This window comes from Lactuca virosa, chromosome 7, assembly GCF_052849685.1.
Source record: "Lactuca virosa cultivar CGN04683 chromosome 7, Lactuca_virosa_CGN04683_v6, whole genome shotgun sequence".
In the NCBI taxonomy this organism is placed as follows: domain Eukaryota; kingdom Viridiplantae; phylum Streptophyta; class Magnoliopsida; order Asterales; family Asteraceae; genus Lactuca; species Lactuca virosa.
In genome coordinates, this window is record NC_136432.1 from 3,554,496 (window position 1) to 3,698,674 (window position 144,179).

At 38.0% G+C, this 144,179-nt stretch overlaps 5 protein-coding genes and 1 pseudogene across 10 annotated transcripts; 3 read left to right on the forward strand and 3 right to left on the reverse strand.

Annotated features, from left to right (window-relative positions):
- Positions 1-33,836: 33,836 nt before the first annotated feature.
- On the reverse strand, positions 33,837-34,475 carry LOC145124659 (uncharacterized). Its single transcript, XM_079060076.1, has one exon. The coding sequence runs from the start codon at positions 34,473-34,475 to the stop codon at positions 33,837-33,839; it is 639 nt and encodes a 212-aa protein (XP_078916202.1).
- Positions 34,476-63,282: 28,807 nt separating this feature from the next.
- LOC145124848 (putative glucose-6-phosphate 1-epimerase) lies at positions 63,283-67,574 on the forward strand. Of its 5 annotated transcripts, none has more exons than XM_079060312.1 (10): positions 63,506-63,670; positions 63,786-63,893; positions 65,008-65,303; positions 65,606-65,680; positions 65,787-65,843; positions 65,983-66,146; positions 66,536-66,670; positions 66,755-66,857; positions 66,939-67,038; positions 67,207-67,574. In XM_079060312.1, exons 3-10 carry the CDS (start codon positions 65,193-65,195, stop codon positions 67,392-67,394), a joined length of 933 nt encoding a protein of 310 aa, XP_078916438.1. In that variant the 5' UTR covers positions 63,506-63,670; positions 63,786-63,893; positions 65,008-65,192; the 3' UTR covers positions 67,395-67,574. The 5 variants fall into 5 exon arrangements, with proteins under 5 accessions (XP_078916440.1, XP_078916438.1, XP_078916437.1 ...); XM_079060311.1 differs by having other exon boundaries at positions 63,786-63,888; XM_079060314.1 differs by lacking the exons at positions 63,506-63,670; positions 63,786-63,893 and adding an exon at positions 63,283-63,431.
- A 9,570-nt stretch (positions 67,575-77,144) lies between these two features.
- On the forward strand, positions 77,145-78,404 carry LOC145125483 (ethylene-responsive transcription factor CRF5-like). The gene has a single exon (XM_079060939.1). The coding sequence runs from the start codon at positions 77,302-77,304 to the stop codon at positions 78,202-78,204; it is 903 nt and encodes a 300-aa protein (XP_078917065.1). The 5' UTR covers positions 77,145-77,301; the 3' UTR covers positions 78,205-78,404.
- Positions 78,405-98,809: 20,405 nt separating this feature from the next.
- On the forward strand, positions 98,810-101,135 carry LOC145126102 (mitochondrial carrier protein MTM1-like; annotated as a pseudogene). Its single transcript, XR_013716321.1, has 8 exons — positions 98,810-99,170; positions 99,331-99,603; positions 99,678-99,848; positions 99,938-100,049; positions 100,128-100,222; positions 100,312-100,455; positions 100,661-100,719; positions 100,784-101,135. The product of XR_013716321.1 is annotated as a mitochondrial carrier protein MTM1-like (transcript).
- Positions 101,136-101,716: 581 nt separating this feature from the next.
- Positions 101,717-102,923, reverse strand: LOC145123728 (arabinogalactan protein 20-like). The gene is made up of 2 exons (XM_079058940.1): positions 102,598-102,923; positions 101,717-101,916 (listed from the first exon to the last, which is right to left on the reverse strand). Exons 1-2 carry the CDS (start codon positions 102,719-102,721, stop codon positions 101,813-101,815), a joined length of 228 nt encoding a protein of 75 aa, XP_078915066.1. The 5' UTR covers positions 102,722-102,923; the 3' UTR covers positions 101,717-101,812.
- A 1,657-nt stretch (positions 102,924-104,580) lies between these two features.
- LOC145124873 (tubulin gamma-1 chain) lies at positions 104,581-107,603 on the reverse strand. The gene is made up of 11 exons (XM_079060352.1): positions 107,301-107,603; positions 106,825-107,025; positions 106,614-106,725; positions 106,110-106,510; positions 105,995-106,048; positions 105,815-105,919; positions 105,665-105,739; positions 105,526-105,570; positions 105,324-105,452; positions 104,936-105,040; positions 104,581-104,854 (listed from the first exon to the last, which is right to left on the reverse strand). The coding sequence occupies exons 1-11, from the start codon at positions 107,427-107,429 to the stop codon at positions 104,786-104,788; spliced, it is 1,425 nt and encodes a 474-aa protein (XP_078916478.1). The 5' UTR covers positions 107,430-107,603; the 3' UTR covers positions 104,581-104,785.
- Positions 107,604-144,179: the final 36,576 nt, after the last annotated feature.

The window sequence follows — 144,179 nt, forward strand, 5'->3', positions numbered from 1 at the left end:
CATGGAGCACCTTATGGGTTTTAGCCCAACTTAATAAACCATGGATCATTAGCCCACTATATAAGAATGAATGATTTACACAATCAACCTCATATATTTAATTAGTCTCCTTTTGATCACCAAATTAATTCTAAATTAATTCTTGATCAATACTAATTAAATAATATTATTAATATATTAGAACTTATAATATATTAATAAACCATAAGTGTCCTTTCTCTCATTTAGTCTATCCAAGTATTGCAATGCCATGCAACCCAAATTGACCATGCCAACCAGGTCAAGTACATTCCAGAAATAGTTATGAACTTAGACACATAATCCAACAGTCTCCCACTTAGATAAGTCTAATAACTATAACTGCAAGAATGACTTTAGGAACCGATCAGCAATCATAGCTCTTTCAAAGTCTCGCAGAACTGAGATGATGATGATACGCCATTTAAGATAAGCGATCATATAATCCTCTGTTCTAGATATCAGCCGGTCAAATACATGGAACAATGTCTTACTTATTGTCCAGCAGTTTGTTTCCCGATTTCCAATTTGTTTGACATAGAACTTAATCGAACACATCAATTTAGTTCTGACCGGGCCCGGTACATAGGTCATAAAAAAATCATCGAGGGGCCCAGATATCACTTCTAATCCAATAAGGAACAGATAAACTTCGACTCATATGCTTTTTCTACTACTTGTTGAATTATACACAAAGGCATGTTTTCTAACATTGAGTTACCAATTCGTTTTCGTACAATCAATGTATAACCAACTCATAGTCAACAACTCATATCTCTAGGTTTGAAGACTTATATGATATTACCGTCTTACGATCACTCGAGATAAATTCCATGAAGTGATACAAGTGAGTGTGGGTTGATCCAATACTCAGAACTTATGAGCACTCATGAATGTTGTAGCAACTCTTGCTATGTCCAACACTTTAGACATTTACAAGTGTAAGGTCCTGAAAAGGATCTTTACCAATGATCAAGCAACAAACAATCACAAAAAGAAGAATAAGATGAAAAGAAATCGAGCTTGCACACGTTTATATTCAGAAAACGTCAGGTACAACTCGATGGAACACTTCTGTAAACGCAATTGCATCAACAACCACCAAAGACCAACACCTCCACTATTTATACTAGACAGGACCGTAAACAGGGTTTACGACCGTAGACAAGGTTTACGGTCGTAAACGTGTTTACGGCCGTAAACATAGTTTACGGTCGTAAACACACATAATGACCAAAAACACATATACAACTCATAAACAGTATTACAGACTCATGCCGAACAAAATACAATGAAAGCCTAGACCAAACCATTTACTGGACCCTTCAATCTCCCCCTTGGTTTGGTGCTAGCTTGGACTCAGCTTTTGTCGACCACCAGCACATCGGATTTTCCCATAGCTCCGTTCCACATCTCTTTCTCGATAATCTCAGCAACCATCGAAGTGTACTCCTTTGCAACGGGCTCAAAAATGTCTTCAACCAGCTTGATCTGATGAATGGAGAGCTGATGTATGTCCCACTTGCCAAATTGAAGCAAATCCCTCTTGTCATACAAGCGGATACAATCGTCTTTAAGCTTGATGACAGCAGCAGCAGTAGATTCATCAAACACCCAGTATTGCATGGATGCGAGAGATCCATCTGGATAATTTTGAAGAACGGGAACCTGCTTTACTTGAGCAGTAGCGGGCCACATCACTGATCGAAGTGGCTGACTTGTTTTGGGATCAATGACGCTAGGATAAATCTTGATAATAGACTCTGCAGTCTTCATTGAAGGGAAGCCCTTAGCTACCTGATCTTCCAAAAATGATTTGAACTGAGTCACCCTGGGATTGTTTGATGGATTTGAGAAAGGAGCTTTAGACATCTCCTTAAGATCAATCCTAGTAAAGGAATGAAAATCGTGAGCATCTTTGTATAATTCAGTGTTGCCGCTCTTTCTTCTCACCATAAACATATTCATAGTGTCATGGAATCCCCACGAGAGGATTCCTGACCTATCACCATAAACGTCTCTGAAACGATGTTCGCCCAGATCCGTAATGGTGATCGTTTGTTGATCCCAGGGGGCATTGTGTTCTGAGCTCCTTTTGAATAAAAGTTGACCCTTTTCAGCTGACTTGGCCAATTTAGCACGTTTTAATGCCATTACACTTGGAGCCTGAGCCGGTTCTTTTTCAAAACGGTCAACAACGGCGGTTGTTCTTTTAGGGTTAGGAACTATGGGAGCATCTTGATCGGGAAGATAGATCTTTGGCTCATCAACGGATGACTTGAATTCGTCGCCAAATTTATCTTCCAGTTTCTTCTTTAAATCGTAGTAGCTGGCAGTCAGTAGGCCAAAATGTGTCTGAAGATCCGTAATCTGTTTTGACTTCAGAGCTTTGTCTTCGATAAGTTCGGCCACTTGAATATTGAGCTTTGTATTCTCAGTCTGAAGGTCTGCGACCTTGATATCAAGCTCAATATTTCTCTGATCTAAATCAACATTTTTCTGATTAAGAGCATCGATCTCTTGCTGGAGTCCAAGAAGTGAAGGATTCTCTTCTCCTGAGCTGCCACCCCCAATAGAAATTCCTTTGCCATGTGAGGGAGGCGATGTGAGTTGTTCTCTAGCCAAAAACCTGGCTAACCTAACCGAGGCAGCATCATGCTCTGGCCTGGGAGGAGAGAAATCCGTGGGGAATGAAGATCCACCAGCTTCATAGATGGTACTAGGACCTTCACTGATAGGTTCAGATGAGATGATAACTGGAGTTGTTGTTGGTGGAGCTGTAAAACTTTGAAGTACACTAGAATCATGAATTCCCTGTCTAGGGTCGAGTCTTCGTCTTTTAGTAGGAGGTGGAGGAGAGGCTTGTGTGGCTAGGTGATCACTTTCCAATGGCGCAGAAGTAGGTAAAACAACATCAAGGGGAGGAATCCCTGACGATGTCACCATAGGAATTGCTATTTCCGCTGATGGATTGGTAGGAGGAGGCGTAGCTTGGAGAACGTCTTCTTTTTCCCTTGTCTCTGTTGCTGGATGAGCAACTTCATCGACATTGTCAAGCAGCGTGTTGAGATTTACCCCGATCATGAAATCTTCATTACTACCGAAGTTTAAAGGAATTTCATCGTTGTCGAATCCTGTGAGGTTGAGGTCTTCGTACAAATCAGTCTCCGTTCCAGACCCCTCATTGTAGTCTCCTTGAACCTGAACAGATGTCAATTCGTGTTCCTCAGCTACTTGAGCATTAGCAGCTGGAGTTTCTTCTTCATCATGATCTGAAACTGTGATGACATCTTCAGAAACAACTCTCTCGGAGGAAGTGGGCTCAGATGACATCTTGTATGAAGTCCCATGAGATTCGGAAGATTCATTGATTTCAGCGAATTTTCCGAATTTCACAAGAGGATGTAAGCCCTGGAAGACGACTTTGCCCTTTCGATTCTGTTTGATTAGACCAATAGTGTGTGGGCCTAGTGACTTTATATCCAGCTTGTCACCATCTTTGATCATCTCCAGGAACTGGTTGTCGATGAACACTTGAATAAATCTCGGGTACAGCAAGAATGCATCTCTGGTCTGCCGGCTGATAGCGTTGATATTCACCAAGAATTCATCCAGAATGAACTTCGAGAAGTTGAATTTGATGCCAGCCGCCAATGAAACGATTGCCCCTGTGTTCCTGAGAGAGATTTCATCAGCTCCTGATCTCCTCCCCGAGATACAGCTCACGAACACATGTGCTAAAAATCTACAGTAGGGAGGCAAAAGCTTTTTCACCGTGGGAGGATAGATGCCCTCATAACCCATCCTTCTGAGAATCTTTTGAACATCATCAATCCCAATTTCAGTAGGAAAATCGGGTTGATCATCGATCGGCAATGTGTCTCTGATATACTGCTCGGTGATTACGATCTTGCATCCTTTGACCTCAGCTTTAATAGCAATCGCACCATTTTCTTTTGACATCTTGGTCGTCTCCTAGAACTCCCGGACAATGTTCTGATAAATGACAGGATTCACAGTGATGGCACAAGCTAGGCAACATTCTCTTAGTCTGTAGATCATTGATTTGAAGTCTCCATGAGCAACAGGAGGTTCATCCAACACAATCGTCAGGTTGTGCATGTCAGCAAACTTAAGACTCGCCATTGATCTGCACTAAACATGCCAAGTAAGAAAACAAAGTATTTAAACAATTTAAAGCTTTAAGTTTTCTTAATTAAACAATTTTATTTTGGCCTTAAAAATAATATTTTGAGCAAAAATTGGAGTATACGGTCAATAATGGTCAAACATCGACTTTACGGTTCAAAATGGTCAAACAGGGTTTACGGTCCAAACTTGGTCATCTGACCATAAACTGAGTTTACAGTCGTAAACTCATAGGAGTTTACGGTCGTAAACCCAAAGTGAGTTTACGGTCGTAAAGCCAAAAAGAGTTTACGGTCGTAAGGCCAAAATGAGTTTACGGTTCTTGAATCTCCCCAAACCGTAAACCCTCCCAGAACATTAAACGCCGAAGAACACTTAAACCCCGATTACTCCTCCAGTTTAAGTCGAATCGATGAACAAGTAGCATATCCCCAGTCGGTTTTAGCATACGTTCGAAGTGGACTAGTTGATTTCGCAAAAACTCACAAAAAAAATTTCGAGGAGAGAGAGTAGAGAGAGAAAGGGAGTTTGCGGCAGTAAAAAGGGAGAAGTGGAGGTGAAAAGGGGTTTATGGTAGTAAGCCCCACCTTTTATACTTCCTTCGAGATTACCTGTCTCCCACACAGTCTAATGCACAGTCCAAATCCCGATTAAGATTTTAAAAATAAAACTTTTGAGGATATTTAAAATAAAAGTAAAATTAAAATTAAACTAAAAATAAAATAAACTAATTTCTAAAATTTAAGAATTAAAGGATTTAAAAATTAAATTTTTGACAATTATAAAAATAAAATAAAATAAAAATAAAAATAAAATAAGAATAAACACAGACAAAATTTTATCTTAAAATTTACTGAAAATTTTCTTGTGATACTGGGATCAAAGTTGTTAGACAGCCTTAATCCACTTGTCGGTACCTTTCATCTTCACATCTTTGTCTGGTCGATCGCCGGTATTGTGGTCTACTTAAACACGAAAAATTGTGACAAAATTAGGACATACTATTAATTATAAGACAAAGTAATCATAAGTTCCTAGATAATATTTCCTAAAGACCATTCAGCTGACGACGACCAGGGATATTATTGTCCACCTAAATCGAGCAACGAGATCTATAGACAATCTGTAAGTGTTCAATTGTTAATTGTACTAGAACATGGTTCCCGCTTCCTGATATGCTCCAGTAATCAAGAACTTCCAGAATACTCCTTACATCGGGTGAGCAGACAATCATTAAGAGAGAAGATAGATTTAGAATGCATATGCTATACACCCAGGTCGGATCTCTTCCAATCACGCAGAGGGTGAAACATATGACTAACTGAAGTTTTAGAGGGATTGAGAAAAAGAATGATGCATATACTGTGTACCAGGTCGGATTGTGAGTCACGCAAAGGAGACAGTATATGGCTAACAGATAGAAAGAATTGCATAGATAGAGGATGCAGAGAAATAGAGTTGCATATGACTAACAGATAGAGAGAAAGAATACAATTTTCTATAGACCTAACTTATCGGAATTCACCAGTCACCCCATCAATACCGGAATTAAGGACAGAATCCGCACATCAAGGAAAAGTTAATCCACGGTTCCAAGTACATGTTCTTTAATGTGACCAGTAGATTCCCATATATATCTCCCTGCTCAATCTATCCAAGCGTCGTATTGTCAGGCTAAACGGATCTAAGTAGGTCAAGATCTGTCAAGTCTATGAATTCCTTAAGTTCAACTCTGCCTAGTCAAGTCCATTTAGAATCTTTCGTGCCTACCAGCGCATCAAACCCAGAGCATAGACCCTTCAACTTTGGGTACGTTACGCAGACTCAGATTGCCTGTTATCACATGATTATATCACTTCCCAGTACTATATCAACAAGAAAAATTGTAATCGACAATATTTTTGATTTTTCTGAATTATTAATGTTTTTGGATTTTTGAATGTTTTCTGAAAAAAATAAAACAGAAATAACACTATTTTTGGATTTTTAAATTTCTAATTTTTTTTTGTTTGGTTTTTGTTTATTTCTCCCCCTAAATTTGTACATGGGAGAGAATGAAATGACTAAAATGCGCAAATTTAAACGAACCTAACCAAAAAAAGAAAATTTTAATCCTCAAAACGAATCATTTTTAAAAATCCCACAAGCACATCGAATCGAGCGTTGTTGAAGGGCTTGGTGAACAGATCTGCCACATTATTTGCAGTGGGAACCTGTTCTAGCCTAATGAGCGAGCGCTCATAACAATCTCTGATAAAATGAATTTTGATGTCAATGTGCTTGGTTTTGGAATGTTGGACCGGATTTTTAGTGATTTGAATTGCGGCCTCATTATCACAGTGAATTGGGGTTTCTAGATAATTCAAACCGTAATCCAACAGCTGATGTTGGATCCAGATAACTTGAGAACAGCAGGCAGATGCAGCAACGTATTCCGCTTCTGCTGTTGAGGTAGAGACGGTATGCTGTTTCTTGCACTGCCACGACACCAGCCTATCGCCAAGGAATTGGCACCCTCCTGATGTTGATTTCCTGTCAAGTTCACAGCCTCCATAATTACTATCAGCAAAAGCATATAAATCAAATTCAGAATTTTTCGGATACCAAAGACCCAATTTTGGGCTGCCTTTGATATACCGAAAAATTCTTTTGACAGCAATAAGATGAGAGAGTTTAGGATCAGCCTGATAGCGAGCACATTGACAAACTGCAAACATGATGTCGGGACGACTTGCAGTAAGATACATCAATGATCTGATCATCGACCTGTAGTGTGTCTGATCTACGGATTCGCCATCAATATCTGGATTCAGCAGGGGTCTTTCAGCCATTGGTGTCGATGCAGGTTTTGCGTCTTGAAACCCGAACTTCTCAAGAATATCCTCCACATACTTAGCTTGATGTAGCAGGATTCCGGTTGAATTTTGTTTGACCTGAAGCCCCAGAAACATGGTCATTTCGCCCAGTGAACTCATCTCAAACCGCTTTTTCATCACGCCTTCAAACTCTTTACAAAGCTGTGGACTGGTAGACCCGAAGATAATGTCGTCAACGTAGATCTGGACTAGTATCTGATCATTACCAACATGCTTGATGAATAAAGTTTGATCAATAGTGCCGCGAGAGTATCCATGCTCGAGCAAGTGCTTTGTTAGAGTCGCATACCATGCTCGAGGAGCTTGATGTAACCCATACAACGCCTTGTCCAACTTGTAGACATGATTAGGAAACTTGGAGTTAACGAACCCAGGGGGTTGATCAACATAAATTTCTTACTTCACTTTGCCATACAAGAAGGCAGTCTTGACATCCATTTGGTAGACCGTGAAGTTCATATAGGAAGCATATGCGAGAAAGATACGAATAGCCTCCAATCGAGCCACGGGAGCATAAACCTCAGTATAATCAAGACCCTCAATTTGTCGAAACCTGCGAACCACCAACCTTGCTTTATTGCGCACTATTACACCAGAATCATCTTGCTTGTTTCGATAGACCCAACGCGTGTCAAGAGACCTTTTGCCCTTCGGTAACTCAACCAACTTCAAAACCCCGAGCTTTTCAAACTGATTTAGCTCTTCATGCATCGCATCTACCCAGCTGGGCTCATTCAAAGCCATGTCAACGTTCTTGGGCTCTATTTGAGATATAAAGCAAGAATAGAGACATGCATTTACATCTCCACTCTGACTTCTAGTTTTAACTCCGTCACCCAGCTGGCCAATGACGTTATCGATCGGATGATCGCGTTGAACTCTTGAAGGAATGTCTTGGCTGATATCATTGAGTGAAACGGGAAGAGTGTGAATGTTGAAACCTCCATCATTTGCTGATTGATCCACATTGGATGGATCTGTTACAAACTCATTAGCAATTTCTTCAGGAAAGAGTAGTTCCATAAAAGTTGGATTGACAGCGGAAGCATCTCTAGACATGAACTCTCTTTCAATAGGGGTAAGACGTGTAGCATCAGCATCAGGAGTTCCATCTTGAACTTTAGACTCTGGACTAGTAGGTCGATCAGATGACTCCCCCTCAGGTGGACCAGAGGACTCCCCCTCAGATGGAGCAGAGGACTCCCCCTCAACCGTTGGAGGTCTGTAAACAACTTCTTCGTCTTCATCTTCAGAAACAATCTTCGAACCAGAAGAGGATCCATTCGAACCATCTGAAGACACATTTAAGTGAGTTACGCCTACGCTATTTTTAATATATCGTTTATTTAATTATAGTAGCATTATTAGGAACTTATAATAAGTACTTGGGCTATTATTATGGGTTATATAAGTATTGTTTAACGCTTATATAATAGTAATAATAGCTAGACTATTAATTAGTCTCGGCGAATAATAGACTAAACTCTAGTGGTAATAATACTAGGTTTCGTCGAAGGAAATTATTTTTAGGAAGCGAAACGCTGTCTGAGTTCGGATTCACCACCTTTTCAGGTGAGTGCATAGTTACTTTCATCTTACACATAGATATGAAGTATTTTATATAAATTACGTGATATGTGTGCATATTATCTGAGTACTTGCTGTCTATGCTAGATGAACGATTTTATAACACGTTTTAAATAATTTAAACTGTATATGTATTTTATATCTACGAAAATGTTGGGGTAAAACATGGGTAGATGTAATAGATGAAATATGAGTTGGATGATGAGGTGAGAGGTGAAATAGACCATGAGGTGAGGGTGAGAGGTGGACGATGTGAGAAGCCTTGTACCCAAATGCTGGCCCCGTCATCTAGCAGAGTATAGATGACAACCACGGACTATTCTAGACAGTCCAGTGGAACACTAGCAGGCTCGCCACCTGTAGGTGTTGTGAACGATGTGTTCACCGGTGTACTCTAAAAACCCATTGACATGTATTGCGAGTGGATTCTCGGAAACGATACTGTCGATAAACGAGATAACCCTGGCAGCTGCGTCTAAAGGACAATACCGGCAGATGCGCCTCGTAGAGAATGTCATAATTTTGGCAGTTGCGCCTAAGTGACAGAACTAGCAGCTGTGTTTGACAGATGTGTCATTGACAACAATGGAATTCGTACTTATTCCTTAGGATAATCCTTAGGAATGAATAAACGAGAAATAGCTGATTCTTAGGGTAGATCCTTAAGAATAAACAAGATAATGGGGATGGGTAATTGGGTTGATTGTTTGATTGTTTAAACATAATAATTATATTATTGTGGGTTGAAAACCCTATGTACTCACCAGGTTTCCCAACCTGACCCACTCAGTTTATTTGTATCACAGGTGTCGATATGAAGTTACATTACACTGAGAGATTAAGGAGATATAAATCACTAGTGTAAATGAATGTAAGTTTTGTTTATGCTTATGTTTCTGTATTGACCATGACATCCCAAATGTTTTAAAATGAATAAAAATACTTTTCTTCGGAAATGCTTTGATAACGTATTTATCATGTTTTACTGGGAACAAATTCCGCAACATTTTTATTAAAAGAGGTACTCTGATTTTTATAAAGCATAAACAAAATCGGTCTTTTCTGGCCATGAAAATGGGGATGTCACAGTTGGTATCAGAGCATTAGTTTAAGCGAACTAGGAATTTGTAGGATTTCTAGACTTAAACTTAGAATGCTAAGTGATGATTGTGAGGAGTGTGTCTAATAAAATTTAGGTAATACACCTGAATAGACACAAGCACTAGCTAATTTAGGGAAAATGCCTAACATGCTTATATGTGCTAAATGATTTATGATGCTTTATGATGCTAAATGTATGATCAGATCTATGGTCTATTGCCGAGCGGGTCTGGAAACTTTACGTGTTCAGACTTCTAAACGTTTAATTACGGTATTAGAACTGGCATGTAACTTTTCGGAGTAATAAGGAGATTTACATGTCGATCGTAAATAAAATCTTCTCTATCTTAATTCTCGTCACTGCACGCCAAACATCCGACTTGGTGTATAGATTGACATGATGAGCACTCGAAGCGGATTTGGAAGCGGTAACCCGCAGACCGAACCACAAGTGATTGAGCGTGTGCCAGATGTAGCAGCTGCACCCAAGACGATCACGATGGCAGGGGTACAAGCAATGGTGCAGATGATGTTGGATCGTCAGATGGAAGAGACAAGACGATTACTTCAACAAAGTAAGGACGGACTTACTGTGCCAGTACGCCAGACACCTACTCTTGAGGCAGCCATCTGGGTAGAGGTTGGCAAAAAGAGGAAATTTGAGGGAACTGCAAGGTCCAACAGGAACAACATGTTCTCACAGTCTGGAGGAGGAAGAGGTAAAGCAAAATGGTGTAACAAGTATGGAAGGAAACATAACGGGGGATGCCATAAGGAAGTGACCTGCTTCAAATGCGGGAATACTGGTCACTATGCCCCCAAGTGCTCAACCAAGGAGGAAGTTTGCCTTAAGTGTAGTGGAAAGGGACACTTCAAGCAGGATTGTCCGATAAGGGCTACAATGCCAAATGTACCGCTGAAGCACTATGAGAGATACGACGAGGAAGTGACTTGCTACAAATGTGGAAAGAAAGGGCATTACGCCAGCAAGTGCACATCCAAAAAGAGGGTGTGCTACGGATGTAACAAAGAAGGGCATTTATCTAGGGACTGCCCAAAGAAAAATGAAGCAGCAAGAGCGGATGCACCTCCGAAGCCAAGAAGCATCCTTAACGAAGCATCTAACAATACAAGGAATCAGGAGTAAGGACAGATATCCGAGGAGCAAGTCACGAAGTAGTCATAGTACTATGTGGTGTAGCCTATTATAAGCATAGTATAGGGTGAACTCGAACACCTATGTAATAGTTTCAAGAAATAATAAAGCCTTCGTTTTGTTATCTGGTGTGTTAAACTGTTATGTGATTTTCTTTTATGGTGACTTGGGGACTGCGAGACAATACTTGGGACGAGTATGAGTAGGTGTGAAAGGTAGTAGATGCATATACTACCGGAAGCACAGGACTCACGCTTGGATCAGGGAAAGTCACAAGGTTACCAAGAAGCTAGTAATTGATACCGTTTTATTCAAATATGTCGTTACTATCGTTTCAGTAATGACTAAGAAGATTGTTGTTATTCCGACCCTAGTGGTCATATCGAATTGAGTCCAACTACGATGAGTATGTTACGTGGTTCAGAGAACCAAGTTCGACGTAGCATCTGACTTAAGCCAGAAGATTGAAGTGAAAGATAATCGAAGCGATCAATAGAAGTATCGCGCTCGTTGTTAAAGGAGTTGATAGGTAAAAGTGCTACATGTTGAGATGTGATTATAACACATTATAACATGAAGGAAGGTATATTCCATTCTGGAATTTGACTCTAAGAGACCTGAGTCTAAACGTGCATCACATGATGATAGGTCATAATTTGGAGTCTAACCGGACATAGAGAGCAGGTGCACGATCGAGTACTGCTTGCAGTCAATAAGTCTAAGAGATAGACTCGAAGGAATATAGAAGTTATAATTATTACCTAGGATGAAGATATGACATATGGAGTCATTATACGATCCCTGTTTCGTTGATGATTCCGGGACGTAATCATCCTAAGGGGGAGATAATTGTAACGTCCGCAGATCCGGGCTAGTCAATTTAGAAATAATAGGGGTCGAAAACGACTTTTCGACAAAAGATTATTTAGAATAAATAATCTTAACCAAGTTGTAGAATATGTCTCAAGGGTTCCGTACATATAAAGAACGCCGAAATCCGAGTTATAACGAAGAAGTTATGGCTCGTCGAATTTTTTCGGCAAAACCGGCACGGCACCGGGAGACGTAAATAGTGAATTTAAGATAGAGGACTTTTTGGCCTTAGTAATTTAAACCAAAGTTTTAGTATATGTTAAACCGAGAAAATCCATAAAAAGAACGCCCAAATCTTACTTCGTATGAGGAAGTTATGATTTTTCAAAGTTTCGGCTTAGCAGTGTACAGCCCGAAACTCGAATTTTAGTTCGAGCAGTTTTTGGCCTACGCGACCTAAAGGAGAATTGAAGATCTCATTAATAGCAACTCAACGGTAAAAAGACAGACGAAAACGGAGTCCGTATGTAGAAGTTATGAATTTTACGCGGACATTTAACAGTATAATCTCCTCGTACTGTTAAATTTAAGATCGGTCGAGAATTAGCCGATGGAGTCAAAATGAAAGTTGTAGATCTTATTTTTACCTACGCGTGGATATAAATAACGTCAAAAACGGAGGTCGTATGTGAAAGTTACGGATTTTAGAAGTCGGAAGTGTGTTGTGCGAAAATGGGTGATGTGGCACAATCTTGGCCATTGTTTTCTCCCCAAGTCTTGCCACTAGATGGTGACATGTGGCACCAAGTTCAGCCATTTTTCAACCTATAAATAGAACCTCTCCCACCCTCATTTTCTTCACACCTTTCCCATTCTTTATTCTCTTTACTCTCTCTCTAGAACCTCTCTCTAGCCCCGAAACCCCCCGAAAAGCCTAGGGAACCTCCCTAGCACGAGGCGGAAGCCCCGGAGTGCTCGAAGGCTCCGAGAAGAAGAGCTTTTCGGCTCAGGAACGCTGCTCCAAGCAAAGCCCGGTTTTCTATAAAACCCGCTGTAAGTGAGCTACGCCTACGCTATTTTTAATATATCGTTTATTTAATTATAGTAGCATTATTAGGAACTTATAATAAGTACTTGGGCTATTATTATGGGTTATATAAGTATTGTTTAACGCTTATATAATAGTAATAATAGCTAGACTATTAATTAGTCTCGGCGAATAATAGACTAAACTCTAGTGGTAATAATACTAGGTTTCGTCGAAGGAAATTATTTTTAGGAAGCGAAGCGCTGTCTGAGTTCGGATTCACCACCTTTTCAGGTGAGTGCATAGTTACTTTCATCTTACACATAGATATGAAGTATTTTATATAAATTACGTGCTATGTGTGCATATTATCTGAGTACTTGCTGTCTATGCTAGATGAACGATTTTATAACACGTTTTAAATGATTTAAACTGTATATGTATTTTATATCTACGAAAATGATGGGGTAAAACATGGGTAGATGTAATAGATGAAATATGAGTTGGATGATGAGGTGAGAGGTGAAATAGACCATGAGGTGAGGGTGAGAGGTGGACGATGTGAGAAGCCTTGTACCCAAATGCTGGCCTCGTCATCTAGCAGAGTATAGATGACAACCACGGACTATTCTAGACAGTCCAGTGGAACACTAGCAGGCTCGCAACCTGTAGGTGTTGTGAACGATGTGTTCACCGGTGTACTCTAAAAACCCATTGACATGTATTGCGAGTGGATTCTCGGAAACGATACTGTCGATAAACGAGATAACCCTGGCAGCTGCGCCTAAAGGACAATACCGGCAGATGCGCCTCGTAGAGAATGTCATAATTTTGGCAGTTGCGCCGAAGTGACAGAACTAGCAACTGTGTTTGACAGATGTGTCATTGACAACAATGGAATTCGTACCTATTCCTTAGGATAATCCTTAGGAATGAATGAACGAGAAATAGCTGATTCTTAGGGTAGATCCTTAAGAATAAAGAAGATAATGGGGATGGGTAATTGGGTTGATTGCTTGATTGTTTAAACATAATAATTATATTATTGTGGGTTGAAAACCCTATGTACTCACCAGGTTTCCCAACCTGACCCACTCAGTTTATTTGTATCACAGGTGTCGATATGAAGTTACATTACACTGAGAGATTAAGGAGATATAAATCACTAGTGTAAATGAATGTAAGTTTTGTTTATGCTTATGTTTCTGTATTGACCATGACATCCCAAATGTTTTAAAATGAATAAAAATACTTTTCTTCGGAAATGCTTTGATAACGTATTTATCATGTTTTACTGGGAACAAATTTCGCAACATTTTTATTAAAAGAGGTACTCTGATTTTTATAAAGCATAAACAAAATCGGTCTTTTCTGGCCGTGAAAATGGGGATGTCACAGAAATCATCGATCTCAACTAGACAGTACGAGCTTCTGTTGATGCTCAGGACGTTGACCGGACCAAATAAGTCCATATGCAATAATTGGAGCACCTGACTGATTGAGTTGACTTGCTTGGGCAGGTGTGGTTTTCTGTGATGTTTTCCTTGAGCACAGGACACACACTTCTCAAATGTAATGAAGTCTCTGACAGGTAAGCCTCGGACCATCTCATTCTTAGCAAGGCGATCCAGGTTTTTCGTGTTAGCATGACCAAGTCGTCGGTGCCACAGCATTGCGTTTTGTTCGGAGACTTTTGAAAATAGGCAAGTGACTTGTTCAAGTAGGTTGCTGTTCATGTCAATAATGTAAGCATTCCCATCCCGCTTAGATTTGACGAGAATCCACTCTTCTGGGATGACAATGCCAGGCTTGAGAATCATGCATTCTTTATCGGTAAAATGGGTAGAATAGCCTTTGTCGCAAATTTGGGAAACGCTCAACAAGCTGTGCTTTAACTCGGGTGAAAAGTTGACATTCTCAAAGCTTAGCACTCCATTTGTAACAGTTCCTCTTTGAGTGATCTTGCCACCATCTCTGCCCGCGAAGGAAACATACCCCCCATTAAAAGATTGAATTTCGCTCAATTGGGAGATGTCTCCTGTCATATGCCGGGAGCAGCCGCTGTCGACGTACCAAGGACGAACGACATTCCTCCGCAACTGTACCTGCAAAATGAGCGGAATCATTCAGATTTGGGAACCCAGGTCATTACTGTCCTGGGTTTCCTTTTCGCTTTCTCTGATTTATCCTTTAATGTTTTCAAATTAGAATCCTCATTCCTAATCACTTCAGAGGATGGTAATGATGGATTGGAAATTGATTTGGGAATCCAATGATATTTAGGTTTTAAAACATTCTCAGGTGGTTTTGAAATAGGTTTCTTATGAGTTTGCACTGAGCCTCTGGATGTTCTACCAGAAGTGGTTGAAGATCCAGAATTGCCTTTTGACGAAACCGATCTTGGCGGAGCCTTGTTCGGTTTTGGCAAACTATTTGGAGATTTGTTATTAAAAACCTTTTTATTCTTTTGAAAAATAGCCCTTTTTCTGCTTCGATCATCTTTCCAATCATCATTTCGAGAACGAGCTCTTGAGGTGCTCCAAGGTTATATTCCTATCTAGCATTCTAACACTTCCTAAGTGTACATGCAACCCTAATAACCTTGGATCTATGTTTGTCTAATTATCATGCAAAGTTGAATTCCAAGGTTATATTCCTATCTAGCATACATGGGGAACAAATTTTAACTTGCATGAAAGATAGAATAACTTACCTTGTTGTTGCTTATGATCCTTGAAACCTTGTGAGCCTAGCACCCCAAGTGTGATGCCTCAAATGCTTCACACAACACCAAATGCTTTTGGAATGACTTTAGAGAGAATACACACTTCTAAAATCGGCCTAGCCCTCTTGTTTCTTATGTGTCGCCGATTTTGGTGGAGAACATGTTGCTTATATAGTGTGTCACATCTAGGGTTACACCATGTAAACCCTAATGTGGCATGACTCTTCATTTCCATGACCCATGGGTTTGTAACTCCCATGGAGCCTCCATGGAGCATTCAATGGGTTTAACCCAACTTGATTATCCATGGAGCCTTTTAGCCCACTATACAAGTTATGGATGATTTACATAATCTACCCATATATTTAATTAGTTATCTTTTGATCACTTAATTAATTCTAAATTAATTCTTGATCAAACTAATTAAATAATATTATTAATATATTAGAACTTATAATATATTAATAAACCATAAGTGTTATTTCTCTCATTTTAGTTTATTCAATTGCATGGTGCCATGCAACCCAAATGGACCATGCCGGGTTGGGTCAAGTACATACCAGAAATAGTTATGGACTTAGACACCTTATCCAACAGTCTCCCACTTGGATAAGTCTAATAACTATAACTGCAATACTTCAGGAATCGATCGGCAATCGTAGCTCTTTCAAGGTCTCTCGGAACTGAGAAGATGATGATACGCCATTTAAGATAAGTGATCATATAATCCTCTATTCTAGATATCAGCCGGACAAATACATGGAACAATGTCTTACTTATTGTCCAGCAGTTTGTTTCCCGATTTCCGATTTGTTTGACAAAGAACTTAATTGAACACATCAACTTAGTTCTGACCGGGCCCGGTACATAGGTCAAAACAAAATCATCGAGGGGCCCAGATATCAGCTTCTAAACCAAGAAGGAACAGATAAACTTCGACTCATATGTTTGTTCTACCACTCATTGAATTATACACAAAAGCACGTTTTATAACATCGAGTTACCAATGCGTTTTCGTACAATCAATGCATAACCAACTCATAAGTAACAAATCATATATCTAGGTTTGAAGACTTATATGATATTACCGTCTCACGATCACTCGAGATAAATTCCATGAAGTGATTCCAGTGAGCGTGGGTTGAGTCCAATGCTCAGAACTTATGAGCACTCATGAGTGTTGTAGCCATGTCCAACAACTTAGTCCTCTGCAACCAATCATGACAGTCTTGATTCATACCTACTTCCGACATATGACCGACTTTGGAGGTTCGAATAATATGATATACCAAACATAATTATTCTGGAAGTCAAAACATGCAAAAGAAATATAGTAAACGATCGATAAGAGATAGCAACACTTTACTCATAAATAAAACACCTTTTATTCATCATCTAATGTCAATTACACTTTACAAATTTCAAGGTTATCTAACTACTAAATCTAATATCATCCTTCAGCCCTATGCTCCGAGCATGCTGGAGATGCTTAACCCGAGTCAGTCCCTTCGTGAGGGGATCTGCTGGATTCTCATCCGATGATACCCTCTTTGCCACGAGGAGTCCTTCTTCTATTCGATGTCTGATGAAATGGTATTTTCTGTCGATGTGTCTGGATCTCCCGTGATCCCTTGGTTCCTTGGCTAAGGCAACTGCACTTTCACTATCACAGAAAATTTCCATTGGCTCTTTAATAGCTGGTACAACTCCAAGGTCTCCAATGAAGTTCTTCAGCCATATCGCCTCCTTTGCTGCCTCGCTAGCTGCTATATACTCTGATTCGCAAGTTGAATCAGCCACTGTCTCTTGCTTGGAACTCTTCCAAGAAATTGCTCCTCCATTTAAGGTAAAGACCCAGCCTGACTGAGAGCGGAAATTATCCCTATCAGTCTGAAAGCTAGCATCACTATACCCTACAACTCTCAAGTCTTCACTCCCACCGAGGGTAAGGACCCAGTCCTTAGTCCTCCGTAGGTACTTGAGGATATTCTTTACCGCAGTCCAGTGTGCCTTGCCAGGGTTCCCCTAATACCTGCTAACCATGCTCAAAGAAAAGGCTACATCAGGTCGAGTACACGTCCTAGCATACATGATCGATCCTACAGCCGAAGCATAAGGTATTCGACTCATTTCTGCTATCTCAGCCTCAGTACTAGGGCTTTGTGTCTTACTCAATCTGGCGTTACTCTGGATGGGTAACTCTCCTTTCTTGGAGTCCCGCATGCCAAATCTCTTCAGCACCTTATCCAAGTAGGTACTCTGACTAAGTCCAATTAGTCTTTTACTCCGGTCTCTCAAGATCCTTATCCCTATAATATAGGCAGCTTCTCCTAGGTCCTTCATAGAGAAACACTTCCCAAGCCAGGACTTAACTTCCTGCAGAGTTGGGATGTCATTTCCTATGAGTAGTATGTCATCCACATACAATACCAAAAAGCTAACTATACTCCCACTAGCCTTGACATATACACAAGATTCATCTTCACTCCAAGAAAAGCCAAATTCCTTGACTTTCTCATCAAAGCAAAGATTCCATCTGCGAGGTGCTTGCTTTAACCCCTAAATGGATTTCTCAAGCTTACACACTCGATTAGGGTACTCTGTGTTGACAAAACCCTCTGGCTCACTCATGTAAACATCCTCAGCCAACTTTCCATTAAGGAAAGCGGTTTTGACATCCATTTGCCATATTTCATAGTCATGAAATGCGGCTATGGCTAACAGAACCCTAATAGACTTAATCTTGGCCACTGGAGAAAATGTCTCATCATAATCAACTCCCGGAGTTTGTGAGAAACCCTTTGCAACCAGTCGTGCCTTATAAGTGTGTACATTACCATCCATATCGGTCTTCTTCTTGAAGATCCATTTGCACCCTACAGTCTTACGACCTGGTACATTCTCAACCAAGTTCCAAACTTGATTGTCATACATGGACTGTATCTCGCTGTCCATTGCCTCTTTCCACTTGGCTGACTCAGGGCCTGCCATGGCTTCCGCGTAACTGTTAGGTTCATCCAGACCTATCAGTGTCTCATCACTGATAAGTGTACCACCTTCCGCAGTAATATGGAATCCATAGTAATGCTCAGGTGCATTCCTAACCCTTGTGGAACGCCTCAGAGGTACAGACTTGTCAATTGGCTCAACAGAAGTTTCCTCCTCAAGTTGAGTGCTAGGGTTTGAAGTTCCTTCACCACTTGACTCTTGAATTTCTTCAAGGTCAACTTGCCTCCCACTGTCTCCTTGGCTTATGAACTCTCTCTCTCGAAAGAAAGCCCTCCTAGCTACAAAGACCACATTCTCACTAGGTCTGTAGAAGAGGTAACCAAAGGATTTTTGTGGGTAGCCGATGAAAATACACCTCTCACTTCGAGGTTCGAGCTTATCATGAGTCTCGCGTCTCACGAAAGCCTCGCAACCCCAAATCTTAATGTGGTCTAGTTTGGGTACTTTACCAGTCCACATCTCATGAGGAGTTTTGGCAACTTTCTTTGTGGGAACTAGATTAAGGATATGGGCGGCAGTCTCTAAGGCATACTCCCAAAATGAGATTGGTAGCGAAGCTCGACTCATCATGGAACGAACCATATCCAACAAGGTTCGATTACGCCTCTCAGCTACATCATTCAACTGCGGTGTCCTGGGAGGTGTCAATTGTGAGACAATCCCACATTCCCTAAGATAGTCGAGGAACTCTGAACTAAGATACTCACCACCTCGATCGGATCGAAGCATCTTAATGTTCCCGCCCAATTGATTCTCGACTTCCTGTTTAAACTCTTTAAACCTCTCAAAAGTCTCTGACTTATGCTTGATTAAGTAGACATATCCATATCTACTGTAATCATCAGTAAAAGTCAAATAATAACGATTAGCATCCCTTGTGGCATGTTTAAAGGGCCCACACACATCCGTGTGTATAAGATCCAACAAACCTTCACCCCTCTCATAAGAGCCTGTGAAGGGTGACTTTGTCATTTTTCCAAGTAAGCATGATTCGCAACTATCATCTGACTTTAGGTCAAATGACTCCAATACTCCATCCTTTTGGACTTGGCCTATGCGTTTCTTGCTTATATGTCCAAGACGACAATGCCATAATGATGCTTTATCCAAGTTATTATCATTAACAGAATCAATACACAATACATTATTTCCTAAGTTATCAACCACAGATACAGTTTCATACACACCATCACAAGGTAATGCTTTAAAATAAAGAACATTATTAAAGAAAGCATTAATCGAGCCAACTTCATTATCAAATGAAAAGGTGAAACCTTGTTTATACAATGCATGAAAGGAAATAATATTTCTTGCCATTTCTGGCGAATAACAACATTTATTCAAATCTAAACTAAACCCACTACTTAGCGATAAAGTATAAACTCCAATCTTGGTGACAGGTAAAGCTTTCCTATTCCCCATGATTAAGTTTATTCTTCCATGCTCCACATTCTCACTTCTTCTTAGTCCCTGCAAATCAGAACAGATATGAATACCACAACCGGTATCAAGGACCCAAGAGTTAGAATGGGGTGAGTTATTAGATAAGATAGTGTAAATACCTGCATGCTTGGGTTTAACTTTCCCATCCTTCACATCTTGCTGGTACTTTGGGCAGTTCCGCTTCCAATGTGACTTTTCATGGCAATAGAAGCATTCAGCCTCTTTAGGGTCAGAAGAAGGAGTGACAAAACCTTTCTTGGTTCCACTTGAAGAAGAGCCATCAAGGGTCCTAGCCTTGGTACCCTTCGAAGATCTCTTCCTCTTCTTCCCTCTACCTTTCCCGATTAACAAAACCGGGGCGGAGTTTGGAGTAGGAGTGTTAACAACCGACTTACCCTTAAGACCTGTTTCTGCGGTCTTGAGGAGTCCCTGAAGTTTGCTGAGTGTGACCTCTTCCTTATTCATGTGATATGTCATGTGGAATTGATCATAGCACGATGGTAAGGAGTGCAAAATGATATCTATTGCAAGCTCCTCAGGGAAGTTCACATTAAGCTTCAGCAACCGATCCACATACCTTTGCATTTTCTGCATGTGGCTCGTGACGGATTCCCCGTCCTTCATCATGGTTGTTATGATAGAGCATATGATTTCATACCTCTCTTGTCGTGCACTTTGATGGTATCTTTCCATCAGATCTTGGTGCATTTCAAAAGGGTAGAAGTCCTCATAGGACTTTTGGAGTTCCGCTGTCATGGTGGCCAACATGATGCGTGCCACTTTTGTAGCATCCCTTTCATGTGCCCGGAAGTCAGCGATCTCCTGGGGAGTTGCAGTGGTCTCATCAATCTCCTTAAGCTCCTTGTCAAGGACATATTCTTTGTCCTTGTAGCGGGTAATCATCCTGATGTTTCTGATCCATTCATTGAAGTTGGATCCATCAAAAGTGACTTTCCCACACAAGTTCATAAGGGTAAAGGAGCCATTAGGATTAGAGCCAGAAGCAACATTGTTTGAAGACATCTGAAAGAAGAGGACAAGATTAGTTTAGATATTAAGAGAGTCCTTAATAAAACACCCAAATGTAATATTAAGGCTAGGATCCAATCACAATATATTATAACTTAGAAGAGGTATGCCGTAATCCAAGCTATAACATATTTGAAAGGTAGGTGAATGACGATTCACCAATTTCCACCATGAAAAACGAAATATAAATATTAGGTTTTTAATTGGTTCTTAGAAATTCCTAGATTCTTTTGACATTCAATGAACTTTTCAAAGGCATGTTTCAATCTCGAGTGTGCCCTCCAAGTTTTGTGACTGGGATACCGAGGATCACAAAACGAGGTGTGAAGTAACCATGCAAATCACTTGGTACCCTCAAGGTTTATCACTCAATCGATGTGCCGGTAAACCACACACGCTCCACCGATGCTATGGTAAACCTTAAGTCACCCTTTACCTACCTTGTTAAGTCCAAGTTAGAGTGCCGGTTAACCACACACGCTCCACCAACGACTTAAACAAAGTGTAAAGTGTAATTTCATGGATTAGCACCTTATTCACATTTTCCTAAAGTAACTAAGATTGGGAATTTAATAAAAGCATTTAGTTACTTTATAATATTCATCATACTTTTAATGAGAATTTATAAGTCCTTGTCTTACCCGTTCGGCTAACGACCCTCCACCGATCAAGGAAGCGGTGGGTGAGAGTGGACACCCATTAAGTTGCCATTTTATAGGCAACAACCTTATACCCCCCTTATAGACCGGCTTCGTGAATGAGGCGTACTAGCGGTAAGACGACTTGTTGTTATACATATATATATTAGTAACTTATAATATTATAAAGTATAAGGGTTGAATTTTAACTTTTAAAATTCTAAGGGTTGGAACTAAAGTTTTAATCAAGACTTTACATGTTCCAAAACTTGAGGGCAAGTTTTGTAAACTTCCAAAACTTTTCATTTCTTATAACTTATGAATTAATTGAGTAATAAAAATGAAGACTCTTCATTTTTATAACTCTTGTGTTCTTTTAATGGCTTTAATAAAAGTGAGACTTTTGGTTTTCCATAACTTGAGGACAAGTTATGGACTCCATTAAAACACATTATGATCATGAATTAAACTACCATGAAGGTTACAAACAATTCCTATGATCATCTAATCTTCATAAGTTCAAGAACATGAATATGAACACTTTCAAGAATAAAAAATTACACTTAAAAAAAAAAACTTGTAATTTTAATAATTGCCATTGTAAATGGATTAGCATAAACATTACACCATCTAAAACAAGCTTTAAAACATCAAAACAGTTTAGGGTAATGTTTCTAGTCCATTTCCAGCAACAAATGTGCAAACTTTCATACGAGCAGAAAACAGAAAAACGATTTTTTTTCCAAGCTGTTTGCACACAACAACAAAAAAAAACAACAAACGAACCTGGCTCTGATACCACTGATGGGTTTTGAGCATTCTAACACTTCCTAAGTGTACATGCAACCCTAATAACCTTGGATCTATGTTTGTCTAATTATCATGCAAAGTTGAATTCCAAGGTTATATTCCTATCTAGCATACATGGGGAACAAATTTTAACTTGCATGAAAGATAGAATAACTTACCTTGTTGTTGCTTATGATCCTTGAAACCTTGTGAGCCTAGCACCCCAAGTGTGATGCCTCAAATGATTCACACAACACCAAATGCTTTTGGAATGACTTTAGAGAGAATACACACTTCTAAAATCGGCCTAGCCCTCTTGTTTCTTATGTGTCGCCGATTTTGGTGGAGAACATGTTGCTTATATAGTGTGTCACATCTAGGGTTACACCATGTAAGCCCTAATGTGGCATGACTCTTCATTTCCATGACCCATGGGTTTGTAACTCCCATGGAGCCTCCATGGAGCATTCAATGGGTTTAACCCAACTTGATTATCCATGGAGCCTTTTAGCCCACTATACAAGTTATGGATGATTTACATAATCTACCCATATATTTAATTAGTTATCTTTTGATCACTTAATTAATTCTAAATTAATTCTTGATCAAACTAATTAAATAATATTATTAATATATTAGAACTTATAATATATTAATAAACCATAAGTGTTATTTCTCTCATTTTAGTTTATCCAATTGCATGGTGCCATGCAACCCAAATGGACCATGCCGGGTCGGGTCAAGTACATACCAGAAATAGTTATGGACTTAGACACCTTATCCAACAAGATTTTCATCAGTGTCCTTTGTGTTTGAGGAGGAGGCTACAACTGGTACATTTGGATGGGGAACAGCTTGTGGAGTGACAAATGGTTGACTTTGTGGACTGGATGATGCAGCAGCAAAGGTTTGAATCTGAGGTTGTTGAGCAGCAAACACATGGCCTGAGGAAGTCATGATTGAGGAGAGAGCATTGTTGGATGAGATTCCAAGATTCGCAGTAGAGTACGAGTTCACATGGTTGATCTCTCTCTGTTTGTCATCAATGTCACAAGCTTTGATGATCGCCATGATTTCAGCAAGAGTGAGGCGATTTAAATCCTTAGTCTTCTTAATCACAGCAACATTTATATCCCATGATCTAGGAAGAGCATTTAGAAGCTTCTTGTTAATCTTTGACTTGGTCAAGAAAATCCCAGATATATTCATGTCAGTGGTGAGAGTTGTGAACCGCTGCAGCTGAGCCTCAAGAGTCTCTCCTGGAATGTAGTTGAACATATTGAACTGTTGTCTCAACATGTCCTGGCGACTCTCCTTCATATCTTCATTGCCCTCATATACCTCAATTAGGGCTTCCCACAAATCTTTAGCTGAAGTGTACTCTCGGAAACCTTGAGCAATATCAGGAGATAATGCCATGGTTAGAGTGGCTAAAGCCCTTTCCTGTTCTTCCACTTTTTCAAACTCTTCATCTGTGTAGTTTTCAACAGCCTTGTCAATCACCTGTCCTCCAACTGTAACAGTGATTCTGACAGGTCCTCTAAGTATGCTTCTCCAGACTTTAAAGTCCTTCATTTTGATGTACTTTTCAATTCTATACTTCCACTCAGGGAAACCATCTGCAGACATCAATCTTGGAATGCGCGTAGTAGTGCCCATGACAGTATCAAGTTCGTGAAAATGATTTTGATTTTGAGATTCCATTTGAAATTGAAGCAAATTAAGGTCACAAAGGTGTTTACGGTTGATGATGATTACGACCGTAAACTGAGTTTACGGTTGAAGGTTTACGACCGTAAACTTGGTTTACGGTTGAGCAGTTTACGGCCGTAAACTGGGTTTATGGTTGAGGCGTTTACGATCGTAAACTAGGTTTACGGTATTGATGTTTACGGTTTAAGCGATTACGGTTCAAGTGTTTACGGTTTATGCGTTTACGGTTCTTGAAGCTTTGTTTACGGTTTTTGAAGATTCACAGTTTATGGTTGACAGTAAACTCCCAGAAAGCCTTCAGAAGCATGTTTTTGCAGTTGATTCAGTTCCTTTAACCACTAAAACACTAAAACCAGGCTCGAACAATAAGAATATCAGTTTAAACAGCCCAAACATCGATTGAATGAAGCTTTAATACCGGTTTTTGCTCTGATACCAATTGTAAGGTCCTGAAAAGGATCTTTACCAATGATCAAGCAACAAACAATCACAAAAAGAAGAATAAGATGAAAAGAAATCGAGCTTGCACACGTTTATATTCAGAAAACGTCAGGTACAACTCGATGGAACACTTCTATAAACGCAATGGCATCAACAACCACCAAAGACCAACACCTCCACTATTTATACTAGACAGGACCGTAAACAGGGTTTACGGTCGTAAACGTGTTTACGGCCGTAAACACAGTTTACGGTCGTAAACACACATAATGACCAAAACACACATATACAACTCATAAACAGTATTACAGACTCATGCCGAACAAAATACAATGAAAGCCTAGACCAAACCATTTATTGGACCCTTCAACAAGCCAACTTCATGACAGTCTTGATTCATATCTACTTCCAACATATGACCAACTGTGGAGAATTTGAATAATATTATATACCATAACATAATTATTCTGGAAGTCAAAACATGCAAAATGAAATGATAGTAAACGATTGACAGAAGATAGCAACACTTTACTTATAAATAAACAACAATTTTTATTTATCATCAAATGTCAATTACACTTTACAAATTTGAAATCTATCTAATTTCTAAAACTAATATCATCCTTTAGCCCTATGTGCCTCGCATGCTGAAGATGCTTAACCCTACCCAGTCCCTTTGTGAGGGGATATGTTGGGTTCTCATTCGATGATACCCTCTTTGCCACGATGAGTCCTTCTATTCGATGTCTGATGAAATGGTATTTTCTGTCGATGTGTCCGGATCTTCCGTGATCCCTTGGTTCCTTGGCTAAGGCAACTGCACTTTCACTACAATAGAAAATCTCCATAGGCTCCTTTATAGTTGGTACAACTCCAAGGTATCCAATGAAGTTCTTTAGCCATATAGCCTCCTTTGCTGCCTTGCTTGCTGCTATATACTCTGATTCCCAAGTTGAATCAGCCACTGTCTCCCGCTTGGAACTTTTCCAAGTAATTGCTCCTCCGTTTAAGGTAAAGACCCAGCCTAACAGAGAGCATAAACTATCCCTATCATTCTGGAAGCAAGCATCACTATACCCTACTACTCTCAAGTCATCACTCCCACCGAGGGTAAGGACCCAGTCCTTAGTCCTCCGCAGGCACTTGAGAATGTTCTCTACCACAGTCCAGTGAGCCTTGCTAGGGTTCCCCTGATATCTGCTGACCATGCTCAAAGAAAAGGCCACATCAGGACGAGTACAAGTCATAGCATACATGATCGAGCCTACAGTGGAAGTATACGGTACTCGACTCATCTCAACTATCTTAGCCTCTGTACTCGGGCTCTGAGTCTTACTCAATCTGGCGTTACTCTGGATCGGTAACTCTCCTTTCTTGGAATTCTGCATGCCGAACCTATTCAGCACCTTATCCAAGTAGGTACTCTAACTAAGTCCAATTAATCTCTTACTCCTGTCTCTCAAAATCCTTATCCCTGGGATATAGGTAGCTTCACCAAGGTCCTTCATAGCGAAACACTTCCCAAGCCAGGACTTCACTTCCTGCAGAGTTGGGATGTCATTTCCTATGAGTAGTATGTCATCCACATACAATACCAAAAAGCTAACTATACTCCCACTAGCCTTTACATATACACAAGATTCATCTTCGCTCCTCGAAAAGCCAAACTCTTTGACTTTCTCATCGAAACAAAGATTCCATTTGCGAGGTGCTTGTTTCAATCCATAGATGGATTTCTCAAGCTTACACACTCTATTAGGGTACTCTGTAGTGACAAAACCCTCTGGCTGACTCATGTAAACATCCTCAGCCAACTTTCCATTAAGGAAAGCGGTTTTGACATCCATTTGCCATATTTCATAATCATGAAATACAGCAATGGCTAACATAACCCTAATAGACTTAATCTTTGCTACTGGTGAGAAGGTCTCATCATAATCAACTCCCAGAGTTTGAGAAAAGCCCTTTGCAACCAGTCGCGCCTTATAAGTGTGTACATTACCATCCATGTCGGTCTTCTTCTTGAAGATCCATTTGCACCCGACTGTCTTACGACCTGGTACATTGTCAACCAAGTTACAAACTTGATTGTCATACATGGAATGTATCTCGCTGTCCATAGCCTCTTTCCATTTAGCAGCCTCAGGGCCTACCATGGCTTCCGTGTAACTGTTAGGTTCATCCAGACTTACCAGTGTGCTATTACTGATAAGTGTATCACCTTCCGCAGCAATATGGAAACCATAGTAATGCTCAGGTGCATTCCTAACTCTCGTGGAACACCTCAGAGGTACAGACTCGTCAGTCGGATCAACAGGAGTTTCCTCCTCAAGTTGATTGCTAGGGTTTGAGGTTCCTTCACCATTTGACTCTTGAATTTATTCAATGTCAATCTGCCTCCCACTATTTCCTTGGCTTATGAACTCTCTCTCTCTCTCTCTCGCGAAAGACTCCTCTCATTGCTATAAAGACCACATTATCACTGGGTCTGTAGAAGAGGTAACCAAAGGATTTCTGTGGGTAGCCGATGTAAATACACCGCTCACTCCGAGGTTCGAGCTTATCGTGAGTCTCGCGCCTCACGAAAGCCTTGCAACCCCAAATCTTGATGTGATCTAGATTGGGAACTTTTCCAGTCCACATCTCATGAGGTGTTTTGGCAACCTTCTTTGTAGGAACTAGATTAAGGATATGGGCAGCAATCTCTAAGGCATACCCCCAAAATGAGATTGGTAGCGAAGCTCGACTCATCATGGAACGAACCATGTCCAACAAGGTCCGATTACACCTCTCATCTACACCATTCAACGGCGGTGTCCTGGGAGGTGTCAATTGTGAGGCAATCCCACATTCCTTAAGATAGTCAAGGAACTTTGTACTAAGATACTCACCACCTCGATCGGATCGAAGCACCTTAATGTTCCTGCTCAGCTGATTCTCCACTTCCTGTTTAAACTCTTTGAACTTTTCAAAGGTTTCGGACTTATGCTTGATTAAGTAGACATATCCATATCTACTATAATCATCAGTAAAAGTCACATAGAAGCGGTTAGCATCCCTTGTGGCGGTTCTGAATGGTCCACACACATCAGTATGTATGAGATCCAACAAACCCTCACCCCTAGCACAAGTACCAGTGAAGGGTGACTTTGTCATTTTCTCAAGAAGACAAGATTCACAACTATCATCCGACTTTAGGTCAAATGACTCCAAGACTCAAACCTTTTAGAGTTGACCTATGCGTTTCTTGCTTACATGTCCAAGACGACAATGCCATAATGATGCTTTATCCAAGCTAGTGGAAGAATCAATACACAACACATTATTTCCTAGGTTATCTACAACCGACACAGTTTCATATACACCATCACAAGGTAATGCTTTAAAATAAAGAACATTATTAAAGAAAGCATTAATACCACCAAATTCATTATCAAACGAAAAGGTAAAACCTTGTTTGTACAAACCATGAAAGGAAATAATATTTCTCGCCATTTCAGACGAGTAACAACATTTATTCAAATCTAATGTTAACCCACTACTTAGCAACAAAGAATAAACTCCAATCTTGGTGACAGGTGAAGCTTTCCTATTCCGCATGATTAAGTTTATCTTCCCATGCTCCACATTCTCACTTCTTCTTAGTCCCTGCAAATTAGAACATATGTGAATACCACAACCTGTATCAAGGACCCAAGAATTAGAATAGGGTGAGTTATTAGACAATATTGTGTAAATACCTGCATTATTGGGTTTCACTTTCCCATCCTTAACATCTTGCATGTATTTTGGGCAGTTTCGCTTCCAGTGCGACTTTTCATGGCAATAGAAGCATTCAGCCTCTTTAGGGTTGGCAGAAGGAGTGACAGAACCTCTTTTTGTTCCACTCGAAGAGGAGCTATCAAGGGACTTTCCCTTGGTACCCTTCGAAGGGCTCTTCCTCTTCTTCCCTTTACCTTGCCCAATTGCCAAGACAGGGGCCGCAGTAGGAGTAGGAGTGGTAACAACTGATTTACCTTTAAGACCACTTTCCACGGTCTTCAAAAGTCCTTGAAGTTTGTTGAGTGTAACTTCCTCCTTGTTCGTGTGATATGTCATCCTAAATTGATCATAACACGAAGGTAAGGAGTGCAAAATGATGTCAATTGCCAACTCCTCGGGGAAGTTCACATTCAATTTTAGCAAACGGTCCACATACCTTTGCATTTTCTGCATGTGGCCCGTGATGGGTTCACCATCCTTCATCTGGGTTGTTATCATGGAGGAGATGATGTCATACCTCTCTTGACGAGCACTTTGATGGTAGCGGTCCATCAAGTCTTGGTGCATCTCAAAAGGGTAATAGTCCTCATAGGACTTTTGGAGCTTGGCTGTCATCGTGGCCAACATGATACATGCCACTTTGGTGGCATCTCTCTCATGAGTCCGGTATTCAGCGATCTCCTCAGGAGTATCAGATGACTCATCAAGTTCCTTAAGCTCCTTGTCGAGGACATATTGCTTGTCCTCGTAACGAGTGACCATCCTGATGTTCCGGATCCAATCCATAAAGTTGGAACCATCGAAGATGACTCTCCCACAAAGGTTCATGAGAGAGAAGAAGCTGGTAGGGTTTGAGCCAGAAGCAGCATTGTTGGAAGACATCTGAAAAGAAATAAGGACAAGTTTACATTAGATATAAAGATAGTCCTTAATAAGACATCCAAATTTAATATTAAGGCTAGAACCCTACACAATATTTTATAACTTAGAAGAGGGATGCCGTAATCCAAGCTATAAATATTTGAAGGTAGGTGAATGACGATTCACCAATTTCCATCATGAAAAACGAAATAAATTATTATGTTTTAATTGGTTTTGAAACTCCTAGATTCTTTTGAGATTCATTAAACTTTTCAATGGCATGTTTCAATTATCGAATGTGGCCTTCAAGTTTTGTGACTGGGATGTCGAGGATCACAGAACAAGGTGTGAATTAACCATGAAAATTACTTGGTACTCTTAATGTTTCTCACCTAATTGATGTGCCGGTTAACCACACGCGCTCCACCGATCTATGATAAACCTTAAGCCACCCTTTTCCTACCTTGTTAAGTCCAGGTTAGTGTGTCGTTAACCACACACGCTCCACTAACGACTTAAGCAAAGTGCAAAGTATAATTTCATGGGTTAGCACCATATTCACATTTTCCTAAAGTAACTAAGATTGGGAATTTATAAAACATTTAGTTACTTTATAACCATCATACTTTTAATGAGGATTAAAGTCATTGTCCTACCCGTTCGGCTAACGACCATCCACCAATCAAGGAAGCGGTGGGTGAGAGTGGACACCCATTAAGCTGCCTTTTTATAGACAACAACCTTATACCCCCTTATAGACCGGCTTCGTGAATGAGGCCTACTAATGGTAAAACGACTTGATCTTATACATATATATATTATTAACTTATAATACTATCAAGTATAAGGGTTGAATTTTAACTTTTAAAATTCTAGGGGTTGGAACTAAAGCTTTCTAAAGTGACTTTACATGTTCCAAAACTTCAGGGCAAGTTTTATAACTATTCAAAACTTTTCAACTTCATAACTTATGAGTTAATGGTTCATAAAAGGAAGACTCTTCATTTTATGTAACTTATGTGTTCTTAAATGGACTTTAAAAGAAGTGACTCTTGGTAATCCATAACTTGAGGACAAATTATGGATTCCATTAAAACACATAATGATCAAGAATTAACTAACAAACAATTTGCAAATAATTCCTATGATCTAACAAAACTCATAAGCCTATGAACATTCATATCAACAAAATCAAGAATCATATAAACACATATAAAACTTGAAATTTTGATAATAGCCATTGTAAATGGATTAGCATAACCATTACACCATCTAAAACAAGTTTTATAAGACCAAAACAGTTTAGGGTAATGTTTCTAGTCCATTTCCAGCAGCAAAACTCGAAAATCTGCATTCAGGGCCTTCTACTCGTCGAGTGCACGAACCTACTCGACGAGTAGGATGAAATAACACATGGACTCGTCGAGTCCCCCCATGGACTCAGCGAGTTCACTCAGCTGAATGCAGAAATCTTGAGTTTTTTCAACAATTTTCATCAAGTATCAAGAAAACAAGCCTAGGCTCTGATACCACTGAAGGGTTTTGAGCATTCTAACACTCCTAAGGTGTACATGCAACCTTAGAAACCGTGGATCTATGTTTTACTAAGATACATGCAAATTTGATTTTCCAAGGTTCTTAACCTAACTAGCATGGCATGGGGAACTTTGAAACATAAAAGCTAGTAGAAGAACATACCTTTCTCGTTGCTTGGATTCCTTGAGAACCTTGTGAGCCTAGCACCTCAAGTGTGATGCCTCAAATGTTTCACACAACACCATAACTCTTGGAATAACTTTGAGAGAAGTACACTATCACTCAAAATCGGCTAGCCCTCTTATTCTACACATAGTGCCGATTTTGGTAGCCCATGGGGTCCTTTTATAGTTGTGTCACAAGTAGGGTTACAACATGTAAACCCTAATTGACATGGCTTTTCATATTCCATGATCCATGGGTTTATAACCTCCATGGACTATCCATGGAGCACCTTATGGGTTTTAGCCCAACTTAATAAACCATGGATCATTAGCCCACTATATAAGAATGAATGATTTACACAATCAACCCCATATATTTAATTAGTCTCCTTTTGATCACCAAATTAATTCTAAATTAATTCTTGATCAATACTAATTAAATAATATTATTAATATATTAGAACTTATAATATATTAATAAACCATAAGTGTCCTTTCTCTCATTTAGTCTATCCAAGTATTGCAATGCCATGCAACCAAAATGGACCATGCCAACCGGGTCAAGTACATTCCAGAAATAGTTATGAACTTAGACACCTAATCCAACACACATATCATATTAGCTATGAAAGCTACATATAAATCATAAGCCATGCATAGTAACATATAAGGATGACGTGGGCTCCCCCAGGGTCTTATATCTTCATGTCATGGGCTCCCCCATGGTCTATACCTAGGAATGCCACAGGCTCCCCCATATGGTCTTATATCCAACTGCCAGGGGCTCCCCCCGGGGTCTTCCATGCAATAATAAACTCATCTAGCATATCATATATCACAGAAGTATCTATCATACTACATAACTCCTACATAAACATATAAGGATGCCGTGGAATCCCTCCAAGGTCTTACTCCAATGTGACATGGGATCCCCCACATAGTATTATATTCGACTACCACGGGCTCCTCCCGGGGTCTTCCATGCAATATCATATAATCACTAGCATACCACTTAGCATAACGTTAACTATCATACCACATATCTCTACTACAGCTACTGTACCACATATCATAAAATTGGTCGGCCTTGGTGCTGTAGACCCATTGGTATGGTGAGAAGACTCACCTCTCGAATGCTGAACTGACAAGCTAAGATCAAATATATCCCACCTGCTGCTCCAACTCAACTGCCTATAATCACCATGTGATTAAATTGTCACGATCCCAAAATACCATAAATACCCTCAAGGTCAACCCTGGTCAACGTCAAGGTCAACAGTCACGGTCAACAGTCCATGTTGACCTCAACTCGTCGAGTGCATCCAGCAACTCGTCGAGTTAGCTGTATGACTTGTTAACTCGCCGAGTTACCTTTGTAACTCGTCGAGTTCCTCCCATGTCCATTCCACTGAATCCTACATCGACTCACCGAGTCACCCTAGTGACTCGTCAAGTTCATCAAATGTCCAGAAAACTAAAGTCCGTTCAGACCAAAACCCTAATCCTTCACTGCACTCATTCAGAAACTCAGAAACGGGCAAACCTTACCCCGAATCGTCGAGTCAGCTAAGGGACTCGACGAGTTCCTTCAGTCCCTTTCATGCTCAGCCCTTTTCAGTGGAATCTAAGGTCCCAAACTTCAGATCCAACCTCCCCTAATGCAGCTACCATGTAAAGTTGCAAACTTTACGTGCATGCAAGGCCCTCCAAGGCTATAACATCAAAACTAAGCTTCCTACAAGGTTTTAGTGCATGGAAAGGGGCTAATCTATATAAAGTGAGCAACTTTATGTCATTGGGGACCTAGAGAGGTCTAGATCTGTAACCATATCCTTGTGATAAGTCCAGACCCAAGTTTGACCCCATTTTGCACCAAAAATGGCCATTTACTTCCAAGAAAAGGGATCTAAGCAACTAGAGATCAATGTAACGACTTTATACCTCAAGATGATGGCCAATACATAGTAGATGTCAGATCTACTGCTTCTCTCCTTGATCCTTCTTATTCGAGCTCTAAAATCCTTCACAAATACACCAAAATTGCTCACAAAAGCTCTTTCTCTCACTCAAGAAGATGCAAGGTCCAACTAGGGTTTTCTCTAGCTAATAGGGTGGTAAGGGAGGCCACAAGATGCGGATTAAGTTCTTCAAATAGGGTGCAAAACCTAAAAATTAGGGTTTCTCTCTACAGTGCCTACTCGTCGAGTCGGGGCCTTCCGACTCGTCGAGTAGTATCCAAATCTCGCGTCCTCACAACAGTCTCTACTCGACGAGTTGGAGCACCCCAACTCGCCGAGTCCATGCACAAAACCCTAAAACTTAAATAAATTAAATAATACTTGGAACAGGTGTTACAATTCCCATTCGATATAGACCACCTTTGCACTTACCCGCACCAATAAAGTCCTTCGACTACAAGCCGTGCATTACATAAAAATCAGGAAAGACTGTTATAGCACATTAGAGGTCGTTAGTAAGGCGACTGACTGAAAGTAAGTTTCAATTGAAATCAAGAATGTGTAAGGTAATGTACCGCCAACGAGGGTACATTCACCTTTTCCCTGTAATGGAATTCTGTCTCCATTAGGAATAACGACAGGAGTTTCAAAAGGGTTTTTCATCTTATTTTCAAGCCAATCTGGCTTGCAGGTTATGTATTCAGTTGCACCTGACTCAATAACCCAATTATTGTTTTGATCAAGCTTACCAGCCATGGTTATTGTTGGTGTTGTGTTGTTCCTTGCGTTTCCTTCTTCTTTAGCAAAGTGTTTTACAAACATTTGATATTGTTCAACCGTCAATCCTACAATGGGGCTTTGTTTAACATCTATGCAAGAAGCCTTGGGCTTTGTCTTTTCACGTTTTCCCTTTCCTGGCCACCATTCTGGGTACCATATTCGCTTAAAACAACCTTCACGATTGCCCATCTCTTCCACAAAATCACAATGTTCCAACTCACTATTGTTGGTGTGTTTTACATATATTTGCGTTGATTTGTTTCATTGTTGGGTTGAAAAATTCTCTCGATGACTTGGTGTAAAAGCTTGGAAAGTAGTAGAATCGGTGGTTGTTCTTTTGTTGGCGGAAATTGTCCTTTGTTGCTCGTCTTCGGTGACAAAATGGTAGGAAGTTCCGAGGGTAGGAGTGGGCTTCATGGATAATATTTGGGTCCTGATGGTGCTGAATTCACCATTTAAACCCATCAAATATTCATACAATTTTTCCTTCTCTTTAGCTTCATTCAATCTTTTTCCAATATCACAGTCACATTTATTGCAAGTGCACCGTGGGGCGGGAGAAACCGACTGCATCTCATCCCAAACACCCCGTAACTTGGTGTAATAAGTGCAAATGGACATACCTTCTTGATGGGTGTTAGTGAGATATTGCTTTAATTCATAAGCTCTTGGTGCACACTCTTTTCCAAATCTTTCTTGTAGATCAACCCATATTTCTGATGTAGTGTTTGCATATTTCACGCTGCCCCTGATGTTCTTTTCTATATCCGTGGTCATCCATCCCTTCACCATTGCATCGCATCTCATCCATGACATGTAGTTGGATGATTTTTCTTCTGGTTTCTGAATCGTCCCGTCGATGAAACCAACTTTGTTTTTGGCGAACAGGAAATTCAACATCTCTTGCGACCAATCATTCTAGTTGTTGTCTGTGAGGGGATCGTTTACTTGCATTTGTCTTGGAAAATCAGAGGCATGAATGTGGTATGGGTAATTGGCGTCAATGGTGTTGTTTTCATTTTTGTTGGACGATTCTTCTCCTCCGGCCATGATGAAGTCGTCGGAGCCTTCTTAGAAGACAAATCTATAAGACTTGCTCTGATACCATAAACATTTTAATATTGCCAAAAGCTAATTGATTTCATTCATGCCCAAGGTTTAAATACAGAATAATAACCAAATAAAAGGAAACGATTGGAAAAAGATAAGCTAGAAAATTTAAATAAGATAAACTAGGAAACTATATAACTTTGTGGGTAAGAAAACTTTGTTGGCAAGATTAGGATAGCCCATTTCTTTATATAACAAGTTATTAACAATCAACAAACAATATTCATGGAAGTGAACTGAGACAAGAACTCGATCTTTTAGTGTAATATTTTTTTTGATGACTTTAGCTTTTAATTTGATTCACATTATACGTGTCTACCGATTCATATCATACACGACTATCGGTAGGTACAATGCATTATATACCCCCCCTCCCGGGTTGACCGTTGATAGCATTTTCATATGGTAACCCTGTAGAATGACTTGAATGTAGAAACTTTGGAGTGGGTGTTATTTGGATTATGAATATATATATATATATATATATATATATATATATATATATATATATATATATATATATATATATATATATATGTTTAGCTTTTGGCATGTTAGTAGTCCATACTAACATGTACCTCCATGTAGGACCGTGTTAAGTTTTCCTAATAAGACAATTAGGATATACTATTAATTCTTAAAAGCTTAGTTGTAGTGAACTTCTTTCTCTTTCTTATTTTCACACGAAATTCTTTCTCTTTCTTATTTTGACACTGAAAGTTCAATTTGTTGTTGTTTCGCACACACCGCCATACCTTTTCCCATCGTTATCTTCTCTTCCTCAAATCCGGTTGCCGCCCTTCTCCTCCAATAGTGTTCGTTTCCGTTTTTCTTATTTTTTTCTTTCTTCTTTACTCTTTCTTCCTCTTCACCTTTTGTGTTTGCCTTCTTCGTCGCAGTCTCTCTTCAAGTCTTCCGTTTCTCTTCTCCATCGTCGTCTCTGTTTTGTTGTGTAGGTATGTGTTGTAATTCATCTTATACAATCTCATGTCGAGAATTTTGTCTTGCAAACATCGTTTCTCGCATCATTTGGCTGCAATTATTTCTCCTGAGATATTGGTGATTGTACTTTTATTTGTAAATCATGTTCAGCTCTTTTCTGGTTTGATGAAAGGGTTTTCTATTTATCACATCCAGATTCCCCTGCTTATACCCGTTGTTGTAGGTCACCACATCCCTCTTCCAATCAACCATCTTTTTGTACTTCTCATTTTCTTCATTTTCTGTGTTCGATGTTCAAAGGAATACATGAAGAGTTTATACTACTTTAAGTGTTTTTGATTTGTGAAGGGGTTTCTACCAGAGGCATACACGAAGGGGTTTCTACAGGAAAGGATCTCATATTAACTCCTCCCTCTTCCCATCAATCATCTTTCTGTATTTGGTATCTTCCTTTTCTATGTTTTACATCGTCTACTTAATTGAATCATATGAGAGCCCTAATTTGGTTGTAAGGTGCAAATTTTTATGAACCATGGTCATTTCTGTTTTTAATCCAATAAAGTGGTCAAATCAATTGCCTTTTTGCTTATATCGGTACTGTCGACTGTTGTGTTGGTGTTGATCGACGGTGGTGGTGAGTCGGAGTGGCCATGTTGATGTGATCATTGCAATCATCGACCGTAAATAAAAAAGATAGATTCAGTCGACTTCTCCCATCAGGTTTTCTTATGTATTTTATTTTCTGATTATTGTATTTGGGTTTTTTGGGTTCACTGTTTCATTTCTTTGATTTCTTTGTTTTTTGCTAGGAAATAGATGGAACAGAGTATGGATAGATAATATAGAACAACTTTAAGCCAGGTATTTGTGATTGTATCACTAAGAAAAAACACTAGAAAGGAGTTGAGATGATGTAGATGTTTATTGATTTTGTTTTTTTATGTTTGTATCAGGTAGTTAGGTGCTAAAATGAAAAGAGATATGTCTTCTCCCCGCACAGTTGTTGCCTTTCAGTAAACCGACCTGATGTATAAAAAGACATGTCCAGGTCTCTCTCCAAAATTCCTTTATTAAGTGTCTTTGCGTGTTTGATTTGTTGACATGTTTAATCTATTTTGCATTGATTATACCCAACTTTGATGGTTCTGATTAGAAATATTGTTTATGGTTTTTTTCCTTTTTATTTATTTATTTATTTTATGATTTTCATCTTTTCAACAACTTAGTGGGTCCTAATTGTTTACCTTTTTCTGATGATTTACTTGACTTTCTATAGCATACATTGTTAATCCAAATTGTCGATTCTGTAATTTTGATACAAGAAATTAGGGTACTTTTGGAAACTTAGCTTTCAAATGATGTTTTTTTATTTGATGATGTTTTTTATAATCTTATGAAGGAATGGAGTTCTTGGATATAGTCGCAACCATGTGCTAACCTAATTTAATTGATACACTATAATCAAATGTAGTATTTAGATTGTAATTTTACTATGTTGTGTTATTTCCCTTCTGTTCTTGACCAAATTGCATTTTTGATAAGTAAATTGATTTAACTCCTCTTCGATTTAGTGTGCTTCTGTTATATCTTGCTTTCCTAATATTTTTATTTTTTTCACAGGATCTCACCTGGGATTCCAATATCAAAATTGATGAGGAAGAGGTAGGTTGTTTTAATCCGTTTATCTTTACTTGAAAACTTATCCACTTGCTTGGAACAAGGACCATAAACATAACCTCAAATAAGAACCAAATTTGTTAAAATAACTACAGTTAGGGACCAACAATGTAATCTATTGTACTTACTTTACATGGTTTCTGTAACATCCCAATTTTCAAGGCTAAAAATTTCATTTTTAATTAAGTAACATGTAAAATCATTTGTCAAAACATTGATAATATAATATTAATTCATAAAACCATTACATCGTGTCTCAAAAACATATCATCGAATAATAATAAAAATCAGAGTACAATCCCAGAAAACTCAATGCGGAAATCATGCGTGAGTGTGATGTGCCGCTACCGCGCCGACTCCTTCCCCTTCGCTGAAGAGGTACCTGTAACAAAACTGAAAACTGTAAGCACGAAGCTTAGTGAGTTCCCCCATCATACCACATACCATACAAACACATAACATACATACTGCCAGGCGTATCTGGGTGTCCAACCTACCCCTTCGGTCCTCTCGACCGGTGATCTTGCCTAGCATATCTGGGTACTGGCCTACCCCTTCGGTCCTCTCGACCGGTGACCTTGCCTAGCATATCTGGGTGTTGGCCTACCCCTTCGGTCCTCTCGACCGGTCTATCACATACTATCACGTAATCATAATCTAGCATAGCTGAGTACTAAACTACCCCTTCGGCCCTATCGGCCGGTAACTTGGGGACTATCTCCCCCTACTACTACTACCATCACGTAACATCATATCATGATAGCACATAAAACATAACAGGTAGCAGCAAACCTAGATGAATATCACAAAGACAATCATCTAACATACAACTCCTACTAGTGGGCCGACATTGTGGCCGTAGACCCACCACTAATGGAAGGTAACTCACCTCGATGTCGTGTAGTGCCTACACTGATCTCGGCATGGAAATTGACTCTCCCCGACTCCTCAATCCCTACACGACAACTCTTCTAAGTTATCAACTCATACTCATAACCCTTACAAGGTTCACTCAAACCCAGTTAAAGTCCAAGTCAAATCTATGGTCAAAGTCAACTTTTGGTCAAAGTCAACATCTGGTTGACTCAACTCGCCGAGTTGGCCCGCCAACTCGTCGAGTCCCCATAACCACCAAAATGTCATAATCCCGTCCCTACCCGTCAAGTCTAGCAAGAGCTCGACGCGTTCGCCTTTAACAACACATCGGACAATCTTCAACCGAATCGCCGAGTTTGTTATTGAACTCGCCGAGTTCATCTTCATCCATAAGAAGATGTTCAGTCTATGACTCGCCGAGTTCTCATTGAACTCGCCGAGTCCGTCTTCATAAGTTGGGAGGTTGCCTTGGACTCACCGAGCCTGTTCATACACTCGTCGAGTCCTATGATTTCCAGGTCCAAGACAAACCCCTAGCAGGCTGAGTGTTCCTTCCACTCAATCTAAACCATTTCCAGAAGTCGTTTTTGGGGAAGAAGCGTCCCGACTCGCCGAGTCACCCAAGTGACTCGTCGAGTCCCTCTTTGTCTAACACTATACAGTCAATTATAATGGGTCTTAACGCGTCAAAACCATAGATCTGGCCTCCTAGGGTCCATTTTATACGTAAAGCTACGAACTTGATGTCCATGCATGGGGTTTTTGGCTTAAAAGGCTATAAAATGGGGTCTATAAGATGCATGGGCTTCCCATGGCCATAAAGTTGGCACCTTTATGCCATGGGAACCCTCAATGGTTCCAGATCTGAAACTAACATCACACAATATGAGCCAAACCCAAAGGTGGCTTAGAAATGTCCCAAAATGGCAAGATCCAAGTCTTAAAGGAGATTTATCAAATGATAAGTCAAGGTTCAAGCTTTTTACCTCGAATGAACTAGAAATGGAGCAAAATCTCTGTCCACTTGCTTCTTCAAGAACTCCCAAGCTTCCACTTCTTCCTTCAACTTCAAACACACACACAAAAGGCACCAAAAGGCTCAAGAACACACAATAAGGGCTAGGATTTCGAGTTAGGGTATTCTGGAAGTGAGAGGGAAGATGGAGGCTGGTTTGGGACAAGTTAATGTGTGTAAATAGGGTTCAAACCCTAAATATTAGGGTTTTGTCCAGACAGCTCCTACTCGTCGAGTCGGTCTTCCGACTCGTCGAGTCGGTCTTCCGACTCGTCGAGTAGGTCACTTAAACCCCCGATCCAACAGTCGAGTCTACTCGACGAGTTGGGCCCCCAACTCGCCGAGTCCCAGAGTAAATTGCCATATTTTTTGAATTTAAATACGTACCAGGAATCGAGTGCTACAAATCTCCCCCACTTATTTTAGACTTCGTCCTCGAAGTCTGCTGCTGAATCTGGAAAAAGCTCGGGGTAGTGCTCCCTCATCTCTTCCTCCGGGTCCCAAGTCCATTCTGACCCCTTGCGGTGCCGCCATTGCACCTTCACCAGCTCCACCCTCTTGTTCCTCAGATCCTTCAACTTCCTGTCGAGGATCGTCACTGGCCGCTCGATGTAGTTCAGGTTGTCATCCACCTGAATATCCTCCAAGGGCACCACTGTCGAGTCGTCCACTAGGCACTTCCGTAACTGGGAGACGTGAAACGTGCTATGGATCTGACTGAGTTCGGCTGGCAGGTCCAGCCTATACGCCATTTTTCCCACCCGGGCGATAACCCTGAAAGGTCCAATATACCTGGGCCCAACTTGCCCCGCTTCCTGAATCGAATGACGCCTTTCCAAGGCGACACCTTCAAGAGGACCATATCCCCGACCTGGAACTCCAAGTCTGAACGGCGCTTGTCGGCATAACTTTTCTGCCGACTCTGAGCAGTCTGAAGCCTACTCCTAACCTGCTGAATCCTCTCTGTCGTCCTGAGCACCACTTCGGTGCTCCCCATGACCCTCTGTCCGAATTCACCCCAATATATCGGGGTCCTGCACTTCCTCCCATACAACATCTCAAAGGGAGGACGGTCGATACTCGCATGATAGCTGTTATTATAGGAAAACTTAGCCAAAGGAAGGTAAGTATCCCAGCTACCACCGAAGTCTAGAACACATGCCCGTAGCATATCCTCCAAAGTTTTGATAGTCCTCTCACTCTGAGCATCTGTCTGCGGGTTAAAAGCGGTGCTAAAGTGCAGACGAGTACCCAACTCGTCATGGAACTTCTTCCAAAATCTGGAAGTGAACCGTACATCTCTGTCTGAAATCACGGAAACTGGCACTCCGTGTCGAGCCACTACTTCTCGGATGTAGATATCGGTCAGCTTCTCGGACGAGATGCTCTCCTGGATTGGTATGAAATGGGCACTCTTGGTCAACCGATCCATGATGACCCAAATCGAATCCACTCCCCGTGCGGTCCTGGGAAGCTTTGTGATGAAATCCATAGTAATATCTTCCCATTTCCACATAGGGATATCCAACGGCTGCATCTTGCTGTGAGGCCTCTGGTGCTCGGCATTGACCTTCCTACAGGTCAGGAATCTCTCAACATACCAAGCTACATCCCGCTTCATGCAGGGCCACCAATAATCGGGACGAAGATCTCCGTACATCTTCGTCGCCCCGAGATGAATGGAAAATCGGGATTTGTGTGCCTCCTCCATCAGAACCTGGCGCACACCCCCATGGTATGGAACCCACACCCTGCGTTGTAGCATCAATAGCCCACGACTGTCATAGTCGAAGGAGGAAACATGTCCTACAATACGCTCGCTCTTCCGATGTTCCTCCTTCATAGCCTCCTGATGGGCCTCTCGGATCTGCTCCAAAAGAGGAGTCACCACCGTCATCCTCATGCATATGTCTCTGACCGGCGCTACCTTGCGGCTAAGCGCATCGGCCACGACACTGGCCTTCCCCGGGTGGTAAAGGATCTCACAATCATAATCCTTCACCACATCTAACCACCGACGCTGCCTCATGTTCAGATTCGGCTGATCCATGAGGTACCTCAAACTCTTGTGGTCCGTGTAAATGGTACATCGGACCCCGTAGAGGTAATGTCGCCAAATCTTGAGGGCGAAGACGACCGCTCCCAACTCCAAATCATGCGTCAAGTAGTTTGCTTCGTGAGGCTTCAGCTGCCTCGAAGCGTAAGCGATGACATGCCCTCTCTGCATCAACACTGCGCCCAAACCTGAAATGGACGCATCGCAATATACCATAAAATCCTCCACGCCATCAGTCAGGGCGAGGATCGGCGCCTCACATAGTCTCTGTCTTAACGTCTCAAACGCTGCCTGCTGCTCAGGCCCCCAGCGATAAACAACGGCTTTCTTCGTCAGCCGAGTCAAGGGTACGACTATCTTGGAGAAGTCCTGAATGAATCTCTGATAATAGCCTGCCAGTCCGAGGAAACTCCGAATCTCAGATGGAGACTTCGGAACCTCCCATCTCATCACGGCCTCCACTTTGGCCGGGTCAACCAATATCCTGTTCTGGTTGACAAGGTGCCCAAGAAACTGCACCTCGCGCAACCAGAACTCACACTTGGAGAACTTGGCATACAAACTCTCCCTCCTCAGGGTACCTAACACCTTTCACAAGTGCTCCTCATGTTGCTCCTGCGTCTTGGAATAAACAAAGATGTCGTCAATGAAAACTATCACGGACCGATCCAACATCGGCCTGCACACGCGGTTCATGAGATCCATGAACGTGGCAGGTGCGTTGGTGAGCCCGAAGGGCATCACCACGAACTCGTAATGGCCATACCGAGTCCGAAAAGCAGTCTTCTGTACATCCTCCTCTCTGACCCTCATCTGGTGGTATCCTGACTGCAAGTCTATCTTGGAAAACCAAGACGCTCCCTAAAGCTGGTCGAACAAATCATCTATCCTCGGGAGTGGGTAATATGTGTATTTTTATACATATTTTTATATATCATATCTTAATATTTTAGCCTTTATTATTCTTATTTAGAACTAAAATATACTTAATATGCTTTGAAATGTTCATTTACAGTTAAAATGGGAGCTGGAATGCAAAAGGAAGAGAATGGAGCTGAAAAGATGCAAAAAATATATTGCTGGCAGATTGACCCCTCTTCAGTGTTTCGGGTATATCTGATGACTCATAAGTCCAATTGACGAGATTCAAATTTTTTTGAAAACTAGACGAAATTTCCTACGACTTATGTGATATGGCCTTTTTGCTAATTCGGGATTTATCTTATCCAAAATCGGCCTTGAAGATGAAGCATAAAAGCTGGACGAAAATTCCCTCCAAGTTACTTATTCCCCAAGCACAACTTACCTTATTTTTATTTGCTTAATCCCTAAGCCACCATTAGTTTCCTTATTCCTATCCAACTCTAATATTCCATATTAATTCCATCTCCATTCAACTATAAATACCCCATATCATTCACCCATTTTCATAATCTATGATATTCCACTTCGACTTGTGCGACAAGAAAACTTCATAACTGCCGTTTTGAGGGTCTAGAAGGCGGCCGAAAGGCCGTTAAGCTGACAGGAGCGAAGATCTGAAGGATTAGAGAGCGGATTCGTGTCGGTAATCATGTGGTTTGTTATCGTGACCATGATTAGCATTCCACTGTGATGCTATTATGTTTTTACTTTCTGATTTTGGTGTCAAAACCATTTGCTTTGAGTTTATGATTAGATGAAACCTTGATTATTGGATTAATTTCTATATTTGATTGTTTTATTCATGTTTAATTTATCTTTTTAAGCTTTTTAAAAGATCCTTATGTGTTAATGACAATTATTTTCTGTTAATTATTAAGTATATCGAGTTGTATGAACATCTGCTTGATTGCTTGCCTCTTATGATTTTGATGACCATCAAGATTATATGCCTAGGAATAGTGAACATGAAACTAGGTTTAACCAGAAAATAAGTAAATTAATATGTGAGTATATGTGACAACCAATCACATATAAGTTGATTGAATTGATAAATTTAATTAACTATTATTACAAGTCTTGCTTGATACGAACTGAACACTAGGAAACATGTTAGTTTAATCAATTGATCACTGCTTGAATTGACTTGTTTGCTAAAGGATTAGTAATAGTGAACATGAACCTAATCATTTTAGAAATCGGTGAACATGAATAAATAAATCTGTGTGTGCAATTATCTATGATTTTAAGATGTAATCTGTCTAAACCAAAGTACCTAAAGAGATTTGTCTTCCTGTCAGTTTATCGAGATTTGCAATTTAGTTGTTCGTTTGAGATTTAATAAACCTTTTCTTTACTGCTTTTGTGTGTTTTGTGTAACCTATAATCAAACATTTTAAATTAATTCACTACCGTTCCCCTTGAGTTCGACACCCTTGCTTATCAAAGCTATACTATACTCGATCGAGTTCATAGCCCGTAAGGTGTGGTTTAGATGCGATAAAATAGGAATTATAAATAAAAAAACTAGTGCGTTAAAAATACACATCAGTGGGTAACGGTTCTTCACCGTTACCTTGTTCAGCTCCCGGTAATCTATGCACATGCGATGCGACCCGTCCTTCTTCTTGACAAACGGGATCGGGGCTCCCCAAGGCGAACTACTCGGCTTGATAAATCCCTTGTCTAACAGCTCCTGCAGCTGCGTAGACAACTCCTGCATCTCGGGAGGAGCCAACCGATATGGTGCCTTGGCTATCAGAGCCGCACCAGGGATTAGGTCGATCCTGAACTCCACCTGTCGCTCCGGAGGTATCCCAGGCAGCTCCTCTGGGAATACATCCGCATAATCTCGCACCACCGGAACATCTGCCAATGTCGTCTTACCCGCCTCCCGGGTATCCATAACATAAGCGACATACCCAGCGCAGCCCTGCTGAAGATAGCGCCTAGCCCTCGCTGCTGAACATAGTGCTGGTCCGCGCTGTGGCCTCTCGCCCTGAATCACCAGCTCTCCCCCACTCGGGGTTCTGATCCGAACTAACAGATACGCGCAGTCGATCACTGCCCCGCTGGGGCTCAACCAATCCATGCCTATAATCACTTTGTTCCCACGCAACAGAATAGGAACCAAGTCTACCAAATAACGCTCCTCGAACAACCTCAAAACACAGTCCGTGAAAACCTCTGACGCTCGCACTGATCGATCATCTGCAATCTCGACCTCTAGAGGGCAATCCAACATGCCAGAAGACTCAGGGAACCTCTTGCTAAGTGCAAGATAGACAAATGATCGGGTAGCACCCGAATCAAACAACACCTGAACTGGGATACCGTTCACATGGAACGATCCTAAACAAGACATATCATATGGCACATAAATATCATAAGTATCATAAAATAAAAACTAGAGAGAGGAAGTCATACCAGTCACCACATCGGGTGCGGTGCGTGCCTCCTCGGTAGTCAACTGGAAGGCTCGGCTCCTCACCACTGGAGCCTCTGTCTTGCCATGCCAGCCATCAGTAATCCGCAGGGTCGCTGGAACTGGCGCCTTCACTGGCGCTGCTGCTGTCAACTGAGGGCAATTGGCCTTTTTATGGCCTAGCTGGTTGCAGTGGAAACACATCAACTCTGATGTCTGTAAAGTGGGCGCAGGGGCGATACAATCCCTGCAGAAGTGCCCCGTCTTGCCGCACTTGTAGCAGCCTGATGATCCCATCCTACAAACCCCCTCATGAGTCTTGCCGCACTTTCTGCAGCGGCCCCGGCCCTGCTGGCCCTTCGACCTAGAGTCGGATCCCTTGGGCTTCTTTCCTGAAGCCCCAGTAACATGCCCCTCCTCTGCCTTCCTCTTCCTGAGGTGCTCCAAGTCTATCTCCCTCTCCCTCGCTCTGGCAATCACGGAATCCAGGGTCGGGCATGCCGAGAAGCTGACATGCTCCCGGATGTCCGCCCTCAACATATCATGGTAGCGGGTTTTTCGCATCTCCTCGTCTCCCGCATACTGGGGCACCAACAATGCCCTCTCTCGGAACATGGCGGTAATCTCCACCACTGACTCCGTCGTCTGCCTCATATCCAGAAACTCCCTGGCCAGCTGTTGAAGCTCTACAGCTGGCACAAACTCAGACCTGAACCTGATCACAAAGTCCGACCAAGTCATAGCCTCAATCGCCGAAGCTCCCAACAAGTCACCAACCGACTCCCACCAATCCCTGACCCGGTCTCTCAAACAACCCACGACATATCTCACCTTCGACCCCTCAGGGCAGAAGCTCGTCAGCTGTACAGACTCAATGTCTGCAATCCATCTCCTGGCTGCGATGGGGTCCTTAGCCCCATGGAAATCCGGCGCACCACTGCTCCTGAAGTCCTTCAAGGACAATGTGTGTGATCCTAACTGACTGAATGCCATATCGCTCCTGAATTCCCTGAGGCGATCCTCCATCAACTCGATGATCCCTTCCTTGATCGACCCGAAAATCACTGAGGTCGACTCAAGGATACCTCTCGTGATCTCAGAAGCAATGAACTCACGTAGTCCCTCATCCACTGGCTCGGCACCTACTCCCGAACCTGATCCTGAACCTCCTCCTCCATGACGTGTGATCATCACCATTATGAAACATAACACATAATCGTCAGCATCATACATAAACCTTGGGAGGTATCATACACTCTACAAGTTTCCTGGTTCCATCTCGGCCCTCCTTGACTCGAGTACGGATCTTCTGCTTTCAGTAGTACGGGCCCATACTACCTTCCACATCTATCCGTACTTTCCTCAAGGATTGCTTCGAATTCACCAAGTCCCTTCTACTACTGCTGCTCTCCTTGCTAATCCCATCCTAGGCTTACCCTAGGGTAACTCTCCGGCCTACCCACCGCTATCAGCTGCATAAGGAATTCCTGCTACCTTTACCTAACTAGCTCGCGAATACCATTACATATCACTAAGACCAGATAATTTTTTTTTAATTAAAACTACTTTAAACTCATAAGTTATGGAATTAATTAGTTTTGAATAGTTTCAAAACTTGCCCTCAAGTTTTGGAATTTGAAAAGTTTTCACTTATGAATACTTTAATTCCAAGTTAGCCCTTAGAATTTTAAAAGTTAAAATTCAACCCTTATACTTTATAATATTATAAGTTAATAATATTTATATATATGTATAAGAGTAAAGTCAGTCTTACCGTTAGTAGGCCTCATTCACGAAGCCGGTCTATAAGGGGGGTATAAGGTTACTGCCTATAAAATGACAGTTTAATGGGTGTCCACTCTCACCCACCGCTTCCTTGACTGGTGGAGGGTCGTTAGCCGAACGGGTAGGACAAGGACTATAATTCTCCTTTCATTAAAAGTATTAATGATAAATACTAAGTAACTAAACTCTTATTAATACCCAATCGTAGTTACTTAGGAAAATGTGAATTTGGTGCTAACCGATGAAATTACACTTTGCACTTTGCTTAAGTCGTTAGTGGAGCGTGTGTGGTTAACCGGCACACTAACCTGGACTTAACAAGGTAGGCAAAGGGTAACTTAATATTTATCATAGTATCGGTGGAGCGTGTGTGGTTAACCGGCACACTGATTAAGGGGTAAATATTAAGGGTACCAAGTATATTTGCATGGTTATTCACACCTTGTTTTGTGATCCTCGGCATCCCAGTCACAAAACCTGAAGGGCACACTCGAGATTGAAACATGCCTTTGAACAGTTCAATGAATCTCAAAGATCTAGGACTTTCAAATCCAATTAAAACCTAATAAATTATTTCGTTTTTCATGGTGGAAATTGGTGAATCGTCATTCACCTACCTTCAAATATTTTATAGCTTGGATTACGGCATCCCTCTTCTAAGTTATAAAATAGTTTGTTGGGTCCTAGCCTTAATATTTCATATTGGGTGTCATATTAAGGACTTTAAATCAACTATCTTGAATATCTCCCAAAAAGATGTCTGGTCTAGACATTTATGATCTTCCCAAATCTCTTGAAACAAGCTTTCCTAAATGAAGATGATGTCCCATGGATATCATACTTCTTTCACCTCCTCCAATTATTCTCCCTAACCCACAAGTTCCTAAAAAGTTTAAGGTCACTCAAGCCCTATTGGCAAGGCAAGGTCTAGGTGTGATCACATCTTGGAGATGTAGTCACATATTGACAAGCCGGGAGAGTTGGGTGTCAAAGTCTTGAGAAAGTTGGTGGCTCAACTACTTTCTAAGTCACATAGTGAGTTCTTTTGGGAATCCTATGAAACAGACTAAGACAAGACCCTTAATGATCTTATCTATTTGCTAAGATCAACTTCCTAAAACGCTATGGACATTGACAATGATGCCATTGGATATCCAGTAAAGCTCTCTCTTCCCAATGGAAAGGGATCGGCCATAGTCAACTCTGTTGACCTAATGGTAAAGAGAGAGGCGAAGTCTAAGATAGTCCCATTATCAAGGATCCATAGGTAACTATTGCCAAAGGAAGGGGCATTGGTTACGAAGCTGCCAAATTTACCTAAGGATGTTAAAGTCAATAAGTTTGGCTCTACTTCAGGTAAAGTCCATTGTCTAACTCTATTAAGTACATGCTGATTCTGATCGCGAAGATGGATTTCAATCGCATGGTTCGGTGATCAGAATTTTGGGCTATTACTTAAGAGTTATGATATTTATATTGCTTAGGAATAGATAACAACAAGGTTTTCATATGGATTGTAAGGATAAGTTTTTCCGCAAAGTTTTAAAATAAAAGAAAAAAGGTTTTGATTTTATTTATTTTAAGTATCCTTACAATGGCATTTGTGAAAAGTTGTTGCTTATAAGATTCCATTGATAGCAATATTGGAAAAATGGATTTGATTCTTTCGGTTGTGGTAGTGTCTAATATTACCAAATAAGGAAAGATTCCCATCACCCAAGGTTCAATTGGACCGAAACTTGGAATCATGCAAGTTGTATCGTATGATGAATGAGAACTTTCAGCTTGGAAAATTAAGACTAATTCCTTATGTGAATAAGGAAAGGACTAAGGGATCGAGTACATATTCTTGTGCACTGGTCAAGTCCACCACAAAAGATCAAGAAGACTATTCGTCATGATTTACTTAAGTTCAGTAAATATGGTTATACTTATAAGTTTAAGTATAAGTCTGTAGCATTGGAGAAGTTTCAATGTGAGACAGAACGAATAAGAAGAATCAAAGTATGGCAGAAAGATAAAAGTTTCTCAAATCTGAAAAGATGGGAGAGTACTTTAGTATCATGTTTATGATCATCTTAATGATTAAGATACCATATCACAATTGGTCCTCTAAAGTCAAGAAGAGGAGTCATGAATTGTTGAAATGGTTAAATCAAAAAGATGAGTCATACTTCGTTCCAAAACAATTCTTAGAGTCATACTCCAAGATTGTAACTTGAGTGACATATCTTAAAGAGGGTTTGTTAACACTAGTCAAATGTAAGAGTAAAAGGTTATCTACTCTTCTACATTTGAAATTGGTAAGTTGTGATGTTTTGGATAAAACAGAGACCAACTTAGGCCAATTGTGTAAAGTGTTAGTCTTGATAAAGAATCCACACTATCTCTTGAATATTTGACAAGGGAGTCTTATATGTCAAGAGGACAGTGGGAGTCTTAAAGCTCTTGAAAGTTTCAAGACTTAATCAAGAATAAAACCTAAAGTCCTTCACTAGCACACGACTTGAGGTTTATAACCTATCGTGTTGAAATTTTTGTGCCTATTCAAGTTGGCTTTTCATAGGAGTTCTGAGAGTTCTCAATTGGTTGCACAACTACTTGGAAGCAATGGCAGGCACCTGAGCTGCCAAATGGCAAGAATTTAAGATTGCACAAGTTTAATCAATATGAGTTTGGATTTGTCACTAACCTTGTCTTGTGATTATGGTTTTGACAAATTCACATGGATAAGAACACATACACTATTAAATCTAAGTGTCATAAGGTTTCTCTCCGATTCATGAAAATGATGGTGAGGAAACACTTTCACTAAGTAGATTTTAGCTAGATAGCAATTGTGATATTTGCATTCTCAAAGTCGTTAGTGGAGCGTGTGTGGTTTACCGGCACACTAACATGGACTTGTGAGAAGTGGCAAAGGTCTAAACAATTGAGACTATGATTACGGCATTCCTTTTCATAGTTCTAAAATTGTTTAGACACACATGTGAGCTATCTAAGAGAGGTGTATGATTTTGATAAAGTTTTATCAAAACAATCTAGTATCAGAAATCTGAACTTTGGTAAGAAAGTCAGCTGCTTTCTGAGTACATGTCAAAGCTAGTGGGAGCATAAGTGTTATGCTAATAATCATCATGTTAGTGGGAGCATGATAATTATGACAAAGGTTGCAAGTTAGCAATGTTAATTATAGAAAACAAAAGTTTCAATTCGTGAGGTTGCAGGGGTTGAAAAAGTTGTTTTGCTATAATTAAGGGAGAGGAAATTATACTTCATTTCAATTCTAAAAAGCTTAGATTGAGATTTTAATCGTATTTAATCAAGGATATATATATGAATTTCATGTTGGAATGGCTCAACATAAGGAAATTCTATATATGGGTCCATTATTTGCGTTCTAAAATTCGATTATGATTACGGCATCCCTTTTCATAATCTGAATTTTGAGAACTTGGCAAATTGAAATGGAAATATTATAGCAAAAGACTGGTTTAGTCTTTATGTGAGACATCATGAATCGTGTCCCATATGCTTCGGATATAGGATCGATTACATGTGCTATATTCATCCTTTCTAAAATTTTCCAAATGCCTGGGGCATTATGAAGGGAAAAGGTCTAGAATTGGATATGACTAAAATGATTAAGCAATTGTCGAGGACAATCTAAGGTTTACCAAAGATTGGTTGCTCAAGGACAGTTGGAAGTATAATGTTAATTTTGGAAGGACCATATTGACATAATTTGTAAGGAGTCAACTCTTGTTTAGAAGTGATAGTCAAAATGGAATATGGAAATGTTTCAAAGTTAGAAATTATTCAATCTGTGTAAGATTAGGAAACTTAATGAAAGAAGGATGTTTCCAAGGAGCTGATCTCCTTTGGAATGCTCTGTAATGATTGTTGTCAAGTCTTTCTGACTTTGTGCATAATCATTAAGAGGATCAATGCATATAAGTTTAGAATCTAACAGATTTCAGTAAATGGCATGAATTTGGTATTCTTGCATTTGCAGTAAGGATTTGGGACTGTGAAAAGAGGATCATTGGAGTGATGTTCAATTGATCTATTTACAAAGTAAAGATCATAGACAAACATAGTATGCATACTTGGTGTATGGCATGACTAGTGTTTAGAAAACATAGTGTACATGCTTGGAGCATGGGACAACTAGTGTTTTAAATTCAAGTATAAAGTTGATAAAACCGAAACAATGAATAATCAGTAATCAGTATGGTGATAAATAAAAGTGTTTATTTATATTCATAGGGTTTGATACCATATTTGATTCATTTATTCTTGTGTTTCACTTTGCATGTTTTGACTTCCAGAATAACTAAGTCGCTCTTCCTAAATGATTAAGTTATTCAAACCATCCACAGTCGGTCATATGTTGGAAGTAGATATGAATCAAGACTGTCATGGGTTGGTTTGTAGAGGTCCAAGTTGGTGGACAAAGTGGTGCTACAACACTCATGAGTGCTCATAAGTTCTGAGTATTGGATTCAACCCGCGCTCATTTGAATCACTTCATGGATTTTATCACGAGTGATCATGAGACGATAATATCTTATATTCTTCAAACCTAGAGATATGAGTTGTTACTATGAGTTGGTTATACATTGATTGCACGAAAACGCATTGGTAACTCGATGTTATAAAACGTGCCTTTGTGTATGATTCAACAAGTAGTAGAACAAGCCATATGAGTCGAAGTTTATCCATTCCTTTTACCTTCGGGATAAAAGCGATATCTGTGGGCCCCTCGATGATTTAAAGATGATACATGTGAGTGCTTGGCCAAGCCAGGACTGATTTGATTTGTTCAATCAGTCAGTCATCATGAATCGGAAATCGGGAAACAACAAATGGACAGAGAGAATGATTGATAATCCATGTCTCAGTCCATTGGATATCTAGAATGGAGGAATATATGATCCCTTATCTAATGGACAAGTCATTGACAAAGGTCAGAGTTCATCGACAAGGTCAGAGTTCGACAGAAGCTTTTGAGAGCTACGATTGCTGATCGGTTCCTGAAGTCATACGCAATAATAGTTTTAGACTTATCCAAGTGGGAGACTGTTGGATTAATGTTTAAGTCCATAACTATAATTGGTAAGACTTGACCCGACCCGGCATGGTCCATTTGGGTTGCATGGCATCATGCATTTGGATAGACTATAATGAGAGAAATAACACTTAAGGTTGGTTAATATATTATAAGTTCTAATATATTAATAAGGTTATTTAATTAGTATTGATCAAGAATTAATTTGGAATTAATTAAGTGATCAAAAGGAGACTAATTAAATATATGGGTTGATTGTGTAAATCATTCATTCTTATATATGTGGGCTTGTGATCCAAGATTCCTTATGTTGGACTAAGTCCATGGGGTGACCCATGGATACTCCATGGAGGTTAAAATCCATGGAGCATAAGGAATGGGTAAAGTTATGAGTTACATGGTGTAACCCTAATAGCCACCATATAAAAGAATCCCATGGCTCAAGAAATCGTGCACTAATGTGTGAGTGTGAGGGCTAGACGATTTCAAGGAGTGTTCAAGTTTCTCTCAAGTTATTCCAAGTGTATTTGGTGTTGTGTGAACAATTTGAGGTGTCACACTTGGGGCACTAGGCACTCAAGCTTCATGAAGACATTCTACATCAAAGAGGTATGTATTTTATCTTGTTATATTTATTATTTTGTATGCTAGATTAGGATAATACCTTGGATGTTCATAATTGTATGTATAATAGAGAAAACATAGATCCAAGGTATTTAGGGTTGCATGTACACTTAGGAGTGTTAGAATGCTCATAACCCAACAGGGAAACCCTAATTTCGGGACTTAGCACCCTATTTAAGCATCTCATTCCCATTTCTAGGGCTTCATTTACAGCCCCCACTGTCCAGAGCGAAACCCTAGTGTCCTCCATGAAAGTGTGAGCTATTATTGTGTGTTCTTAAGTGATTTGAAGTCTAGAAGAAGAAGAAGGAGTTGGAAGAGCTAAGGAGTGATTGTAGATCCAGAAGGAGTCCCTCTTCCTCATCACTTTCTGGTAATCAAGCTCTTACCTTGATCTATGGTTTCTTAGATCTCTGCATGTCCCTTTTATGAGACTTTTGGGACCATTCCCAAGGCCAACCCGAGTATTGAGCCTTTGAGGACGAATAGAGACTAGATCGGAGTATCTTTGAACCTTAGGAGCTCTGAGGAAGAAGCTTTTCTCAGCTATGGTTTCCTTTCATGGCTTAGACCTCCATTATAGCTTGGATTTGGTGTTCTAGCCTCATAAACCCTTGCATGCACGTAAAGTCAGCAACTTTACGTGCAATGCTAGCATAAGGAGTCCAGATCTATTAGTTGGAAGTGTCGGAATAGGCTGAAAGAGACAGAATAGAGTTGTCACAAGGAGGACTCGGCGAGTCAGTTCATGGACTCGGCGAGTCGGGTCGCAAAACCCAAACCCTTCTGTTTATGAGTCGGATCAGTGAGTGGGGTTAGAGAATGACTCAGCCAGTCTGTGCCCGTGATGGTCATGAAGATCATGGTACTTGACGAGTTCAAGGAGGAACTCGGCGATTCCAAGGCAATCTCCTTAGCCGATGAAGATGGACTCGGCGAGTTGTAGAACAACTCGGCGAGTCGGTTGAAGATAGTCCCGAAGTGTTAGATGAAGGAGAACTCGTCGAGTTCTCGCTAGACTCGATGAGTGGAGTCGGGGTTGTTTGGGATTTGAGGAGCATGGACTCGGCGAGTTGGTAGAACAACTCGGCGAGTCGAGTCAACTGGAAGGTTGACTTTGACCAGGACCTTGACCAGAGTTGACTTAGTTGACCTCTGGAGGGCAGTTTAGGCTAAGTTCTTTTATTTGGTGTTGGTAGCTCGGTGAGCTAGGAGAGCAGCGCTTCAGAGAATAGTCGATTAGCAGCCAGAGGATTATCAGCAGAGTTCAGCAGTACAGGTGAGTTTCCTTCCGGTAGGAACGGGTCTACGGCCACAATGCCGGCCCGTTAGATAGCAGTAGTTTCGGACTTTGGTCCGATGCAGTAGTTCAGTATGTTTGATGTCTTTGTGATTCAGGCATTTTTATGTGTTAGTTAGTCCGGGCCTCGGTCTGATGCAACATGCAGTATATGTGTTTATGCTAGTAGTTATGATTATGTTATGTTATGTTCAGTTAGTCCGGATTTCGGTCCGATGCAGGGGGAAAGGCCCCAGTTAGTCCGGACTTCGGTCCGATGCAGGGGGCAAGGCCCCAGTTAGTCCGGACTTTGGTCCGATGCAGGGGGCAAGGCCCCAGTTAGTCCGGATTTCGGTCCGATGCAGGGAGCAAGGCCCCAGTTAGTCCGGGCTTCGGTCTGATGCAGTGGGCAAGGCCCAATATGTGCTTTGTATGTTATTGTATGGTATGTGGTAGTTTGGGGGAGCTCACTAAGCTTCGTGCTTACAGTTTTCAGTTTTGGTTTCAGGTATTTCCGGTAGCGGAGAGTAGAGCTCGGGATGATCGCATGGCACACACCATAGCTAGTCAGCCTGGGATGTTTTACTCTGATAAGAAGATTATGTTCTGAATTAACACTATGATTTTATGCTATGATTTATGTTATGACTTGACAATTGTGGTTTAAGTAATGATTTAAAACGAAATTTTCAGACTGTATTTTTGGGATGTTACAAGTTGGTATCGGAGCCTTGGTTTGAGGGATTCGGGCACACTCCCGAGTGTGTCTGAACTCAAACTAAGGAAGTGGTATAAAGTTTTCAAAAGAAAAGAGTTTTAGAAAAGCAAAAAGAAACTTAAAAAGGAAAAGAGTTTTAGAAAAGCAAAAAGAATTTTTAGAAAGAAAAGAGCTCTGAAAAGAGAAAAAGGGTGTGGTGCATGCAATCAGCCGAGCTCAAGTAAGTACTCCCAAATTACCCATACAAGTTTATATTATGATTATCAGTTTCAGTTTCAGTAGAACAGCATGCTAGAATAGGACTAAGGATCTAGGAGGACGCCTTATGTGCCTATTATATGTGTTTCAGCTTTATGAGAATTGCATGCTAGTATTGAGTAGACAGCAGTAGGATAGCATGTTTAGGTTATGCCTGATAGTATGAGCTTAGCATTGTATGCTAGTACAGTTTCTTGTTATGAGGATAGAATTGCTTGAGTAGTTTCCTGTGTCTGAATGCTGCTTGCTTTGTGCTTTGTGGGACTCTGAGTGATGGGAGTTAGCCATTAGGTGAATACATCACGTCACATGTGATCAGGGTTGAATAATCTCAGAGTGCTGGATTTGGCCCTATTGCGCAGCTCTCGTTTGAGTCTAACCGTTGTAGGGACGAGTCTTTTACTCGAAGGATTATCTGAGCCTCGTCACATGTGATGGTATTCAGGTGATGACTAATTGGCATTACAAGGAGGCCTTCAGCAGCTGAGGACTGGTTTGGGTAGAGTCAGAGATTTGCCTAGGGCAAGCCTAGGATGAGAGTAGCAGGTATCAGTAGCAGTAGAAGGGGCTTGGTTGAGTTAAGGTAACTCTTAAGGAAAGTACGGATAGATGTGGAAGGTAGTATGGGCCCGTACTACTGAAAGCAGAGGATCCGTACTCGATTCAAGAGGGGCCAAGACGAAACCAGGGAAACTGTAGAGTGTGTGTGAGATCCCTCAGCAGCAATGAGAATTCTGACAGTTATTGCGATATGTTTTCAGCATGGTGACGTTGCGCGAGATACCAGTTGGCAGTTCAGGTGCCGAGGAGGGATCTGGCTCAGGCTCTAGAGCCGGACAGCTTGATGATCAGATGAGAGATGTCATTTCCGCAGAGATTATGCGCAACATCATTGATCAGACTCCTGTGATATTCGGTTCGGTTAGGGAGGCCATCGTGGAGCTTTTGGATGGTCGTCTTGAGGCCTTTAGGGCCGGGATAGTTTCAGGGCAGTTTGGGGCTTGTCTAGAGCCCGAATCTTATGGATCCCAGGGATCCATCAGGGAGGGGGATCCCATTTTTAGCTCTTGCCATCAGGGGTCGGGAGTGAGTGGGGCACCCTGTCCCCAGGAGAGTTATCTGCGTGATTGGGTTGCTGCGGAGGTATCACGAGTCGTTCGCGAGGAGCTACCCGACATCGTCGAGAGGGTCACTGATAGGTTGACCGAGAAGCTCCAGGATCATACAGCGGTTGTTCAAACGATCGATAGGGTAACACAGGAGCGAGAGATTGACCGGGAGTCAGAAAGGAAGAGGAAACCGGATGAGGTTCAGTGGCCCACAGGTTCGGGTAAAAGAACCAAAGGGCCGAGTTCGAGATCGAGAGACTTCCAGGGCCGCAGCCGATACGGTAAGTGTGGCAGGACGCACGGGGGTGCGTGTAGGAGTAGTAGAGGTGGTGATCCTGGCTGTTTCAAGTGCGGCCGGACTGGGCATTTTAGCAGAGATTGTACTGATGGTTTTGAGCATTCTAACACTCCTATGGTGTACATGCAACCCTAGAAACCTTGGATCTATGTTTGACTAAGATACATGCAAATAATTATTTTTCCAAGGTTCTTATCCTAACTAGCATGGCATGGGATACTTGAATCAAATAAAACTAGTAGAATTACTTACCTTGTAGTAGTAGTTGATTGCTTGGAGTTTGAGAGCCTAGCACCAATAATGTGGATGCCTCAAATGGAAGTCACAAATCACCACAAACTTGGAAACTTGAGAGAATAGTCACAAACTTCTTGAAATCGGCCCTCTTGGTTTACACACATCAACTAGTGTCATTTCAAGAACCAAAGCCTCCTTTATATAGTGTGGTGGATTTGGGTTACATCCATGTAAACCCTAATACCCATGTCTTTTCATTTCCATGAGATCCATGGGTTAAAGCTTCATGGAGTATCCATGGACTTTCCATGCAAGCCTAGCCCATTCCAAATAAGCATTAGCCCACACTATATAAATACAAGAGCCCATATTTAATTAGTCATACTTTTGATCTCTAAATTAATTCTAAATTAATTATAGATCAATACTAATTAAATAATATGATTTTATATTAATATATTAGGATTTATAATATATTAATAAATCACCTAGGATCCCAACTTCACCGAACTGCCCCACTAAGCTCACTAGAGCATATCCTAGGCTTTCCTAGGTTCCCAACCTCACCCCGCCATCAGCTGCTGAGGAACTCCCCATGATGCCAATCATCCACCTCCTGGATATCGTCATATCCGCTTAGTAGTTGACTCCCATCATTCAAGAGTTCCACAAAGCACAAAGCAAGCAGCATTCGTGCAGTAGCACTCCGATCCACAGAACCATCATAGAACTTTTCGTCCACATGTCGCGACTTGCGCTGTCCACATCCATCCATCCTCACTGACGGCTGCCTTATGCATGCAAATTATACACAGAACAGGATCTAATAGACTGTCGAATAATCGACTCTACCCTAGGACCACAACCAGACGAGGAATAGGAAATAAGGCCGAATCAATTATTCTAAGGCTATAAGATCCTAACCGTATATAATTTTCAAAACATACACATTGCAGTTACAATTACCAATTATCATTCTCATTCCAGCATGACATCCAATATCCTCATGGCTACAAGCACCACATATCAGGCCAACCTATTGCTGACTACTCAGTACTAGCATGCAAATCTAAAAGCTCATACAGCATATAAAGGCATCTCTCCTAGCCCTAACTAGCATGCGATATCCAGATTCATAATCAAATCATAACAAATAACAGATGTGGGTATTCTGGGGAAACTTACTTGAGCTCGGCTGATTGCATGCACCACACCCTTTCGTTTCTTAGAAAACTTTTCCTTGAAAACATTTTTCCTTTAAAACCTTACAGATCCTCAGTTTGAGTTCAGACACACCCGAAAGTGTGTCTGAATCCCTCAAACCAAGGCTCTGATACCAACTTGTAACGACCCAAAAATCAGGGGTAAAAATTTCATTTTTAATATAACCTAAAAATAGATATCATTTATTCCAAACATTTCAAATCATCATTAAGTAAAACATTTATCAGAGTTCATCCCAAAATCATTCATTGCGGAAATCATAGGTGTGTGCACTGCGATCAATCCGAGCCCTTCCTTTCCAAAACGATGATACCTGAAACAATAAACAACAACCTGTAAGCACGAAGCTTAGTGAGTTTCCCAGAGCATACCATACACACAATCCACATAACACATATCCTGTTAGCTATAAAAGCTACCTGTATCACATAAGCCATGCATACATAAAACCTAGGAAAGCCATGGGCTACCCCACATGGTCTTACTTCCAATGTCATGGGCTACCCCACATGGTCTTTACCTAGGACTGCCATGGGCTACCCCACATGGTCTTACATCCAATTCCATGGGCTACCCCCCCCCCCACATGGTCCTTACCTAGGACTGCCATGGGCTACCCCACATGGTCTTACATCCAATGCCATGGGCTCCCCCCGAGGTCTTCCATGCAAGTATCACAAAGATAACTAGCATAAAACGTATCATATAATCACTAGCATATCACTTAGCATAAAGCTAACTACCATACCACATATCTCTACTACAGCTAGTGTACCACATAACGTAAAATGGGCCGGCCTTGGTGCCTTAGACCCATTGGTATGGTGAGCAGACTCACCTCGAATGCAGAAGCTTCCTGAAGAAATCCTTAGCTGCTGCCCCGCCAGCTTCCCGAGCTGCCACTACCAATCAATATACCCAAGTTAACAATTGGGCCCCATACCATAATCATTAATCCACACATGGGGTAGAATGACCATTTTACCCCTGGCCCAATATGACCCACAACTAAGGTCCGAACCCAAAACAAAAGCACAACATTATAATGTCCATAAAACCGTCAATGGCCCAATTTTCCAAATTGGGCCCAAACCTTTCTAATGGACCTTATACTAAAGCTCAATATTCTCCTTAGTCAATAATACTTACCAAATTGGCCCACGAAGGCCCACAACAACCTATTCCAAGAATTGGCCCAAATCGAGGCCCACAAATGTGAAGTCCATTTCTATATTGGGCCACAAGGCCCAATAGGCCCAACTATTCCATTATTGGCCCAAAGATGCATACAGGCCCAACTATCAACAAATCCAGCCCCAAAACCATTAGGGCCCGAAGGTCCGAAGTCCTCAAAGGCCCAAGTCCTCCTGAGAGCGTACGCCCAGCGTACCTCTTCTGTACGCTTAGCGTACTGAGCAAATGGATTGTACGCGCAGCGTACTACGTAGTACGCCCAGCGTACAAGTAGCTCATGCACAACATCCATTAAGTGCTTAATACTTGATCCAACAAGTCCAAATTACAGATCTGAGCTATACTTAACATCTAAACCCATAAAGTCACTGACTTGGTGACTTTGCATGCCCCAAACAAACCCAAACTCCAAAAATGGCATTATACTTCCATAAAAGTGACCCTAACTCAAGCATGAACCCATTAAGATCATCAAGATGGCAACTTTCTGCCTTAGGGACTCAAATAGCATCAAGGGTGGCAACCCCAAGCCCAAAAACGGATTTGGAACCATAAAGCCCCATTCTTGGGACCAAAAAGATCCAAAAACTCAACATAATAGATCTAAGCATTCAATGGTCTAAGTTCAGAGATTTATACCTTCATTAAGCTGAGAATGAGTCCTAAAAGCCAGATCCATAAGCTCCTCCTTGATTCCCATCCTTGCATCAAACTCCAACTTCTTGGAAATGGGTTAAACACCCCAAAAATGGACTCCATAAGCTCAAAATGCCACCATGGATGATATATGTCGATTTCTAATGTTTAGAGGGGTGGAGGCTGAAGATGTTAGGGTTTGGTTATGAGATAAGGGGTTTAAATAGGGTCCAAGACCCTAAAATAGGGTTCTGATCTGACGGGATTACGCCCAGCGTAATTATGGTACGCCCAACGTACTCCAGAGAAGCTTCGCGACCACTCCTGGTCATTACGCCCAGCGTAACCCAAGGTACGCCCAGCGTACTCCCTTTTTCCCTAGTACACCCAGCGTACTCCTTGTGTACGCCCAGCGTACTCGGCTAAGCCTGAAACTACTAAACTTCCGAAAGCCATAACTTCTTCGTTATAAATCCGTTTTCAACGATCCTTATATCCACGGAAAGGTAACGAGAAGCTCTACACATCTATCAAATCATATATCACTTTAGACCTTCCGAACAAAAATCCATTATCCACAAAAGCCCGAACTGACACATCACCGAAATACCCCTAAGCTTCAAAACACAACCCGAACACCCGAAACACTTCTAATACATCACCCGCACCCAAATGGACCTAGATCTTACCTTATCTAGAGCCATACTCCTTATGAAGACCAACCTTCGGCCCACAGCCTCAGACTAGAAGTCAATTCGGAACAGAGCGTTACACAAGCAGTTCTGGGGTGCTGACCTACCCGTGTCAAGCAGTTATGGGGTGCTGACCTACCCATGTCAAGCAGTTATGGGGTGCTGACCTACCTATGTCAAGCAGTTATGGGGTGCTGACCTTCCCATGTCAAGCAATTATGGGGTGTTGACCTACCCATGTCAAGCAGTTCTAGGGTGCTGACCTACCCTCCGGTTTGTCCCAGCCGGCTACGGGGACTATTTCACCCCCTACTACTACCACACGAAACATAGCATAAACATATTGTCAGGCATATCTGGGGTTCCGACCTATCCTTTGGTCTTAACGACCGAACTCGGGGACTACTCCCCTCCTACTACCACTAACACATACAACATATCATGCTAGCACATAAACACATCAGGTAGTAGCAAACCTAGATAATTATCACAAAGACAATCATCTATCAACAGCTCCTACTAGTGGGCCGACATTGTGGCCGTAGACCCACCACTACTCGAAGGTAACTCACCTCAATGTCGTGCAGTCTGAACTGTCCTCGATGCCGGGATCAACTCTGCTCAACTCCTACACATAACACCCTTACTTAATTTACCATTACATACTCTTAACCCTTACAAGGGTTACTCAGGTCAAAGCCAAAGTCAAGGTCAACACCTTGGTCAAAGTCAACACCGGGTCAAAGCCAACGTCTGGTTGACTCGACTCGCCGAGTTGATCCAACAACTCGCTGAGTCCCCAAATCCTTAAAACACTAAAACCTCGATCTTACTCGCCAAGTATTGCACACACTCGTCGAGTTCTCCTTCATACAAAGTCGGGACCTTCTTCATCTGACTCGCCGAGTTCATCCTTGAACTCGTCGAGTCCTCCTTCATGCAAGAAGGAACATTTAGCCCTAGACTCGCCGAGTTCCTTATGAACTCGTCGAGTACATCTTCATATAGTTGGGACTTGCCTTGAACTCGCCGAGTTCTGCTCTTGAACTCACCGAGTTCCATGATTTCCAAGTCCAGATTCACATCTATCTTGTTGAGTCCTCTTCTAGACTCAACCAGTTCGATCAAAGCAGAAAAGGGGTTAGGAAACCATACACTGACTCGTCGAGTCCCATGAACGACTCGCCGAGTCCCCCAAAGTCCATGTCCATACAGTTGATTTCAGTCGGGTTTAGCACATACAAAACATAGATCTAGCCTCCTAGGGTCCATAATACACGTAAAGTTACAAACTTGACGTTCATGCATGGGGTTTTTTGCTCAAAAGGCTCTAAAATGGGGTTTATATGATGCATGGGACTCCCATGGCCATAAAGTTGGCACCTTTATGCCATGGGAACCCCCAATGGTTCCAGATCTGAAGTAATACCCCTCTATAACCACAAAATCCCGAGAATGGCACTTCTAAGGCTTAAAAAATGTAGAAATGAACCCTAACTAGAGATCTAAGAGACAGATGGTCAAGGTTTCAGCTTTATACCTCAAGTGAGTTGGAAATGTGCCAAAACCTCTGGATCTTCTTGCCTCCTCTTGATCTCTCAAGCTTCCTTCTTCTTCTCTAACTTCAAATACACACAAAAGGCACCAAGAAGCTCAAGAACACTCAATAATTGATTAGGGTTTCAAGTTAGGGCTTTTCTTGACTGGGAGGGACGATGGAGGCTGGGTTGGGACAAGTTAAGGCGTTTAAATAGGGTGCAAACCCTAAATATTAGGGTTTCATCCAGACAGTCCTACTCGCCGAGTCGGGCTCTCCGACTCGTCGAGTAGGTTACTTAAACCCGCGTCCAAGAGTCTAGTTTACTCGACGAGTTGGGCCTCCAACTCGTCGAGTCCCAGTGTAAAATGCAATTACTTTTATTTAAAATACGTATCGGGATCCGGGCGTTACAATATTTGCTCACATCAGTTGGATTTTTTTTCTTATACCTATGCAACCTTATAGTGGTTTTCAATGGCCAACATTAGGATGCTAATACAAGGAATTAAAAGCGAGGGAAGTTTGATTTATTTTAGATTTTTTACAAAAATAAAAAATAAAATAAAAAAAAAATAAAAAAAAAAATCAGTTCATAGTAACTTATTTGGTTTCCTGTATTCAGCTCACTCATTTCCAACAAAGTTTAATAATTTGAGTTCATTTTAGTCAAAATGACATTTCTGATATTTCCTTCTTAAAAATGATTACATGCATTCAACAATGTACTTAAAGTTTCCTATCATTTCCTACTTAAAATTTATTTATGTTTGTTTTAGGATTATTAATCGGGTGAATACCACATAATGAAGGGTTAGTTGACTTTTAAAAATTTAATGATTATATTCGTAGAAAAATTGGACGACAATTGCCTTGTTTCAAATCTAATAATCTGTTAAATAGGTTGTGTATCTCAACATATTTATTGCAGGGCAGGTCTGTAAATTTTAAAAACGGCATAACGGTTATGAAATTCCGTTCGATTTTAATAATTTAAAGGTTTGTTACTATTTTCATTCTTTGAATGTTGATTGGTTTTGTGTTTTTTATTTGATTAGTTGTGATTTCTCTCTATTTTATTCACTTTCAAACCATCAGCAACAACAGTTAAACTCTCTACTGGTGGATTTCTGGGAATCATGAACAGATGACGCCGGAATTATGAACATGTCTCAATTCATGTGGAAACCTAAAGATGCAACAACTCTTGTTCGACAACAACTATGAGAGTGCAAAACTGCTGAAGACCATGCACAAGATGCAAAAGAAATATGAAGCCCTTATTCAAAATCTCAAAAAAAGGTCAAAAACCTCCCCGACGACAAACATCCCTACTTCTAATACGTTTCTATGTTTAATGCATTTTGGTATAAACAATTAAACTAACTTGCCTTTCTAAATATAATGTTGTGCTTCCTATGTAACTCGTATGAACACCCATTCTATATATGTAATATGTTTTCATAAATATTATAATATGTTCTATCGTTTGCTACAGCTTCAAATAAGGAAAAAAAAACACAGCGCCAAAGACGCAACTAATTCTCCTCTAGTTATAATAAATGAATGTAAGTGCCCGTTCATGGCAAACACACCAAAACCAACAAGGACACACCCTATTCACAACAAGTTTCATTGCCATCATTCCTTTATTCGATCCATTTTATAAATACAAATATATCGGATTTATTTTAATAAATCACATGTATAAGATCTATAATTGGTTATAAAAAATGGGTATACATCCATTGTATTAGCATTTCGTAAGCAATTTTATGATTGTTAGACAAATATCATCATAAATGATTGAAAACCGAATTCCGTTTTGTGAGAATGAAGTTCTCCCACTATTCGCTTAAAAGACATGAGGGGTCTAAATGTATTTACGCAGTAGAAGAAGGGTTCAAAGTGATAATATTGACTATCTATTCTCATCTTGGCCCATTTGCCATCCCTAGTTCTACTCCTACCATCGTCTTGATCCAATTTCATTCATCAAGTTGAATCCTTTTTGTCCCCTCCGACAATTTAAATTAAAAAATAATTGAATAAATCTCTGAATTCCTCAATTTCTTGTAGCTTTTTCAAATCTTGACCGTTTGTACAATCTACATGTACTTCACGTATCTTCCACGTCCTTCCCCTCCTCCGAAGCAGATAAAAATTTCTAAGGTACCCCTTCATTTATTTCCCCTTAATTTATGCTTAAATTAATTTATTTTATTATGTTCATGCACATGTTTTCACAATCTTGCCTCTTACCCCATGTTTCTTTATTCTGTTTTTGCCCAGTATTTTAAAAACTGAAAACAAAACCCCCAAACTTTATTTAAAGTTCCTGAATTCTCATCATATTTCTCTCTTTCAAGCGGTTTACGCATCTCAAACCATCAATGTATATGAAATTTTTTGTAAGTTGATTCAGTTTGTTCGTGTATTGTGTTCTTTATCTACTGTTTCTTGTTTCCTTAAGTGGGTGTCGTTTATATTTGACGATTTCCTTGCTTGTTGTGGTTATTATTACAGATATAGTTTGTTACTGTTGCAGAAGGTCTGCCTGTGAGGTTTTGGATCCAATTTGTGGAATTGGGTTCATTTTTTGTTTTGGAAGTTTGATTATCCTCATTTGGTAATGTGCGATGCAAACTGTTTCAAACTTGTGTTCTTGCTCTTGCTTTCTTGAAATTGGGGAAAAAGTTGGGATTGGGGGAGTGTGAATTTGATTGAGGGAAACCCTAATCACTTTGTAATCAAAGTTTTTGTTTTTGAATTTAATTTTGAGATTTTGATTTGGATTTCAATTTAAGGATGCGGGTTTTTGTTCATTGTTGGTTGGAATTATTTCTAGGAAATTTTCCATGGAAATGTTGAGTAAATTCTCCCCAGTTTTTTTAAAAAAATGTCCAATTTAGAATCTTTTTTGGGTCTGATTATTTACAAACCATAATCGAGTATTGTCCAATAAAATTTCACCAACAGGCTGGTGGCAAAAAGTTTCACCCCTTGTTTGTAGTTTACGGGCTATTTCAAAAAAGTTTACAATCTCTTTTATATTTCAAATCAAAAAGTTCAACACAAATTCAAACTTGATATTCTTCAAATACCTTTTTGATAAAAGATTGGATGAAGAGTCGTTTTGTTGAAGGATGAAATTGCTAAAAAAAGTTGTTCTATATTCGTCTAAAATGTAAATCGAAACTTTTAGGGATGAAAGGAGTTATCTAGTTAAGTTCATGTGTTTTGCTAGTTTTATGCTTCATTTGATTCGTTTTTACTTGAAAAATTCGTTGTTTTTTTTTTTTTTGTGTCAAATTTAAGATAGGAGTTTATGCATCAAATAAGAAATTAGTTGGATTTTTTTGCTAATTGTTATATGATGAAGTGTAAAATAATTAAACAATTATGGTTAGATTCCTTCTAAACTTTAAAGTTGACTCTTCACGTGAGATAGAGTACTTTTAAGTATACACGTTTGACAAATATGTTGGGTATTTATTTTGGTTGAACTTCAGGTACTAGATCATGCATCTATCAATATCTTAGCTTATATTAACCAAGGTAAAGTTATCAAAGAAAAAAAAAAAAAAAAAAAAAAGTCTTGAAACCATGACGTGTAATTATGTTTAGGACATGTGTTTTTTACTTGTTTGAAAATTTTCGTTTGAATCTTTTTGGGGTTGAATATTTGGTAAGGATTCTAAACTCTTGTATCAAAATCTTGACTTTTGTCCATCTTATCCTTTGCTAGGTGGCGTGAATAAAAGCATCAGTTTTCAAAGATTGTAATTCAAGGGGGTTTCATGTTGAATCCCATTTTCAAGAAGTGTCTTAATGGAATATTTTGAGGGTCTGATTTGGAAAATATCGGAATAAGTAATTGCTGATTTAAAAGATTTTAATTAGCCATTAATTTTTGCAAGAGAGGTAAGAAAAATGGGGCACTCTGCAGCGGTTTGGGATTCCAGGTTGGCCCTCGAAAGGACAAAAGACTGGAATGGAATCGAGCAAATCGTGCTTCGGAATCCACAAGGAGCTTCAGCTAGAGTTAGTTACTATTTTATCTTCCATAAATTTTGATTTCTTTATTATAACATCCTCCTTTCATTTCTTCCTATTATAGCAATTTTCACTGCTATAATATTAATTGGATAGATTCTTCAAAGTATAATGTCCTAATAAGAAGTTTTTTGAAAGTCTAATGCTATAATTAGGTAAATAGTTCATAATAAAATGCCTAGATAAGAACATGAAATAGAAAATACAATCTTGTAACAAAAAGAAAAGAAAATAAACAAATAAATGAAAGTAGGTTGCTAATTCATGTCTGTATTTGCATATTTTCATAGGTTAGCTTGCATGGAGGTCAGGTGATTTCATGGCGAAATGAACGAGGTGAAGAACTTTTGTTTACAAGTAGCAAGGTGTGGCCTTTCTTCCCCTTAATTTTCATTTTCTTGTAATTAGTTTTGGGGTTTTTTTTGTGAAACTGATGATGATATATTAGTCTTTACTCTTTAACAATTTTAGGCAATCTTTAAGCCACCAAAGGCAATGCGAGGAGGCATTCCGATTTGTTTTCCTCAGGTATGTTGATAATTTTCGTGCATTATAAATTTATAACCATATGAACAATGGACAAATCAAAGTTGACTTATTCGTTTATTTGTACCTTTTGACATATATATATATATATATATATATATATATATATATATATATATAGTTTGGTAATTGTGATTCACTTGAGCAACATGGATTTGCAAGAAACAAACTTTGGACGGTTGATGATGATCCTCCGCCACTTCCCGCCAACGATTCCCATGGCAAATCTTTTGTCGATTTGCTACTCAAACCGTCCGAAGAAGATCTCAAATTTTGGCCACACAGGTTATTTTTGTAATTTCACCTATTACCAATAAACTATACCGTACCCTATTTCAACCATTTTTTACACAGAGTTTACGTATCTTTTCGTTTTATCCCATTAAGTCCTATACGGGTAAAGTGTCTGAATGGGTAATGATGTGTCATGTGTGTATGGATAAAGTGTTGTATACGCAAGAGTTGTTTCTTTTCAAGACCGAATAAACGGGACTAAATGACCATTTTACCCTTCACATTCCAAAAAAGAAATTCACAATATTAATCAATTTTGACGTGAGAGGCAAAAAGGGCAAATAGGAAAAGGATTAGTGTCTTAGTACATTAAGCCATATTTTTTGGCTTAACCCATTAAGTACTTAAGCTGATAAAATATTAATCCCCTTTTTCTGCAGCTTTGAGTTTCGTCTTAGAGTTGGCCTGGGGATGGATGGGAATTTATCGTTAACATCTCGTATTAGGAACGTGAATGGGAAGCCTTTCAGTTTCTCGTTTGCTTACCACTCGTATCTCTCTGTTTCTGACATCAGGTATGTTTTTCTTTTTGGAATTTAATTTTATGAAATCTTGTGTTTTTTATTACTGAAAGCTCACGCTGTTGATTCATTTCATAGTGAAGTGAGGATCGAAGGGCTAGAAACAATGGACTACTTTGACAACCTTTTTAAAAGAGAACGATTTACAGAACAAGGAGATGCTATTACTTTTGAATCCGAGGTAAATCTATCTTTATACTTTCCTAATTCTCAAATCATACATTTTTAATCATGTTTATTTTTTAATGTAACATTGTTTCAGATTGATCGTGTTTATCTTAGTTCTCCAAATTGTGTTGCTGTACTTGATCATGAAAGGAAGCGAACGTATGTGTTGAGGAAGGAAGGGCTACCGGATGTGGGTAAGTTGTTTTTTGTATACTTTTCTTGACTTTTGAGGTCAAACCGACTAATTTTCCAAATAACCAAAGAATCAACGTGAAGTTGAATATGAAACTTTGTTTGTTTGACCTAAAAAAGTCAAATGAAGTAATCTGACATTAAATTGTTGATGTATTTTTCTTGTTTAGTGGTGTGGAATCCATGGGAAAAGAAATCAAAAGCAATGACGGATTTAGGAGACGATGAGTACAAGCAAATGCTATGTGTGGATGGTGCAGCGATAGAAAAGCCGATTACATTGAAGCCTGGAGAAGAATGGACGGGTCGTTTGGAAATTACGGTTGTGCCATCGAGTTTTTGCAGCGAGGATCTCTGATTTTCAGTTGAGGTGCCTCCGCATAAAGATATGATAAAATCTTTTATTTCGGGTTTCTTCTTTTCTTATATGCAAGTAGATTTTAGGTGTTGTTTTATTTAGTGTTTAAGCATATCGTGTAATGTAATATGTGTTGAGGATAATGACATACTATAATCACATCCAAATGTGTTATCTTAACTGGTGTTCTTAGAAGATTTGCAAGTTTAAGTCCGTGTGGCACTAACTATCAACAGTCATATGATTGAGTCAGCTTTTAAGCAGCTAGAAAGCTCGTGATTGAGATACATCAAGAGTATGAATAGGTTGGTGCTATTTCACTCTTTTAAGCAAACTTCTTCATCCTTTGTAAACTAGCTTTTACTTGTGATCCTTAGATTTGGCACAGAGATCCTAGCTGATAGATAAAACAATCAATAAGTACAAATTATTATTAAAGTAAAAAAGTTCAGGGTAAGCAATGACCAGATTTAGTATCCATTGACCATCAATATTATTATTGGATCAATTATTCATAAAAGGACATATTTGGTCACTTAACTATTTTTGGTGTACTGTTGACCCTTAAACTTGTTTTTTTTATTAAAATATACCATTATGACCGGTAATAGAGGGTTTTTCCGATTTCCAGCGTCTTTTCCTGCGAAGCATGGTTTTTCCGGTCATCTTCTCCGGCCAAAATATATTTTTCGGTGAGATGAGTTCTTGACACATTTTTCAGATTTCTTGTTTCTCCTTTTCTCTTTCTTTCTTATCTTCTATAGAGTTCTAAGATCTGGAACATAAACACAAACATATTTTGAGCTTCAGATTTCAAGATTTCTTTTAGATTTCAAAGCTTCATTTCGTTTGTTTAGATTCATATTCGATTTTGAAGAACAAGAACCCACCTGCAATCAATTTCCTTTGGAGAACCAACATGAGGCTTCATTGTTCTTCTCCCACACAAACACGTATATGAAGAACCCATTATTTTTCTGGTTAATGAAGGAAACCATCTATTTTGATTCAATTTTGGGGTTTTCACTAAAAGGAAACTTTGATTTAGGGCTTTTCTGGGTCATACACACACACATGATGAACACGAGAACAAGTTCTAGGTTGGTTTTCCATATTTGAGTTTGTTCTTCGTTTGTTCAGATTCAAGTTTTGATTTTTTTTTTAATTTTTGATTTTATGTTACAGATGCAGCTTCGATTTTTTGATTCATGTATGAGTTTACCCACACGATGAGCACAACTGAACTCAGAAAAAGCTTGAACTTCTGAACTCAGAAAAAGCTTGAACTTCAAAACTTGAAAAACCATTGAAACCCTTCAATTTCAGAACTTGGAAATCTCTTGAAACCTTGGAAATCAGATATGGGTTTCGATATATTGGACTTACGATGCACAAACGATTTTAGAAATGGAGTTGAGTTAAGATGGTGTGTGTGTGTGTGTGTTTTCAAGGAATTTTCAGGTTTGCTCTTCCAAAAAAAGAACTTCGTCGGAAAATTCAAGTTTTGGCCGGAGAAAGTGGCCGGAAAACTCATGTTTGTCAGAAAAGACGACGGAAACCGGCAAAAACCCACTATAGTCGGTCATACTGGTATAATGTATACGTTTCAACAAGTTTAAAGGTTAATAAAACACTAAAAATAATTTAATGACTAAAGTACCTTACCCTCTCAAATCATTATCCATTTAATGTAAAAGTGGATGCCAATGAGAGTTTTAGTAAAAAATAGGACTTTTTGAAGGGTTTTTTTAGTAATAAAAGTGGTGGGACCCAATTTCAAATAGGGTCCATGTAGCCGCTTAAAGGGGCTGCCACAACGAAATCCGTAGGTACAAATTATTTATTAATTCACAGGTGATCTACAACAAATATATACAAAACATAAGCCCATGGACCGAGGACTTTTGGCACTATGGGTGTGTGTATAAATAAATAAACATCACGCAAATTCAAAAATTAGGGTGATATAAACTTACAAACAAAAATGATCCACGTTTCTTTTCTATTCACTACGTGGGCCAAAAACCAACATGACATAAAGGGCCTATATACTACGTGGTCCAAGAAATAACGTTGCCATAAAGAGCATATATTACTTTTTTGGCCAACAAGCAAAGGGCTTATATTATGCATTTAAAACATTTAGCCCGGTATACTGGTATAGTACTACACACTTTTTGCTTCTTAAATGGGATGACAGTCATGTTCTTTTTTAACTAATATTACACGATAATTTTTATATAATACGAAGATGTCGGATTTTGTTTTGTTAATACGAAAATAAACCAACTAAAATATGATAAAAGTAAAAATAAATACATATTAATATTGTGTCAAATTTTTAACACAACGTAACACAATGTCATGTTTTTTACTTGACACTAACATGAATTCGAAATTTAATTTTGTTTTAATTTTATTTTGTATCGTGTATTTTTTATGTCATGTCATGGATTGCCACATCTATTTCAAGAAAGGGCATTATGGCTCAACAACCCCCCACCCCCACCCCCACCCCCGATCCCCACCCACCAACCCACCCATACATACGACATACCCAAAGGTGAGTTATGCCTGAAGATTATATCTTCAACCAATTGCCATATTCTAATGATTAATAAAATGTTGCTAAAGATCGAATACTTGGACCAAGTTAACTATATAACAAAAATGACAAAATTGTTAAAACCATATAATCATGAGATTGTGATATGGTTTTTAATTTCTTGTCATTAATTTTTATCATGTTTCATATGTGTTTTACTATCTTAAATAACATAAATGGTCCATATGGTTTGTGGTAATTTGCATGTTTGGCGAACCACCACCACCTCCTTCGTCTTCTTCAACAAGACTCTCAACCTACACTACCTACATCCTTCAGCTTACCAACAATTAAATATACAATCATTGTTGCACAAAAAAAAATCAAGATGCAATATGCAATGTTGCCACAAAAACAAACTAGATCGATATACATACAAATCTAATAAACTTGCAACTTGAATATAAATCTAATAAACTCATATAGGTATATACAAACCCCACACCCCTACAGCCGAAACAATTCCTCCCCTCCCCCATTGAAAGCTCTGGTGACTCCACTATGTTTAATCCGACTAGGGGTGAGCATGGTGCGGTTCGGTGTGGTTTTTGGATAAAACCGCACCGAAAACCGCAACTTTAGTTTTTTGAAGTTTAGAAACCGCACTGTTCGGTTTGTATGCGGTTCGGTTTTTGGGGTTTTTGATGCGGTTTTTGGGGTTTTTGATACGGTTTTTTGCGGTTCGGTTTTTTTTTTTACGGTTTTTTGTCAGTTTTTTTTATTTGGTTTTGTTTTGCCTTTTTACTAAAAATCAGGTAACTCAACGAGTTACTTTGACTCGGATGAGGAGTGTTAATCATTTCTTAAGAAACTTTATATAGTGATGAATCGGTACCACCACCTATTAATAGGTATGAACTCAAATGACATAACCACTCATCCAACATTCTTCTAATGCTTGAATAGAATACGAATTAAATATAATATTTGTTTCGCATGTACATGAGTTAATATCAACTAATGTATTCATAAAAATGATATTATCATCACTGGTACTCTTCATATTCATATGTTAAAAAATATAATAAACATTATTTGTTATTGTAAATATAATATATATATATATATATATATATATATATATATATATATATATATATATATATATATATAATCATTCTCTGATAAGATAGATATTTATATTTATAAAAAATTTAATTATCATGAGTTCTTCATTCTTATATATATATATATATATATATATATATATATATATATTATATTCGGTGCGGTTCAGTTTTTTACGGATTTTGCAAGACTAGAGAACCGCACCGCACCAAACATTTTCGGTTTTTGCAAAACTAAAAACCGCACTGTCGGTTGTCATTTCGGTTTCGGTTTATGCGTTTTTTTCGGTTTGCGGTTCAGTTTTTGCTCACCCCCTCAGCCCTCACCTCTCCCATTCTATTTTCCATTTCTGGTGTTCATCATTGCCGCCCCATGAAGAGGAAACCCAGAAAAAGAAAATTCAATTACAGATCCACCATGAAGAAGAAGAAACCTAGAAAAAAGAAAATCATCTCCTCACTTTTTCTTTCTGCGATGTCGACAATGCTTTGACCATCAAATCCAAGAAGTCTCCAATGGTTGTTTTAGAGCCTTGAAAACGGTGGTCGAACAGGAAGGGGTTTTGACAGAAAAGAAAAATGGGTAGAGAGTTCGGATATGAGGTAAAAGGAAGGTCGGTGGCCAAAGACATAAGGGTGGAGACGGAGGATTTGACCAGATATGTACAAATCGAAAAATATATTATCATTTTAAGTCATTTTCCCATAAATTTACCGTATTAACCACAATCTAAAAAATCTATAGGTAAATATCTACGGAATAAAAAGTATATAATATAATTATTGAAATAAAACCATATTCGATTATAAGAGATGGTTTTCCGAAGTCAGTGACAACGACATGCGTAGCTGGGTTGGAGCCTTGCACCCCAAGTTTTCACCTCGTAAACGTCACCATTTGTCTATTAAAACAAGAAAGTAAGATATGTACTAGACATAACAAAATTAGCAAATCTAAAGGGTACAATAACAGACACCTTTTATACAAATCAATAATCAATATATATTATATATTTTAGGTAAATTATATATTTATATTTATAATCAACGTTGGAATAAAAAAATAAAACGTTATTTATAAATAAAAAAGTATGTTATCTTAAACTTGTTATTTAGCAGTTAGCAATATCTTTTATATCAATTTAATCCGTTGAAAATAAAACATGCATGAAACAAGCAGACTCGATTATAAAAAAGAAATAATCAAAATGCTTACTACTATCAAATAGGATTACTTTTATAAATGTAAAGTGTTATGTAAATTAATTATTAGAAATGTCAAAATATAAATACGAAAACAAATACGATATGACAAAAAATAAGTTACATCACTTTGAAAGGGTTATTGTGTAACCAACGTGTATTATCGTTCATTTATATATACAAATATAATAAAAATAAATATAATATTTTCCTATCTTAAATTCAAATATTTGATGTTGTATAAAAATATAAGTTATTTATACCACAATAAAGTTATTTTGACATAAAAATATCACGGTTATTAAAATAATTCATTCCAATACATGCATCACTTTTGAAAATTCACACACACTGACACAAATATATATATATATATATATATATATATATATATATATATATATATATATATATATATATATATATATACTAGGCGAATGCCCGCGCGTTGCGTGGGATATATAAAAATATTTTATATTAAAAATAACTAAATCATTGTTATTAACAATTAAATAATAATTTCATAAAAAATATAAAAAATGATTTTTAGTATTGTTATTATGTTGAACTATATTATAAGAGATAAGGTTGGAACTTGAAGTTGTTTTGCATATACAAAGTTATATGATTAAAATAGAAAAAAAAATTAATAAATAAATCGTTATTGATATCTATTAAATAATAATTTCATATTAAATTAAAACGTTTATATTAAATATTATCATTATGTAGAAAATACGATAATAGAGACATCTTTTTATCTATCTTAAATTTTATCATTCTATACAACATATGATAATAGAGACAACTTTTTATCTTAAATAGTAAAAAAAATGTTTTGTATCATAAATATTATCATAATTATGTAGAACATATGATAATAGTGACGTCTTTTATAAGGTTAAAACTTTAAATTGTATTACATGCAGGGTTGTAAAACTTGGCTAACACAACCAAATACTCGGCATGTTACTTAAACTCGGCCTCCAATGGAAGCGAGTTTGCCTAACTCAGCCAGAAGACACTCGGATCCTTATTAAACTCGATCCAAATCTAAAAAATACGGTCCAAAATCATTTTCGAAATTCTGAAATTTAATTGGTCACTTGTCGACAAAGACAATCTCACCAAAGAATACACTCAACGTCCTACAAAGTTAGATGCAATGAAGATCTCATGGCTTAGTCCCTTTGAAATATTTCACAACTTTTCTTATTTATAGAGGAGAATACATTCTCTTGTTTACTCTCACGATCAATATGGGATGAAAACATTTTAATTAAACTCATTTCTTTATTTTCCAATAATTTCATTTTGTTAAATAAAATATTAAATAATAAAAAAAAAACGTTATCCAGAAAATTTATTGTTCAATAGTTCTATTTTTCAGTAATCTCATAAGTTGCTATAAAAAATTAAGTTTTTATTGAATAACTTTTTGTTAAATCCTAAAATCATAAATTCAGTTAGGTACTTGATATAGAAAGTTTGTTTATATGTATTTTCATGATTAAAAATGTCATTATAAAATGAATTCATTTATAAAATATAATCGAGTATATATTTCGTGCTTTTGAATCAAAGTGATTTTTCAAACAATTATAATTTTATGTTTAGTTAGATTTTTTTATATTTATATAACATTATGTAACTTATAATATTATTATAAATAATTTGAATAATCATGAGAGTTTCAAATATATGTGGTGAAAGGAAAATGTTTCATTTATCGGTCCAAATTGATCAAACTCGGACCAATTCAACTTAATATACCAAACTACATAACGTTTTTTCTATTGAAACCCGGTTTGTATATATTTTGTGTTTTTTAATCAAATTTATTTTTCAAACAATTATAATTTCATGTTTAGGTAACTTATTTATAATATTATTAGAAACAATTTGAAAAATCATGGGAGTTTCAAATGTATGTGCTGAAAGGAAAATGCTTCCTTTATCGGTCCAAATTGATCAAACTCAGACCAATTCAACTCAATATATCAAACTACATAACGGTTTTTCAACTGAAACTCTGTTTGAACCTAAAAAAATCTTGTTCAAAACCATTTTCGGGATTCTAAAACTTAAATGGACAGTTGCCAATAAAGACAATCTCACCAAAGAATACCCTCAACATCCTAAAAAGGTAGGCATAAGGAAGTTTTCATGGTTTGGTCCCATTGAAACATTTCACAACCTTTCATATTTATAGAAGAGGAAACGTTCTCTTGTTTACTCTCACCATCGATGTGGGATGAAGACATTGTAATAAAACACGCTTTCTTGTTTATAAAACATTATTCAACTTATTTAGTAAAACACCATTTCTCTTGTTTACCCTTTCTTTATTGTTCAATAGTTTCATTTTTCTATAATCTCGTAAGTTGCTATCCAAAAAAGTAAGTTTTTATTGAATAACTTTTTGTTCAATTCTAAAATCATAAATTCAGTTAGGTACTCAATATAGAAAGTTTGTTTATATGTATTTTCAAGATTCAAAAGTTCATTATAAAAAGAATTCATTTATAAAATATAATCTGCGTATATATTTCGTGCTTTTGATCAAATCGAATTTTCAATCAATTATAATTTTATGTTTAGGTAGATGTTTTTTTTATATTTATATAACATTATGTAACTTTTTTAAAATATCATTGGAAACAATTTGAAAAATCATGGGAGTTTTAAATGTATGTAGTGAAAGGGAAATGCTTCTTTTATGGTCCAAATATATCAAACTCGGACCGATTCAACTAAATATACCAAACTACATATTTTTTTTTCTAGTGAAACCAGGTTTGTATATATTTCGTGCTTTTGAATCAAAGTGATTTTTCGAACAGTTATAATTTTAGGTTTAGGTAGATGCTTTTTTATATTTATATAAAATTATGTAACTTATTTATAATATTATTATAAATAATTTGAAAAATCATGGGAGTTTCAAATGTTTGTTGTGAAAGGAAAATGATTTCTTTATCGGTCCAAATTGATCCAGCTTCGTTCAACTCAATATACCCAACTACATAATTTTTTTTCTAACTGAAACACGGTTTAGACCTGAAAAAATTCGGTTCAAAACCATTTTTGGAATTCTAAAAGTTAACTGGACACTTGCCAATATAGACAATCTCACCAAATAATACCTTCAAAATCGTACAAAGGTAGGCATGAGGAAGTTCTCATGGTTTGGTCCCTTTGAAACATTTCACAACCTTTCCTATTTATAGAAGAGGAAACATTCTCTTGTTTACTCTCACCATCGATGTGGGATGAAGACATTGTAATAAAACACCATTTCTTGTTTATAGAACATTATTTAACTTATTTATAATATTATTGTAAAGAAATTGAAAAGTCATGGGAGTTTCAAATGAATGTGGTGAAAGAAAGTTAAAAAAGGGGGTTTCAAATGCATGAGATTCAAGAAAAAATGCTAGCTTTATAAGTATATATATATATATATATATATATATATATATATATATATATATATATATATATAGTTTTACTTTTAAGAAGAATTTAGATCTTTGTAAAAAACTTAGTCTTAGATAAATTATAATAAATTATAAAGTAGGTACATATCTCCAACTACCAATTATTTAAAAACTTGGTTTAGGTTTCTGATTAATCTAGTAAATAAATAAATTATTAATAAAAATATATAAAATTATTCTCCATTTGGAATTCCTTGGTGAGCAAGGAAATTAATAACGAATTCATTAAAACTGAAAAGAAATACTTTCAAGTTTATAAATAATAAATAAATAAATAAAAATTAAACTCATGGAAATTACAATTACAATTTAATAAATTCTAAATTTAGATTATTTTACTTAGTTTCAAGTAAATATTAATGGTAAAAAAAATATTTTATGTAGTATGTAGGGGTGTTCAAAATATCCGTATCCGAAATTCCGATCCGAAATTCCGAAATTCCGAATCCGAATTATCCGAAAAATCGGATATCCGAAATTTCGGATATCCGATTTTTCGGAATCGGAATTGGATAGTGTTTTTAGATTTTTCGGATAATTCGGATATCCGATATCCGAAAATTTTGATTTTAGTTTATACATTATATGTTATTTTAATCACATATTTCTTATAATATGAATGTTAGTAACTAAAACATATTCATAATACCCTTAATTAAATACATATATTACTTCATATGCCTTTCTAATTTAAAAATATATTTTTCTAATATAAAAACTTTCAAATTTGAACAAAATTACAAATTTTCGGATATCCGTTTTGGTATCCGAAATTTCGGATACGGAATCGGATACCAAAAATCAACTATCCGAAATTTCGGATATCCGAAATTCGGATATCCGAATTTTCGGATATCCGGTTATGAACACCCCTAATATGTACCATTCATTTTCTGTTTTAAAAAAAAAAATTGTAAAGAAAACATTTTTTCTTGAACAACATTTGCTCATTCAACCTATACTATTTCTTTTCAAATGTAATAATATATATATATATACATATATATATATATATATATATATATATATATATATATAACTTTATTCATTTTGAAACATAATAATGGGTAAATTTGGAATTCGTCTCATACATGATGGATTATTCAATCGCATTTTTTATATTTATTATATATTTTGTTACCCTAAATTAAACTATTAAATTAATTGTAATAATTATATGGAAGGGCATTTATTCATAATACGTTAGAAACTATTTCTCAGACTTGATACAACGCCTAATGATGTACTTTTCTTAGAAAAACGTACTCTCCAAAAATAAAATATAAAAATTGGATGAATAATATTTAAAAATAAATGGTATGAATCCATAAAAAGTAGTCTAGTAAATAAAAGGATCTTCCTTCCCTTTCATTTCTCTTTCTTCATTTGCTATTTACACTCATTCAAACCAATTGAATCTCTCCACCATCAGTCCCTCCATTTTAGCTCCGGCGTTTCATATATTTTCGGGTAATTAATAATTCGCTTTAAACATTCTTCACTTCCATTCCATCTCTCTACTGATGTGAAAAATGGAACCACAATTTCGGGGTTCTTCTCCCAAATTCAGAGTGAAGCGAACGATCACCACCAAGCAACAATCAGAAACGGATTCACCAAAAGTGGTGACGATTTCAATGACGGATTGGGATGCGACTGATTTTTCAAGTGATGAAGAAAACTCACAATTGGGCCGCCGGAATATCAAAAGGTATGTTAGTGTGATTAACTTTGAAGAGAATTGCTGTGGGAAAATCTTGAAGGAAAACGGTGGTGATGCTTGTAAAAAGAAACAGAGTCGTCGGAAAAAGGAACCAGCTGCCGCGGCGGGGGTTGAAGTAGGGAGAGGTTCAGGGAAGTGTTTGGGGAATGAGCGGAGGTTTCGTGGAGTAAGACAGCGGCCGTGGGGGAGATGGTCAGCGGAGATTCGTGATCCGGTGAGGCGGGCGAGAGTTTGGTTGGGTACTTACGATACGGCGGAGGAGGCGGCGTTAGTTTATGATCGGAGAGCAATTGAGTTACGTGGGTCACAAGCTTTGACGAATCTACTGCAACCACCTCCACCGGAAACACCGGAAATTACTCCGGTCTCGATCCCTGAACAATACTCCGGCAATGAGTCGCCTGATCTTTCCTCTCCGACCTCTGTTTTACGTTTTGACAAAACGGAAGATGCTTCTGAAAACCAATTAGAACCGAAACAAACCGACGAAGCGCTTGCCAACAATCCGTTTTCCAATGAATATTTGAATTACGATTCAAATTTCGAAGATGATATCTTTGATTTTCGAATACCTTCTCCGATAATCCTTGAAGAAGTTAATTTTCCAGAGAAAATCGGAACGGAATCAAACGAAATCTTGTCGGAATTGGACGTTGATGTGAAATCGTGGGCTTGGGATGTTGATAGTTTCTTCCAAGATCCTCACTTTTAGTGTGAAAATGCGTACACGAATGGTTTTAAATTCATCAAGATTCAAGATGCTCTCTCTGTTCATCGTTTCTGAACCATTGTGTGTATTTCCGACTAAGAGAGTATATGGAAAATAATAGTAATATTTGATTTAGCAGTAAATTATCGCAACTTTTCGTATATTTTTAGTTTTTATTCTTTAGCAATAAATAAATATCTCATTTAGCCATAACTTTATTTTACATTTTGACTTTGTGATTTTAGTTTTACTACCAAAAAGTTGTTTTATATAACTTAAATATTTTCTTCGTATTTTTTTCTTTTCTTTTTAAGACTTTTATTTTTCTCTCTAAACCTCGAAGAATAACTTGAATGACGTTTGATGACACTGTTCGTGTTTTGACTTTAGATTACCACATATTATTATATGCAATTTAGAAATTTGTCAATTATTTTTATTTTTTAAAAGGTCTTTTACATGGGATGAAATATCCATGTAGGTTTACGCATTGTATATGATGTAATGTGTTTAAGTGGCAAAAAAGGCAAGAAATGTATGTTGGTGAAATAGGTCAAAACGTGTAGATTTTTAATTTTTATGTAGTACAAAATAGGTGGGGTAGACCCTGACCTCCAATCGGTTTTATGTTCATATTTTTTAACCAAAAATATGAAAATAAAATCTAATTCTCAACATAAAATGATTTTGATGGTTAAAGTACAAATGAATTTCTGACAAATTTTAATTTTTAACAGATTGATCCATTATTAATCTAAAGTAAGTTAACTCGACTCATTTACAAATATATGAATCTAATTTTCTATCGTTGAAAGATTCACTTTAACGCATTCATGTGAAATCCAATGTAAAATGGACTCAAATGTCATTTTGTATGCAATCGGATCCCACTGTGGGCTAAGACTTGTGAATTTGTGGCTAAGATTCTCACATACAATATTATCATCATAGTTTTCATGTCAGTTTTATTTTATGTTAGGTTGTTGCCCAAATTTTAGGTTGATTTTTGCATATGAGATCGATGTCTTGCTTGATTTGGTGATAAACTTTGAACACGTGCATAAAGGCATGGTTTTTCTTAATTAAGACCGAGACTTAGACCACTTGGTATGGGCAACACCCATACGCGTTATTATGATCTGGCACCAAAAAAACGGCACCATAACGGCTTGAACACTGCCTTAGGGCGCTTTATTGGCCGTTATGGTGGCAACGGGAAGTAACATCGTTTTTTGCTTGAATTTTCCGAGAAACGGTCACAATTTATACCTTTGGCTAACATATATATATATATATATATATATATATATATATATATATATATATATATATATATATATAGGGAATATACATTACAGCCTCACCTAAGCTTAGGTATTAAACCTCTAAAATATGTCGTTTTAACTTAGTAAATATACCCGGTTTGGTTTTCACTTGGTAATATACCATCATCGATAACATTTTTTTCCTTCATTATTGTTTTACTATCCCTGTTTTCTTTCCTCCATTATCGTTTATTATTTCATCCTACTGAACATAACGTTTTTTCCACAGTCACGAAGGTCGAAAATAATTAATATTCTTGCTTCTTTATCAAAACAATTGGGTCAATCTTGAATCTAAATCTTCAAGTGTTAATCGTGAATCCTTTAACCGCAATCTTTATATAGTAAAAGAATGTATTTTCATGAGGTTTAGTACCTAAGCTTAGGTGGGGCTGTATTAATATTCACTTTTCCCTATATATATAATTTCTACCTACACAATACATCTATTTCTCCTAATTTAAATTTAGGACTATGGTATGTTTTTGTTCAATGTTTTTTTTCTTTGTAATGTCATTTTTAGTTTTTAAATGTTATTTTTAATTTAGGATTTAATTAAATTATATATGTTATTAATTTATATGTTTTTTATAATTATTATGACATAAATAAAGAAATAAAAAAAATAACAAATGGGAAAAATAGAAATTAAAAAACTCAAAAATAAAAATTAAAAAAGAATTAGAAAATATAGGGTGTTATCACATGTTATTTGATGTTACTTATTTCCACATTTGGTGTTATAACACCAATATATGAGTAGAATGATGAAGTGACATATTTTGGGTGAGATAACATGTTGTCCACATCCAATAATCTTAAAAAATTGATATTGCAATTACATATTTTTCAGGATTGCATACTTGTAAGAGTGAATCTTCACTCTTTCTGCTAATGAAATTGCATTTGGGTGGGGCAATGTTTTTAACCAAATCTTTCAAACCTTTTTGGTATAAGGCTTTAAATTTTTTTTATTAACTAAATCTTTGAAACATGTGCGATGTAAAGATACAAATAGTATATGGAATTACATATACGATTATGAACCTGATGTGTATTTAGGGAATCCTGGTAGTACAATAAGCGAAATACCTTAATAGTGTGATCCTGAAAATAAGCTTTGAATCTTTAATCATCAAAAAAGTATGAAGGAACCACAGAAAGCAGTCAGACATTTGTATTTTGGTGATTGTCTATAGAGAACGCATAGTATTTTATGCAACACGTTTTTCATGAAAAACGTTTTATCAAAACTAATGCCTTCTTTATATTTCATTTTCTTATAAGTCGTTAATTATATTCGACTGTGTGTGTACTATACACCATTATTGAACAAAAAGAAAAAGAAGGGCATGTTTGCTACCATATCATATGGTTCCAACTTGTTATGGAAGCAAACAAAGAAAGCAGTGAAAAACGAGACAAAGAATTAAAGTGGTTCGGTCGATTTGACTTACTTGCATGGGTAGGAACTGAAAAGCTCTTCTATTACTCATATGTTACAAAAATTATACATTTTGAAAAACCTAGCTACGAATACTAATAACTGAAAATCCTAGATATAATAGGGTCGGGCCTAACAACTCCCAACCTACTCCAAACACTTATTCCTTCGAAATTGCTATTCGTGTTTGTTCACTTTATATAGAGTCGGATTATTCATGAGGTCACTAATTTCCAAGTCACGCTCTAACATTAATATTTATAAAGTATTATAAGATAAAAGCCTATTTGAAAATGTAAGGGATTTGTTTTTTTTTTTTTTTTTGCATATCTGTTAGAGCTTATTTGGCATACTATATGTAAGATTCATACTAAATGGTTTTAGTTTAGTTGGGCAATTAGTCTTAGCTTTCATAAGAGTATAACGATCAAGAAACTATTTGTAGGGATTGTTTTGTAGAAATTGAATGATCTAATGTTGAACCATTACAATGTATGTGCATTATTCAATGTTGTTTGGTAAGGTTGTTGAATAAGAAAATTATCATTTTAACCTTCAATAATAACTCTAATGAACACAAATTAGCAATTTAATTAATAAATTCAACCACAAAAGAAACATATGACTAGAGAGAGAGAGAGAGGGGGAGGGTAGATCTTCGCTAATGGTGATTTGCAAAAATTGTTGCTATTATGGTATTTTCTTTTTGGCTAATCGAAAAATAAATTTTAAAAAAATATGGCTAGCATGTTCTTTTTTTAGAGCATCTTCAATGGTTAAGTTATCTTATAACTTAAAGTTATTGTCAACTCACAATTCTATTAGTTTTAAGCTCTAATTAAGTTACATCTCCAATGGTTAACCTCAACATAGCTTTTTTTAAAAGTTTAACTAATTGATACACATGTATATAAATTGTTTATTAAAACCCCTTCATTTAATTAGTTGTTTTTAAACACATCATGTTTATATTAAAATATGGTTTGTATTAAACTTTATCGTAGTTATAATATATAAATATTTGTAACATCTAATAGAAATAATTATTTACTAAAGAAATAAATATTATTTCAATTAAAATAAAATTATGTAGGTAAAATGAAATATTCTTAAAGATAAAGGGTTAAATTGGACAAACCTTTATATTATATTGACCATTCAATATATATTAACTGGTCAATAAAAAAAACAAAAAAGTTATCATTTCCACTAGTGTTTAATAATACTAAGACTATCTCCATCAACAATCCAACCTAACCCAAATTTTCTATTAAAAAATAATTTTTCTTCCTTCCAACTATGCAACCCAATCTAACATAATTTTTACCGCATTAGCAACTCAACCCAAACAAACTATTTATTATAAATAAAAAATTAAAATTAAATAGGAAATATATCGATATTATACTCTATTTAAAGAGAACTTTTTTTTTTATAAAATTTAATAATTTTTGCTAATTTTATTGAGATAATATTTAGCGTATAAATTATAAATCAATAAAAAATAGAATATGACATATAAAAGAAAAAAGAAAAGAAATTGAGTGAACAAGTGTTAGCTAGGGTTGCGGTTGTGGCTAATTCACCATTAATTATTTAATTTTTATTTTCTTTATTTACAAAATTGGTGAGCAGATTGCCAAAAACCTCCCGATGGGATAGCCTAAATGGTTTAGCAAATAGTAAAAAATTATAAATAACTTGTATTGGAGATGTTCTTAAGAACATACTCTTTTTCTTTTCTTATTAGAAAAAAGGTACTGCTATATGAACGCTGAGATTTGTGGGAATCAGTAAACTTATATTATAAAATATCAAACTTATAATATAAAATATTAGAATTCAACATTCTTATTATTTCGTTTGTATCATTTTAATCACATGTATGAATTTTCATTTAAATCCCTTTTAGTTATACATATAATTTTGACTTAATTCTTTTATTAATTTTTTTTATGTAATATATATATATATATATATATATATATATATATATATATATATATATATATATATATATATATATATATAAACTATTTTCATTTGACTCGAGTTTTTATTCACATTTGCATAGCAGCATAGGATTGGTATTATATATTGTAACCTAAAGAATTGTATTATTAACGTTAAACATTATTTTGTAATATCTATAAACTTTTAGAGGAAGTCAGACATATCTGCCGCATCAGTTTATTCTTATTCCACCAGAGGGGTATGAATGTGTTTCCATATAGGGCAACAAATGGACAATCGTGTCGTCTTTTTGTCAGACACGACATGACAAAGTTTTATGTAACACGAACACGATAAGACACAATGTTGTGTTTTTTAATTAACATGAAAAAAAACAAATTAAAAAACAACAAACACGAAATGACACGACAAATATAAGATAAAATAACAACTTGTTTATTGAATGAATATTTAATCGTACATAACACGACAAAAACGAAAAACAAATGCTAAATCATGTCAATTTCGTGTTAAATTTTGAACAGGACACAACGTCGTGTTTTTACACTAGTAACGAACACGAATTCGAATTTCGATTTCGTCATAAATTCGTTTATGTTGTTTATTTTTGTTGTTTCGTGTCATCAATTGTCACCCTTATTTCCATAGCACTTGGATATGTAAATAACAATTATTAAAGTTACATTGGTAGGAAGATACCTGGTATCTATGGTTTTGCCGGGCAACATTTCAGACATGCTTGTGCAACAAAGTGGATTACTTTGTCTAAAGATCAAATAGACATATACGAGACGTATTTTCACAATCTTCGTAATCGTGAACATGTAATTTTAGACTGGTTGATATATATATATATATATATATATATATATATATATATATATATATATGTATTCCATTTACGCATATATGATTTACGAGATGTTTATCATACTATAAAATAAAAAGTTTATATATACCAAATGAATATATTAAAAGTTTAAAATTTTAATTTTAAATATCAATGAATAACCTTCGATATAATATTTTTTTTCTATAAAAATATATATAAAACTGCAGCCTTACAAACGACGTCGACGTGGCTCGTCACGACTCTTAAAAGTTTGAGATTTGCTATTACTCTCAAATCATGTCTAACATTATTTAGAACATTAGTTGTATTATATATTCTTAATATGTTGTTTTGATAAGTTTAATGTCTAGTTTTTAGTATATATTTTAAGATTTAGTGTATACTTTAAAGGAAAAATGACTTGTAAGGGTAAAGAAGTATTAGAATTGTACAAAAATTACCATTATTTTTTTTTTGTACATATATCGCCAACCAACTATAACGTTTGTACATATATGATCACTAAACTTCACATTTGTTCAAAAAATACCATTACGTTACCGGTAATAGTAGGTCACCAACCATGTGGCTACCGTCGTGGATTTTACTGTTTATTACGTATACATTATTCGAGTAAACTTTTTTTGTACACATTATACCATTAAACTTTTTTTGTATAAATTTTACCATTAAACTTTTTTGTACACATTTTACCATTAATCTTATATAATTTATTCAAAAATATCATTTCAAAAAATACGTATTATTACATAAAAATGGGTTTCCATCAGATATTGTGACTCCCTGGTTTTGTAAGGTTTTGGGGAGAGGGGTCGCTTTGGACAATGATACTAAACACTCATTTTTACAAATGCATTATACATTTATGTTGGTCATACATCAATTGAAACCCACAAGGTTTGAACTTTGAGACTTCCATCTGGAGTGCACAAGCTTTACCCGGCAAGCCACCAAGATGACAATTTAATATTATTATATTTAAATGTATAAATATATAAATAGTCAATTATTCATTATTTTAGTTGAAGTTTAATACATTTAAATGTATAAACATATAAACACTCTATTATCCATTATATTAGATTTCGACCCCCCCCCCCCTCTTGATTACGGTTAATGATTAGAAAAGTGCATTGAAATTATGTCCTTGTTTACCGATAGGAAAATAACCTATAATGGTAAGTTTATTAAACTTTAGCTAAAATAATGAATAATTGAGTATTTCTTGGGCACTCCATAGGGAAGTCTCAAGTTCAAACCTTGTGGGTTTTAATCGATATATGACCAACATAAATGTACGATGCAATTGTAAAAGAGAGTGTTTGGTATCATTGTCAAAAGCGACCCCTCTTCCCTAAAACTTATAAAATCAGGGAGTCACAATAGGTGTTGAAAAACTCATTTTTATGTAATAATATGTATTTTTTGAAATGATAATTTTTGAATAAATTATACAGATTAATGGTAAAATGTGTACAAAAAACTTTAATGGTAAAATATGTACATAAAAAAGTTTAATGGTATAATGTGTACCAAAAAAAAGTTTAGTGGTATAATGTGTACATAATAAATAGTAAAATCCACGTTAAAAGTCACGGAGCAGATGATCTACTATTATCGGTAATGTAATGATATTTTTTTGAACAAATATGAAACTTAATAGTCATACGTGTACAAACATTATAGTTAGTTGGGGATATGTATAGAAAATAATAATAATAATAATAATAATAATAATAATAATAATAATAATATCTTTTATACATTCTAATACTTTCCTTACTCTTACAAGTTAATCAAGAAAATATAGTTAGAATTTTAGAAAGTAAAAAGACAATTTTGAAACTTTGATGAAATTTAAAAGGGTGTGAATTAAAAATAACAAAATATATTACTTTATTAATGATTGATGGCCATTGAAGAATCATAGTTCCTATATTTAAGTTTTCATTCGTATATTTAAAATTACCCTAAAAAAACGTGTTAGAATAACTTCATGAATCTTTCGAAATCATTAGAATAATTTAAAATATAACTTAGGACCAAAACATAATTACAAAGGTGAAACATTTTCATTAGCAAATAATAAAAAAATATAAAAATATAAATGTTGAAATAACAATTATTCTTGATTTTCGTAATGCACTGATCTTCATATGTATAAACTTGACACAAATAATCATAATTGGAGATAATGAACGATTACATATGATTTTCAGAAACATAATCACATAAATAACGTCCGTGTATGGTGCACAGAATTGATAATGTTTGCAAACTGAGTTATGATGAGAATACGCTGGTTTTTGATGATAGAATTAAACAGTAAATACAACTGTTCAAAAAGTAATATTTAAATAAAAAATAGGAATTATTGATTGGTCGAAATCTCAAAGCTTCGGGCCAACAAAATCTAAAAGTGGGGCAAACACATGATGAGCCATCATTCATAACCCCCTTTCTGTGATGGCAAAGCGCGGTCTAATCCTAACCCTAGCCCACTTGAGCAAACTTTTAGACAAATAACAACTTACATCCACTAACTCTAACAGATTTGCTTTGTTATACCCTCTTCTCGAAAAAGATACTCCGGAAAAACAAAAAGGGTGTTGCAAATTTTTTAAATTCACTTGTATTTTACAATATAAAGGATAATTTTAAGGCATACATATAAAATATGAAAATAAAGTTAGTTTTTAATATGACCGGAGGGTGTTTTACAATTCACTTTTGCAATTTTCCTATTATTTATCTTTCACTCGCTAAAAGTAAGAAAATTATTACTTTTCACTATCTTTTATTTTTTATTATTTTTAATATATTCTATACATATATTATACTCGTTTTGCAGGGAATTAAAAACCATGAATTTTGATATAATTTTTATAATTTTTTAGTATGTATATATTTTAATAAAAATTGAAAAAGAAAAAAAAAATGAAAAACACAGTTAAATGCCATTAGCCAGAGAGGGGGGGGGGGGGGGGGGGGGATTCCCCTCACCTCAACCCCGCAGCACCTAAATCGCACCCATCGTATGGTGTTCCTGGTACAGTTCCCATATCGCTCACTCTTCTCGTTGGTACACCCTCCGACCTAAGATAATATATCATATACCTGTTAAATTATTTTATAGGGTTTCAAATAGTTTATCTAATTGAATGTCTAGATTTAGAAATTAATTAGTATAAATAGGTATTCAGGTCAAATATATCGGAACTGAAACCACTAGAGTTAAGACCAAGTTATGAGAGGCTATAGGCAGCTTGAGCGACACTATAGGTCAACAAAGTTATGATGAGGATTAGTATTAGTCGAAATACTATATACTATATGATGATAGGAGTATTAGTTTGGCCTGATTTTCATATCTATTCCAAATGTGAAATGAATCTTACACTTAATAAATTGATTTATCCACATAAAAAATAACATATCTACAACTATTATACAAGTCAGGAAAACATATATTTTATGTGAATAAGTGGAAGAATAACTCCTACTCCAAATCAACATGACACAAAGAGACGGTAAAATGAAAATCAAACAAGGGCTACACATAAAATACCAATGATTGATTATAGCCACGCTTGACCTGAGGGGTGTGGGGTGTGCGACTGAACAAAAGCCCATAAAAATAAGGATAATGTTTTAGCCATATTATATAGTTAACTAGGTGAATACACACGCGTTGCGCAGAATACAACAATATATTTGAAATCTTTACAAATATATATTTTTTAAATATATCAATGATGTTGTTGTTAGCTGTTATATAATAATTCTTATAATAATGGTATAAAAACTGTTTTTTAATGTAGATATCTTTTAAAATTTTATAATCACAATTGTCTCAATGACCTCTACCTACGGTTTACTCATGAATAAAATTAAATATAATATACGGTTTAATGATATTTATAGTTTTTGTTATGTTTAATTAATTTTAAAGGTTTACTTGTTTAAGATTTTAATTTCTATCGGTGTAATTATTTAAAACATTAAACATTATTTTTGTTTTTAAAGATAACAATATAATTTTTGTATATAATGTTACTTTTAACTATTGTTGTTGTAAGTTATTTAAAACAACGTATTTGAAAACTCTTAATTATTTTAATTTGCTTTCAGAAATTGAACTTTTTTTAAATTTATTTGATAAATGTTGTTAGTTTCTTTTATTGTAATTATGTAAAACAACAAACATTGTTTTTGTTTGTAAAGATAACATTAAATTTTTTTATATAATATTAGTTTTAATTATTCTTATTGTAAGTTATTTTTAAGCTACTTCTTTGAAATTTCCTAACGATTATAAAAAATAGTTTCATGGTTTTTTTTTATTAATTTATGATTACAATTTAGGATTAATACTATAATTTATAACTTTTAACTATTTATAAAATAGCCTCTCAATTTATTTCAAGTTTAACTTAAATAAAGCATTAAGACTGGTGTTGGCGCAGCGTACTTGGCTTGTACGCCCAGCGAACACTGGTGTTGCCCAATGGTCGAGGTGCTGACCTAATACGAGCGGTGTACACTGGAGTTCGCATGGCGTATTGGCCTGCCAACCCATAATCACATCCATGTCTTAAATCATTAAGATCTAACATCCAAAACTTAGATCCAGGCCCCAAATAACCTCTTAAGCCATAAAGTTGCAAACTTTATGTTTTTGCATGCACGGATGGAAACCAAATCATGAATCAAGTCCATAAGCACACTTGGATGGTTCCTAACACTTGCATGGTTGTGGATAGGGATGAAAGTGGGCCCAAACCTAGACCGGATGGACCCGGAACCGGTTAACAAGATTTTATAGAACCGGAAACCGGACCGGTATATAGGAACCGGTCCTGGTTCGGTTTCGGGTACGGTACCGGGTAAAGTGGGTCTAAAACTGGAAAACTTGGAAACATCAAAGTGGGTAGGTTGGAACCAGATAAAGTGGTTTTAAACTGGAAAACTCAGAAAAACCGGAATATTTTGGTAATTACTTACTACGTAGTGGGTTGAACTTTTAAATTTTCATATTGATATCCCGACTTTAGAGGACTGTAACTCATTGAATATGAAACCAAAATTGACAAAATTATAGTCTAAAATCATGCACAAACTCTAAAATACACTCTGTAAAAAACCGCATGTTAATCCGACTTTAAACAAATGAGATATGCATGTGTTAACATTTTCATATAATACAAAGTACAAAAACAAATAGCTGAAAAGTTGAAAATTTTCAGCTTTGATATCCCAACTTCGGGGGACTGTAAATCATTGAATATTAAACCAAAAATGGCAAATTTATAGTCTAAACTCATGTACAAACTCTAAAATACAAGTTGGAAAAACCGCATGTCAATCCGACTTCAAACGAATTATATATGCATGTTTTAAAATTTTCACAGAATACAAAAAAACTGAAAAACTAAAAACTTTCAGCTTTGATATCTCGACTTCGGGGGACTGTAAGTCAAGGAATATAAAACCAAAAATGGAAAATTTATAGTCTAAACTCATGTACAAACTCTAAAATACAAGATTGAAAAAACCGCATGTCAATCCGACTTCAAACGAATTAGATATGCATGTTTTAAAATTTTCACAGAATACAAAAAAGTTGAAAAACTAAAAACTTTCAACTTTGATATCTCGACTATGGGGGACTTTAAGTCAATGAATATAAAACTAAAAATGGCAAAATTTATAGTCTTAGATCATTTACAAACACTAAACTATACGTTGGAAAAAACTGCATGTTAATCCCACTTGAAACGACCGAGATATGCATCTTTTAAACGTTTCACAAAAACCGGTTCTGGCCCCTACAAGTGTCTCCGTTTCCTAACACCAGTTCCGGTTCTTAGACCTGGTTTACCCGGACCCGATGGACCCAAACCCGGATAAAGTCAATTTTCAAACCCGGAACGGGAATCGATTCATATATTCCGGTTCTAACGGTTCCGGTCGGTCCGGTTTTCCGGTTCTAAATCGCATCCCTAGTTGTTTATTAACCATCAAGATCCGATTTTTATGACTCAAAACACCTTCAAGAGTCCAAAAGGATAGCTCATATGGTCTGAAGTTGCTCATACTCCAAAAATCTAAACTATGGGACCAAAAGATACTATTTTTCTACCCTAAACCTAGATCTAAGCTTGTAGTGATCAAGTTTTAAGCTTTATACCTTCAATGTGCAGGAAATTGTGCCAAACTTCTAGATCTACAAGCTCTCCCTACATCCTTGCTTCTTCCCAAGCTTCCTTCTTCTTCAAAGACTCTAAAGGACACCAAAAACTCTCAAGAAAGCTCACAAATGCACTCAAGGTGGCTTAGGGTTCGAGATTAGCACAACAAGGGCAATGGAGGCTGAAAAAGTAAAGGTCTTGACGGAATTAAGGTCCTTAAATAGGGTGCAACCCCTAAAAACTAGGGTTTTCTCACGCACGCCATGAGTACTCCACGTATGCCGAGCGTACATGGCTTAGTCTCGCGACCAGATATATGGCTAGTACACTAAGCGTACCCATTGAGTACGCTCCGCGTATTAATCAAGGGACCAATTTGAAAGATTTTTGCATTAGGGCTAAAAGAGGAACTTACCAAAACCTGAATGTTACAATTCTCTCCCACTTGAATCAGACTCCGTCCTCAAAGTCCGCTGCTGGATATAACTCTGGGTAATGCTCCCTCACCTCGTCCTCCGGCTCCTACGTCCATTTTGAGCCCTTACGGTGCTGCCACTCCACCTTAACCAACTCCACAACCTTGTTCCGCAAGGTTTTCATCTTCCTGTCGAGGATCACTATAGGTCTCTCAATGTAGTTCAGGCGGTCATCCACCTGAATGTCCTCCAATGGAACCACTCCAGAATCATCAGCCAAACATTTCCATAGGTGCAAGACATGAAAAGTACTGTGAATCTGACTAAGCTCTTCCGGAAGATCCAATCGATACGCTACCCTTCCCGCCCGGGCAATAACCGTGAAAGGACCGATGTACCTGGGGCCCAACTTGATGAATCAAGTATAGCTCTTGTCGGTATAGCTCTTCTGCTGACTCTGAGTTGTCTGAAGCCTGCTACGAACATGATGAATCAACTCGGTCGGATGAATCCCTTGTCTAACAGCTCCTGCAGTTGTGTAGACAACTCCTGCATCTCTGGTGGAGCTAACCGATATGGTGCCTTGGCTATCGGAGCCACACCAGGAATCAAATCAATCTGGAACTCTACCTGCCTCTCCGGCGGCACCCCAGGAAAATCCTCCATAAACATGTCTGGGTACTCCCGCACAATTGACACATCATCGACCGACGCCTTACCCTTCTCCTAGGTATCCATAACATAGGCGACGAAACTAGAACAACCCTGATGAAGATAGCGTTTGGCCCTAGCGGTTGAGCATAGGACCGGCCCGCGTTCAGCGCCCTCTCCATAAACCACCAACTCTCCCCCACTTGGGGTCCGAACACATACCATCTAGCGCTCACAATCACTCACTGCCCCCATTGGAGCTCAGCCAATCCATCCCCACTATAACCTTGTTGCCGCGCAAAGGAATGTGAACTAAATCGATCGGATACCGCTTGCTAAACATCTTTAGAACACAGTCCCGATGAACCTTCGATGCCCAGACAGATCGATCATCCGTATTCTCGATCTCTAATGGATGATCCAGCTCTATCAAAGCTCCAACAAACCTCTTGTTGAGCGTAAGAGACACGAAAGATCGGGTAGCCCCCGAATCAAATAATACCAAGGAAGGGATATCGTTCACAAGGAATGATCCTAAAACAAAACACATAAAATATAAGCAACAAAATCATCATAAATATAGAGTTAAGGAGAAGAGACATACTCGTCACCACATCCGGTACAACACGCGCCTCCTCGGCGGTCAACTGAAAGGCTTAGCTCCTCACCACAGGAGCATCTGACTTGCCCTGGCGGCCATCTATGATCCGTAGGGTCGCAGGAGATGGTGCTACCACTGGTCCTCCTGATGCTAGACTTGGGAAGTTGGCCTTCTGTGGCCCCTCTGATTGCAATGAAAGCAAATCAGGTATGATATCTGTGAAGTGGTGATAGAAGCAGTATAATCCTTTCTAAAGTGTCATGTCTTGCCGCACTTGTAGCAGCCCAAACCATCTGCTCTGCAAACCACGTCATGCGACATGCCGCATTTGCCACATCGACTCCAGCCCTGCTGGCCCTTCGACTTAGAGTCGGAACCTTTGGGTTTCTTCGCTGAAACCCCAACTGTCTACCCAGGATCCACCATCCTCTTCCCTATGTGCTCCAAATCAATCTATCGTAATCTCAGATGCAATGAACTCTCGCAAACCCTCATCAATTGGTTCGGAGTCCGTGCCCGAACCAGACCCAGATCCAAAACATTCCGCTCCATAACATGTCATCACCATACTAAGACATAACCACATAAACAATTAGCATACACAGGAGAAGATTCATACTCTTGAGTTCCTCAGATTCATCGTGGTCTTCCTGGCATCGGGTATAAATCCTGTGTTTTAAGTAGTACAGGCCCATTACTACCTTCCACACCTATTTATACCCTCCTCAAGGGCTACCCCGACTCCTCCAAGTCTCTTTTCCCAACTAATACATTCTCAAACTATAAGGCGTCCTACGCACCAAACATCTCATAGGGACTCCCTAAGACTCCCTTCATCACCCCTCTATGCTATCAGCTGCAGAAAGAACTTATACAAGTACTACCTAACTACTGCATGAAACCATTACATACTACTAGTACCAGATAATTCTTCGAATGATAGGTCCCACCCTATAACGGGTGGACTCAAACAGAGTTGCGCAATGAAGTTAAACCTATCCTTCTAAAATTATCCAATTGTTGTAGTATGTAACCCAACGCATTCATCCACTAGTTAGTTAGTACCAACAGAACTTCCTAAAGCACAAAGCATGTAGCATTCGAGCATCAAGCAATTCGACTTAAAACATACCCTATACAGGCCATCCTAACAAGTAACTGATCTGATACCAGTATGCAGATCTAAAAGCTCATACATATAGGAACATAAAGGCATCTCTCCTAGCATTCTATCATGCAATCCTGAGAATATGCTTAGCCCCTAATATAGCATGCAATTATCATACCATAGCATAAAACATATAACTTGTATGGGTGTTTTGGGAAGAATTACTTGAGCCCGGCCGATTGCACGCATCACACCCCTTGTCTTTTATTAAAATCCTTAGATTTAAATGTTTCTTTTTGTGAAAAATCTACCAAGCCCTCGATTTGATTCCAGGTACATCCGAGAGTATGTCCGAATCTCTCAAACCATGACTCTAATACCAACTTGTAACATCCCAAAATCTAAATAAAATTTTTGTTTTTAAATCCATTCAGTTCATAAGAAACTGATATCCAAATAGTCAAAAGAGTATAATTGTATCATGTTATTAGAGTACAATTCCCAAAATCACTAAGTGCGGAAAAATATAGAGTGATGTGGTGCGATCGAGCCGGACCCTTCCCCCTCGAACTGGAAGTGCCTGTAACATAAACTGAAAACTGTAAGCACAAAGCTTAGTGAGTTCCCCCAAAATACCACATACTAAACAAACATACTTCCAAGCATATTTGGGTGTTGGCCTGCCCCTTCGGTCTATTTCAACCAGATACTGCCAAGCATATCTAGGTGCTTGCTTACCCCTTCGGTCTATCTCAACCGATACTATCAAGTATATCTGGGTGCTTGCAATCCTCTTCGGAATATTTCAACCGAATACCGGGTCTATTTCACCCCTACTACTACCACATAATATCATAACATAAATCATAGAGTCATCAAGCAAATATAGACATAACTGAAAACTGTCATAAAGACAATCTTCATACTACAACATAAACTAGGGCCGACCTTGGTGCCTTCAACCCACAGATACTGCGAAGGAAGACTCACCTCAGACTGTGGGTATCAAATCACACTCAACGGGTGACTCGCGAACTCCTCACCCTATCGCACAAACATAAAACCCTAATTAGAAATTAGGTCACATTCTAACCCGAAAGTCCAAAACCCTAATTCTTGACTTAAGGCCAAAAGGGCTCCTTTACCTTTGACTTATTGGGCTTCCTTTCTTCCAAGGTCCAATTCCACAAAAATCCAGAAAGACATCCAAGCCTACAATGGGGTCTTTAAGTCCCAAGAACACCTAACTTGGCCTAAGGCCCCAAAATGACCTGCTACAAACAGGTGGGCCCGAGGCCCAACTTACTCAAGTCCAAAACCCAACACCAAATGATCCCAAAAACCTTCTAGGCCCACTGACTGTGTACGCACGACGTACTTGGCATATACGCCCAACGTACACTGGTGTTGACCAGGGGTCGAGGTGCTGAACCAGTACGAGCGGTGTACACTGGAGTACACATGGCGTACTGTTATGCCAACCCATAATCACATCCATGTCTTAATCCATTAAGACCTAACGTCTAAAACTTATATCCAGTCCCCAAATAACGTCTTAAGCCATAAAGTTGCAAACTTTATGCTTTTGCATGCAAGGATGGGGACCAAATCATGAATCAAGTCCATAAGCACACTTGGATGGTTCCAAACACTTGCATGGTTGTGGCTTAACCATCAAGATATGATATTTATGGCTCAAAACACCTTCAAGAGTCCAAAAGGACGGATCATATGGTCTGAAGTTGCTCATACTCCAAAATTCCAAACTATGGGACCAAAAGATACCATTTTCTACCCTAAACCTAAATCTAAGCTTGTAGTGTTCAAGTTTTAAGCTTTATACCTTCAATTTGCAGGAAATGGTGCCTAACTTCTGGATCTACAAGCTCTCCCCACGTCCTTGCTTCTTCCCAAGATTCCTTCTTCTTCAAATACTCAAAAGAACACCAAAAACTCTCAAGAAATCTCACAAATGCACTCAAGGTGGCTTAGGGTTCGGGATTAGCACAACAAGGGAAATTGAGGTTGAAAAAGGTAAAGGGATTGGGGGACGTAAGGTCCATAAATAGGGTGCAAACCATAAAAACTAGGGTTTTTCTCAGACTCACATACACCATGCATACTCCACGTAATCCCCGCATACGTGGTTAAGTCCCACGACCGGATATATGGCTAGTACGCTAAGCATACCCATTGAGTACGCCCTACATACTAACCAAGGGACCAATTTGAAAGAATTTTGCATTAGGGCTAAAAGATGAACTTACTAAAACCTGAATGTTACACAAAGTCAACAGTCAATGGTCAATGGTCAAAAATCCTTACTCAAAAGTCACCCAGCCACTCGTCATGTCGTGACCATATATTGCTCATGTTGTGACCTAATAGAACAAAATATTCGAGAATCATCATTCTCACGTCGTGACACTCAAGTGCTCACAACGTGAGAAACGCTCTGGACAGATTTTCCGAACAAAGCTCTTAATCCCTTAAGATATGCAACCAAAAATTCCAGAATGTCTTATCTACTCTAGAACATCATAAAAATCGTGGCTTTTTGGACATGCATATCCAATGCATGTCCCAAACACAAGCTAGGGCACACAAAGGAAGAAATGACATTAGAAGCTCATGCAAGAGTCCTAAAACTCAACCATACTTCAAATACAACACTTATATTACCAAAGGGACACTGGAGATCGATAAAGTTGAAAATTTTATGGATTCCAATCACTACATCATTCTATACATGAAAGATAAAGCATAAAAACCTATATCTAAGCTTATAGACTCATAAATCATTGAACTTGGAAACTTACAAAAGTTCAGAAGGTGTGAAGATGAATGATGGTGAGGCTTGGATGTTGAGATGATGGACTAGATGCTCTCTTTCTTCCTCTTATTTGCTATAATTCACCACAAAAGAGCTAAAGATCAACTATGGGGTGCTAAGGTTCAAATGGGGGTATTAAGAGGTGATGGAGGCTAAGGGTGGGCTAACTCTAGCCCTCACTTCCTTTAAATACAGGAAAACCCCAAAAACTAGAGTTTGCCTCACAGTCAGTTCTCACGTCGTGACCCATAAGGGCTCACATCATAAGACTCGAAGTCATGTACGATTCTTCCATCTGGGCTCACGTCGTGACAATTAAGTGCTCACGTCATGAGAAGGGTTTAAACTTGAGAATTAAATCAGAAATTCCAAAATGGTGCTTACCTGGAACTGGGTGTTACACGTTACACTGTTTTGGCTAACAATCAACCGATTTTAATTTCGATTTCAGTGTCCACATTGTTGCGTTGAAACTTTGAAAAATCATAACTCACTCATACGTAGACACATTTGGGCATTCTCTATATGCACGCTTTCGATTTTATGATTACTATGACTTTCGTTTAGATTACTTAGGCTAATAAGCAACCTATATTTGATACACTTTTTACGATACACTCTGTCGTATGGTGCTAAACACGAAACTTAGAGGTGTCGTAACTTCTTCATAGGAAGTTAGATTTAAGCTTTCCTTATATCCCTAAGATCGTCATCACGACTACTACAATTTTCATCAAGACTATTTATCCTAAATAAAATTTTATTTTTAATGTTTATTTTTTCCTTATTTATTAACTTTTAAAAATACGTTTTTACATAAATATTATATACAAATAATATTTATCAAATTTCCACGTACATAATATATAAACACATACATTCAAATAAATTCTCTTTCATTTATTCATAAAAGATTACAATTGTCGATCAAAGAAATACATCTTTTATAATTATGCCTAGTGAGAAACGCGTTACATGCTTAGTTAAAATAAGTTGGATATTGGGTAGTCTAATTATGGGGTAAGATGTGAGATTAAAGCAGAGTGTAGTAGTCCTCCTATTTCTAGACAGCCAGAAATAATGGTCATGTATCAGACAACTGGAGGGTATGTCTGATCATCTACTAAAGTAAAATGACAACACTTGATCATTCTAGACAATCTTGTGAATTACGTTGCTAGTGTGGACTTATAACTAACACGCATATATGAAATGGTATATCATATTTATGAAATACTTTGATGGCTTGATTTTCTTATATGACTTACACCAACCAAGGAATCCCCTAGTTGTGTAGTCTTGTGATTATTCTAAACGATTCATCAAGTTAAGTGATTCTTCCAGACGATCGTAGATTAGGATTTATGGGAATCGATTAGGCTGGGGTGTGTAAGGGTGTAGTGTTTTATAGTTGTTTTATAGATATCTTCGTTAGATTATATATCTATATTGTTTGGTAACATTTGGTTTGGCAGGGTTAATATATATGATTTATTATCATAAAACTATTATGGGATTGAAAACCCTATGTGTCTCACCAGGTATTTTCAAACCTGACCCACTCAAAGTATATGCATTACAAGTATTAGGACTAAAGCTACTGGAACTTGATTAGGATGTCAGGTGATTAAGAGACAACATGTAATAGTATTCAAGATCGTTATGTCTTTACATTGTAACTTATTTGTATATTGATTATGACATCCTTAGCGGGTTTTTTTTTTTTTGAAACAACATATGCATTCAAGATATTTTAATAAAATAGGACAACTTTCGCAAAATGTTTTAATATACTGGGATTTCCCGCAAACAAAGATAACATAGATTATATAGCGTAAAGAAAAGTTTTTTTTTTCAGTTCTGAAAAATAGGGGATGTCACATTTTGGCCCTTCGGAAAACTAAAAAGACTAAAATGTCATCCTGATACTATTTTTATATTTTTTCTATTTAATTTAAAGTTTTATTAATAATAAATATGAGCCCACCTCTCTCTCTCTCTCTCTCTCTCTCTCTCTCTCTCTCTCTCTCTCTCTCTCTCTCTCTCTCTCTCCCTTTTGTTGCCAAATTTAATATTAGGGATAGAGACTATTCTTGTTCGCTCATGTTCTTAGTTCTTATGTTCTTCATTTGCATGCATCTTCATTGTTATTTTCAGTAATAGACATATGTAATTATTCCTCTAGTAGAATGGATTGAACTCATAACTTTATTATCTTCGATCGATTTTTGTATAAAGGATGAATATGTTCATTTTGGTGTTGAATTTTTAGGGTTCATCCATCATTCTTTTGTTCTTCATTTTTTGTTCTGATTTCGTCAATACCGAGTGTTCTTCATTTTTGGTTGTAGAATAACCCACTAGCTCTATGTGCCATTGTTAGATGAAGTAGGGGATATCACTTGTGACACAATAGATAGTTTCGAAGCTTCAATGTTGTACAGGGGCGGCATGGGATTAGGTTGAGATGCTCAATCTCCAATTGGGTATCAGGTAAAAAAAACATAACATGATCATCATTCCGTCAAAACCTTCTTCAATTTGTTTCATATTTCATCATCTTTATAAATAAATAAATAAATAAACTTTGAGGGTTTACATGGATTTGATTTAATTCTAAGTTGAGAGGAAATCAAGGGAGGATAAGAAAGTGCCAATGTAGGTTGATCCAAGAAATGAGCAAATTCTAGACTTCCAAGAAATAATAGAGTTGGTCCTCGTTCTTAAAGCATATACCACTCCATTAATACTTCATTCATGTCAGAGAAACACATATAAAGAGAAGTTGGAGGTGATAGGTGTAGAATACAGGAGAGCACATGTGATAATCGGTGGTGGTTGTGGTGTTGTTGGGAAAAAATAGAGATGTAGAGGAATGCAGACGATGAGGGATGGGGTTGGGTTGAACATTTTTCTATGCTTTTCAGATTTGAGAGAGAGAGAGAGAGAGAGTGTGAGTGTGGTATGTGTGCCCTATGAATATTTACTAATACTAAAAAATATATAAGAAAAATAAAAAATAAATATACTAAAGGTATATTATTTTCAATCAGAAAAGGGATCAAAAACATAAAATCACCAACCCTAAACTTTTATAATTCGGATATTTTTCGAAAAAATTATATACCGTAAGGATTTTTTATTTTATTTTATTTTATTTATTTATTTGTTTATTTATTTTTAATAATGTGTGTTAACAGTGATACATACGATGTTGGTGGCTTTTGTTCCACGCTACGAATCACGTTCTCTGTCATTCAACACCGTCTTCACCATGGAAACAGTTCAACAGCACCACAATTTCCCAAACACTTCATCTCCATTCATTTGAACGAAAGAAGCGATTGAAGGAATGTGGTAGCTATTCAAAGGCATAACATCAGAGCATTTGAAGTTGAATTAGGTGAAAAACTTTTAGCAGATATGCCCAATCAATATTCTTCTTCATTTCAATCGAATCAGACAACGTCTTCGTCGCCTGACTTCAATTTGAGTGTATCAGAAAGGGCGTTTGCCGCAGCTGGAGCCGCTTTTCTATCTGCAGTTATAGTAAATCCTCTCGATGTCGCAAAGGTACTCTTCTCCCTCGATTATTTTCCTTACACATGTTAGTTCCAATTTCATTCTCGACTTCTAAATATACTCTGGTTGTGGATCTCGCATGTCAATTGTATTGGATTCCCTCATTTGATCGGGCGAATCAATTGGCTTCGTGTATTGCCTGATTATGCAGACTAGATTGCAAGCTCAGGCTGCTAGTGTTCCATATCAGAATCTCCACTCCACATGTCGCTTTGAACCAAACACAGTACATTAAACCTTCGTCTTCGCCCTGATCAAACTTTTTTGCGTACTCAAAGTGTCTAATTTTGTATTTAATCGGTGTTAATCTGGTTATCAGAAGTATAAAGGCACTCTAGATGTGTTCCAGAAAGTTATTCATGAGGAAGGATTTTCCCGACTTTGGAGAGGCACAAACGCAAGTTTAGCATTGGCAGTACCCACGGTAATAAGTGTTTTTTGTGAAAGAATGATTGTTTTAGAGTTTTTGTATAATTGTAAGGTTGTTATTAATATTAGGTGGGTATCTACATGCATTGTTATGATATATTGAGAAACTATATGGAAGCATATACATCACAAAATGCTCCAAGCGTGACACCTTATGTCCCCTTAGTTGCAGGGTCTGTTGCCCGTTCATTGGCTTGTGTTACTTGTTACCCTGTTGAACTTGCAAGAACTCGTATGCAGGTAATATAACTAGTAACATGAGTATGTGTAAATGTAATGTTTTATTCTTTTATCTTCAAAACCTGTATCCATTGTTTTATTTATAACAGGCATTTAAAGATGGCCAACATGGAACAAAGCTTCCTGGAGTGTGGAAGACGCCAGTTGGGGTTGTTTCTGCAGACACAAACACCACGAAGAACCTTAATAATAATAGCAGCTGTGAGTTACTTGTGTCTCTTTTTATGTATTGAAAATTTGACCTGAATTTATTTTGGGATTTGAATAAATTATATTTAGCATTTCGTAGCTTTCGATTCTTATGGACGGGTCTTGGGGCACAACTATCTCGTGATGTTCCATTTTCTGCGGTTTGCTGGGTTACCCTGGAACCAGTAAGTAAGACTTGTAAAACGTAAGAGTTTTTTGTTTTTTTTTCATATGGGTGATTTAAAACCTTAAAGCTTCCTTTGTGTTTGTGCAGGTGAGGAGGCGGATACTAGGAATGTGGGGGGGGCATGAAACTTGTGGTGTCAGTGTTGTTGTTGGTGCAAACTTTGCTGCTGGATGCGTTGCGGGTGCCTCAACATGTCCGTTAGACGTTGCAAAGACTCGCCGTCAAATAGAGGTATACTATATATATATATATATATATATATATATATATATATATATATATATATATATATATATATATATATATATCTTTGTATTTTATGTTATGCATGCATTAAAAAAAAAACATGTTGGGATGTTGTAAGTTGGATGTGTATATCTAGCGATTATTTTTGTTGGTAATACTAATGGTGTAGTTGTTCAATTGACATTTTCAGAAGGATACAGTCCGAGCATTGAGGATGACAACAAGACAGACACTGGTGGAAATATGGAGGTATGGATGTTTTTTAGTTTTGGTTTTGTTGATTACAACTTAGAAGGTTGATTTTATGGAACAGGGATGGAGGAATGAAGGGACTTTTCACAGGAGTTGGTCCTCCCTCGTGTTGGACGCACAGGTCCTTCTGTTGGGATTTATGAAGTTGTCAAGTATCTTCTACACGGCTACAAAACACAACACTAGAATACCACAACACATTGCCATCAATATCATTTGGAAATGCCCAAAGACTAGAATTACTACAACTCTAAATCATGAAAATATGACCCACAAACTCTTCCGTATGATTGATTTTAGTAATCTAGAATCCTTGATTCATTGATTGCTTATTTGTTTAAGTATATGTAAATATATGTTGATGACAGATTCATAGTATATTTCTAAATGGATAATATTCTTCACCTGGTTCACAGCCTTTACAAACTTGATGCCATGTTTGTATCGTTGATGTGATGGAATAACAACTAAATATCACCAATTTCTTTTTAAAACTTATCTTATTATTGTCACTATACAACGATTTTTGGTTTTATTTACCTGGAACCAGATTTGAAGCCTCCCTCCATACTAGCAGACTTTAATCACCGTGGCATGTAGACATTTTGTTAAGTTTTAACTTCTTTAAAGTTAAGCTCGATAAAATATAAAGAAAAGGAATTTTTAATTATAATAAAAATAAAAGAGATTTAGCTTCTTTAATTCATAATTAAAAACGAATAAGAAATTAACATTTGAAGTTACGCTATAATTAAACAAAAATACACATGAAGACCTGTACACGTCAATGTCATCAAAAATTTATGAATGTGGACTTTGCATAGACATAAAAATCACAATAGCCAAATGAAATCAACATTAACTTAATTTGATCCCAAGTTATGTTATGTGGTTTCTGTTTCAAGTTTTGCATTTTTCAATTTTCATCATTCATTCCGCCAAGTGTGTTGGTCCACCAAATCCATAAAAACATCACATACCAAGATTCAATAAATGATCAAGAATAAAACTAGATGATTGCATTTGTCATAGTAATAATTCTGATTATAATTTGAAGCAAACTCAAAGCTAATACATGTATAGGAAATTATTAAAAGAGACCATACGGGAAGGCGTCCAAAGGATGGATAAGGTAGGTTAGAAGTAATGCGCCAATCATCAATGCGTATGCAATTCCCTGATCAATCGAAGTCCCTACAATACATACAAATGCAATTTTCATCACTCACCATGGCTTTCAAGTTTCAAGTATATAGCTAAAGTTTGTTCAGAGAATGTGTTTTCTACAGTAACTCTAAATCGTGTTCATGTTGCAATTTGGATACAAGAAATCGAATAAAAGAAAGTGTATACTGTATACACTTAACTGGTTGCTTTGCCAATTATCTAGTCTTCATAACAAAAAGGTCGAGGTAAAAAAAAATAAAAAATACAACGTGTTAGGGCTAGTGCAGGTTGCTTGCAGTTGAGGTAAATTAGCTCCAAATCAATGAATTTTGCTTTCGCAAACAATGAAAAAACAGCTAACCTATATCAGATCTTTTGTACAAACAACCATCAATTTCATTTAAAACAGCGTCACTGAATATCAGAGAAGAAAATTAATTCAAAATTTTTGAACAAATACTTTGAAAAGTAAGAAACAATGAAAACAGAGCTAAACAGGTTGTTAGTGGTTGAAGTAAATTAGCTCAAAATCACACAAGACCAAATGTTTTTTTTTTCGTAAATGATGAAAACAGAGTTAAATCAGATCTACATATGAATGCAACAATACAACTCGATTTAAAAAAAAAAAAAAAAAACGCAGCAATGAATATCATAGAAAATTTTAAGCAGAAAACTTGTTAGCAGAAGGAAAAGGGAATGGTTTACCATCGCTAGAAGGAGCAGGAGCAGGTGCCATCGATTGAGCTCTAACATTTGGACAAACAATGCCTACAAACACCGCGAACATCGCCGCTATTGCAGTAACCAACAGCATCCGATTCACCGCCATTACTCTCCGTTTTAACAAAATCAACAATGCGAAGTACCAAACGAAGATAAATCACCGAACTAAGTCGATCTCCTCCACGGATCGGAGGAGAATCACACAGATTACTCAGATCAAAACCCTAGAAATTTCGGAACTCAAGGGGTGGTTATTATATATACAATGGGAAGCAAGGCAGACGGGTATCCTATCAAAAAATATTTAATTTCTTTATGGAAAAAAACCAAGTATACAGGATTGGTTCGGTTGTTGTTAAAAAGGATACATGATTGGTTTAGTTTGGCTCGGTTTTGTTATGTTTAAGTTTTCGATTTTATAGTTTCTACTATTTTCTATTGGTGCTATGCGTTCCAAGAATTACGTTTTGGTGTTAAAAAATGAAGTATTGTATGAAGATAAAACACTATTTGCATCATCTTTATACTATTTTGGTGCAGAAAATAATAGTATGTCCAAGATGGTCTAAGTTCTTAATTTTCATTTATGTAATAGACTTAATCGATTAGAAAATATATATCATTGTACAATTATTCAGTACCATACGTCCATACCTATATGTCCATCCAATATTTTATTGAAAAAATTAATTATATAACTACACAGTTTCAAGTTTGAGAAATAAAATCTTCAAAAAAATACCAAAATGAAATCAAAAAATATTTTTGACAATACCTTGAGCTGAGAAACGTGTTTGGAAACACGATAATCAGGAACCCAACTCTATATAGCATGTTCCGGTGAGCCATTGTTTGGCTTTGGACCGATTTTGTACACCCTTAGCTAAAATAAAATATATTTATTACAAACTTTTTTACAAATCAAGACATGATAATGCATCAAATCCTATATAATTTAATAGATTGCTTCATCACTATTTTAATTTTTCTTACAGCTCTATCATCCTATAATGCATTTAACTATACAAAATTTCAATGAAATATTTATTTTAAACTTAAAAAAAAAAAAAAAATCCTACTGGCCTCTATGGTTGAGTTTTAATCAAGGTTCTAAATAACGTAAGGCGTGACTTGGCGGCAATGTCAAGCCTCAAGCTTTTTCGAACCTTGGCGAGTCACGTCGTTTGTAAGGCGTGACTTAAGGCGGCAATTTTGTGTATAATTCATATTTTTATATGTATTTTCTACTATTATTCATTTTTATACACATATATGAGTCAAGGCGGCGTTTTGGTAAAGCTTGGCGGCACATGCAAGCCTTGGAGTCATGGCGCGCCATGGCGAGCTTTTTAGAACCTTGGTTTTAATCCATTCAACTTTTTAGTTGAACTAATATATGCATTATGATGATGTGAGTTGAGTTCGAAGCAATAATGATAAATTGTATATTATTCCATAAAAGTAATGGCTTTATCTGAATTTTCCATAGAGGTAGAAAACAGAAGACAAGTTGATGAGATGGATGATGCCAACGACCAAAGGGACAATAGCATGAGACGAGCATCAGCCATCAGCATGCATGCATAAAAAGACTTGTATAATCTGGGACCACAAATGCAGCAAGGCTCAACCCCAACCAATTAACCCACTCATCACTCATGCAATCCGCTTCAAATAATCTTCACCGATATGTCAAGATTTAGCACCCATGTTTGGATGTGACGTGAATCAAGATATCATTGTCCTTTTTTTTTTTTATTTAAGGCAAATTGTATGTAAAAAATTGCCAATAAAATCCCCTGTTTGTTTCTTAGATACCCTGAATCCACCGCTCATATGTTTTGGTCCAATTTACCTATGAAATGACATTATTCTTGTTCTCATTAATTTTATTGTTGTATTTGAGATTAAGGCTAAAAATGTTTATTGTTGTAATACTGGACTAAAAAGCTTATGTAAAAATGGTTGTCAAAGGTAGCCAATCGACATGCGAAGAGTGTTTAAAAGATCACAATGTCAAATGTAACACACACCCACACCCACACATAAGATTTACAATCTCCATTTTAATGCACTCGCACACGAATCAAGATGCGATGCTTGCTAATGCTACACATCATTTTTTAGAAGCAAAACAAAGTATTTTTTACATAATCATTCATGGTTGGTTTCACATTGCTAACTTTGGATCTACTGTCCCTGTAGCACTTCCTTCCCCTGTTAGGAGATTATCAGGATCCTGAAAAACACAACACATTAAACATTAAACATGCAACGAAATTCATCACCAAATAAATTATAAAATTAAAGTAATAAATACCTCCATGCCCCATTTTATATAATCTGGGGATTCACATGCTTTATATTCATCAACCAAACTCTCGATTACATCCCTTGACTCATCAAATTCAGAAAGATCATTGTCCTGGATGAATAATACCCACGTGATTGCAATAAGTATACAAAAAAGGTTAGGTTAGGTTGGGTTAAAATACAAAAGAAATACCAACATACTTTCATTTCTTCCTATTACAGCATTGTACTATATAATGCATTAAATACAAAGTAATTTTCACTGCTAGTTACAAACAATGCCTTAATAAGTAGAGAGACGATAGTAAGAGGCTATAAAAAAAAAAAAAAAAAAAATTAAATGGAAGTATGTATGCAATGCATCAACATTCAACAAAAAGAGTAGAGTAACTTACATCAAACAAAGGGAAACCCCTGTATTTGTCAAGAAAGGCCTGTCTCTTTCTTAAGAGAGAATACTGACTCAAACATTTAGAGAATAGATGCCGAATTCCCGTGTAACTTGCTAACATCAGCCCACTCACCTGAAAAACAATAATAACACCACACCACTTTTCATAAATAAATAAATCCCACAACAATTTATAAAAATCTTACCCTGTGGGCAGTTTGAACATATGGAGACTTTCTTGAAAGAGCAACCTGTCCCATAAAAATCAACATCAGAATTTAAAAGAGGAGAATTGGTTTGGTTTGGTTTGGTTTGGTTAATACCTTAGCAGGAAACATTACATACCTGAATGCTAGCAGGGCCCCATTCAATGAAATTAACAAGCTTTCTTTCACGTATTCGCTGCAAACTATCATGAACCTAATAAAAGCATCACAAATGTCATACTCATAACTCATCCATGGATGTGTAACTGAAGATTGAAAAATGACTGACCTGAGTAGGGTCAACTTCCCCCTGAATGATGTTCAGTATGGATATATATTTTGCCTGACTAGCTTCTTTTGTCCTGGCATGTGATGAAACCATGATATTCTTTGTCTGCAAAACATACCACCCATGAGTATGAGTATCACAATCAAAGCTTCACTAAAACAACTTCTAACGTTTTCTTGCCTGAAGAAGTCTTCTCATCACATCCAATACGGTGGTTTTTCGGATCATATTAGCCTGCCGATAACAACAATTTCAATAATAATAATTTTAACAAGTATTTGAAAATCCTACATACCTGGCGTTCCACTGTCAGTGGTGTATACCCTGTCATAAGAAAGTGGCATCTTGGTGTTGGGATCAAAGAAGCAAGAAGTCCAACCAGATCATTGTTCATATAACCAGGGTACCTCAGTGTAGTTGTACTAGCAGACATTACAGTAGAAACCAGAGAATTTGTCTGAGAAACAGAAGGATTTTGTATATGAAGTCTCTCTACTGCAATTCTATTAAGTGCAGTGTTATCAAGAACAACAACACAGTCAGCATTTAGTGTGAGTCGTTTCAGAGTCAAAAGGGAGTTGTAAGGCTGGACCACCACATCACTTGTCTCGTTTTGGTTAGGGAAGACACTGTATGTCTGAACAAGTTTCTTGCTGTATCGATCATTTAAAGTCTCCAGAAGGTATGAACCCATACCTACAAATAACAAGTTTAATCTCTTTGTGTATCAAGTTCATATGAATGAGATAAAACCAGCCATAGCCCTTAGCCCCTAGGTAAGTAAGTAAAAGCCCAAAACCTGAGCCTGTTCCTCCAGCAATTGAATGACATAAAACAAATCCTTCAAGACTATCACTTCCATCTGCTTCTCTGTCAATCATGTCCATCAAATCCTCCTCAAAATTCTTACCCTGCCAAAAGAAAAAAGAAAAAAAAGGACACAGAATCATTATTGAAATTTGAGAATTATACAAGATAATGTGATCACAACAAACCAATTAATTGTTAACCTGATGATATCCACTGGCCCAATTGTTTCCTGCACCGCCTCCTTCCTTTGAGGTAAATATATTCTCGTGATTGTAGAGATTTCTGTATTCACCGGTTTGGATTCCATTAATCACTCTAGGCTCCAAATCCATAAGCAATGCTCGCGGTATGTAGTGTTGATCATCAGCTTGATAGAAAAACACATCTTTCCTGTCACCTCCCTGCAGCAAGTTTGTACACAGAAAATGGTCACACTTACGTTTTTCACTTAATTTTGTAGTACAATGACACTCGCACAAATTCCGAGGGCTCAATTTCCATAGAAACAACCGCTTCGCGAAATGCAAGGGAAAGAGAACCATCTTCCACGAATGGTCCACCGGGATCGCTCTTTTAAATGACATTTGCTCAACATAATACGCACTAACTTAAGGTAGAGTCAAATGAGACTGATTAAATCACCAAGCATAACCAAAGATACAGTTAAAGTAGTGACCTGAGTAGCGAAATCTTCAAGTATGCCGTCCTTGGAGATACCGTGTTCCAAACAAAGCTGCTTCCAGAACTCCATTCCGATCTGGTTCCCGCATTGTCCTACTTGCAGTGTTATGATTTCACGAGGCATATCTTTTGCTTCTTCTTCTTCTTCTCCGATTACTTTTATTTATCCCCTTTGTTTCTGGGTTCCTAGGGTTTCGAAACTCTGTCTGTGTAGTGTGTGTGGAGGAGGCGGGACAACGTTGGTTTTAGAAATAAAGAGAAAAAGGGTGGAAAAAGTGAAAGCCGGCAAACGTTCGATTGACCTCCGTCTTGTTAGCGGGTGAGGCTATCATGCGCACCAAATGATTTTTTTTTAACGGCAGATATAATATATTATATACTCATAAATTAGCTCTTAAATTTATCTATATTCATTACAGGACTTCCTTCGACCTCAAAAAGGAAGGACACCACCGTTGGACTAGAAGCCCTTTTGAAACGCCGTTGCCCTATATTAATAAGTTAATTTTGTTTTAGACTATTAAGTGTGAGCAAACATTTAAGACATTATCATGTCATGTCACCGACGGTGTTATAATATTAATTATGGAAATGGTGTTGAAATGTAATAACATACTAAGAAAAAGACAGACAGAATAAGAAAAAAAAATGGTGATTGATTGATTTTTTCATGTTGAGGTATGTTGTCGTTAGTCGTTACCACATCTTGTGTATTCGGTGACTTTTATTTAAATTTTTTTTTTTGCATGTTTATTTAATCGTTTAAGGAAAAATGATATTGTAGTACAATTAAGTTTAGGCAATGTCTCAGATTGATCACTGAAGTTTATTTTTTGCACAATAGATCATTAAATTATCATTTTATGTGTCAATTACACCGGTTTGCAATATATGAAGCGGTCAACCGGTAACACCGGTGACTTGGCAAACAACATGGCATATTTGTCAACAAAAGATACATAAGTGGTGTTGATGTTTAACCCAACTTTCTGATTTCTTCCACCCCGACCCTCACCATTACAAGCACCGTCCACACCACCCTACCCCCGCCCTTATTATCACAACCACCTTCCATCTCACACCACCACTTTCTATCAGTCCACTTCCCACCATCATCATTTATCTTCCTCTAGTCCTCCTTAAACACACTAATCTCATTTTTTAACATTAAAAAAATTCTCAAATATCATAAAACTAGGCTTGGAAAAGAAAAGTTGAAAACAATAGAACGATCTCGTTTCATTCCCATTCGGTTACAGCTGCACCTTCAGAGGGACGGGAACAAAATCAGCCTCCTATCCATCGCCACACTTTACCAGAACCTTGGCCCCAATCCAGCCATTGACACCTGTCACCACAGGGGCACCAGAATTTGGTGGTGGCGCAATTTCACTAACCCATTGAGCATCAGGAAACTGGGCAGACCAATTATCACCCATGCCAAGAATCCTAAATTCTTCTACCTCCCCACCACCACCATCTTCCACCTTTACCCTCACCTAACTGAGAATTTTTTTAAAAAACTCCCCAAAACTTTCTTTTTGCCGCACGCTCTGTCCAGTCAAATCGAATTTTGAAATCAATATATAATCGAACGTCCCTTGAACTCGAAACATAAAACCTAAAGATGAAAAAACTTGAAGAAGAAAACATATCAAGATCTAGATTTGAAGAAACTCGGTTACATATGCCATGAACTCGATTTTAGACGCCATGAACCCTTAAAGACAAGGCCAAAATGGTTGGTGAAAGGAGACATTGGAGATGATTACGAAGAAAAACTATGTTAATTCCATTATCGGCGTCACCTCCACATATGGTTAGTGTTAGTGTTGAGATGGGAGAAGAAGATACATTTGTCTATAAACCTTGATTCGATCTTGTGTGATACGATTGAGTCGACATAGACACGAACTCCCCATCCCCAAATCGTTTTGTTGCTTATGAAGATGAGTACGACATCAATGATGGTGCACGTTGGTGAGGAAAAAGAAAATGAGAAAAAAAAGGCATAGATATGATTTCTAAAGGAAAATGAAAAAAAATAATAAGAGGAAAAAGCCACCTATGATAGTTGTGTTGAATTAAGGTGTCTAAGGTCCTAACTAAATTGGTATAATGTTGATCAATAAAAGTAAAATCATTTTTTTGGTTGCCCTCATAACCAAGAAATCGCTTAGATTGATTAAGTGAGAGAGATAAATGATTTATTAATATATTATATGACCAATATATTAATTAAAAATAATAATTATTAATTAAAAATTATTCAAAATTAATTTTTGGTTAATTAGAATTAATTAAATGTACAAGGGTTGAGCTATAAATGTTCTATAATTTAACAAAATAGATGATCTAGAATCCTCCTACATGGGGCGGTTTTATAGGCTCTTGATAGAGTTTCTAGAAGCCTCCAGTTGATAAAAGAAAACTAGATAATTACTGATTTGAAATATTATTATTTAAGTTCAAATCTAGGGTTTATGGGTTTATCAGGTAGCTGTATAAAGGGGAATACCCCTTGTGATTTTTGGCCTAAGCATTCCACAGAGAGAATTTCAAAAAATTTCATCTTCTTCCCTCCTTCAATTGTAAGGTTTCTTGGGTTTTGGGTGTGATACATTACAGGTTGTCTTACTATTGGAGCTAGTTTTTCAAGGAGGTTATCAAGAGTTTTTTATTGGCTTACTTCGATGTGGTTCTATTCATGAATTTGATTCATAGGGTTTATAATTTTGTTTCATAAGTATGTTATTATTAATTGGGAAAAGACATATATCCTTTTAGATTGCATATACTCTTGAGTGTTGAGTGAAATTTCACATGTACAAACTGATTGTAACCTAAAAACCACAATAGTGTTATCAGAGACATGATTTTCTATTGATAGTGCACAGAAGATGAAACCAGAAAAAAAAAAAACAAACAAACAAGCAAGCAAACAAACAAACAAAAAAAACCGTAACTCAGTGCTGCCACGACGTGGGCAATCCTCTGCCACGGCATGGGAACTGTCTGGAATTCGAATTTCAGGATTTTATTGCCTTATTTAAAAGATAGGATAATTATTAGTTATTCTAATATTATTTTAAATGTCTAAACTCATAATATAAAAACTAGATAATTAGAAATCATAATATGAATACAAGGAAGATATAAAATAAGGTAATTAATATACATATTTAAAGGACATCGCCTTTAGGAACAGTTTCGATTTCCTAGTCATCTGTCCTCACACGCGTAGGTCATTCGATATTGAGATCCTTCTCCACACTTGCATACACCGCCTGTTAATCCATATATCTTCTTTCATCCAACTATTATTGTTTCTCTCAAAGTTTCCACCACCGTCCCTCAATTTCCTGAAAAGGATTCATTGACAAACCCTCAATCTTCCATCAAGAAGCACCATCGTTGTACCAGACATCGTTTTCGTTGCTATTGTCAATGACATCTTCTTCGTCTTCCTATTGCAGACCACCAATATCTCGTTGCTTTTTGTATGTTTGTTCCTGGTAAAGTAAATTTGCATAAAGATGAAGTCATGGTTTCTCAAAGCGTTCTTAACTTGCTTGGTTCAGGTTCATTTTTTATCTGCCTAACACTAATCATTTTCAATTTCTCAAATCATTGCTCCTTATTTCTCAAATTGCAATAGCAAGGTCTGTAATCGACCAAAACGATGATAAAAAATCAAAGAGCAACTCGCCCACAAGTAACCAGGGGCTTAGGGTTTTATGTTGACATGACATGGCACTACTTTTTCTCTCTTCAACTACAAAAATTAAATTTTGATATTCGACAATTTATGATGGGTATCCCATCACATTTCCTCAAAATCACTACTAAAGTTATCATATCTTATGCATTTACGATTAATCTTGTGTGTATAAACACTTCATCATGAATATATTTTTTACTTATCTTTTTTGTATTTTTAGACAATATACAATATTGGTGTTCAAACATTAGCATATGTTGAGAAAGTTGAAGAGTACAACACACAAATAGTATCTATTGTAACTATCATTTTATTCACTTGTCATATCTCCTTCATAATTGCTTTTTAGGTAAGGTAATTAAAAACATGACATTGTTTTCCGCAAAAGTATCTTCTTTCTCTATGTTTAAACTTTTTCGAGATACCAACTAGATAAGATCTAAAAATTGGGAATTTTGGAGAATGGGACATACCTGGAAGCAAGTGACTTGGAGATAATGACGATATAGTCGAATCGAGGAGAACGACCAAGTAGGATATGAATAATGAGCTCTGGGGGCAGAGGGGGAATAGAAACGGGCTAATCGAAAGCGAAGAGGAAACGGGAATTCCAGTTTCAGCAGACCCACCGAACACGCCTTTCTTCTTCACTGCTGCTGCTCGCGACACCTAACTGGAGACCGACGATGAATAGAAGAGAAGAGGAAAGAGGCGGACGTGAGGATATATATACTAGAAATTGGGTTTAAAAACTGATATTCCTAAATTAAACGGATATTAATCGATTTATATATTTACCATAATTAATTAAATGTAAGATTACATATTTATCCTTTTGAAATGATTGACCTACATTTATTAGTACAATAATACAATAATTACTTTGAATATCTGAACCTAGTTATATATATATATATATATATATATATATATATATATATATATATATATATATATATATACTAGTCGTTTACCCGCGCTAAGCGACGGGTACGAATAATGTATTTCGAAAATTAATTTCTAAAGACGATTTTGTTTGGACAAATGAAAGTGGGATATGGTGGTGAGAGCTAGAGTTTTCTTTCGTCGACTATGATGTGATGAAAGAAAGTGAGAGTAGAAAATAAGAGAAGAATGAGTTCGGATAGCTTCACATCCGATATTTAAAGGATAAGAATCATATTCAATATTTAAGGTATAAGAATCAAATTCGATATTTAATGGATAAGAATAAACAAATTTGAATTTTGAAATGAGATAGACATAGTCAATCTTATCTTAAATTTTAAAATTTTCAAAATCTGATCCTTGACTTTTTGACTTGTTAACCGGATAATATTTACAGTTTCTACATGCATAAATTGATTGTACATATTTCATTAAGGTTTGTACGACTTAATTTTAAGCGTTTGACCAAATATGTTTCATATATACATATATATATATATATATATATATATATAGAGAGAGAGAGAGAGAGAGAGGGAGAGAGCTAGGTTCAAGTATTCTAATTAATTATTGTACATCTATCATATGCTATGAGAATGATAAAGACAATATGTTGTTTGATAATATAAATACGTTCAATCTTACATAACTATTGTCATTAAAACACATTATCACTAATTAAATCGTCTATAAGGTTATTATACACTTATTATTATTATCCTCATTTCTGTCAGAATGTTTTATTGGGTCGTATTCTGTCATAATGAAAATGAGTGAAAAACGATGTGTGAGAACAAAATAAATAATAATAATTAACGAGAATGCATGAAAATGACGATATTCTTGTAAGGTTGAACGTATTCGCATTGTTAAACAACTTATTCTCTTAGTAATTCTCATAGCATACGATAGATGTACAATAATTAGTTTGAGTACAATAACCTAAGCCTATATATATATATATATATATATATATATATATATATATATATATATATATATATATATGATTCAGTTCCAGTGATAACTCTTTTTTTGATGAGGACTCGTGAGGACGTTTTTTTTAAAAAAAAATACAAATCAAAAAATCAATCATAGTATTACATTGGAGAGAAAAAAAAGTGAAATTTTTTTTGGATCATTAAAATTGAATCATGGATCATAAAAAATGAATCATGGATCATAAAGATGATTCATGCTTTAATTTTAACGATCCAAAAAAAATTCTAAGTTTGCTCGATATTATGATTTGTATTTTTTTTTAAATTTTTTTAAGGTGTCCTCACCGAAAAAAGAGTCCTCATATGATCCTGATTGTGTGTGTGTGTGTATATATATATATATAACCATTTAGCCTCAAATGCTGAATTTTAAGAGGTACATCCCTTATAGCAGCATTTACAACAACTTTATGCATTACAAAAAAAATCAATCAGATCAGTAAACCATTGAAATAGTCAAAGAAAAAAAAACGAAACCTTATATCTCGATATCCCAAAATTTTAAGTGGAAGTTAAAAGACTCATTCTAATTAAAGAACGTTAAATACTGGGAATTTGTTACTTCACAGCTTCACCTTTTATATAAAAAACAACGTCATCTAATGTGTTGCTCCTCACCCTTTCCATATCCTTCATCAACTCCATAGCCACCACTACCACCACTTTTTACCTTCTCTCATCCCTAGCAGACGACTTGCCCTAAATGCACCCACTAGCAGCCGTCGGTTACCAGCATACACGACCATCACCTCGACTATCCCTTTCTATCACCCGCATACGCGACCATCACCTCGACCATCCCCTTCGTCTTCCTACTTGCTATATGGTTTGTGTGTGTTAGGGATGAATATGAAACGAGAAAGTAAAGAAATATCGAGAGAACGAGAAATCGAAGATGATGGGAGGAGGCGTAGAAGCAACATGAGAATTTTGGTGCTTGATTTAGGTTTATTAAGAAGCATCTATGATTTATTCACTTACTCCAAATTATTCATCTTGTCTCTAATTTCTCTATATACAGGTTCATCCCCTGTTTACAATTGCGAGTGTCCGAAATCGGGTTAGATGCTTATGTAGTATGCAAAGCAGGTGGTAAGTGTCAGTAGACATCTGGTTCCAAGTTGAAGTTTTGGAAAAATGAGCAGAGACAACCGAGATTTTTTATTCCAAGTAGACATTTCAGTTCAAATTAAATTTATTATGTAAACATTCGCCGATTTTGCTATTTTTAACCATTTTTTGTATGATTTTTGAATCCCAATACAGTTTGAAGCCCTAAAAATTCACTCATTCTTCTTCATTTTCAGTTACAGGTGAGTATGACCTCCTTTTCTAGGTTTTATTTAGATTTTTAAGTGGTAATCCTTTGTTATGTTCTTCTTTATTACATAAATATTTTGATTTTGATGGGTTTATTTGCACAGAGAAATATAATAGGAATATTGTTGTTTGGCGATTGTTATAAAGAAACATTAGAGGATGAACTTTTAATTTGGTATAAATATATTTTCAGGTTATCAAATGATGATTGTGGAAGAAAAGCTCTACAAATCCAGTTATATATTGATGTTTGATGATCGTCACCCCATTGCCACCCCCACCTTACACCACGTGTACCCTAACCCATACCACTTCCACATCTACCCCCTAGCAACTCCTCTGGACAATATAAATAATAATTTAACATCAATATGAAATCTCATCATATTTTAATGAAGAGTTTCCAGATTCTTTTTATTATCTTCAACCGTACATTATAAAAATGGACTTAGTGATTTGTTTTTTAACCTTTCAGCTAGCATCATAAGGAGGGTGGACATCCATCACCGCCAAGAAATCAAAATATTCGGGTATGCTATTATTCCTTGTTTTCTTGTTCTATTACTCATTTTGATCAGGGAAAGTTATTATAGATTATAAAATGCATGTTTGCAGACACATTGCATTGCTTCTTAAAGAAAGAGCATGACTGGGGATGGAAAAAGTTCATGGATTTATCAAAAGTTTTAGATGGTTTGTGTAACGACCCAAAAATCAAGGGTACAAATTTCATTTTAATATAGCTAAAACATTGATACCATTTATTTCAAACATTTCAAATCATCATTAAGTAAAATATTTATCAGAGTTCATCCCAAAATCATTCATTGCGGAAATCATAGGTGTGTGCACTGCGATCAATCCGAGCCCTTCTTTTCCAAATCGATGATACCTAAAACCAAAACTGTAAACCGTAAGCACAAAGCTTAGTGAGTTTCCCATAGCATACCCCACACAATCCACATAACCATATAATCCATACTAGCTATAACAGCTGCATAAACCATATCAATCACATAAGCATATAAGGATGTCGTGAGCTCCTCCCAGGGTCTTACTCCAGGATGCCATGGGCTCCCCCACATGGTCTTACACCTAAGTTCCATGGGTTTCCCCCATGGTCTTTAGCTGAAAAGCCATGGGCTCCCCCACATGGTCTTACATCCAAATGCCATGGGCTCCCCCATGGTCTTCCATGCAAGTATCACAAAGACAACTAGCATATCACACATCACATAAACAACTAGTATGCCACATATCACATAAACAACGCATATAAACATATAAGGATGTTGTGGGCTCCTCCCAAGATCTTACTCCAGGATGTAATGGGCTCCCCCACATGGTCTTACACATAAGTGTCATGGGCTCCCCCATGGTCTTTAGCTGAAAAGTCATGGGCTCCCCCACATGGTCTTACATCCAAGTGTCATGGGCTCCCCCATGGTCTTTACTTGAAAATCCATGGGCTCCCCCACATGGTCTTACATCCAAGCGTCATGGGCTCCCCCATGGTCTTTCATGCAAATATCACATAGACAAATAGCATAGCATATAGCATATAACCAACTGGCATACCACATATCACTACATCAACTAGTGTACCGCATATCATAAAATGGGCCGACTTTGGTGCTTTAGACCCATTGGTATGGTGAGGAGACTCACCTGGCACTGCTGAAGTCCACGGATAAAACTCTAGTTGCTGGTTGACAGGTTCCCGAATTGTCAATCATCAAAACGACACCCAATTAATAATTGGGTTCCAATATGTAACCATAAGTCCATGCTTGGGGTAAAAAGACTACTTTACCCCTAACTTAGCTTTATTCAGTCCAAGGCCCAATCCAAGGACCCAAAAGTCAAACTATGGACCAAAGCCCAACACATGGCCCAATTTTCCAAATTGGGCCCAAACCTCTACATGGGCTTATCTTAAGGCCCAACCATTTAGTCCAGTCCAAACATTTGGCATTCCACTAGTCCAACCTCTCATAATCCTCAAGGCCCAATTTTGGCCCAATTTTCCAAATTGGGCCCAAACCCTCACATGGGCCTTACCCTAAAACCCATCCATATATTCTTATTCCATATGATTGTTCTTGAGTGGCCCATAAATAGCCCAATTACCAAAGCCCAATAGAAAGGCCCAACTTAGGGCCCAAGTAAAATTAGGGTTTTCACATGAAATGACGATTAGGGTTAAGTGTTCCTACCTAACCCATTAAGGACTTAGTCCATTAAGTCCATAAATATACTAGGTCAATCATATGGTGTGGTCGGGATTAATTCATAATCCCTAATCCAATGGTCCGAACGCGAGTCCCGACGAATCTAAATACACCTTTCCAAAATTAGGGTTTTCCAAACCCTAATTAGGGTTTCCAACTCAACACAATCCAATTAGGCCCAAAAGATAAGTCCTTAGGCCCATTAGGGTTTCATTAGGACAATTAGGGTTTTTCCTAAGTCGGGCACCACCCACTACCACCTCGGGTAGTGGTGGTTAACGGCGGATCGCGGTGGTGGTTAGGGTTCTAGTCCAAACGAGTCCAAGCATCCCAAAAGTAATCCAAACACAAGCAAAGCACACCGCCACCCTACACGGCGGCCAGTGGCGGCAGCCACCACCCTATGGTGGTGGTTTTGAGTTTTCTTTTCATTATTCCGACACTATTATAGTTTACAACACAAATCCCAGTAACACACACTCACTAACGTAAACACATGTACAAAACCTCCCTAGTGGTGGCCGGTGGTGGTACATGGCAGCAGAAAAGAAATAAAGGCGGCAACCACCATGGTTGGTAGCCATGGTGGTTTTCTTGGGGTTTTCTGGCCAACCGAAAACACACACACGTACCCCGACTAACAACAACAACAAACACACACCCCCGATGGCAAGACTCGAAACCAACCGTCCTTCACGGCGGCTTGCGACGGTATATGACAGGTTTGACCAAAAACGGAGATAGAGGGGTGTTTACGGCAGGAAGCGGTGACAATCCATCACCGAAACAATGACCACAACAGCGCAATAGCCTCCGGCAGCAGCAATGACGTTCACGACGACCAACACCGAGAGGAACGGCGAGGAGAGAGAGAGAGAGAGAGAGAGAGAGGTGGCGGTTAGGCCCACTGGAAACTTTCTGGCTGCTCACAACTTACGACTCGCCGTTTACAGCTCCATAACTTCAAAATCGGTGCTCTTCCGACTGCTCACAATGTCCGGCGACGGGGTTATGGATGGCAGCGTTTGGCGATAGGTAGTAGAGGAGTGGGGCGACGACGCTTCTGGTGGTTTCCGGATTCAACGACGGTGGTTGACGACTTCATCGGAGGTGGTGGTGTGGCGCCGAAAATCGCGAGAGTGAAGGTGGCGGCTTGAAACACAACTAGGTTTAGGGTTACACAGAGGGTTATATACTCGGTCACCCTATCAAACATCATTCCATAATGGCAGGAATGGTCCCTCTCCATGAAAACCATTTCAATTTCATTCCAATATTTACCTTTTAGACCCCACCTTCTGAAATCCTTTACAAATCAAGTCCAAAATTTACCAAGCAACCCCTCCCTCTACAAATTGCTTTCAATTGAAGTCCTTATGTTACCAAATAGCCCTTGTCTTCTAAAAATCTTTACAAAACAAATCCCAAAATTACACTTTAACCCCCATATTTCATTCATCAATTTTTATCTATTTATTTATTTAATAAACAGGATGTTACAATTTGTTGATGCTGACACCCTTAAAATAAAAGCTCAAGTCCAAGTTATCAGGTTTCTAGCTTATCCATTCTTTACAAATTTGTCATTTCCATTTTCCTTTTTTCTTTTGCATATACTTGGTTAATCTAATTATTTCGAAGATTATGTTTACCTTTGCTTATAATTGTTGGATAAGGTGTCTTAGTCCATAACTATAACTGTTATGTACTTGACCCGATTTAGCATGGTCCATTTGGGTTGCATTTCACCGGAACAATCTGTAAGGATGGACTATTGAGAAGAGGTTATTTATGATTTATTAATATATTATAAGTTCTAATATATCAATATGAAATCATAATTATTTAATTAGTGTTGGTCAAGAATTAATTTGGAATTAATTTTGTGAGCAAAAGAGACTAATTAAATATATAGGGATTGATTTGGTAAATCAATGATTCTTATAAGTGTGGGCCTATGATTATTTAGGTTGGGCTAAACCAACATGGGAGTCCATGGATAGTCCATGGAGGTTTAGCCCATGGATCCTAAGTAATGTGAAAGGTCATGGGCATTAGGGTTTGCATGGATGTAACCCTAATCATGACACACTATATAAAGACTCATTTAGCTCATGAAATCTGACTAGTGAGTCTTTGGAAGAGCATAGTTGATTTTAAAGTGCAACATATATTCTCTCAAGTCTTCTAATTGTTGGTGGTGATTTGTGGTTCCATTTGAGGCATCCACATTATTGGTGCTAGGCTCTTAAAGCTCCAAGACTAACAAGCTACAAGAAAGGTATGTTATCAAACTAGTATTTTTGTTATACAAGTACCTATGTTTGTATGCTAGTTTAAGAATAATGCTTTGGAAAATATTGCATGTATAATTAGAGAAAACTTAGATCCAAAGCATCTAGGGTTGCATGTACACCATAAGGTTGTTATAGTGCTCAAAACCCATCAGTGGTATTAGAGCCTAGGATAGTTTTCTTTTATATTGTTGCAAGTGTTAAATTTTTCAAAGCTGTGAAAGCTGTCTGACAGCATCAACTCGGCGAGTCCACTCATGAACTCGACGAGTAAGGGGCTCGACGAGTCTGATGAACAGATAACAGTTTTTCCGGGTTTTTTGGCCAGAATTGGATTATGATCATTACCACCAACTGTTTTGAACCATTGAATCTGTTTTTTATGATATGGTAATGAACATCCTAATCTAATTACAAGGTAATTGTCATAATTTCAAGATTTGTATTAGTTAATATGATTATGCTAATTTCTTGAAGATTGATGATATGAATTATCTTGTTGTTATGAGTTTAATTAGATCATGCATGAATTATTTGATTATTGTGCTAATTAAATTAATGATCCAAATGGTTTTAATGGACTCCATAACTTGTTCTCAAGTTATGGAAAACCAAAAGTCTTTTTTTTAAGAGTCTTTAAACTCATAGGTTATAGAAAAATGAAGAGTCTCATTTTTAATAAGGCCATTAAACTCATATGTTATGAAAATGAAAATTTTTGAATTGTTCAAAACTTGCCCTCAAGTTTTGGAATTTGTAAAGTCATGCTTATGATACTTTAATTCCAAACCCTAGAATTTCAAAAGTTAAAATTCAACCCTTATACTATTATAACATTAAAAGTTAATACTTATATATATGTATAAGAATAAAGTCAGTCTTACCGTTAGGAGGCCTCATTCATGAAGCCATTCTATAAGGGGGTATAAGGTTACTGCCTATAAAATGGTAGTTTAATGGGTGTCCATTCTCACCTACCGTTTCCTTGATTGGTGGAGGGTCGTTAGCTGAACGGGTAGGATAGGACAATAATTCTCATTAAAGTATAATGATTATTATAAAGTAACTAAATGTTTTTTATAAATTCCTAATCTTAGTTACTTTAGGAAAATGTGAAATTGATGCTAATCCATGAAATTACACTTTGCACCTTACCAAGTCGTTAGTGGAGCGTGTGTGGTTAACCGACACACTAACATAGACTAGTAAGGGTGGCAAAGGGTGGCTTAATGTTTATCATAGATAAATGGAGCGTGTGTGGTAACCGGCACATTGATTAGGTGATATATGACATTAAGAGTACCAACTTAATTTGCATGGTTATTCACACCTTGTTTGTGATCCTCGGTATCCCAGTCACAAACTTGAAGGGCACAATCGAGATTTAAACACGCCATTGAATAGTTCAATGAATCTCAAAAGAATCTAAGAATTTCAATTCATTTAAAACTTAATAATCTATTTCGTTTTTCATGGTGGAAATTGGTAAATCGTCATTTACCTACCTTCAAATATTTTGCAACTTGGATTACGACATCCCTTTTCCAAATTGTAAAATATTGTGTTGGGTACTTGGGTCCTAGCCTTAATATTTCATTTGGGTGTTATATTAAGGAATCTTATATAATCTAAACTTTGTCTTTCTTTTTCAGATGTCTTCCAACAATGCTTTGGGCTCAAACCCTACTGGCTCCTTCTCTCTCATGAACCTTTGTGGGAGAGTCATCTTTGATCGAACCAACATTAATGATTGGATCAGGAACATCAGGATGGTCACACGCTATGAGGACAAAGAATATGTCCTAGACAAGGAGCTAAAGGACCTTGATGAGTCGTCTGCTACTCCTGAGGAGATTGCTGAATATAGGACTCATGAAAAGGATGCCACAAAGGTGTCCTGTATCATGTTGGCCACTATGTCAGCATAACTACAAAAGTCCTATGAGGACTACAACCCTTTTGAGATGCACCAGGATCTGATGGAAAGATACCATCAGAGTGCTCGTCAAGAGAGGTATGAAATAATATCCTCCATGATAAAAACTAAAATGAAGGATGGAGAGTCCATCACGGGCCACTTACAGAAAATGCAAAGGTTTGTGGACCGTCTGCTGAAGTTGAATGTCAACTTCGATGAGGAGTTGGCCATAGATATTATTCTACACTCTCTACCTCCCTGTTATGATCAGTTTTGTATGACTTATCATATGAACAAGGAGGAGGTCACCCTTCGCAAGCTTCAGGGACTTTTGAGGACTGCTGAAAGTAATCTCAAAGGTAAAAATGTTGTTACTACTCCTACCACTTCCCCTGTTCTAGCAATTGGGCATGGAAAAGGGAAGAAGATGAAGAACCCTACAAAGGGTCACAAGGGAAAGTCCCTTGATGGCTCCTCTTCAAGTGGAACCAAAGGTGGATCTGCTACTCCCTCGACCAACCCAAAAGAAGCAGAGTTCTTCTATTGCCATGAAAAGGAGCACTGGAAAGCAAAGCTGCCCCAAGTACTTGCATGATGTGAAGGATGGGAAGGTTAAACCCACTCATGCAGGTATTTACACTATTCAATCTAAAAACTCATCACATTCTAACTCTTGGGTCCTTGATACAGGTTGTGGATTTCACATTTGTTCTGATGTGCAAGGCCTAAAAGGAAGTAAGGATGTGGAGCACGGGAAGATAAACTTAATCATGGGGAGTAGGAAAGTTTCACCTGTCACCAAGATTGGAGTTTACTCTTTATTTCTTAGTAGTGGGTTAGAAATAAATTTGAATAATTGTTGCTACTCGTCTGATACGGCGAGGAATATTATTTCTTTTCATGGTTTGTACCAACAAGGTTTTAGTTTTTCATTTGATAATGAAACTGGTACTATTAATGCTTTTTATAATGGTGTATTTTATTTTAAAGCATTACCTTGCAATGGTGTATATGAAACTGTAATGGTTGTAGATAACTTAGGAAATAATGTGTTGCGCATTGATTCTTCCAATAGTTTGGATTGATGGGTTTTGAGCACTACATCAATCCTATGGTGTACATGCAAACCCTAAAGCTTTGGATCTAGTTTGTCTAATTGTACATGCAATAATCATCCAAAGCTCATAAACCCTTGATCTAGCATACAATAATCGAATTAACATATGAAAAGGGTTTAGATCTTACCTTGATTATTATGTAGCAATAACAACCACAAAACCTTCTTGATCTTGACTTCTGAAAGCCTAGTGCCCCAAGTGTTGCACCTCTAATGGAGTCACAAACACCACTTAGCAACAAGATGAACAAGAGAGAGAGAGAGAGAGAGAGAGAGAGAGAGAGAAGAGGCACAAAATTCGTCCAAGGCACTCTAGGAAAGCATAGGGTCGAATTTTGGGAGCCTTAGGGTTCTTTTTATAGTTAGGCTTCTAGGGTTATCAACTAGGAAACCTTAATCCAGTTGCTTAATCCTTAAGCAGCCCAAAGATCCTTCCAGAAGGCCCTTGGACGATTTCTATATGGACTCTCATATAGAATTTGTCCATGCTTCCTTTATGGATCCTAATCCCAACTTTGTAACTATCTTATAATTATAGTATCAGTCCCCTTTATTTAATTAATCTCTTTTTACCACAAAATTAATTCTAAATTAATTCTTGATCAATATTAATTAAACAATATGATTTCTCTTTTAATATATTATTCTTATAATATATTAATAAATCATAATTAATCATCTTTCTCCTTAATTCATCCAATCAGTTGCTATGGTGAAGGCAACCCAAAAGGACCATGCTCATAATCGGGTCAAGTACATACCAAAATAGTTATGGACTTAGACACTTAATCCAACATGGATAAGGCATCCTTGTGGCATTGTCGTGTTGGACATGTCAACAAGAAGCGCATAGGCCAACTCCAAAAGGCTGGAGTTTTGGAATCATTCGACTTAAAGTCGGATGACACTTGCGAATCTTGTTTGCTTGGAAAGATGACTAAGTCACCCTTCTTTGGTACTTGTGAAAAGGGTGAGAGTTTGTTGGACCTCATACACACCGATGTGTGTAGACCCTACAGGACCACCACAAGGGATGCTAACCGCTTCTATATGACTTTTACCGATGATTATAGTAGATATGGCTATGTCTACTTAATAAAGCATAAATCATAAACCTTTGAAAGGTTCAAAGATTTTAAGCAAGAAGTGGAGAATCAACTGGGCAGGTAGATAAAGATGCTCCGATTTGATCGGGGTGCTGAGTATCTTAGTATCGAGTTCCTTGGCTATCTTAAGGAATGTGGAATTGTTTCACAATTGACACCTCCTAGGACACCACAACTTAATGGTGTGGCTGAGAGGCGCAATCGAACCTTGTTGGACATGGTTCGTTCCATGATGAGTCGATCTTCGTTATCCATCTCATTATGGGGGTATGCCTTAGAGTATGCCGCCCATATCCTTAATCTAGTCCCAACTAAAAAGTGTGACATCCCCAATTTCACGGCCAGAAAAGACCGATTTCGTTTATGTTTTTTAAAATAATTTCAGAGTAATCATTTGATTAAAAGTGTTGCACAATTTATTCCCAGAAAAACATAATAAATATGTTATCAAATCATTTCCGAAGAAATGTATTTTATTCACTTAAACCATTGGGATGTCATTGTCAATACAAAAACATAAGCATAAACAAAACTTACATTCATTTACACTAGTGATCTACTTCTTTTTTAATCTCTCAGTGTAAAGCAACTTCGTATCGATACCTGTGATACAAATAAACTGAGTGGGTCAGGCTTGGGAGCCTGGTGAGCATATAGGGTTTTCAACCCACAATAAATAATAAACTTATTAAGTTCTCAGTCAATAATAAATTTATTAATTTCATCAACCAAAAATAACCCTAATTACCCATTCCCATTATCCTCACTTTACGTCCCTAAAACAACTATCACAAGGGACCTAGCCTAAGGATTTTCACAAGGGATGACACCATTGCTTTGGGGGTTCCTCAGCAAGTTATGTCAAATAAAACAAACACCGGGGTGACAACATTGCTTTCCCTCAGCAAGTTATGTCAAACAATACATCCTAACATAAAACAACCAACAAGGTGACAACATTGTTTTCCTTCAGCAATTTATGTCAAATAGGCACGAAGTCACATCGTCGCCATGTGCTAGTCCATAGCTCTTATTCATCGACGGTATTTCCCACGGGAGTGTTCCCCCGCAATACATGTCAATGGGTTTTCCATACAGCTGATGAACATACTTAAGGGGTTTTCCCCAGCCTTACTTGCCCTAAAGGCACTCATGAGGGAATAAAGTACAGCGAATGAACACTTAAGTCCATTAACACCTACAGGTTACGAGCCTGATAGTGTTCCACAGACCATCAAAACAGTCCATGGTTATTATCCATACTCTGATGAATGACGGGGGTCTTAGAGTACAGCGAATGAACACTCAAGTCCATTAACACCTACAGGTTGCGAGCCTGCTAGTGTTCCACAGACCATCAAAACAGTCCATTGTTGTCATCCATACTCTGCTTAATGACGGGGGTCTTAGAGTACAACGAATGAACACTCAAGTCCATTAACACCTACAGGTTGCGAGCCTGCTAGTGTTCCGCAGACCGTCTAGAACAGTTCATGGTTGTCATCCCTACTCTGCTGAATGACGGGGGTCAACGTTGGGTAAGGGCTTTTCTCATATTGCACCACTCACGCCAACATTTGGGTAAAAGCATTTCCCATATTTCACCACTCACTCTCAACTCATGATCTATATCACTGATCATCTCATCTATCCAACTCACCTTCATCACACACCCACTATTTAACTCATGATCTATATCACTAACTCATGAAGTTTGTCCAATCACTTCATAAAAGAACAAAGACTCCAAAATTCTTCCAAATAAAAGTATATGGAAAATACTGATAAAGTACTCGCGTACGCTCCCGTACCCCGACACGTAATAGTGTCAAAAGGAAGAACTAATGGATGAACACATAGTTGAAAAATACCTAATGAACATATAGTTCAAACATACGTACCGATTACAAGTCTACTAACGTTCCACTGGGCTATCTAAAATAGTCTGCGGCCGTTGTCTATACTTTGCTAGATGACTAGATCATCTTAAACATCGATACCTCTCATCACTTTTATTTCATCACACATCATCTAATTAATCTACCCATGTTTTACCTAACATATTTGTAGATCAATATATATATATATATATATATATATATATATATATATATATATATATATATATATATATATATATATATACAATTTAAAACTTGTATAAAACATCAATTCAACAGTCACCGCAAATAAACAATTAATATATTTACACATAGCACGTATTTTAAGGTAAATACTTCATATCTATGTGTAAGGTGAAAGTGACTATACACTCACCTGATTTAACGATAATCGGGCAGCACTTCGTTGCCTAAAACGATCGTTTCTAATAAAACCGAGAGTTTTATTGAGAAACCGGGCTCTGCGAAGGGTCGGGCTTCAAAACCGAAAAGATAAATTTTCCGGCTTCTCGGGCACTCCGGGACGTGTTCCGGGCATTGGAAATGATCTCGGGGCATCGGGGGAGGTCAAAATAACCAAAATATTGAAAAAGGGGTAAAAATGGGCAATTTCCCAAAATTACCCGGGAAGTCTCGCAAGGCCACTATTTATAGGGGAGAGCTGTGAGGGTTCGGCCGAGAAGGAGGAGTCAGCGAAGGCAGGTGGCATCCGCGGAGCGAGGACAGGTGGCGGGTGCGAGCTTCGGACACGCGACACCCTCGGATTGGACCAGCGAAGCGAGCATGCTGAGTCAGAAGCGAGGCGTCGGAAGATCATTGGACCGCACCCTTGGTCAAATCAGCAAGCGACACGCGTGTTGCGCACGGTCTATGCATGCGAGGATCACGTGGCCAGCACCATTCCTTGCGAATTTTCTCGAAAATTGTGCCCATTCTTGTAAAATCCATAACTTTCTCATACGGGCTCCGTTTTTGACGTTCTTTATATGCACGCGTAGGTAAAATTACGCTCTACAACTTTCGTTTAGACTTCGTCGGCTAATTTTGAATTTATTTTTTAAATTATTATTTTTAACAGACCGGGACAGGAAATCCGTTAAAAATTCATAACTTCTTCATCCGACGTCCGTTTTCGTCAGACTTTTTACCGTTGTGGTATAAATGACGAGACCTTCGATTCTCCTTTAGGTTGTGTCGGCTAAAAACCGCTCGATCTAAAATTCGAGTTTTTAGCTGTCTATTACTAAGCTGAAACTTCGAAAAATCATAACTTCCTCATACGAAGTCAGATTTGGGCGTTCTTTTTATATCTACTCTCGGTTTAACGAACACTACGAGTTTCGTTTAGATCACTAAGGCTAAAAAGTAGTTTATCAAAAACTCACTTTTTACGACATTCGGCACCATACCGGTTTATCGTGAAACTTCGACAGGTCATAACTTCTTCGTTATAACTCGGATTTCGGTATTCTTTATATATCTGTAATCCTTGTCATGCCCACTACAAGTTTCTTAATAGATATCGGTTTTATCTAAAATTTAATTTTTGACGCTGATTTTTATTCTTAATTAATTAAACCCTAATAATTAAGCATAAAACACATAATCCACATAAAATTCACATAATTCCTTTTCATTTATTCTAAATGAGTTTCAAAGGTTAACCTAGACCATTATGTCAATATTAATGCCTAGCCTAGAAACACGGGCGTTACAACTCTCTTCCCCTTAGAATGATTCCGTCCCCGGAATCACACATCAGCAAACAAATACGGGTAGCGACTCCTCATGTCACTCTCCGTTTCCCAGGTGAGATTTGGCCCATTCATATGTTTCTGACGTACAAGCACTAAATCGACCATTTTTACATCACAATTTCTTAGTCTTACGGTCAACGATTGCCTCAGGTTCTTCAATCAACGTCTTGTTTTCATCCAACCTTAATTTAGAAATGGGAATTATGTCGGGCACATCTCCCGTAAATTTTCTTAAATAACACACATAAAAGGTATTATGAATACCCTCCGGTTCTTCCGGTAATTCTAGCTCGTAAGCTTGATTCCCGATCCTCTGAAGAACTTTAAATGGTCCAATAAACCTTGGACTCAACTTTCCCTTCTTACCAAATCTTATAAGTCCCTTCCACGGTGAGAATTTAAGTAAAACCGAATCTCCAACTTCGAATGATATCGGATGTCTTTTCTTGTCAGCATAGCTCTTTTGAGCAGCTAACCTCCTTTCCCTAATCACTTTCAACTTTTCAGCAGTCTGATGGACTATTTCAAGTCCCATAAACTGATTTTCCCCAGCTTCCAGTCAACATGACGGCGTTCAACACTTTTCCCCATACAAAGCTTGATAAGGTGCCATCTTGAGGCTTGAGTGGAAACTATTACCCTAGAAAAATTCTACTAAAGGTAAATGTTCATCCCAGTTACCTTGGAATTCCAGGGTACATGTTCTCAGCATATCCTCCAATGTTTGAATTGTTCATTCACTCTTACCATCGGTTTGTGGATGGTAAGTTGTATTCAAACACAACTTGGTACCCAATTCCGCTTATAGACTCCTCCAAAACCTTGAGGTAAAACGGCTGTCACGATCGGATACAATCGTTAACGGAACACCGTGAAGCCTCACACTTTCCTTCACATAAGAGTTCGCAAGTTTATCCATAGACCATTTCTCGTTGGCTGCTATGAAATGCGCACTCTTAGTGAAGCGATCAACCACTACCCAAATCATGTCGTGACCGTTCCTTGTTCTGGGCAGTTTAGTCACAAAATTCATAGTGATACCTTCCCATTTACCCATGGGTACAGGTAAAGGATCTAAACTCCCATATGGTTTCTGATGTTGTGCCTTAACCCTAGCACAAGTTACACACTCAACCACATACTTAGCAACATCGAGCTTCACCATCGGCCACCAGTAATAGGATTTTAGATCCCTATACATTTTCGCACTGCCGGGATGAATCGAGTACATGGTTTTGTGAGCTTCTTCCATCAGAAGACCTCTTACTCCTCCCATCTTTAAGGCGAATACTACCACTACCAACTCCAGATCACGAGTGGGGTAGTTCTTTTCATGCTCCTTCAATTGCCTCAATGCATACACTATCACTTTATCCCTTTCGGTCAGAACACAACCTAACCCAACTTCTTTAACAACGAACGCGATACTTCTATTGATCGCTTTGATCAGCCTTTACTTCAATTCGGCTTAAGTCAACTGTTACATCGAACTTGGTTCTCTGAACCACATAACAAACTCATCGTAGTCGGACTCAATTCGATATGACCACTAGGGTCGGAATAACAATCATCTTCTTAGTCATTACCGAAACGATGGTAACGACATACTAGAATAAGACGAAATCAATTATGAGTTCCTTGGTAACCTTGTGACTTTCCCTGATCCAAGTGTGAGTCCTGTGCTTCCAGTAGTATAGATCTCTACTACTATTCACACCTACTCATACTCGTCCCAAGTACTGTCTCGCAGTCCCCAAATCCTAAAATCACAAAACAATTTAACACATACGAATGTGTCCAATTAATTATAGAATTTTCCTAGACTCTACTAGGACTTCTTCCATACGTATCTTCAGTCATCAATTCTACTTCAACTTGGTTGGTGATGGAAATTCCAGACGATGGAACAACTTCAAGAGATTCACCAACCATTCATCATCCTGCCAATCGGAGGTGTACTTCAGACGTACCGTACCCCTCTAAACGTTCCGTTATTTTATTAGACATATTCTAAAGGCAAGATACCACTCTTATGATATCTTTTGATATGTATCATTCACTATCATAAGCTTTTCATTTCCTCCATCTATTTAATTCTCTACGAGTCTTTATCATAACGTTTTGTACACCCAAGCAGACGTTCGGTGTACCAGGCGAGAATTTAAGATAGGAAAGCTTTATTTACGATAAACGTGTAAATCTCCTTATCACTTCGAAACGTTTACATGTTAGTTCTAATCTCGTAATCATACGCGTAGAATCCTACACACATAAGGTTTCCAGATCCGGTCGGCAACAGACCATAGATCCGAACAAATAATAGCATCATTATAGCTATAACACAAAACATTTAGCACATAAAAGCATTTTAGGCATCCTTCCTAAAATAAACTAGTGCTCGTGCCTAAATTATGGTAGACACTCATCTCACAATCATCACTTAGCATTCTAACTTTAAGTCTAGAAATCCTACAATTTCTTAGTTCGCTTAAACTAATGCTCTGATACCAACTGTGACATCCCCAATTTCACGGCCAGAAAAGACCGATTTCGTTTATGCTTTTTAAAATAATTTCAGAGTAATCATTTGATTAAAAGTGTTGCGCAATTTATTCCCAGAAAAACATAATAAATATGTTATCAAATCATTTCCGAAGAAATGTATTTTATTCACTTAAACCATTGGGATGTCATTGTCAATACAAAAACATAAGCATAAACAAAACTTACATTCATTTACACTAGTGATCTACTTCTTTTTTAATCTCTCAGTATAAAGCAACTTCGTATCGATACCTGTGATACAAATAAACTGAGTGGGTCAGGCTTGGGAGCCTGGTAAGCATATAGGGTTTTCAACCCACAATAAATAATAAACTTATTAAGTTCTCAGTCAATAATAAATTTATTAATTTCATCAACCAAAAATAACCCTAATTACCCATTCCCATTATCCTCACTTTACGTCCCTAAAACAACTATCACAAGGGCCCTAGCCTAAGGATTTTCACAAGGGATGACACCATTGCTTTGGGGGTTCCTCCGCAAGTTATGTCAAATAAAACAAACACCGGGGTGACAACATTGCTTTCCCTCAGCAAGTTATGTCAAACAATACATCCTAACATAAAACAACCAACAAGGTGACAACATTGTTTTCCTTCAGCAATTTATGTCAAATAGGCACGAAGTCACATCGTCGCCATGTGCTAGTCCATAGCTCTTATTCATCGACGGTATTTCCCACGGGAGTTTTCCCCCGCAATACATGTCGATGGGTTTTCCATACAGCTGATGAACATACTTAAGGGGGTTTCCCCAACCTTACTTGCCCTAAAGGCACTCATGAGGGAATAGAGTACAACGAATGAACACTTAAGTCCATTAACACCTACAGGTTACGAGGCTGTTAGTGTTCCACAGACCATCAAAACCGTCCATGGTTATTATCCATACTCTGCTGAATGACGGGGGTCTTAGAGTACAGCGAATGAACACTCAAGTCCATTAACACCTACAGGTTGCGAGCCTGCTAGTGTTCCGCAGACCATCAAAACAGTCCATGGTTGTCATCCATACTCTGCTTAATGACGGGGGTCTTAGAGTACATCGAATGAACACTCAAGTCCATTAACACCTACAGGTTGCGAGCCTGCTAGTGTTCCGCAGACCGTCTAGAACAGTCCATGGTTGTCATCCTTACTCTGCTGAATGACGGGGGTCAACGTTGGGTAAGGGCTTTTCTCATATTGCACCACTCACGCCAACATTTGGGTAAAAGCATTTCCCATATTTCACCACTCACTCTCAACTCATGATCTATATCACTGATCATCTCATCTATCCAACTCACCTTTCATCACACACCCACTATTTAACTCATGATCTATATCACTAACTCATGAAGCTTGTCCAATCACTTCATAAAAGAACAAAGACTCCAAAATTCTTCCAAATAAAAGTATAGGGAAAATACTGATAAAGTACTCCCGTACGCTCCCGTACCCCGACACGTAATAGTGTCAAAAGGAAGAACTAATGGATGAACACATAGTTCAAAAATACCTAATGAACATATAGTTCAAACATACGTACCGATTACAAGTCTACTAACGTTCCACTGGGCTATCTAAAATAGTCTGCGGCCGTTGTCTATACTTTGCTAGATGACTAGATCATCTTAAACATCGATACCTCTCATCACTTTTATTTCATCACACATCATCTAATTAATCTACCCATGTTTTACCCAACATATTTGTAGAACTTCAAGAGTGGGAGGCAAATTGGGAGGCAAATTGACCTTGAAGAACTTCAAGAGTCAAGTGGTGAAGGAACCTCAAACACTAGCGATCAACCAGAGAAGGAAACTCCTGTTGAGCCGATTGACGAGTCTGTACCTCTGAGGCATACCAGTAGAGTTAGAGTTCCACCTGATTTCTATGGTTTCCATATTATTACTGAGGGTGATACATTTATCAGTGATAGCACACTGGTAAATTTGGATGAACCTAATAACTACAAGGAAGCCATGGCGGGCCCCGAGTCTGCTAAATGGAAAGAGGCTATGGACAACGAGATACAATCCATGTATGACAATCAAGTTTGGAACTTGGTTGACAATGTACCGGGTCGAAAGACAGTCGGGTGCAAGTAGATCTTCAAGAAGAAGACCCACATGGATGGGAATGTACACACATATAAGGCGCGACTGGTTACGAAGGGCTTCACTCAAACTCCAGGAGTTGACTATGATGAGACCTTCTCACCATTAGCGAAGATTAAGTCTATTAGGGTTATGCTAGCCATAGTTGCATTTCATGACTATGAAATATGGCAAATGGATGTCAAAACCGCTTTCCTTAATGGAAAGTTGGCTGAGGATGTTTACATGAGTCAGCCGTAGGGTTTTGTCGATGCAAATCACCCTAATAGAGTGTGTAAGCTTGAGAAATCCATTTATGGATTGAAACAAGCATCTCGTAGATGGAATCTTTGTTTTGATGAGAAAGTCAAAGAGTTTGGTTTTTCGAGAAGCGAGGATGAGTCTTGTGTGTATGTCAAGGCTAGTGGGAGTATAGTTAGCTTTCTAGTGTTGTATGTGGATGACATACTACTCATAGGAAATGACATCCCAACCTTGCAGGAGGTTAAGTCCTAGATTGGGAAGTGTTTCTCTATGTAGGACCTCGGAGAGGCTGCCTATATTCTTGGGATAAGGATATTGAGAGACAGGAGTAAGAGACTAATTGGATTTAGTCAAAGTACCTACTTGGACAAAGTGTTGAAGAGGTTTAACATGCACAATTCCAAGAAAGGTGACTTACCGATCCAGAGCAATGTCAAACTGAGTAAGAATCAGAGTCCGAGTACAGAGTCTAAGATAGCTAAGATGAGTCGAGTACCATATGCTTCCGTTGTAGGCTCGATCATGTATGCTATGACTTATACTTGCCCTGATGTGGCCTTTGCTTTGAGCATGGTCAGCAGATATCAAGGAAATCCTGGTAAGGCTCACTAGACTGCGGTAAAGAACATTCTCAAGTACCTGCAGAGGACTAAGGACTGGGTTCTTACCCTTCGGTGGGAGTGATGACTTGAGAGTGGTGGGGTATAGTGACGCTAGCTTTCAAACCGAAAGAGATAATTTCCGCTCTCAGTCGGGCTGGGTTTTTACCCTGAATGGAGGAGCAATTACTTGGAAAAGTTCCAAGCAGGAGACTGTAGCTCATTCAACTTGCGAATCGGAGTACATAGCAGCAAGCGAAGAGACGAAGGAGGCGATATGGCTGAAGAACTTCATCGGAGACCTTAGAGTTGTACCAGCTATTAAGGAGCACGTGGAGATTTTCTGTGACAGCGATAGTGAGGTTGCCTTAGCCAAGGAACCAAGGGATCATGGCAGATCCAGACACATCGACATAAAATATCACTTCATAAGACACAAGATAGAAGAAGGACTCCTCGTAGCAAAGAGGGTATCATCAGAGGAGAACCCAACAGATCCCTTCACGAAGGGACTGAGTAGGGTCAAGCACTTGCAGCATGCGAGGCGCATAGGGCTGAAGGACAATATTAGTTTTAATGATTAGATAGTTATTTTGAAACTTGTAATAGATAAATTGTAATTGACATTTGATGTTTAAATAAAATGTGTTTTATTTACAAGTAAAGTTACTGTCATGTGTCAATTATTTACTATTGTTTCACTTTGCATGTTTTGAATTCCAGAATAATTAGATTATTCAAACTATCCACAGTCAATCATACTTTGGAAGTAGGTATTGAGGCAAGACTGTCATGAATTTGTATTGAAGCAAAGGGTTGCTGCAACATTCATGAGTGCTCATAAGGTCTGAGTATTGGACTAAACCCACGCTCACATGAATCACTTCATGGATTTGGTCGCGAGTGATTGTGAGATGACAATATCATATAGTCTTCATACCAAGATATATGAGTTGTTGACTATAAGTTGGTTGTACATTGATAGTGCGAAACCGCATCAGTAACTTGATGCTATAAAACGCATTGTTGTGTATGATTTGATGAATAGTTAGTACAAGCATATAGTGTCAAAGTTTATCTGTTCCTTTTAGTCCTTGGAGGATTAAAAGCGATATCTTGGGCCCCTCGATGATTTTGTTTTGACTTATGTGTCGGACCCGGTCAGAACTCAATTGATGTGTTCGATTAAGTTCTATGTCAAACAAATCGAAAATCGGGAAAAAAACGTTGGAGAATAAGAATGACTATGTTCCATGTATTTGTCCAACAAATATCTTGAGAACAGAGGATTATATGATCCCTTATCTAAAATGGCACGTCAGAGTTCGACAGAGGCTTTTAAGAGCTACGATTGCTAGTCGATTCCTGAATTCGTACTTGCAACTATAGTTATTAGTTTTATCCAAGTGGGAGACTGTTGGATAAAGTGTCTAAGTCCATAACTATAATTGGTATGTACTTGACACGGTTTAGCATGGTCCATTTGGGTTGCATTTCACCGGAACAATTTGTAAGGATGGACTTTTGAGAAGAGGTTATTTATGATTTATTAATATATTATATGTTCTAATATATTAATATGAAATCATAATTATTTAATAAGTGTTGGACAAGAATTAATTTGGAATTAATTTTGTGATCAAAAGAGACTAATTAAATATATAGGGATTGATTTGGTAAATCAATGATTCTTATAAGTGTGGGCCTATGATTATTTAGGTTGGGCTAAACCAACATGGGAGTCCATGGATAGTCCATGGAGGTTTAACCCATGGATCCTAAGTAATGTGAAAGGTCATGGGCATTAGGGTGTGCATGGATGCAAACCTAATCATGACACACTATATAAAGACCCCTCTAGCTCATGAAATCAGACTAGTGAGTCTTTGGAAGAGCATAGTCGATTTTAAAGTACAACATATATTCTCTCAAGTCTTCCAATTGTTGGTGGTGATTTGTGGTTCCATTTGAGACATCCACATTATTGGTGCTAGGCTCTTAAAGCTCCAAGACTAACAAGCTACAAGAAAAGTATGTTATCTAAATAGAATTTTTGTTATACAAGTACCTATGTTTGTATGCTAGTTTAAGAATAATGATTTGGAAAATATTGCATGTATAATTAGAGAAAACTTAGATCCAAGGCATCTAGGGTTTCATGTGCACCATAAGGTTGTTCTAGTGCTCAAAACCCATCAATAATATCTATGTAGAACATAATTTATAGTTTTTATCAGTTTATGATTGTCTTCTGGTTGATTGGAATTTGGAAACATGTTCAATTCTTTTTTGCAGGGAGAGAGTAGATCGCCCTTTCCGATGCATTTATTGTCAATTATTTTGATTGTATGTTGTGTTATGGTTTCCCACTCTGGATGTCTGTCTCTCTGTCCACTTTTTATTTTTGCATTCATTTTTTTATTTTATAAAATTCCAAAAAGATTTTATTTTCTTCTTTTCCACTTTTTATTTTTGCATAACATTTAGCTTAGGACATTAGCATGCATGCATTTTGGTTGTCTGTTTATTCTCACCCGCTTGGATGCCATGGAACAGGTTCATAGTTATTGTATCATTATTGGTCCAGGATTTTGTTGTTATCTCACACATCGAATCGGGACCATTAGGCCGCAGTTTGGGACTTCATACTTGGGATCAATTGTTGGAGCTTAAAGGGGTAAGTGATCATGGTTAGGTGGTTTTCATGATGAATTACGCATGCAATACTAACAATTGTAGGATATATTATAGCAATGTATGTTTTTACCCTGCGGTCCATGCCGCCGAGAGGATCACACTTGATCATGTTTGAATCGTTAGGATGAAGCACCGGTACTTGTCCCCGGGTAGAATCCATATCCAGTCTCTTTACATCACCATATTTTTTTTGCGATTTCCTAAGGTTTTTAGAGAGTCTTTCAGCCTACATTTAGACATTTTCATTATATTTGAAAAAAAAATCACAAGTTTGAAATGGAGCCAACATCTTTATGCTCCACACATGGTCATTTTCACACTTTGCCCATTCGGAGTATTATTATCTTTCGTTTCCACTTACATACTTTTAGGAGCCAAATTTCGAGTCAAAGGTTTTCTTGGTAAAATAATAATAATAAAAAAAATTCCAAGTTGTGATTATCTTCGATGGGTGACTGGTTCAATTATTAAATGAAATTTTCTTACTTTTTGTGTAACATCCATAAAATATGGTCACAAAAATTTCATTTTTAAATATCAAATAAAACCGTACTTATCAAAACACCCCGTCAAAACGTAACTCAAAGTATCCAAAACAATACAATCAGAGTAAACATCTCAGGCAAAATCATCACGGTGTGTACGATGCAGTCATCCCGAGCTCTTCCATTTGCTACCAGAAGTACCTGAAACGAAAACTGAAATCCGTAAGCACGAAGCTTAATGAATTTCCCCCAATCTACCACATACCATACATAATAATGCAAAGAGGAGATATGGGCCCCACCCACACTCGAGGAGATACGGGTCCTGTCCACACTCGGATAACGGGCCCCACCCACACTCGACTAATAGTGAGATACGGCCCCACCCACACTTGACTACCTATGAGATACGAGCCCCGCCCACTCTCATAATCGTACACAACTACATACAAGTATCACACAGACAAAGATTATAACCATCTAACAGACAAGGGTTTGCCTTGGTGCCTTTAACCCGCTAATCCAGTGAGGAAACTCACCTCGAGTGTTGGATGATTGCTGGAAATGTTTTTGCTCTGGAATCAGCTCTACTCAACCCCTAAACCAAAACAACCTCTTAGATACCATTTCATACTCATAACCCCATTAAGGGTCAACTTTGGTCAAAGTCAACACCAAAGTCCAAGTCAAAGTCAACGCTCCGAGTTGACTCAACTCGCTGAGTTATCCTTCAAGTCGTCGAGTTTCCATAAATCACAGAATCGCGATATTTCGAATCAACTCGTCGAGTTCCCCTTAAGCTCGTCGAGTTCCTTTTTTCAACTAAATCGGGATAATTCCAAACCAACTCGCCAAGTTCTCTTATGAACTCGTCGAGTTCATCAGTCTGCCAACCCACTAAATGCATTAAGCCACTAATATTCAACCCAAAGCCCCATCTTCCAGATCTGGGCTGAAAATACGTCTAGGAGGGTAAAATTTCCAACTTTACCCATTAAGGACCACCCCAAAGGCATTAAGCTCAACCCTAATCTAAAAAGGCTTAAGCCTTAACCCAAAAATCATCATGTCTTCGAGATAGAGATCATAACCACAAATCTGGACCTAAAAAGCCAAAAGGTCACGTAAAGCCCCCAACTTTACTCACATGCAAGGCTATATGAAACCTAGAAAGTAAAAAAAAGGACTTAGAAGATGCATGGGCCTCTTAGGGCCATAAAGTTGGCACCTTTATGCCATGAAATTCCTTTAAAACCCTAGATCTAAAAGGGTTTGCCCATATGGGACGTCCAACTTCCAACAACCATTCCATTTGGACCAAAACAAGCAAAAGAACCCTAAGAAGAAGATCTGTGCATTCATAAAGCAAGGTTGAGCCTTTTTACCAGAAATGTGTCGAGAATGCAACAAGGAATAAAGATCTATCAGCTCCTTCTTGTATCACCAAGCTTTCCTTTCTTCCAATGGCTTCAAACACCCACAAAGCACTCAAATTAGCTCACGACACTTAAAATTGCCTTAGGGTTTCGAGGCTAGGGTTTAGGACAGTGGAGGATGGAAATGAGGTCAACCTATAAGGCTTAAGTTGTTTAAATAGGGTGCAAAACCCCAAAATTTGGGTTTCATTTCCTTCATCCAACTCGTCGAGTTGAGACCTCCCAACTCGTCGAGTTGGTTACTAAGAATACGTGGTCCATAACATCTCTACTCGGCGAGTCTGGGGTTACCAACTCATCGAGTTGCTCTATGAAATTGAATAGATTATAAGTTTAAATACATACCAGGAACCAGGTGTTACAATTCTCCCCCACTTGTCTCAGACTTCGTCCTCGAAGTCTGTTACCCCAAATAATCATGGATAATGCTGCCTCATCTCCTCCTCTTGATCCTACGTTTACACCTCTGACTCCCATGTATGGAGCCTGCTCTGAACCTGCTGTATAATCTCGGTAGTCTTGAGCACCACCGCGATACTCCCCATGACTCGCTGACCGACCTCGCCCCAACAAATCGGGGTCTTACATTTTCTCCCGAAGATCATCTCGAAGGGAGGCCGATCTATGCTAGCGTGATATCTATTGTTATACGAAAATTCCGCTAACGGAAGATACGTATCCTAACTCCCACCAAAATCCAATACACATGCGCGTAGAATATCCTCCAAAGTCTGAATCGTCCTCTCACTCTACCATCCGTATGAGGGTGAAAAGTTGTACTAAAGTGAAGACGAGTGCCCATCTCATCGTGGAATCGCTTCCAAAATTTGGAAGTGAAGCGAACATATCGATCTGACACGACCGAAACCGGCACCCCATAACGTGCCACCACCACGCGAACGTAAATCTCGGCTAGCTTCTCAGCTGATATACTCTCCTAGATCGGGATAAAATGTGCACTCTTAGTCAAAAGATCCACGATGAACCAAATCGAATGCACTCCGCATGCAGTCCTAGGAAGCTTTGTGATGAAATCCATAGTGATGTCCTCCCATTTCCACATGGGGATCTCCAACGGCTGCATCTTTTCGTGAAGTCGCTGATGTTCGGCCTTGACTTTCCTGCAAGTCAAGCACCGCTCCACATACCGGGCCACATCCCGCTTCATGCAAGGCCACCGGAAATCAGGACGAAGATCCCTATACATCTTCGTTGCCCCGGGATGGATGTAGAGCCTAGACTTGTGGGCCTCCTCTATCAGAACCTGACGTACACCACCCAAGTATGGCACGCAGACCCTCCGATGCACGGTCAATAATCCTCGGCTATCATAATCGAAGGAAGCCACCTAACCCACAATGTGATCGCTCTTTTGGTGCTCTTCCTTCATAGCCTCTACCTGTGCCTTGTGAATCTCCTCCAAAAATGGAGCAATCACTGTCATCCTCAAACATGTATCCCGAATTAGAGTCGTGACCGCCTTACGGCTGAGAGCATCGGCCACCATGTTGGCCTTCCCCGGGTGATAAAGAATCTCACAGTCATAGTCCTTCACCACGTCCAACCAACGACGCTGCCTCATGTTCAGATTCGGCTGGTCCATCAGATACCTCAGGATCTTGTGGTCCGTGTAAATGGTACAACGAACCCCATATGGGTAGTTTTGCCAAATCTTGAGGGCGAAAACCATAGCTCCCAACTCCAAATCGTGCTTCGGGTAGTTCGCCTCATGAGGCTTCAGCTTCCTCGAAGCGTATGCGATCACGCGACCTCTCTGCATAAGTACTACACCCATACCCGTGATTGAAGCATCACAGTAAGCCACAAAATCATTAACGCCCTACGGAAAGGTCAGAATCGGTGCCTCGCACTACCGTTGTCTGAGAGTCTGAAAGTTGCCTGCTGATCAGGCCCCCAACGAAATGTCATCGACTTCGTGGTCAGTGGAGTCAAGGAACAACAATCTTGGGGAAATACTGAATGAATCTCCATTAATAACCTTCCAAACCAAGAAAACTCCGAATCTCGAATGGAGACCTCAGACCTCCCAATGCAATACGACCTCTACCTTGGCCGGATCGTCCAGAATACCCTTCTGATTGACGAGGTGCCCTAAGAACTGCACCTCGCACAACCAGAACTCACACTTGGACAACTTTGCGAAAAGTCTCTCTCTCCTCAATGTCTCCAGCACCTCTCTTAGGTGATCCTCATTCTGCTCCTGAGTCTTGGAATAAACCAATATATCATCGATAAAGACTATCACAGATCGAACCAACATCGGTCTGCACATGCGATTCATGAGGTCCATGAACATGACAGAAGCATTGGTGAGCCCAAACGACATCACCACGAACTCGTAATGACCATAACGAGTCTAAAAGGCAGTCTTTTGCACATCGTCGTCCCTGAATCGCATCTGGTGATAACCCAATCGCTAATCAATCTTGGAGAACCAAGATGCACCCTGAGGCTGGTCAAATAGATCATCAATCGTTGGGAGGGGATAACTGTTCTTCACCGTTACCTTATGCAACTCCCGATAGTCTATACACATCCGATAAGACCCATCCTTCTTCTTCACAAATAGAATCGGGGCTCCCCAAGGCAAACTGCTCGGCCTGATAAATCCCTTGTCTAATAGATCCTGCAGTTGTTTTGACAAATCCTTCATCTCGGGAGGAGCCAACCGATATGTTGCTTTGGCTATTGAAGTCGCACCTGTAACTAGGTCAATCCTAAACTCTACCTGTCTCTCCGGGGGTACCCCATGAAAATCCTCCGGGAACACGTCTGGATACTCCCGTATGATCGAAACATCATGCACGGTCGTCCTACCCTTATCCCGGGTATCCATAACATATACGACATAACCCACACAACCCTGCTAAAGGTAGCGTCTAGCCTTCGCTGCTGAACATAAAGTAGGCCCACGTTGCGGTCTCTCGCCCTGGATCACCAACCCTCCCTCACTTGGGGTCCGAACCCGAAATAGATGTTGCTTGCAGTCGGTCACTGCCCCATTGGGGCTCAACCAGTCCATGCCCGTGATGACCTTATTCCCTCGCAGGGGAATAGGGACTAAATCCATGGAATACTGTTCATCGAATAATTGAAGAGTACACCCCCGATGAACCCTTTCAACCCGGACGGTACGGTCTTCTGCAATCTCCACATCAAGAGGACAGTCCAGCTCCCTCGGAGCTCCAACAAATCACTTGCTAAGCGCGAGCGATACAAAAGATCGGGTAGCCCCGAATCAAATAATACCAGAGCATATATATCGTTCACAAGGAATGATCCTATAAATAAACACATAAACATAAGCGACAATTCAAAATAATAAGGAGATAAGTAGAAGGTACATACCCGTCACAACATCGGGAGTTGCACGCGCCTCCTCTGCTGTCAGCTGAAATGCCCTGCTCTTCGTCGTTGGTACGTCCGCCCGGCCCAGGCGGCCGTCCGTAATACTCAAAGTCGCAGGAGCAAGTGCTGACAATGGCTCCATTGCAGCCAAACTCGGACATTGGGCGCTTTTGTGGCCCTTCTATTTGCACTGGAAGCAAATCAGATCAGATATCGGGGTGATGGTGGTGGTAGCAGTACAATCCCTGTTGATATGACCAGTCCGACCGCACTTGAAGCAGCCAAAACCACCCACCCTGCACGCTCCCTCGTGCGTCCTACCACACTTGCCACACCGGCTTCGGCCCTGCTGGCCCTTCCCTCGGGAATCCACCTTGGGCCTCTTGCCCAAACCCTCAACATTAGTCACCGAATTTGGTTTCCTTTTCCTCTTCATCTCTAAATCAATCTCCCTCTCCCGAGCCCTCGTTATCATGTCCTATAGCGTTTTACCGCTGGATCGGATAACAAAATGCTGAATATCACTCCTCAACATCTCATGGTACCGGGACTTTTTCATGTGCTTGTCCGCCACATACTGCGGAATGAGAAGGGCCCTCTCCTTGAACATGGCAGTGATCTTAGTCACCGTCTCAGTAGTCTGCTGGAGATCTTGGAACTCCCATGCTAGCTACTGCACCACAATAACTGGTGCGAAATCAGCTCGGAACCTAGTCGAGAAGTCAACACAGGTCATCATATTGAGTGCATCATCACCCACTATGTGTCCAACCTCCTCCCACCAATCTCGAGCCCTGTCCTTCAGAAGGCAGGATGCTAGTTTGACATTGTCCCCCTCGGGACAACGACTGGTACAGAAGGTGTTCGCAACATCTGCCAACCACTTGTTGCTCGCAATGGGGTCCCTAGCCCCATGATAGTCTGGAGCTCCACAAGCTCGGAACTCTCGGAGAGTCAACGTGCGCGTCCCTATCATAGCCGCCATCTCAGTGCGGAATGCGCTCAGCCTCTCATCTAGAATCTCCAAAATGCCCTCCTTGACCGTACCAAAAATCGCAGGAGTCTGGTCAATGATACTCCACCACGTAGCGTCACCATACTGAAAATACACCATAACCATCATTAGAATACTCAGCATATATCGAGGGATCTCACACATTACAAGTTCCCTGGTTTTATCTTAGCCCTCCTTCACTCGATTACGGATCCTCTGCTTTCAGTAGTACGGGCCCATAATACCTTCCACATCTATCCGTACTTTCCTAAAGGATTGCCTTGACTCCACCAAGTCCCTTTCGTTACTACTGCTCGCTGCACTAATCTCATCCTAGGCTAACTAGTTCGCGAATACCATTAAATATTACTAAGACCAGATAATTCTTCAAACGAGAGGTCTCTCCCTACAACGGTTGGACTCAAACAAGAGTTGCGCAATATGGTTAAACCTAACCTTCTGAAATTATTCAATCCTCGTAATATGTAACTTAGCGTATTCATTTACTATTTAGTTAAAGATAACTAGAACTCCTAAAAGCACAAAGCAAGCAACATTCGAGCATTAAGTAATTAAAATCAGGCATATCCTAATCAGACCACCATCTCACTGACTAATCAGTATTAGCATGCAGTTCAATGAGCTCTTACAGTAGGCATACAAGTCATCCTTCCTAGATCCTTAGCCCTAATCTAGCATGTAGTTCACATATTCACAATTCATATCAAAATATAAACATATATGGGTAATTTGGGAGAACTTACTTAAGCTCGGCTGATTGCATGCACCACACCCATTTTTCCTTTTAAAATCCTTTTTACAAAAATGATTTTCTTTTGAAAATTTCACACCAAGTCCTCAGTTTGAGTTCAGACACACTCGAGAGAGTGCCCGAATTCCTCAAACTAAGGCTCTGATACCAGCTTGTAACATACATAAAATATGGTCCCAAAAATTTCATTTTTAATTATCAAATAAAACCATAGTTATCAAAACACCCCGTCAAAACATAAGTCAAAGTATTCAAAACAATACAATCTGAGTAAACATCCCAGGCAAAATCATCACGGTGTGTGCCATGCAGTCATCCCGAGCTCTTCCCTTTGCTACCAGAAGCACTTGAAACCAAAACTGAAATCCATAAGCATGAAGCTTAGTGAATTCCCCCCAATCTAGCACATACCATACATATTCATGCAAATAGGAGATACGGGCCCCGCCCACACTCGAGGAGATACGGGACTTACCCACACTCGGATAACGGGCCCCGCCCACACTCATAATCCTACACAACCACATACAAGTATCACACAGAAAACAAGTACAACCATCTAACAAACAAGGGTTGACCGTGGTACCTTCAACCCGCTAATCTAGTGAGGAAACTCACCTCGAGTGTCGGACGATGGCTGAAAACGTCTTTGCTCCGGAATCAACTCTACTCAACCCCTAAACCAAAACAAACTCTTAGATACCATTTCATACTCATAACCCCTTAAGGGTCAACTTTGGTCAAAGTCAACCCCAAAGTCAAAGTCAACGTCAACGCTCCAGGTTGACTTAACTCGCCAAGTTTCCATAAATCACAGAATCGCGATATTTCGAATCAACTCGTCGAGTTCCCCTTAAGCTCGTCGAGTTCCTCCTTTTTCAATAGAATCGGGAAAATTCCAAACCAACTCGCCGAGTTCCCTTATGAACTCGTCAAGTTCATCAGTCTGCCAACCCACTAAATGCATTAAGCCAGTAATATTCAACCCAAAGCCCCATCTTCCATATCTGGGCTGAAAATACGTCTAGGAGGGTAAAGTTTCCAACTTTACCCATTAAGGACCACCCCAAAGGTATTAAGCTCATCCCTAATCTAAAAAGGCTTAAGCCTTAACCCAAAAATCATCATGTTTTCGAGATAGAGCTCATAACCACAGATCTGGACTTTAAAATCCAAAAGGTCACGAAAAGCCCCCAACTTTACTCACATGCAAGGCTATATGAAACCTAGAAAGCTAAAATAATGACTTAGAAGATGCATGGGCCTCTTAGGGCCATAAATTTGGCACCTTTATGCCATGAAATCCCCTTAAAACCCTAGATCTGAAAGGGTTTGCCCATACGGGACGTCCAACTTCCAACAACCATTCCATTTGGACCAAAACATGGAAAGAACCCTAAGAAGAAGATCTGTGCATTCATAAAGCAAGGTTGGGCTTTTGTACCAAAAATATGTCGAGAATGCAAAAAGGAATCAAGATCTAGCAGCTCCTTCTTGTATCACCAAGCTTTCCTTTCTTCCAATGGTTTAAAACACCCACAAAGCACTCAAATTAGCTCACAACACTTAAAATGACCTTAAGGTTTCGAGGCTAGGGTTTAGGACAGTGGAGGCTAGAAATGAGGCCAACCTATAAGGCTTAAGTTGTTTAAATAGGTTACAAAACCCCGAAATTAGGGTTTTAGTTCCTTCAGCCAACTCGTCGAGTTGAGACCTAATAACTCGTAGAGTTGGTTACTTAGAACACGCGGTTCACAACATCTCCACCCGGCGAGTCTGGGGCTACCAACTCGTCCAGTTGTTATATGAAATTGAATCGATTATAAGTTTAAATACATACCAGGATCCATGCGTTACATTTTGGTCACCCGACGTTTGATATTCATTTATATAGGTATGTTTTATTGTATATAGGTCGATTTATTTTTTCGCAAATTGGTGATGTTAGGGAGTCTGTGGAGTTAGATACTATGAGAGGTTCGGGCCAACACTAAGTGAACCGATTCCTACAATGGTGCTAGATCGATGAAACCCAATCACACATGAGATTAGCCGACAGACGTGAGATCACACAAATTTCATGATAAGAGCGTACACTTAAAGAAGAGCTCTACACGAGCCTATCCATCTGCTTTCTCCCTACTACAAAGGTTCTTCATTGTATGCATGTTCCATTGGGGCTGCGACTGACCATTCCTTCTTACTCACCTAGAGGAGTTGTCCTGGATGTGGTTTATGGTTCCAATGTTGTAACGCCCGCAGATCCGGGCTAGTCAATTTAGAGACGATGAGCATCAAA

Bases quoted from the DNA above. Each gene is read 5' to 3' on its own strand.
- LOC145124873 (XM_079060352.1), bottom strand. From the start codon at position 107,429: ATGCCTCGTGAAATCATAACACTGCAAGTAGGACAATGCGGGAACCAG. The intron at 106,726-106,824 runs GTTAACAATTAA...TTCTTTTGGCAG, and splicing joins GGGCCAGTGGATATCATCAG to GGTAAGAATTTTGAGGAGGA. The intron at 104,855-104,935 runs GTATTTATTACT...TGTGTTTTTCAG, and splicing joins ATATAAAATGGGGCATGGAG to GATCCTGATAATCTCCTAAC.
- LOC145124848 (XM_079060314.1), top strand. From the start codon at position 65,193: ATGGGGCACTCTGCAGCGGTTTGGGATTCCAGGTTGGCCCTCGAAAGG. The intron at 65,681-65,786 runs GTGTGGCCTTTC...TAACAATTTTAG, and splicing joins TTTTGTTTACAAGTAGCAAG to GCAATCTTTAAGCCACCAAA. The intron at 66,858-66,938 runs GTAAATCTATCT...ACATTGTTTCAG, and splicing joins CTATTACTTTTGAATCCGAG to ATTGATCGTGTTTATCTTAG.
- LOC145123728 (XM_079058940.1), bottom strand. From the start codon at position 102,721: ATGGCGGTGAATCGGATGCTGTTGGTTACTGCAATAGCGGCGATGTTC. The intron at 101,917-102,597 runs GTAAACCATTCC...TATGTATTGTAG, and splicing joins TCCTGCTCCTTCTAGCGATG to GGACTTCGATTGATCAGGGA.
- LOC145125483 (XM_079060939.1), top strand. From the start codon at position 77,302: ATGGAACCACAATTTCGGGGTTCTTCTCCCAAATTCAGAGTGAAGCGA.
- LOC145124659 (XM_079060076.1), bottom strand. From the start codon at position 34,475: ATGTTGAATTTCCTGTTCGCCAAAAACAAAGTTGGTTTCATCGACGGG.